This window comes from Pogona vitticeps, chromosome 2, assembly GCF_051106095.1.
Source record: "Pogona vitticeps strain Pit_001003342236 chromosome 2, PviZW2.1, whole genome shotgun sequence".
Taxonomy (NCBI): domain Eukaryota; kingdom Metazoa; phylum Chordata; class Lepidosauria; order Squamata; family Agamidae; genus Pogona; species Pogona vitticeps.
Genome location: NC_135784.1, coordinates 128,156,726 through 128,300,904, shown reverse-complemented (window position 1 = coordinate 128,300,904; position 144,179 = coordinate 128,156,726). Strand labels below are relative to the sequence as shown.

The 144,179-nt window shown below is 41.6% G+C and overlaps 2 long non-coding RNA genes and 1 pseudogene across 3 annotated transcripts; 1 reads left to right on the top strand and 2 right to left on the bottom strand.

The window, feature by feature from the left end:
* The first annotated feature begins 38,322 nt into the window (after positions 1–38,322).
* LOC140704150 (uncharacterized) lies at positions 38,323–106,654 on the top strand. The gene is made up of 3 exons (XR_012083276.2): positions 38,323–83,214; positions 92,073–92,204; positions 93,409–106,654. It is a non-coding gene; the product is annotated as an uncharacterized LOC140704150 (long non-coding RNA).
* On the bottom strand, positions 84,337–91,827 carry LOC140702215 (uncharacterized). The gene is made up of 2 exons (XR_012081302.2): positions 91,039–91,827; positions 84,337–86,893 (listed from the first exon to the last, which is right to left on the bottom strand). It is a non-coding gene; the product is annotated as an uncharacterized LOC140702215 (long non-coding RNA).
* Positions 106,655–110,278: 3,624 nt separating the features above from the next.
* LOC110084013 (PDZ domain-containing protein GIPC1 pseudogene) lies at positions 110,279–117,380 on the bottom strand (annotated as a pseudogene). Its single transcript, XR_013541988.1, has one exon. The product of XR_013541988.1 is annotated as a PDZ domain-containing protein GIPC1 pseudogene (transcript).
* Positions 117,381–144,179: the final 26,799 nt, after the last annotated feature.

Below are 144,179 nucleotides of genomic sequence, written 5' to 3'. Positions count from 1 at the left end.
GTCCAGTAATTTAGTACTTTATTTTTTTCTTCTTCTATAAAAATAAATTGCAGCCATTCACTTGCAAGGGAGAAAATAAAGATCTGCATTTGCTGATCTATATCTGCCTCCATCATGGATGACTGGTCTTTTAGAGGGAAAGAAATTGTCACAGAACCTTTATGAACTGTAGCTTTGTTTGCTTAGTCCCAGAGAAAATAATAGAACCAATTGAGACATCAGCTTTGTATTATGGAAGAAACCCTATTTCAGTTCCACACCTCGGCTCTGTTTGAGCAAGATGACTCGATGTGCTCAGAACATGTAACAATGGGCATACAGTGCATGTGTTCATTATTAAGACTTGTGCCATTAGCCGATCAACAGGCTTATGTGAATGAAAGCCTGATCCCTGAATGTCTCAGCTGTGGGTGCACTTTGGAAGCAATCTTAAAAATATGAAAAGCATCCAGCTTCCTATAAAAGATTAAATCAAATTTCAGAATTATACTCTCTCTCTCTCTCTCTCTCTCTCTCTCTCTCTCTCTGTCTCTGTCTCTCTCTCTCTCTGTGTGTGTGTGTGTGTGTGTGTGTAAAAAAATGACATGACTGAAGAGCTATAGCTGCCTGCTTTGACATCTGGGATACTTAGCTCAGAATTTATGTGTCAAAAGCTTAAAAGCTTAACCTAAGCAACTTTAAAAAAGCACTATATTTCCAACTAATTAAGTCACGTCAGCCAAATATGATTTATTTACTGCCATCAGTCATGTCTACAGCAGAATTATCTCATTTTTTGATTTCTAATGACTTTCCCTCCCCTCATTAATCTGCTTGTGAATTATTTTTAATATATCTTTCTGGCATGAAAGCAAATCAAAGCAATTCCTTGCAAAAAAAAAATTAGCTCAGGGTAATTCCGAAGCACGGCTGAATGATGGAAGTCAAAGCCTACCTCTGGTCCTGCGGTTTTGACACAAGCCTCCTCTCTCAGAAGAGAGCATCTTGCAAGCATCTTGGAAGCCTGCTCACACAAAACTGGTCCACAGGGCCTCAGAGAAGGTCCCATGGTTTTGGGACTTCCTCTCTCTTAACACACTCACACAAGTACGTAACACATACACAGAAACAGCTACAAATGAACAGCAAGCAGCACGATAATTCTGGCAACTTAATCGTTTTGCTTTTTTTTTTTTTCCGCACCAAATGTCACTTCACCAAGCTGGAAACGTTAAAATACTGCTTGAGGTAGAGCATGGCCAAATGGCAGCTCCTGGGTTGGATGTGTTTCTCAGGGGGCAGGGGCTGTGAACTTAGTTCACAGAATAATTAGTAGAGTGTCCTCTCTTTTGGGACCCTGTGGGTAATATATAAATGAGCACTCGCTAATCTAAAGCTGCACCTAAACTTTGGTGAAGCTGTTGCTGAGAAATAGCTCCTATAAACACATGAATTAAGGTATAGTCCATGAAGAGTCAGGCCTTTGGTCAAACTAGTGCACTGGAATTGAGAACAACACATCAGTTAACTGGCCGGGACTAGACATCCCAGCAAGAATGGCCAATGGCCAGGAATTGTGGGCTGTGTTATTTAAAAGACATGGAAGGAGCCACATTGCCTGCTTCCACAAGAGGTCCTTCTCCTGTTCCTAGTGCTTTTTCTGAAGATGCTAGGGGGTGAATTTAAGACCATCATCATGCAAAGTAGATGCTATGCAAGTACTTATTCTTATTGAGTTTAAGCTGGAGGAGTGAGACAATGGATGAGGTTCAGACATGAGATTCAAGCATGGTTTAAAGATGATGACAGAGGAGCGTAGTTGTAAGTATGACTAGGCAACTAGCTGTGGAATTGCTATTTCCACAAGATGGTGACATGAATGGCCAAGGTGGGGAACAATGGGACAAAGGATGGGAGGCATAGGCAGCTTTATTTCCTTCAGAGCATGTTCCAGGTGTCAGTCAAGAGCAAAGCTTGAGAAGTTATGTTTCTGGACTACAGCTCTCATAATCTGCACACCACTATGGCCAGTGGCCATCATAGTTTCCATGCTGAAGGTGTGACAAGTTTTAGTCTCCAAACTAACTTTTCCAAAGTCTAAGCAAGGGACTCATAATGTACGACACTTGCCTCTATGCATTCACACATGGTGTCCTGCCCTGGACAGGAGGACAGAGGCTAAGGTGCCAGGCCTGAACATGACAGCAGAATTGGAACCTTCTGAGCCTGAAATGCCAGAAATGTTTGAGCCATACATTTTCAGTCTTGAACTGATCGATATTTGCAGCTTCATCCATAAGTCAGCACATCCACACCTTGAGCACCAGTGTGCCAACACAATCAGCTTGCACAGTATGGGTTCTTGGAAAGATGGAAGTGTGCAAGAAGAGGCCTGCTCCTGCAAGATTTTCCAGGTCGAAAGTCGGGAGCCAAATCTGAGATGGGATTCTGGATATAAAAGCAGTAAATACTTCAGTTTTATCTTAGACCCTTCCCAGGACAAGTTGTTCCTTTGGAGCTCTACTTGATGTTATGACACTCAGCACCAAGACCTCTGAACCCCTCCAACCAAAACACAACACAACACACACCTTTGCTTGAGCTGGAGCTTCTCTGTCAGCGCTGTTGCCTCCTGCTCCACTGTCTGTGATGCTTCCTCCTCCTCCAGCTCTCTTCCCAGCCACTGGATATCCACACCATGCCTAACAGCAGCAGGCTGGAACAGCTCCAATATCAATGATAGCATGCCCATGTCTATCAGCTGCAGCACAACCGAGAGAGAGGGCACTACACCACTAGGATTCTGCTATTCGGCCTCCTAGAGATATCTGGCTGGTCACTGTGGAAGCAGAAGGATAGACTATATAGGCCTTTGGTTTGCTGCACTGAGGGTCTTGTATCTGCTCTTCTGGACTGCCAGGTTAGCACATTCCCCATCCCTGACATTCCAGGGCCAAAACCTGACACCAGAGGCAGGCTCTTAGGATGTGGCACAGGGGAGACCCTTCAGCTGTGATTGAAAATGGATGTGCGCCCAGGACACATAGACTATGTAGAGACTCTGTCATGAATTTAAGGGCCGACACGTGGTATACTGGCTAGAGTGGTAGACAAGGACTCTGGTGGATTCAACTGCCACTTAGCAATCAAAAATCATGGAGTGACCTTGGACCAGTCAGAGTCTCAGCTTGACCTACTTCACAGGATGGTAATGAGGATAAAGTGGAGAGGGGGGGAAAGCCATCTGCACTGCATTGAGATCAGTGGAGGAAAGGCAGATGGAAGAAATCATCTATAAATAAAATAATGTATTAATTGCATTGACAGCAGCTCTAGAGCAAGAAAATGAAGAAGACGAAGGTGCTTCTTTCCAAATCTAAATGGCAAGAGAATGAACTAAAAAATCTAGATTTACCAAGTTCGCTGCCTCTTATTGCTTGGAATTCTGTTCCAAAGTGTGAGGCATGGAGAATAGACTCCAGAACCTAGGTCTTGGGCCAAACTCTTGGACAATCCAACATGGAGGTAACAGTTGCCTCTGCCAGTCCTATAGGCCCAGACATATCTTGTCTGTTACTAAAGTCGCTCCTATAATATGTGTAACAGATAGTAAGGAACAAATTGGTGGTTTCTGATGCCAGTAGGTATCAATCAAGGCATTTTCATGCATCCTGTAGATTCTTCTTGTTGTTTAAGAAACAATAAGAACATTTTTTATCAGTACTATCCAGGGGAATTGCTAGGTTAGTCTGTTGCTGCAGAATTAACCAAAGAGTCTTATGTCACCTTTAAAGACTAAGGAGATTTATTTTGCATATGCATCTGAAAAAAGTCCATGGAAGCTTATGCCAAATACAACTAAAATTGGATACTTTTAAAGTGCTGTAAGACTCTTTGTTGTTCTTGTCAGATTTTATTTTTTTTTAAAAAATATCATTTTAAATAGCAACACACAAAATATATTAAATAAATGAGAATTCTGTTTTATGGGAGGGAAGAGATTTTCCCCTTCTGATTAACAGCTAGACCGTCAGAATTTATGATACAAGTAATTAGATTTTGAAGTAGGAGGGATTCAGAAAAAGGGCACGTGAAAGCTCTTCAAAGGCTTTGAGCAGCCTTTGGACCAACATGGCTGTGCTCTGTATCACATTCAGTTAGCTGGTTTACCTGTGCCGTTCTACCTGTTCCTCCTCCCTAGAGCCAATCCTTCCATTGGATTGACTCCAGCATTCTGTTTGCTTCAGCTGTTGACATCAGAAAGAAAGAGTAATAGAAAACAGCAGCTTAATAAAAAAAAAACAAGGAAACCAGAACCAAGCGCTTGCTCTGGAGCCATTGGTCCTTGCCTATAATTACTTGTCTGTGTCTCTACCCTTGGAACTGGGCCCATGTTTCCAGGTAAACGTTGCCCAAAGGGACACATTGATTCATTGCAAGACTGTGTTTTTTCTAACAGCTGTTTTGTGTCCACAGAAAGAAGTAACTCACCCAACCCCTGCAATTGCAAGGAATGCTTTTTAAAGTTCTGTTGGTGCCCGATCTGATTCCAATACCCCATTGTCTCTGGAGTTGACTTTGCCTTGTGAATATAAAAGAGGATGCGGGAGGCAGGAGGGAGGAAAACATGGCTTTTATCAAAGATGTCCATGAATGGGATCATAGTAAAAAAAAAAGTACTATGATTAATTTTAAAAGCGCTTCTTGGCTGAGAAAGAACACTTGACTGGTGCCAAAATGGTTCGCTGGCACTTATAACAATGGACAAGGGTCAAGCCTAGACCATCTTCCAGATGCAGTGACCACTGTTCTGCTAGTGTGAACTTTCATGGAGAGAAAGAGAAATGTTTCAGCCAGAGAACTGCTGATGCCATTTGCGTGTCACGGACCTCTATTATCTCCATATGAAGCATATTTCTCTCAAGCTCACCTAAGGGCAGATATTTCTAAAAGCTTAATTGCTAGTAGTTTGTTAGTTGATGACATTCCTGGCAGAGAGTGTTGGCCTGGAAACTTGTTGCACAGCATGGTTATTAAGGTTTTAAGATATTCCTTGCATACATCACGTTTAAGTAGCATTTTTACTGCCAAGCGCTGTGTTTGATGTTTAATTTGCATTAACACAGAGGACTGTAGTTGAGGGAAACTACAGGCATTCACTTAGTATGATATACTTACAGTTTCTGTTATGCTGCTCAAATATGGAAGTTTGGCGGCTTCTCATTCAGCAGCAAGGCAGTGCAGTTGGGCGGTTTATGTTGGAGCACACTAAGGTTCAGACTTCCACTTGTTGCTTAAAAAAGAGAAGAGGAATCCACCACCAAAGCGGAGGACAGGGAATTACATAATTTAGAAGTAAATTGAAAAACAATGACTACTTTGCAGTGTTTTCTATGTGGATGGGTACCCACTAAGCCACTGCCCTCCTTTCTGATAGTTCTTTCAAACCCAGACTTGGACAGAGCACCCCTTTGAAAAGAGGATGCCTTCTCCGTCAGGTAGGACACATGCCCACCTTCCTCAGGCATGGGATGGGAGACAGCCCAGGGTACGTTGCCTTGCATTCCTAGAGGATAGGCAGGTAGAAATGTAATTAACAGCCACCATTTGCCAGGTTACCTGCAGCTTCGGGTCTGTCTGAAAGCACACTGGTTCCTTATTTCAAAGGGAAAAACTAAGTAAATATTCCTGGGCTCATGTTTTCAGTTAGGTCCTATCAGACAGAGAGACAGACAGATAAACAAACAAACACGGAAGCATCAAGGGTTGCTTGTTCCCACAATGCTTCTTCCTCCTTCAGTGAGATAAACTATGACAGAAGGAAGAAAAATTAGGAGGCATCGCTGTGACAGAGCACGACTTGTGTGGGATGGAACCTGAAACCATCAGCATACAACACATTGATTCGACCACTGACCCATCACCCTATTCCTGAAGGCTGCATTGCGCATGATTTTCCCTTGAGTCCCAAGTCTGCTGCCACTCAAGCCACCCATTGCTGTCATGATCTTCCTTCAAATGTAATCTCCTATTTTAAAAATTCTGCTTTCATGTCTTTATATCACAGGTGAGCAGCTTCTCCAGTAATATAGGTCATTTAGAAAATGCACAATGAACCAGAGGGCTGCGTTTAATTTGCATTTTTATGCCCATATAATTTGGATGGATGTGTTGGGTACTATACCATAGCTAATGAACATGAAGCCTTTCTCCACTGACGCCACCCGAACCATGAATCTTTTGACTCTGAGCCTTCTGGGTGGTCCTTCATCTTCCCAGCATAGCTCCTGACAACTCTTGTCTCCCAGGGACAAGAGGAGAGTAGGACAAGCCAGCATTTACTATCCTTGAATTTTCTGTGCCATGAAATATCTCTTGAAGCAAACAAACAATATAATCATGGAAATACCTCTTTTTTTTTTGAAAAAAAAATGCACACAAGCGAGCAAAATGATCTTGTTTCTAATCTGTTTTCTGAGCTCCACATTTGCAGGTTTCAAGGTCTTCATGTGATCACTCGTACCATTATTTTAGACTCTGGAGCCATCAGGAGGAAAAGCCCGTTTTATTTTCAGGCTTCTGCCACATGTAGTGCAAAACAGATTATTTTGACCATCGGTGACATACTGTGTAACAGGTTCATACCCATTGTGGTGTAGTGGAAAAATGGATGTACTAGTTTCCAGGAGATCTGGTTTCGAATCTCCGCTTGGCCATGAAAACTCAATTGGGGTGGTGGTTGGAGAATGGAACTGGTAAAACCACACCTTTCTAATGTCAGCAAAGTCAGTTCTGACCTGACAGCACATAATACAAGAACTTCACATAAGACTGTGCACACCTTGGATCTTTGTCAACACCAGCTCTCCTGAGAAACACAACATGCCAGAAGCACGTGCCTCGTTTCCCTGCAAAAAGTCAGTGCCTACCTGTTGTCTGGAGCACAGTTCTGCTGGGAATGTGTTAGGCTTCACAACTGCTGAGATTTTCTGCATGGGCAAAAATTTCACTGAGAGCACATGTTTGGTGGCAACAAGAGAGTGTCGCACCCCTGTTTGGTTCTGGAAGTGGGCAATATGCTCCACCACCTGGAGAGGGTTGCTCGCCCCTGCATTATAGGAGCAGTAAAGCGGGACTATTAGAGCTCATGGAACCTCCTTATGTATTTTTTTACTGTGAGGAAACATGCTTCATAATCAAAGGGCAGCAAGGAAGAGAAACCATCTTAAGCAAAGGGAGCCTTGGGAATTTGGCAAGAAAGCATACTTTTTCTCTTGATCGGTTCTTTTCAGGCTTGAGGAAGAGTAATTTCCTTTGGCAGATCTGTTTTTCACTTGCTTGCACAGTTATTCTTAGAGAACCCTTTGTTATGAAAAGCATGGTTAGGAGGTTCACCGTAACACAACATCAATTGACCCAGAGAGCAAGTATTGGATAAATAATAAATGGGAATAATAAAGTATCAATGAGTGGTATCTGTAGCTGACATCTGTTTTCCAACTGGCCTGCAGCCATGTAAACTGTAAACTGAGCAAGGGTCAGGCTGGGTCAGTGCCTCGATGGAGAGGAAGATGCAGATGCTCAACATCTGGGAGCTCTTCCCTGTATAACTTATAAGGCTCAGGTGGAATTATGCTTCAATGTGTTTATGGGGTGATTAATTGCAAAATCTACTCCTGGTAGAGGTGCATTGTGAAGCCCAAAACAGAACAGAGCCTACAGCTATTCACAAATAAACAAACAAGCATAATGTCCAAAATCTTATTCACCAGCCGAGGATAAATGGTGTAATTTTTGGTGCACCTTTTGCTGTAAATTACAAAATTAGTGTACATGTTGTCTCTTGTACACCAAGGTGCACAGTTGGCATATGAAAAATAATGGCTACGCTGACTTCGTGACTTACAGGAATTTGTTGCTAAAAGTTACGGCATGTGGGCTATGCCAGCACTAGGATTTTAGCCATTATTTTTAATGTCCTGTGCCAGAAAGAGATTTTTAGAATAACCTCAAGTGACAGGAAACAGAAATCAAGGTAGAGAGATAACAGAGTTTGGGAAGGGGACAGTGTGTATGTATATTTGTGCGACTGAAAGGAGTTGGAAGCTGGAACCTTATATCACATCCCCTGGGAACGAGCCCCACTGAGCTAATGGTCCCTTTCTTCTGAGTAGACAGAACTGCATTCTTAAGATGCAATGCTCTGTATAGTCTTTATTTTATTTTAAAATACATGCACCCCATCTATTCTCCCACTGTTAAGGTGAAATCCTGTCCATAGTTTTTATTCTCCAATGAGGTCTAGGAGGCTTAAAGGAAAATAAAAATGGCCTATTAAATTTTTTTTTCAGGAATTAAAATTACCCACAGAAGACCAGGCTAAACAGCAAGGCCTTTGTTGGTTTCCGGAAAGCTATTAAGAAGGGAAGAAGTGAGATGAGTATTCCTCGAAAGGGACGCCCAGACTCTAGATAAAGCCACGGAAAGGGCCTCTCCCTTTTGTCAGAGGGACGTACTTCAGTAGTTGTTGAGAAATACAGAGTCTTTGAAGGTGACCTCAGCAGGTGGGCAGGTTTGTATGGGAGTCCATAATGCAAGAAGGAGACACCGTGGGATCCCTGTATCCGTGGAGGATCCATTCCAAGCCTCTCCATGGATACTGAAAACCATGGATTATAGTTAACACAGTCTGTTGGACCAGATCTCCCCTGAACCTTCAATTTTTATCTCTATGGAGTCTCTATGAGTAAGAGCTGAGTTGAACTCTTCTCTAGTTCCTCAGTATGCTGAAGACTGAAGATGACTCTCTCTCTCTCTCTCTCTCTCTCTCTCTCCATTTCAAGGAACTGTTTTCCTTTTTCTGTTTTCACATTGTTATTAATATAATAAATAACTGACCATGAAAATGGTGCCTAAACAACATTGTACATTCAGACTAGGGATTCTGGCTCCTCTGCAGAATGTGAGCATATGGAAATGGATAGACAGAAGAGGCAAAATATTTAAGCTGATGGTTTTGTTAAAGATTTGCTTTGAGGCTATCTAGCTGATCACTTTTTTCAAAACCGTAGTTTTGGAAGAAGAAGCCATTTTAGTCTGTGAAAACATATTGAACAAACAACAACAAGAAGAGACAAAAACATTGTTTTACTTAAAGAATTAACTGCAACATTTTAATGTGAGTTTTCGTGGACCAACTCCATCTCCTCAGACACTCTAGTCTCACTCTAACATCTGAGGAAATAACCCTGATCCACCAAAGCTCACATTCAAATATTGCAGTTAGTCACAAAGGTGCTACGACCTTTCTATCTGCTTGGAAGTTGCAAGTCCTGTATTTGTCTTGACCGAAGAGGACATTCAGAAAACAGCCTCCTAAGGAGGTGTCAGTCCTTGTAACTTAAGGAGTACCTGAGCCAAAAATGACAGTGTGTGTATTTACTTAGGAGCTAGGCAGCTAAGGACCATTTTCCGGCTTTACCTCTGATGCAGAAAGTTAACAGGGACAAGATCTAGTTTCCACCCAAACAGGATCTTGCACCATCTGTCCCCTTTGCAGAAAGGGAAGTCACCCTTTGAATCCCACGCCTGCACCTAACCTGAAAGGGACTGATGAATGGGAGGTGGCACCTTTGACCTCAAGGTCACCAGAAGTTTTTGGACTTTGTGCAAGCCAAAATGCAAAACCTAACAAGGGGCTTCCTCTTTAAAATGTGCCTGCCATCACTGCTGGTGGTGGTGGTGGTGGGTAAATAGCTTTTCTTCAGGGGTGGAGGGCTGCCCTGCCCCCTCATCAAATGAACTGTAGCAGATTCTGACCTGTCTTTTTCTTCCCTCCTCAAGGGAAGAACTGGATATATTTCAGAATGCATTGTTAAACTCTTAAGGAGAGGAGGGTACCAAGAAAAAAAAAAAGGGGGGGTAGGTTTCAGATGCTTCAACTCTGTTTGCTGAGACCATGTCACACTCTGCAGGCTCAAGCGGAGTTTGATGGATGCAGTCCACTGGGAATTTATCTGAGCATTCCCCCATGAAAAACATGAAATAAGATACCCACAGATAAATCTCAGTATCCATACTTGAGGCAAGCAGGAGTAATTTCCAACTTACAATGATCCTATGAATTAAGAGGTCCTATCATTAACAGACCTTGCAAGATCTTGCAACCTAAATTTCATGGCTTCCTTTATTAAGTCAAACTATCTCATGCCTTGTCTTCCTACTGCCTTTCCCTTTATCTAGCATTCTTTTTCTCCCCACAGAGTCTTGCCTTCTATCGCTCAGTCTAAAGTACAGTGGTGCCTCGCTTAACGAGCGCACCGTTTAACGAAGAATCCGTATAGCGATCCCTTTTTGGGGATCGCTATACGGATCAGCCCCAATCGCCGCACTCGCTTTGCGATGATTGGGGCCTCCGGCGGCCATTTTGGAGCCGCCGAACAGCTGATCGGCGGCTCCAAAATGGCTGCCGCATGACCCGAAATGGCCCCTATCAGTGTTTTCGCGCCCTCCCCTTGCTTACGGAGGTCGCGAAAACGCTGCGGGGGGGCATTTCGGGCCATCCGCGGCCATTTTAAGTTTAATGCGTTCCAATAGGCTTTGCTTACCCGCACAGCGATGTTTTCGTATAGCGAAGGTTAATCCGGAACGGATTAACCTCGCTATACGGGGCACCACTGTATGAGAACTTCAGTTTAGTCATTTGAACTTATAGTTCGATTGGATACAGAGACCATATATTTGTTTTTCTGACTGTCCATAGCATCCACCTAGCTCTTCTCCTACACTGCATATTGTGAATCAACAGTTTTTTTCCTGTCAACTTTCTTCATTGTCTAATTTTCACATATGTACATAGTAATCAGGAATAACATTAAATGGATCACCTTGGCTTTAGTCTCCAGTGATACATCCTTACTCCTGAGGATCTTTTCTACTTCCTTCATAGCTTTCCCTCCCAAGTTTCAGTCTTCTTCTGATTTTTTTTGGCTGCAATTTCTATTTTGATTGATGATTGATTGAAACCATAGAAGCTACTGTACTCATGATTGATGGGATGTATAGAAAATATCTAATAATTTTTATTTCTTCAGTGTCCAGGTTACAGTTACATAACTGTTCTGCATTCATTAATTTTGTCTTAAGATGCCTCAGGAGTCATTTGTTATCACTACTCTTTTCTACCAGTAATACATCTGCCTTATTAAATTACTGATTTTTCTTCCACCAATTTTGGCATGGATAGTAAAAGTTATGGGGAAATTTCTCCACTTTTATTAAAGCTGTCTCTGTCTGATACTAAGGAGATATAATGCAGTGAAATATACCGTTGTTGTTCATCATCATCATCATCATCATCATCATCATCATCATCATCATCATCACAGGAACAACATACATACTGCTCTGATATTTAACAGATACTTAGTCTTTGGATTAAAACTTGTATCTGTTACGAGTTATATAATACCAGTCAATGTTTTTATAATGTTGATGGTGCCTGGTGTTTCTGAACAACAACAACAACAACAACAACAACAACAACAACAACAACAACAACAACAACAAGGAAACTAATGAACATGCATCACACACTACATCCAAAAAGCAATGTGAACAGATTATATTTAAAATTGGAGGCCATGAATTACTGAAAATACAGCAGGTAGCAGAGGAAGAAAAAAGAAGCCTAAATGATCATATCAGTACAAGCAGAGAAAAATTACTGAAAGCAGTGAACATGGAGAGTATTTTGAAAACAACAAAAACAAAGGCTCAATATAAGAAACAATAATTTGAAAAGAAATTAAACAGCTAGAAAAACAAACCACTACATGGACAACACCTGATAAATATTAATGCAAAGCATGATCATAATTCAACATGGGCATGGCTAAAACTGGGAACTCTTAAGGAAGAAATTGAAGGCTTGATTTCTGCTTCAAAAGAGCAAGCACTCCAAACCAACGTGATGCAAGCTAAGATCTAAGGAATTAGTGCTAACAGCAAATGTTGCCTGTGCCAAGAAAAAGATGAAACTCTGTCACACATTATCTGTGAATGTCCAAAGATTGCACAAACAGATTACAAAGTTAGACAACATTAGTGCACTGGTCTTTATGCAAAAAATAAAATTTCCCAGCCTCCAAAAACCTGTGGGAACATCAGTTAGAGGAGGGACAGAAAATGAGGAAGTCAAGATCTCACGGGATTTCCAGATCCAAATTGATAGACACCTCAAACATAACACACCAGACATAGTAGTAATATTTATTTATTTGATTTGATTTATACCCCACCTATCTGGACCACCAGACCACTCTAGGCAGCTTCCAATACAAAATAAAACAATAAAACACAAGAATGTACATAATCATTCAATAACAATTATAATAAAATAGAGGAAAATTAGAAAGAGAAATCAGGAATTAGCTGGAGGAAAGGGCTGGATGTACAACCAAGTTTTTAATTGGGTTTTAAAGATACCCAGCATAGGGGCAGCGTGAATCTCCGGAGGGAGGTTGTTCCAGAGGCGAGGAGCCACCGCTGAGAAGGCCCGGTTTTGTGTCTTCTCCTTCCGGGCCTCTCTTGGCATCAGGCTCCTCAGCCTCACCTCCTGACTCGCACAAGTGATCCGGGTAGACCTTGATGGAAGCAGGCGTTCCGCCAAATATTGAGGTTAATAGAACTAAGAAATGTATGGGTCATTGACGTTCCAATTCCAGGGGATGCCAGAGTTGAAAATATAGAATTGGAAAAACTAACAAAGTTCTGGCAATCAAAACATATCACCTCTGGAAGAAACACTCTTCAGTGGTCCCCATAGTCACAGGGGCTTTGGGAACAATATCAAGAAATTTCACACAGTACTATAAGCAGTTGCAGATTTCAGAAATCACATCATCAGAGTTACAAAAAATGGCAATATTAGGAACAGCATACATACTACGCCAATATTTAACAGATACTTAGGTTTTTGGTTAAAACTTGTATCTGTTATATAATCCCTTTCATCTAAGTGCAATAGGTGGAAGGGGGATGGGGGGACTCTTTGTCTTTGCTCTTTTATTATTTATATCTCATTTAATTTTTTAAATTGCTTTTCTCTACGCAATTCTAAATGAGTTATAGTGTTAACTGTTTATTTCCTTATGTAAATTGTTATTGATGTTTTGTTAATCTGGTTTGCTTATTTAATATTTTTAGTTTAGTTTGTTTAATGTTATTTTAATTTTCTTAATTGTTTTGTTTAATTCATTAATTAATTTCTTGTTATCTATACTTCTGACTATTTTGTTTACTTTTATAATTATTGTACTGCTTATTGCCTTGTTTGATTGTTTTGCCTTTTTTTCCTTTTTCTTCTGGAAGTGGCATGGAAGGGCTCTTTAAACAGTGATCACAGGTAGATAGAGATATGGCGTGGGCACAGCTGCATTTTGTTCTAGAAGAACAAGGAACAGATGTTTAAAAGCTGTCAATTGTTCTGGCTCTGTGTCTAACTGCCTGGCTTGAGGCGGTCAGCTCAATCACTTCTCCACTCTAAAACTAGTGTTGTTGAATGCCAGGTCTGTATCCAATAAGTCCCAGTTGATTTACAATCTTATCCTGGAGTAGGATGCAGACACAGCTTGCATGACCGAAACCTGGATGGGCAGTGATGGGGGTATTCCTCTGTCCTTTGCCTGTCCACCCAACACCAGGGTAGACTGGGGGATCGGGGGGGGGGAGTAGCCATTGTATATAAAAACCCTCTGGAGCTTGGTAGGCTCTCTGCCATGGTGATGCCTGGTCTGGAGGCCCTCCACCTGTCGTGCGGGGCCAGGGATGGTATTGTGATTTTGCTGGCATACCATGCTCCCCTATGAAGCATACCTTGGTTTTGTCCATGGGAAAGTCTCTGGAACACAGCTCAATATACAATTTACACTGTGCCAGGAATACTGGAAACTCCTCCACCTTTCCTCCAAACTTTTCTGGAGGAAGCAAAGGCACTTGATCTGGGCAGCAGCACTGGCCTGAGATTGCAGTTGTTGCTGCTGAAGCTGTGCCACCATTTGTGTAAAATATTGCACCTGAGTAAGCACAGCATTCAGCTGCCCAGAACCTTCACTTGCTTCTCCCTCCATCTTGTGAAGAGAGTGTGTGGTGGAAGCAATCTATCACTTTCCCAGGGGGTTTCAACAGGCAATAAGTCCAATAAGCCAGTCCAATATCTGAAGCCCAGAAGATGCAAAGCAGATACCAAAATGCCAAAACCAAAACACAAACCGTACTCAGAAGTCAGAGTCCAAAGCCAAGGGTCCAGAGAACAAGGTCCAAGATAAACAGGAGCGTGGATGCAAGCCAGAGTGTTGACTTGTTGCTTCCACAAGCTTTCAAGCCTTCTAGGTAGAGATTATATAGCAAAAACAGTTATCAAACTCCTAGAAGCCTTCCATCCTGTTAAAACTCAAGACTGGTTGACCTGATGTTCCTGTGGGAAGCGATCCTCTGACCTTCATGTCATGAGTCTTTGCCGAAGTTTAGCCCTTACTCTGGCTACTGGGGAAGGAGAATATGGTGGCGATTCAGCTGTCTGTGCTTCTAATTGCCCAGCATTTTCCTCAGCTGTAATTAATCCCTCAGATTCCAGATCTTCTTTGGCTGAACTCAAGACACCCTATTTGAAACCAGTAGATCAAGCAGAGATGTCCAGTGCTCTGTCTTGTCCAATGAAGATCACCCACTTTCAGCCGGTAACATTACTTCAGGTTGACAAGGTGCTTGGCTGCTGTCATGCCACCACCTCCTCCCTTGACCCTTGCCCGGCCTGGCTAATCAAAGTGGCCAGGCCCGTAACAACCGAATGGGCCACTGCTATAATAAATGGGTCTCTGCAGGAGGGTAGGATTCCCCTCAAGGAGACATTCATTAGGCCCATAAGGAAGAAAGAGAGCTTGGCGGCAGACAATGTTGCCAATTATAAACCCAATTATAACCCCAACAGAGAGGGTTGTCACCGATCAGCTACAGGTTTTCTTGGATGAGACCAATGCCCTGGATCCATTCCAGTCAGGCTTCAGGAATGGCATGGAAATGGCATTGGTCACCCTGCTTGATGACCTTTTGAGGGAGGCCAATGGGGGCAAAATGTCCTTGTTGGTTCTCCTTGACATCTCAACTGCCTTTGATACCGTCGACCATGGTATCCTCCTGGGGAGGCTCTCTGAGTTGGGGATTGGTGGCCTAGCTCTTGCTTGGCCCCAGTCCTTTTTGGAGGACCATTCCCAGAGAGTCCAGCTTGGAGAGAATGTATCGGCCCCGTGGCTCGTCAATTGCGGGGTGCTGCAGGGATCGATAATCTCTCCAATGCTGTTTAATATCTATATGAGGCCGCTGGATGGGGTCATCAGAGGGTGTGGCGCTTTGTGTCACCAGTATGCTGATGACACACAGCTCTACATCTCTCTTTTTCCCAACAGCAGTGAATGCTGTTGTGTCCCTTGTGCACTGCCTAGAGGCTGTACAGCAATGGATGCATGAGAATGGACTGAGGTTGAACTCGGACAAGATAGAGGTCCTGAGGGTGGGCGCCCCTTCTATCAGTGGTTTGGGAAGCTCCCTCTCTTTTGGGGGCGGGACTCTCACCATGAAGAGTGTAGGCCACAGCTTAGGGGTCCATCTTGACCCAGCGCTCACCATGGAATCCCAGGTGGTGTCTCTGGTCCGTTCCACCCACGTACATTTTTGGCGGATTGCCCAGCAGTGCTCCTATCTTGATGTTGGGTCACTCACCACTCTGGTCCATGTGCTCGTAATATCGAGATTAGACTACTGCAATGCTCTCTGTGTGGGGCTGCCCTTGAAACTGATGTGGAAACTACAAATGGTTCAGAACAGAGCCACCAGACTATTAATGGGGGTGAAAAGATACCAAGATATTTCCCCCACTCTGGCGACTTTATACTGGTTACCCATTTGTTTCTGCAGGTACTAAAGCTTACATATAATGCACTAAAATGGTTTAGGGCCTTGATACCTGGCAAAGCCCCTGTCCCCACCTAGCTCTACTCATATCACTCGATCAAGCCAGACTGGGTGGCTGAGAGGCTTAACACGAGAGAGGCCCAGAAGGAGAGCACAAGAAACTGGGCCTTCTCAGCAGTGGCCCCTCATCTTACCCCCGGAGATCTGACTGGCATTCTTGCGGGGAATTTTTAAAAAACAAGTTGAAGACTTGGTTCTTCCAGCAGGCCTTCCCTCCTTATCCCATTTTGGATCCTGTTTTCTTTATTGATCTTTATTGCTTTTATGAACAAAGTTATTTGAATGCTGTTTTTATCTTTACATTCTGTAAGTCGCCCAGAGTAAATTCCCGAATCTAGAGGGGTGGGGTAAAAATGAAACAAACAAACAAAATCAGTCAATGTTTTTATAAATTTGGTTGACTGTGCCTGTTGTTTTTGAACAACAACAATACTTATTCATCCAATCCTGCCACAGATCACAGACAACCACAGTTGTCTGTGATCTGTGCTCTTCTTGTTGACATAGTTTTCAGCTGTGAATGTTGTACATAATCATGTCTTGCAAATATCTTAATTAAGAATCCATCACATCTGGTAGAATAAATTTTGGCTTAGGCAAAGGGGAAGGATTAGTATAAGATTTAGGGATATATTTAAACTGCAAACTGCATTTGGAGTTTAGAATGCTAAAAGGATTAATGCCTAGTGACTGGCAAGGACTGAGCCATCTGACAGCTACTTAATTTAATGTACAGTACTGCTAATTAACTCTTTGTGGACTGCAGTACAAATGCCTGTGTATGAACAATATGGCCAACCAACCCATGAACAAGGCTTAATTCACCATGTGTTTTACATGTTGCATAATTTGTGAAAATGCTAACCAACATTTGAAAGCATTCCATATCCCCTTCAGTGGTCTACATATTGTAGTTAGAGCAATTGTCACTTTTGTAAATGCCATATATAGAAGGTCAATGAAAAAGTACTAATATACATAATTATTTTTGAAATATGTGGCAATTTGGTGGTTGAAATTTAGCCCTGATTCCATTTTAGGCTGATTGAAACCTCATCCAACTTGATTTGGATCCAAACCTGAATGGAGATTCTTCATTTCGTCCACTGGCTTGTATTGAGAAACAATAATGATATACTTTGTGGTTTTTCTCCGCCATGCATATAGTCAGTTCTGGAACTCCATAGCCTCTTCAATGGCCCCATAACCCATCCATATTTCAGATAAATAAATTCTGGAGCTTCTGTGCCAGCCGCCACTAAGCATTTACCTAGAATCTAGTACAGTATTGTGGTGGAACAATTCAGAAGAGTTGCTCTTTAGAAAAACCAGTATTTATTTGGTACGGGTGACATTTCTCCCCACCAGCACTGCATCGAGACATGAATTCATTGGACATGTACTAATTGTCCACTGATTATTTCCCAAGAAGAAATTATGGGTCTACAAATTATGTGGAAACAATGGATTACAAACACGTTTCACTTAGGATGTGACTCTACAGTGGGAAAAATCTACATAGATCGGTTGTGAATTTGTATCTAGGAATTAAGGTTTCCCCAAGTGAATTCACTTTAGCTGATTACAGAGGAATCAGAAGAGAGAAGAAAACTAGCAATTAGCTTTGTTTGCAGCTGTTAAGGTAGCTCCTCTGTAGTTCCCCAGATCTGTAGAGGTATGTCTGCAGTAGAATTACCTTAACAAGCTGCAAATAAATGCTAATTAGCAATTTCCTCTTCTTTCTACTGACTCTCAGTTTTTTCCCCACCCCTTTGGTTGCTTAGGGACAGTACCAAGCCTTTTTAAAGCAATTGAATGAGAAGAGAAAAGAAAACAATCAGTTTGAAGGAAAATGTTTTTATCATGGATGAGGATAAAAATCTCTCTTTCAAAACAGAACAAGCAACTTCTAAAACCTTGCTCTCTACTTATTAGCTTAAGAATTGCTTCCTGTTCAATATTTGGCAATGACACATGTCTTCTGCATTGGCAGAAGTGATCACACTACTTGAACTGATGTGAATGCATTCACTGTCAAAAAAGTAGAAGTCCCAGTGGCAGAGGAAAAAATTACATATGCAGGGAAAGTCAGGAAACTTTGGGTTCATTCATTTTGTATATCATATAAACAAGGGGAAAGAGTGCAAATCCGACCATTCCAATCTTGGAGCTTTTCCAGCATTTTTTGTCATTGTAGTCACTCCCTGAGACTGTTCTACAAAAATAACTTCAGGATTTAGCTATTCCTGCACAGCTGTGAAGTCATGTATGTGCATTTTAAAGTGCTGATAATAACACTGCATCATGCTGAATGTACAGTGATATTATACAAACACACAAAACATCTCACAGTCTGTGTATATGTGTGTGTGATGATGATGATTTCTACTTTCTGTATTTCTAAACATTCTAGGCATGAACCATGTCTCCATGAATAATGTTAACTGCTTTTATGTTTGCAGACTCACTAATATCTTCCATGCCTATGAAGACAGCATGCATGTATGCACAGCATTAATGGGAAAATCTAAGAATGTTCCTGCTAGACTTTTCTTCCCATTAAACTGCCAGCAGGGAGCTATACTGTATGTTTTCTGAAGACAGCATTGTTTAATGGAAACTTTACACAAATTAGACCTAGGCCTTTTGGTGAAGTGGGATCTCTAATTTAATTGGATTTTACTGCCAGGAGGCAGGGTGTGTGTGTATTGCGCCGCTGGATTTTGCCAGCAAGTAGCCCATCAAAACGAGGCTGTACTGGGAACGGCACTAGACTAATAGCTCTTCCTCAGCTTCGTTCCACAGAGAACAGTGTGGCTTAGTTATAACGGAGCTGTAAATGGTGTTAATAAAGTCCTCCAGGGGAAATAGCAAGGCAAGACAATCTTGTAAACCCCCCTAATCTTAGGTTGTTTGGAGACTTTTTTTTTTGTTCCTCCCTCCATGGTGGAAAGTAGTAACAAACTAGAAATAAAAATAAAATGGGCAGACTGTGGGTATAAGCAAAACAAGAATAGAGCATGGCCCTGTGCCAACTCACAGCATACAGTATTTATAAAGTTTCTTTTAACAAAATGCTTTGTGCCACAGTAGCTGCCAGATGCCCACCCCCTCCTTCAAACCAGAGTGAAGTAAGGCCACTGTTTCTAATTCTGGTGGGTGAGTTCAAAATGATCAAACTGTGACTGACCTTTTGAAGACTATGGGCTATTTTTCTAGTACCAGCAGATATATAAAGTACTGTATCAAAATATCAAGACTTGCAACTGGAAGGCAGGAAGGCAAACTGCGATTGCATGGTCAAATAGCATGGGATTTGTTCCACTGATAGAACAGGTGAATTGGAAGTATTTTTTTTACTAATCACATGATGCAAAGGCTGATTAGAATGGGTCCAGCCCTTTTTGCTCCCCAAGTGGCTTTCCCCCCCTCTGCCTCTGGGGGGGGCTTCTACTTTTTCTAGCTGGAACAACTCAAATGGTCTTTCCCCCATGTAGTTAGTTGTGATGCATTCTTATAAAGATGGGCAGCATGTCTGTAGATTGTCATTCAGTGATGCAGGCAGTTGGGATGTGGTGTTCAGGCCTGGGGTGGGGACATGCAAAAGCAAAGCACTGTGGGGAATCGGATGCGAATCCTGAATCCTGTCAAATCATGTGGGGAGTCCTTTTTGTCGTGAGGCAAAAGCTTAGTGCTATTAATTACTTAATTGACACATCTGAAAATGTCATTAAAATCACCTTCCTTTTCCAATCCATTACTTTCCCCCCTTACTTTCAAATAATGCATGCAGGAATTATCTCATTTATGTTCACATATGATTTTAAACTATTGGCATGATAAATTGTAACCACAGATGAGATAATTCCTGTATGTGTTACTTGAAAGAAAAGGACAAGAGTAATGGGTGGGAAGGAGAAGGTGGTGATCCCTATTATGAAATCTGTATAATGTGTGAATTAATATATATTTTGCAAAATTATTGTGCAAACATTTGATGTTCTATAATTCCATACAGTACCAGTAATTCCCAATCCTCAGTCCCTAGATGTTCTTAGACTACAAATCCTGGCCAGCACAGCTAGTGGTGGATATTTCTGGGAGGTTTAATCCAAGACTGGAGACTCAAGGTTGGGATCCACTGCTCTAGACTGCTAAGTACCTTTCCATGTTGTTTTGCTCTATGAAAGTTTTCGAGAAATGTAGTAGTCTGAAGCTTTAAAAGCAAATGAAACTTCACAGCAAACCTATAACGATCAGTGGAGGTAGGCCCAGAGGAAGGAAGGAAAGAAAGAGGGCTGTGGACTGGAATGTGATCTGAAAGGTGAACTTCTGAATCAGTTTGCAGGCCCTGGGTGAGCACTGATTGCAATTTCAAACGTAATATTGTTTGTGACTCAAACTGCAGCAAAGACAAATCGTCCTGATTCGGCTTTCCACTGTAATCACAACCTAAATAAAGAAGGTCAGCAGAAGAGTCTGTCCCATCATATGACTAACAGCCCACAGCAATTTTTTTCCTTGCTGTTTCTGGAATTGCATTTAGGTGGGCAATTGCATGTGGATTTTTATGTGTAAATTGCCCAGAGTAGCAGTTCACTAAGTCAGGCAGCATATAAACTCAACCAACCAACCAACCAACCAACCAACCAACCAACCAACCAACCAACCAACCAACCAACCAACCAACCAACCAACCAACCAACCAACCAACCAACCAACCAACCAACCAACCAACCAACCAACCAACCAACCAACCAACCAACCAACCAACCAACCAACCAACCAACCAACCAACCAACCAACCAACCAACCAACCAACCAACCAACCAACCAACCAACCAACCAACCAATCAATCAATCAGTGTCAGTTTACCAGGGAAGGGTTCTATTCTAAAGACCATGTTGCGTTGTCTTAAGGAAAAGAGGGTGGGGTGCATGTTGATGGCAAGTAAGGCTAGAAGTGAAAGTGGATGATGTCATATTTCTTTCTTCTCCCCTTTCCCCTCTTGGCCCTCATTTTATCTTCCTCCTCTGCTGGGGAGGGATTACTTTTGTCAGAATCATGAGAATTTAATACCTATGATGAAACTACACAAGGTAAGAGATGTCTCTTATTTGGTTTGCAACTCCTCAAATACCACTGCTGGCATCTCTGGTGAAGGCCCATATAAATTTAGACCAAGGGCCATATGTAACCCCATGGCTGCTAGTTGCCCACTCGTGCTCTAAAGAACCATGCATGTTAGGCAATGACTACAGTGTTTGTGGTGCATGGATTTCCATAAGCCAAAAAGATCACAAGAAGGATACCTGACCAAAAATGGCATTTCTGCTTCCCATCATGTACAAATATTTTGCGTCAGTTTTCTACAACAGTAGCATGTTGTCCCTCCCAATTTGTTTCATTCATTCCATTGTTTTTATTCCAGCTAGATTTGCCTGAGAACAATTTCCAGGCAAATATGAAAACACCAAACTGTTGTTAGGATGCCTTTTTTTTCCCAACAAAGGAATTTAACAAATTTGCATCATAGTCCGTGATAACATGGAACAGTCTGGATTGAGTCTGATTTAAACTTTTGGTTTACCAGGGGTGGGGATATAAAACTTAAAATTGCTAAAAGAAATTAAAAATACAGGTACACAGCAGGAAGACACAATTTCCTCATTCAACCACTTCAAGAGGTCTGGATAAAGAAAGACTTTTGTCTTTAACTGTTTATGAAAAATGAAGTCACCAGATCTACCTCAAAAGAGGGACAATCCTCTGATCTTGGAGCTATCAAAGAGAAGGCCTTTCAGGCCCAGTCATCCCATGCATCTCCACAGGTGGTTATACTGATAACAGCCCAGAGTAGTCCTATACTCCAAAGTGGGAAGAGATGCAGCTGCGAGCCAAGGAAAACGTTGCCTCAATGGGGATGCCCATGCAGCCCAGTGAGACTTTCCTCAAGGGTCAGGGCAAGCAGCTCCATGGAACTATTTCACAAATCCTCCAGATGGAGTAGGATTCTTATACGTGTAGTCAGGAAGGAGCCACAGGAGGGTTGGTGGATGTGTTAGCTGGATGCCAGGATGCTGCACCAAGAAGCAGGGCATGGACAAGAGTTACAGATATCTTGTGATATAGAGAAGAGAAGGGTCTGTGCACCAGACGTTCATAGACAAGCCAGATAGAATTTCCCTGGCTCTCTGGGGATACTCCCCACTCAAGCTTCAAACTACTATATTTCTGAAAAACGTTTCTATAGAACAATAACATGAAAAGGTACTTCAGTCTCAGAGGTCAGCACATCAAAAATTTGAATAGTAATTTTGCAAAATACACAATGATTCACAGCTCAGAATGATTCTGTACGGGATCACCCCTTTTCCATCACTCATCCAGTACTTCTCTCCCTTACCTTTAAGTAATGCATACAAGAATTACTGATTTCTGCTGACATAACCTAGTTTAAAACTAAATCTTTCCATGTTATTTTTCTATAGAAAGGTTTTTCAGAAATGTAGTAGCCTGAGAAGGTTTAAATGAGAAAGCAGCTTCACAGCAAACCATTCTCATGGTTCTTTGCTTTTGCATGTTCTCCTCACCAAAACACCACCTACAGACATGCCCCCTGTCTTTACAAGAACATATCACAATTAACTGCAGGGGAAAAGTCTGTTCAAATCTTTCTGGCTTGAAAAAGTAGAAGACCTTTAGTGGTAGAGAAAAAAAAGCTGCTTTGGGAGCAAAAAGGGATGGACAATGACATTAACCATGTAGTTGCACTGTGAGTTGCTGAGGGATTTATATATAGACATTGGTACCTTGAATTAGCTTTGAAAACAAACTGTAACCACTGCAAGTACATAGGAAATGAGGCAATAAGAGACTCGCAGCTATCCGCATTCAGACCACTAGATCCTGTAGTTCAAAGCTGTCCTCACGGGCAGTTCCTCATAGAGCATATTGCAGTAGTTCAGTCTGAAGCATTAGTAACTACGACTGTGGTAGTTTTCATTTGCAAATATATTTTGGGCAAACAAATCCCTCTTTTCTGTGTTTGTAAACTGACAGTGCCTGTGTTGGCTGGTAACTTTGGTAGGAGATAGACACCATGGCTGGTTTTGGAGAAGAGTACTGTATGTTCATGGCAGTCCAGATCTTTGGCCATGCTTCCTGCTGGCTGCTAAGGGAGACCTTGTGTATGAGGATAGTCTTGACATTGCAGCGTGTATGGGAGGGAAGAAATTGCTGGCAAAATAAGCTCATTCCCTGCCATATTTTTGTATGGAAATGTCTGACACAGAGAAACAGCACACTGTACCATAGACAGGGTGGGAGGGCTGCAAGGTTTTATTTCCTGTTGTCCCTGAGAAAATGCTTATTGGAATGAAAACCCGACAGGCCCTCTGGGGCTGTTTAATACAATGATTTATAGGTCAGGTTTGTGCCCAGAGGAAGGCTGCACCCATCCAGGCAGTCCTAATGGCAGTAGCAATAAAGGAAAACTTTCTTTCTCATTTTCTAGCAGAAAACATTACACTGGCAGCAGTTCAATGGCTGTGCTGTGCTCTAACCTGCCCCTCCTTCTTGTGCTATGCTGTAGAAGAAGTCAATGAGAAATATGATTTGTAGTGAGAGTCCACTGCAGGCTGGAGTAGGTGTGAGAGACTGAACTGCCATAGCGGAAGAAATCTCATGGCTCACATGTCAGCACCTGCAATGAGCACAATCCACTTAGGACATTACACGCAGAAAAATCTAAAATACCACATAACCTTTCCTGCTAGAGTATATTCTCTGTCTCAAGCATGCTCTCTAGAGCGGTCCTGTAAATGTCAGAATTCTGTTGGCTTTTGGGAATGAAGCCATGGCTCATTAAGATGCTGGAAAACATGAAACCTCAACTTTGAAATCCAAACTCTGCTGCCATCATGCCACGTCTCTTGTAACACTGAAAATGTTTCTCTGTGGAACATGGGACACCTCACATTTCCTACTTAGTATCGCCATGTGGCATCCCACCCAGGCACCAAAGAGACCTGCTTACCTTCAACAAGGTGGTAACTCGATCGTGGGCATCCATGTCATAGACTGGGCAGCACTTTGAACATTATTATTAAAAAATGATCTGTTCTGTCACTTATTGCAAGTCCTGAAAACATTTTGCTAGTACAGTGGGGGCTTGACTTAAGAACAGCTCGAGTTAAGAACATTTTGACTTAAGAACTGCTCTCATAGGAAAATATTGACTTGACTTAAGTACTTAGATTTGAGTTAAGAACTGAAAAAAAACCACGTGGGAGGCAGGGAAAGTGCAAAATGTGAACTTTCAGTTAACTGTTGGCCAGTGAAAAGGGTGCCTGTCTGCTTCCTCACTCCTCCCAGCGTTTAGAGAGTGGATTGGGAGACAGTCTTCAGACTGCCTGGTACTGGACTGCCTGGACTGTATTTTCCCTGCCTTCCCTGAACCTTTCTTGACCTAAGAAAAAAAGAAACAAAATATCCCCCTCTAGTGGTCGAAGGCAGAATAGCAGCTTCCCATTAGTTTCTATGGACGGAAAAGAGCCGATACGGATCAAATGGTTTTCAATGCATTCCTATGGGAAATGCAGATTTGACTTGAGAACTTTTTGACTTGAGAACCGCCTTCCAATACGGATTAAGTTCTCAAGTCAAGACCCCACTGTATTGTGATTTCTGGGGAAAGGGGCTCAAACCCAACACATCCTTAGACGTTCATTCCTTTTTTTTTTTGGAGGGTGGGAAAATTGATGATCTAAGTCAAAGGGTGAGTTTCTCCTCCATCATCATCATCATCATCATCATCATCATCATCATCATCTTGCATTTCTTATTTCTCAGCCTTGCTGGTGTTTGGGGCAGACCAAAGGGTCAAACCTAAAAAAATTAGGAGTTCAGTCTTAAGAAAGGCTGCTGCGTCAGCGAGCGTCCTTCGCCGCACAGAGCCTCTTTGCTTCCCCCCCCCCAGGATGGCGCAAGACAGATGGTCACACAAACATGATCCTGGAAGAGAGGGGGAGCGAGTGCCTATTTAACAGGCGCTCTGCCCCTTGTTCAGCCTCTTCGAGGCTTGCAACCCATCCGCCCACCCAGTAGCTGGTTTGAGTTATACTGGTTGCATTCGGGGCCGGATATGAATTTTTGAGCCAGCTTTATTGGCTCTAAGTGCTGGGGATTTTTTTGCCTATCCCATACTGGTTGAAAAGTGAGGCTATTAGAGGATGGTTGCACTGGCAAGTACTGCGGAATGAAGTTGGGTGGGTGAGTCCCGGTGAGAACACAAGCAAGGTTATAGAGCATTCAAACTCCCAGCACTGCAGATTGTGAGATTACAACATGGGGGGGCGGGAGGATGCGCTGGGGCCACTCCCGGACTCAGGGTCACCAATGGAAACAGAGGCTTGAGGCTTGGAGGTGGTGAGAGTAAGGAGTTGCACTGTCCATAAAACTGTGTGGCTTCAGATTTGCCCATTAACTTGAGAAGGGGTCCCGTGAGACCCTGTTATACTCATTCCTCACTACATCAGGCCCCTCTCTTAAATATCTTAAATATTACATTAGTTAATAAAACATGGCTCTGGTTTACCCCATTATTTTGTGTCTCGCATCATTATTCTGAGGTGGGAGGGCAATGACATATTTGCTAAATCACTGATTTTTGAATTTCAAGAATCAAATTAGTAGTTACAATTTTGGAATTATTTTGTTTACTGAAATTAGTATGGGGAGGAGGATAATCTGATCTTACTTCTATATTCTTTTAACTTCTTAGTGTTGGATACTTTGCAGTTTTTATACTTTTGAAAGTACTTGTTGATGGAACTCCAACTTCTATAAAGTATGCTTTTCTTTGTTGCATACCCAGGCCTAATTTAAGCCACAGGTTTCATTGTTGCTTATCAACAATATTATCTAGGATGTAAATAGGATGCTATTTATGAAATTAGTGAGCTCCTAGTTACTATCCTCTGCTAGTTTTCTTCCTTTCATGTGGATAACAGCATATTTATCAACATCAAAATTCATTTTGATATCTGTAGTGTAAGACTCAAATATGTTTATGAGACTACAGTGGTGCCTCGACTTACGAACATCTCAACTTACAACCAATTCGATTTACGATCAGCTTCGTATTTTGCTTTGACTTGCGACCGGAGCTTTGAGTTATGATCAGAAAAAAGGTGGGGAAAAGCCGGGTAATTTAAATTACTAACTGTTAGTCAGTGAAGAGACTGCTTCTTTGTTGCTCTTTCGCCCCAACAGTTAGAGAGATTGCGTTGGAGGAGGCTTCAGACTGCCTGGTGCTGCTTCCTGCTTTTTAGAATACCTGTTCTGAGTGAGTACAGGGTTTTGCAGGGTGGGTTTGGGCTGGGAGGGTATGCTTCTGTGCTGTGATTTTTTTTTGTTTTTGTTTTTGTGTAGTTTTTTTCCCTGGCCCCAGCGTGTTCCGATGAGGCTTGCTTTGTTTGTTTGTTTTGGTAATTCCCCCCCCAGCCCCAGCGCGTTCCAATGGGGCTTGCTGTGGTGTTTTTTTTGGGGGGGGGTTAATTTTCTTTTTCACCCCCAGCATATTCCAATGGGGCTTGTTTTGTTTGTTTGTGGGGGTTTTTGACATTTTTTTTTGGCTCCAATGTGTTCTGATGGGGCTCACAGTGGGTGTTTGTGATTTCCTCCCCCCCCCCCGGCTGGAATGGACTAATGGGGTTTCAATGTATTCCTATGGGAAATGGTGTTTCGACGTACGACTAATTCGAGTTCTGACCATCTTCTGGAATGGATTAAGTTTGTAAATTGAAGCACCACTGTATTCAGTTTACTAGGAGAGTTTGCAAATAAACTATACATTAAGTGTGAAAGATTGACTCCCATTAAGTGTAAAAGATTGAATCAATTTCTCTGATAAGTGGGCTTGTTGCCTTTAATGCTATTGCTCGACTGTCTGGGCCATGAATTTAAACCAGACAAAACCATAAAGCACTTAAAGAATCACTCTGAAAAATACTTTTTCTAATAAAATTGTTGTGGTGGTCATGGTTTTACTTGAAAACAAGAATTCTAGAACATTACATTACTGCAGTCTAGTCTTAAGATGATATGGACAAGGTTGTGCAGTACTTTTTTAGCAATGTAAAGGTTTTTTAAAAGAAGAGAAATATCAATCTGAATATTTGTAGTCCTTCCTCAAAATTAAAAATGTTAAAAATAAGTTTCTTGTCATGGCAACCCCTGTGTCATTGGATGACATGGTAGTGGCGCAGTGGTTAAAACGCTGTACTGCAGCTAAAGCTGTGCTCACGACCTGGGGTTCAAATCCCAGGTAGCCGGCTCAAGGTTGACTCAGCCTTCCATCCTTCCGAGGTCGGTAAAATGAGTACCCAGCTTGCTGGGGGGGCAATGTGTAGCCTGTATAATTAAAAATTGTAAACCGCCCGGAGAGTGCTTGTAGCGCTATGGGGCGGTATATAAGTCCAATAAATAAATAATAAATAAATAAATAAATAGTGTATAATGCAGTTGTCCTCATCAGCCTGCTCAGCCTTCTCAGGTAATGTCGTTACTTGTAGCATGTTATGACCTACCTCTGAGACTGAGACACATTTCAGTCAGTCATAGCAATGCCATAAAAGGGCTCTTGCCTTTGGCTTTTAAAACTGAGGAATGTCAAAAATATATATATCAAATATGCATCTACTTTTTTTACCATGCCATGCTATGTTTCTGTAATCCAATAGAGTTGTACCTTATCTGGATAAGCTCATCATGCATATAGTGGAGTGGCTAGCCTTCCTCTCTCTATCATCTGTACATGGAAAGCAACAAATCTACAGGGGAAATGTTCCGACTGGTTTGTAGGCTCTACATAAAAACAAGCACCCTGATTTTCCAAACTTTTCATATGGCTTTGTGTAACTTCATATCCTTGCCTTGGGCAGAAAATTAGCTAGTAATGGCTCTGACTCTGACAGTAATCATTTGATATCATATATGACGTCCAGTCTTCTGAAAAAAAGAGGGTGGGCAGAGAAGAAAATAAAAAGGTGCCTTACTATTTATCTATCTAGTCCTGTTTTGTCTGCACTGACTGGCACTAATCCCTTTCAGATAGTCTTCTTCTGTGTGAAGTGCAACTTGGATCCTTCAAACAGCAGGAGGTTCTGGGGATCTTCTACAAGACTGCAATGGGATCTATTTGCATGCTGAGGCCCATCCCTGTGTGCATCTAAGCAGAATGGCCAGGCACGTGAAGGGAATGGGAGCCGGTACAATGGGCAGTTTGAAAATTGTTGGTTAGATTAGAGAGGTCAAAGAAAGGGACAAGCCTTCTTTCCTGGGGACAGGAAAGAAGACATTTCACTTAATATGTCGTTTAAAAATCTGACCAGTTCCAGCCCAGAGTTCGGACTAAGTATTAAGTGTCTCTGCTAAGATCAGGATGATGAATCACTACCCACAGGGCTTCCATGAGAGAGCCATGCTGGTGCCACTTGCTGAATAATGTATTCTCTTCTCGGCAGAAAGTATGGCTGTTGCTGCTATACTTGACTGGGATAACAGATTCATATGAGTCATAACAGGAAATGCTAAACAGAGGATTTGCATCTTATTGAATGGATTCGTAAACCTGCTAATCTGTGGCCCAGAAGATATCTCCACTGGCAAGTGAACTTTGAAGTTATGTTTAAAAACCCTTTAAACCAAGGAATGGATTGCAATGAACCCGGCATGGGTTTGTGCTCTGCATGTACCCTGCAGCTGATTTAAACAAACTCTAGCTTATAGGTTTTGCTGGTCCATAATAAACTACAAAACGAAATAGCCTGTTAATTTCATTTGAATGTAGAAAGAGAATACAATGCAAGGCTGTTGCTGTATTCCTGCGACTGAGGAAACAGGGGAGCAAGAAGTGCCTCTAATGGCATCTGCAGTAAGGTAAGAGCAGGAGGTTGGCCTGCTGTACTTTGTGTTCTGATTGGTTCAAAATTGGGAAAGAAGTACAAGGCTGTATATTGTCCCCCTGTTTATTTAACTTATATGCAGAATACATCATGTGGAAGGCTGGACTGGAGGAATCCCAAACCGGAATTAAGATTGCCGGAATTAATATCAACAACCTCCGATATGCAGATGATACCACTCTGATGGCAGAAAGTGAGGAGGAATTAAAGAACCTCTTAATGAGGGTGAAAGAGGAGAGCGCAAAATGGTCTGAAGCTCAACATAAAAAAAACAAAGATCATGGCCACTGGTCCAATCACCTCCTGGCAAATAGAAGGGGAAGATGTGGAGGTAATGACAGATTTTACTTTCCTGGGCTCCATGATCACTGCAGATGGTGACAGCAGCCATTAAATTAAGAGATGCCTGCTTCTTGGGAGGAAAGCGATGACAAACCTAAACAACACCTTAAAAAGCAGAGACCTCACCTTGCCGACAAAGGTCCACATAGTCAAAGCTATGGTTTTTCCAGCAGCGATGTATGGAAGCGAGAGCTGGACCATAAAGAAGCCTGACGGCCGAAAAATTGATGCTTTTGAATTGTGGTGCTGGAGGAGGCTCTTGAGAGTCCCCTGGACTGCAAAGAGAACTAACCTGTCCATTCTGAAGGAAATCAACCCTGAGTGCTCATTGGAAGGACAAATCCTGAAGCTGAGGCTCCAATACTTTGGCCATCTGATGAGAAGAGAAGACTCCCTGGAAAAGACCCTGATGCTGGGAAAGTGTGAAGGCAAGAGGAGAAGGGGATGACAGAGTATGGGATAGTTGGACAGTGTCATCAAAGCTACCAACATGTGTGTGTGTGTTTAGTCGTTTAGTCGTGTCCGACTCTTCGTGACCCCATGGACCAGAGCACGCCAGGCCCTCCTGTCTTCTACTGCCTCCCGGAGTTGTGTCAGGTTCATGTTGGTTGCTTCGCAGACACTGTCCAGCCATCTCATCCTCGGTCGTCCCCTTCTCCTCTTGCCATCACACCTTCCTAACATCAAGGTTTTTTCCAAGGACTCTTTTCTTCTCATGAGATGGCCAAAGTACTGGAGCCTCAGCTTCAGGATCTGTCCTTCAAGTGAGCATTCAGGGTTGATTTCCTTTAGAACTGATAGGTTTGTTCTCCTTGCAGTCCAGGGGATTCTCAAGAGCCTCCTCCAGCACCACAATTCAAAGGCATCAATTCTTCGGCGGTCTGCTTTCTTTATGGTCCAGCTCTCACTTCCATACATCACGACAGGAAAAACCATAGCTTTGACTATTCGGACTTTTGTTGGCAAGGTGATGTCTCTGCTTTTCAAGATGCTGTCAAGATTTGTCATCGCTTTCCTCCCAAGAAGAAGGCGCCTTTTAATTTCAGGGCTGCTGTCTCCATCTGCAGTGATCATAGAGCCCAGGAAGATAAAATTTGACACTGCCTCCATATCTTCCCCTTCTATTTGCCAGGAGGTGATGGGACCAGTGGCCATGATCTTAGTTTTTTTGATGTTGAGTTTCAGACCGTTTTTTGCACTCTCCTCTTTCACTCTCATTACAAGGTTCTTTAATTCCTCCTCACTTTCTGCCATCAGAGTGGTATCATCTGCATATCGGAGGTTGTTGATATTGTGACAAACCCAGACCTACTGGGATATGTCACACAGTTACACTAAGCTGCCACCAACCATTCCCTTCAAGAAGTCACACAGACCAGGGATGGATTTTTAAACAATAAAAAGAATAAGGTTTATTTAAATACAAACAGGGTAAATAAAACAATCAGGTGAATAGATAAAGTAACGTGGCTTAGATTCACTCATACACACACACAGTTTGGTTCACACAGAACCTTAACTTAAAGCACAGACCCTGAACCTATCAGTTCTGGCTACCCAACAGACACCTGAACCTATCAGGTTGGTACTCTGACACACAGTAGTACCCTGTCTGACACACAGACTCCCACAACAGCTTCTTCTTCCCAGCTGCTGCTTCGTCACAACCCAGTGTGTCTCAGCATCTCGTTAGTGTGTGTCTCTCACCACCCAGGCATCACATATTTATACAGTACAGCCCCTCCTCCTGATGTCCCGCCTTCCACTCCCCATAGGATGGAACTTTCCCTCCAAACCCATGACAGACAGGTAACATCAGTGCTGTATGTAACACCTCCCCTCTTTAAAAGTTGTTTTGTAGGGGGAAAGCTAAGGTGCTTTTCACCAAAAAACAACCTAGGTAAAATACACAACAACAGTTATACATACCATATAATACTTACATATACTTACATTCTAAGTTAAACATAGCAAATATGCATTTAAACATTTTACCATATACATTACATCAATTTTCCTTTATTCATACCAACCAAATTCAAAACCAGGTACATTTTACTTTTTATCAGCATTATATACACATAGTCCATGTTCTTTCGCCGTCTTCATTCTTCAGGTCTTCTTGATAAGGCGTCAGCAACACAGTTCACTGACCCTCTGACCACCTTCACTTCAAAGTCATAGTCCTGTAGGTTTAAAGCCCATCTCATAAGTTTGCTATTGTGGGTTTTCATTGTCTTTAGCCATTGCAATGGCGAATGGTCAGTACACAGAACAAAATGTCTTCCCCAGATGTAAGGCTTGGCCTTCTGGATCGCGTAGACTATGGCCAAACACTCCTTCTCCACGGTTGCCAAATGTCTCTCACCTTTTTGAAGTTTCCTACTCAGGTAGGACACTGGATGTTGGTCACCATTCTCATCCTCCTGGCACAGAACTGCTCCTACCCCGCTGTTAGACGCATCGGTGTAGATGATGAACTCCCGGTCGAAGTCTGGAGCACGCAGGACAGGATAGTTGATTAACGCCTCCTTCAACCTCTGGAACGCCGCCTCACAGTCGCTGGTCCACGGGATGCGGTCATCAGCCTTCTTCCTCGTCAGATCGGTCAGCGGAGCCGCAATCTCGCTAAACCTCGGGATGAACTTTCTGTAGTAGCCCACCAACCCAAGAAATGATTTGACCTTTTTCTTGGTGTTGGGTCTAGGCCAATCACGAACTGCTTCTATTTTGGCCTCCAGGGGTTTTATCATTCCTCCCCCTACCATGTGACCCAAGTATTTTATTTCTGGGCTACCCAGCTGACACTTGCTGGCCTTTACTGTTAGCCCTGCTGCACTTAACCTCTGCAGCACTAACTCCAGGTGTATCAGGTGATCTTCCCAGGTATTACTGAAGATCCCTATGTCGTCAATGTAGGCCACTGTAAAGTCACTGAGCCCTGCCAAGGTCTGGTCCATCAGCCTTTGGAATGTGGCTGGTGCATTTCTGAGACCAAAGCTCAGGACTCGAAACTCATAGAGACCAAAAGGGCTGCAAAAGGCAGTCTTTTCTTGATCCCTGGGATCAATTCTTAATTGCCAATATCCCTTTACCAGGTCCAATGATGAGATGAACCGACAACCCCCTATGGTTTCAATCAGGTTGTCTAGCCTGGGCATTGGGTAGGCATCAGGAGTGGTTACACGGTTTAATTTCCTGTAATCAACACAAAACCTAATGCTCCCATCAGGCTTGTCCACAAGGACTATCGGAGAGGACCAAGGACTAGAAGAGGGGACGATTATGTTCTCCCTCAGCATCTCGTCCAGCTCCTTCCGCACCTTGTCCCTATAGGGTCCCGTTACTCGGTATGGGGATACTGCCTGCGGGGGTGCATCCCCTGTGTGGATCCGATGCATCACTCCCTTCACTATCCCCGGCTTGTTAGAAAACACCTGTTGATATTTACTAAGCAGCATTTTTAGTTCCTGCTGCTGGTCTTGTGTGAGTGCAGGACTGATCTTTACCTCCTCCGGGTTGTATTTTACTTCCCCTCTACCCTCCCAGAAGGGTAATTCCGCTTCCTCACTCTCAGCTGCTTTTATCGCGAATAAAACCCTCTGTTCCCCTCTGTAGTAGGGTTTTAGGGCATTCACATGAACCACCCTCCTTGCTTGGTTCTCCTCCTGCTCTATTAGGTAGTTCAGGTCTGACATCTTGGAAATGACCCTATATGGTCCTGCCCATTTGAGCTGCAGTTTATTCTCTCTGCAGGGCCTAAGCCAAAGCACTTCCTCCCCTGGGTCAAAGTGCCTCTCTCTAGCTTTGTGGTCATACCATGTTTTCTGTCTGACCTTCTGAGCTTGCAGGTTTTCTGCTGCCAGCTCTAGATTTCTCCTTAGGTCATTCATCAAGGTGTCTATGTATGTCACAACGTCTTGTGGGTCATCCTGGGTGATCTGCTCCCAATTTTGTTTGATCAAATCAAGGGGCCCTTTCACCCTTCTCCCAAATAAAAGTTCAAATGGACTGAACCCGGTACTGGCTTGTGGCACTGATCGATAAGCAAACAAAAGGGATTGCAGCTTCTGGTCCCAATTGTTTGGATTCTCTGCCAAGTAAGCCCTAATCATGCGCATTAGAGTCCCATTGAACTTCTCAGTTAACCCATTACTTTCAGGATGATAAGCAGTGGTTTCCTTGTGCTTAATTCCACAGATTTGCCATAAGCGTTTCATGAGCTTTGATGTGAACGATGCGCCCAAATCTGTGATTATCTCTGAGGCAAATCCCATCCTGGACATATACCCCACCAAAGCATCGGCCACTGTGTTAGTTTCAATGTTGGTCAATGGTATGGCTTCAGGATATCTTGTGGCATGGTCCACAATTGTTAGAATGAACCTGTTCCCCCTCTTTGTGGCCTTGGGCAAAGGTCCCACAATATCCACCCCTATGCATTTGAACGGAGTGTCAATCACAGGCAAAGGGCACAACTTTGCTTTGGTCCTGTCGCGGTTATTCCCCTGCCTTTGACACACATCACATTGTTTACAGAACTCCCTGATCTGCTTCCCTATGTCAGGCCAGTAGAAATTCTGTGTGATTCTCTGCTGTGTTTTGTTCACTCCTAAGTGTGCAGCAAACATGTCAGAGTGACCCCTTTGTAAGATCATGGGGCGATACTTTTCAGGTACCACCAGCTGACTTCTGATCCCATCTCCCCCTTTTGAGATATTCCTCAGGGTTTCTCTATATAAAATCCCCTTTTTCTCCAGAAATCTCACTGGGGTTTCAGGTGTTAGCTGGGCGTCAGTCACCTGTTCAAAACACTTTTGGAGCGTGGCATCTGCCTTTTGCTCCTGTCCAAATCTGCTGTCTGTGGTTAAGGTTTCCACCACAGCTTCTGAACTCCCCTCTGCTTCCGTCTCTGGCTCATCATTACCCCCCTGAACTGTCCCTGTGGTGGCTTGTGAGCGTGTAATCACTAGCACCCGTTTCACATGTTCAGCCAGGTCATTTCCCACGAGCACGGCTGCTGGCAGAGTCGATGAAATCGCTAGCCGCCAAACTCCCCCCCAGCCTTGAAAGTTGACAGGTACCTCTGCTACTGGCAGAGAGATTACCTGCCCCTCAATCCCTGCCACCTTCATGCTCTCATTTGGGATTATAAACTCCCGAGGAATAATATCTGGATGGCACAGGGTTACCTGGGAACAAGTGTCCCGCAGCCCCCTATACTGACGGTCAAGTATTCCTACGTCCACCCCTGCTGTCTCAAACAACTGAGAATCTGTTTTTATCAGCAAGCAGCGCTTTACCTCCACAAGAGGACCATTTTCCTCAGCCTGATCAGCAGAGGTAGCTGTTCCAGACTGAGTAGCCATGGCAACAGGCTCCCTCAGTGACACTGAGCTTTGCTCTTTCTGGACACAGAACACAGCTTTTGGCTTGGTCCCACTAGAATTCTGAGGCACCATTCCTTTTAGCTGCTTCAATTTCTCACACTCTGAGATTAGATGACCCTTTCCCTGACAGAAATAACATTTTCTGGTGTATTTTGATTCTCTCTCCTCTTGTTTTGGTTTTCCCTCCAAAATCTGAGGTCTTAGTTTCATGTCTGAGGGCTTCCCTTCACCATGGGCCCCTCCCCCTTGCTGGCTTTTCCCTGGTCCCTGAGAGTACTTGCTGTAGGTTTCTTTGGGTTTACCTACAGATTTCCCCTCACCCAAGGGCTTTCTTATTTGGGAAATAAAATCCGCGATCTCTGCGGCTGCTGCCACAGATTTCGGTTTCCTTTCCCTCACCTGGAATTTCAATTCCCCATGCAGGACTGAATAGAACTGTTCCAGTGCTATCAAATCTTTAAGCTGTTCATAGGTCTCTGTCCCCTCCTGCGATAGCCATTTCTCAAGCAGCCTCACCAATTGGGCCCCCACTTGGGTAAAAGTCTGCTCTGGCTTCTTGGTTAGGGACCTGAATCTTTGTCTCAGCTGCTCTGCATTTATCCCATGTCTGGCAAACACCAGTTTTTTAAACTCTGCAAAATCTTTCATCAGTTCCTCAGGCATCTCGGCATAAACCTCAGCCAGGCTACCACTGATTAAAGATCGCATGATGGTCATCTTCTCAGTTTCCCTCACTGAGAAGTCCACAAACGCTCTTTCCACTAAGGAAAAGAACACCTCAGGACAATCTCCCTTGTGGTACACAGGGAATTTCTTCAGGTCAGCTTTAGACAGTTGGCCTCCCTCAGAATCCCTATTGTTATTATTGTTCTGGTTCATCATTTCCAGTTTTCTTAATTCATACGCCATCCTTTCTTTTTCCAGAGCAATTTTCTCTCTCTCTAATCTTTCTTCTCTTTCCAATTCCTCCATTTCAAATTGCCTCATCCTCAGTTCATGCTGTTGGGCTATGAGCAATTTTCTAAGTTCTGGGTTCTGCTCTCCTGTGCTGTCACCCTGCACTGAGCCAAATTCATCCTCAGAACCTTGGTCAATCTGGGGGTCTTTCACATCACTCATTTCTGCCATCTGGCTTCGAGTCAAGGGCATAATCCCCCCTCAGAACAGGCTGCTTTAAAAGTCAAGCCTCAAAATAAAACGACCACTTTTTTCCTTCTTGCCTCAGAACCAGCTCTCCCTAGAGATTGCTGCTGTTCTTCAGCACTAAACTTGCAACAGTATCGAGTCAGAGCCTACCCCCCTCTGCTGGGCCTCTCAGCTGGCAAGCTAGATCACTGTTGCTACGCAGTTTTGCCTCAGCTTTTTCCCGCCAAAACTAGGCTGCCTCAGAGCACCTTAATCTAAGTCTCCCCAGTTGGCACGTTCTTCCACTAGTGCACCTCCCCGTGAGGTACACCTAGAAGATTACCTACGCGCCTCAGACTGTCCCTGACTAGACCCCCCTTGCTCTGGGCACACTTGCCAAGGCTTTTCTGGACCACTGGACAACTGGACCAGTCGTATCCCACACGCTGGACACCAATCAATGTGACAAACCCAGACCTACTGGGATATGTCACACAGTTACACTAAGCTGCCACCAACCATTCCCTTCAAGAAGTCACACAGACCAGGGATGGATTTTTAAACAATAAAAAGAATAAGGTTTATTTAAATACAAACAGGGTAAATAAAACAATCAGGTGAATAGATAAAGTAACGTGGCTTAGATTCACTCATACACACACACAGTTTGGTTCACACAGAACCTTAACTTAAAGCACAGACCCTGAACCTATCAGTTCTGGCTACCCAACAGACACCTGAACCTATCAGGTTGGTACTCTGACACACAGTAGTACCCTGTCTGACACACAGACTCCCACAACAGCTTCTTCTTCCCAGCTGCTGCTTCGTCACAACCCAGTGTGTCTCAGCATCTCGTTAGTGTGTGTCTCTCACCACCCAGGCATCACATATTTATACAGTACAGCCCCTCCTCCTGATGTCCCGCCTTCCACTCCCCATAGGATGGAACTTTCCCTCCAAACCCATGACAGACAGGTAACATCAGTGCTGTATGTAACAGATATTTCTTCCGGCAATCTTAATTCCGGCTTGGGTTTCTTCCAGTCCAGCCTTCCGCATGATGTATTCTGCATATAAGTTAAATAAGCTGGGGGACAATATACAGCCTTGCCGTACTCCTTTCCCAATTTTGAACCACTCAGTTGTTCCATGACCAGTTCTAACTGTTGCTTCCTGTCCCACATATAGGTTTCTCAGGAGACAGATAAAGTGGTCAGGCACTCCCATTTCTTTAAGAACTTGCCATAGTTTGCTGTGGTCCACACAGTCAAAGGCTTTCGCATAGTCAATGAAGCAGAAGTAGATATTTTTCTGGAACTCTCTGGCTTTCTCCATGATCCAGCGCAAGTTAGCAATTTGGTCTCGAGTTCCTCTGCCTCTTCGGAATCCAGCTTGTACTTCTGGGAGTTCTCGGTCCACATACTGCTGAAGCCTACCTTGTAGGATTTTGAGCATAACCTTGCTAGCGTGCGAAATGAGTGCAATTGTACGGTAGTTGGAGCATTCTTTGGCACTGCCTTTCTTTGGGATTGGGATGTAGACTGATCTTTTCCAATCCTCTGGCCACTGTTGAGTTTTCCAAACTTGCTGGCATATTGAATGTAGCACCTTAACAGCATCATCTTTCAAGATTTTAAATAGTTCAACTGGAATGCCATCACCTCCACTGGCCTTGTTGTTAGCCAGGCTTTCTAAGGCCCACTTGACTTCGCTCTCCAGGATGTCTGGCTCAAGGTCAGCAACTACATTGTCTGGGTTGTCCGGGATAGCCAAATCTTTCTGATATAATTCCTCTGTGTATTCTTGCCACCTCGTCTTGACGTCTTCTGCTTCTGTTAGGTCCTTCCCATTTTTGTCTTTTATCATGTTCATCTTTGCGCAAAATGTTCCTTTAATATGTCCAATTTTCCTGAACAGATCTCTGGTCTTTCCTTTTCTGTTATCTTCCTCTATTTCTTTGCATTGTTCATTTAAGAAGGCCCTCTTGTCTCTCCTTGCTATTCTTTGGAAGTCTGCATTCAAGTTTCTGTAACTTTCCCTATCTCCCTTGCATTTTGCTTCCCTTCTCCTCTCTGCTATTTCTAAGGCCTCGTTGGACAGCCACTTTGCTTTCTTGCATTTCCTTTTCTTTGGGATGGTTTTCGTTGCTGCCTCCTGGACAATGTTACGAGCCTCTATCCAAAGTTCTTCAGGCACTCTGTCCACCAAATCTAGTTCCTTAAATCTGTTCTTTACTTCCACTGTGTATTCATAAGGGATTTGGTTTAGATTATACCTGAGTGGCCCAGTGGTTTTTCCTACTTTCTTCAGTCTAAGCTTGAATTTTGCTATGAGAAGCTGATGATCAGAACCGCAGTCAGCTCCAGGTCTTGTTTTTGCTGACTGTATAGAGCTTCTCCATCTTTGGCTGCAGAGAATATAATCAATCTGATTTCGATATTGCCCATCTGGTGATTTCCATGTATAGAGTCGCCTCTATACATGAATTCGACCCAACTCTGAGAGGCAGTGGAAGGCAGGAGGGCCTGGCATGCTCTGGTCCATGGGGTTACTAAGAGTCGGACACGATAAATGACTAAACAACAACACTTTGTATTCTACATGAGAGATACTTGGAGATAGGTTGCTACAAACGTACTTGATTGAAAATCCAGGTCAGAATTTGTAGAGCAGCTCATATGATTAAACACCCTTCATTGCCTTGATAGCATGCAATCTTATTCGCCACAAATCGATCTTTTGGTGTTTAACTCCAAGTCCCAAATGCTATTTTGAATCCTTTCACTAATTTTTATACATGAGTTAAATAAGTGATTATTTTATTTTATTTTTTATTCTTCCAGGCCTCAGAGTAAATGGAAAGGTAGTTATGTTTTATTCATCACAGCCTCTATCTCTTGCTAATTTACTTACATTATTTACAGAACAGAAAAGTATTTTAGTAGGTTAGGCAGATTCCTTATCCTATTAAATGCCAATTTTCAGTGTATTATAGAGTCTACAGTTTTTCAGCAGGCGTCTGGGCAAGGCATAAGGTCATGCCCATTCTCCATCAGTTGCTAATAATCCTCCTGTGTATAAATGCAATAAGCCTCTAATGTCACCTTTAGCCAGTTCAGTTTTACATGTGGTCAAAAGTAATTAACCTTTGTTTAGCCGGTTTCATTTTGGGTTTAGTGTTCAACTAGCTGACTAATTGTAAGACCCTAATTGTACATTGCCATTATATCTTTGCCCCAATCGTAGTATTATGTTTTTCCTAATGCCCACCTCAAGAATCAGAAACAAATGAAAACGAAGATCATTTTATTCTCCCACCCCTCTTTCTTATTCTTTGTAAACTATAAACAGGGCATGATAGCCAGTTCTTCTGAATCAGGCATAACTCACTAAGGCTTTTTTCACTTCTATGGGATAGGCTGAATGAATTCAGTCTACATCAGTGCATGTGTATAAATGTATGATAGTACAGCCTGGATTGTTCTGGCACTGTAGATCAGAAATGTAACTTCGCCCTTTTCTGGTGTGTATGCAATGCCCCATGTGAAGGGAAGGCATTGCAAATCATTGCTGCCTACCATGAATATAGTTGGAAAAACAAGTGCGTATTATTGCCTGTCTCAATGGAAGCTGCTTCCTGTACAATCTTTGTTACATGGGAAGTGGCAGAATCTGAAGTATGATGCTGCACAATGGACACAATTGGAAACTGGTATGTTAGAGGTATAAATCAAGGTAGCCCTGATACTGTAAAATAAGAAATGGGAGATGTTAAACCCCACAATATTTGACATGAGTGAACTAAAGTGGATTGGAATAACATTTCTAACAAATAATTACAAAACTTTTTGTTCTGGAAATGAGGAACTCAGAATAAATGAGGTGGCTGTAATCGTGAGGGGTCGTGAAGCACAGGCAAGATCAGTCAGACTTGATGGAAAGCCTATCCAAAGAATTTCTAGTCAAGTCTATTCTTTAACTACAAACGCTGAAGAAGAAATCAAAAGCTTTCATGAAAGTGTCCAAGAAGAAACTTGATTATATACCAAAACAAGATGTGCAGATAATTATGAGTGACTTGAAAGCAAAGATAAACAAGAAAGCAGAACTAAACATTGTTGGATGAATTATAAATGAAGAAGAAGAATTCAGTGAAGCCGCCAATCTGCTTTCTGCAAATACTGTATATGCTGCAAGCAACTGGACAAATGATTGTAGTCAAGGTTCCCACTAAGCTGGGCGTGTGTGTGCACTGCCTCCCTGCATGCAACTATCTTCCTTCTCTGCACAGCAGTCGTGTTAGGTTCTGGTCATGACAGATCTCAGTTTGGGGGGGGAGGGAACGAGTCATACGCACATGCAGAGGCGAAGTTGCACACGTGAGAGGCGGAGTCCCGCCTAGTGGGGCTGAAAATTAGAGGGTACATTGATTGCAGTCATTGCCAGATAGCTACTATGGATCTAATCAATAAAATTGGAAACAAAAGATGGAGAAGCTGTACTCTCAGTAAGAACAAAGCATGAGATGTGTAGACAGAAAATTAGAGTAAAGCTGAAGATGAACAGTACAACAAATCATAGTACCAAAATAAAATTTAAATAACAATCCCTGAAGAATCCAAATACCATGTGAAGAATAGATTTTTTTAATCAATTGTCTGCCAACCAGAAGAACTCTGGCCTGAAACTAGAAACTTACTCAGGAAAGAACATAAAATTATTATTTCTGTATCCATAAGAAAAGAAAATCCTCAATGGATGTCTGATGAAGCTCTTTAAATTTGTAATGACTGATGGGAAGCAGAAGTAAAAGGTGCCAGAAATAGGGTCAGAATCCTAAGTTCAGCTTTTTCAGGGACTGTCAACCAGGGACAAAATCAACAACAATAATAAGCATTGCAAAGAAACAGGACAACAGGAAAGTAGAACCAATATATATTTTCCAGAAGATCTAAGAAATGAAAGGGAAATTTTAATGAAGTTTGGAATACTGAAAGGCCAACAAGGGTGCTTGTTATCTGACCAGGATAAAATATAAAGAAGCTAGAAGCAATAGCCAATAGAAGGAAACAATACAGTACTGTAAAGACCAGTGCAAAGGAGATGGAAGAAAGACAGATTCCTTCAAAGAACAATATATAGAGAATCTGCCTTTGACAAACTGAAGTAAAAAAGTGTTTTCAAAGCAATTGGAATTAAGAACTCACCAGGAACTGATGGGATTCCAAGTGAGGTATTGAAATTTGCTCAAACTGAATCTATCAAAATCCTGAGGAGAATATGCAAAGAAATATGAAAAACAGGACAATGATCCACAGACTGGAAACATGAAATGTGCATTCCAATCCCAAAGAAAAAAAGAAACCAAAGATTGCAGTCATTAAAGGGATATTGCATTAATTTCTTTTGAAAGGAAAGCAGTGCTCAGCAAATACTTTTACTATAAATGAAGAAAGAAATGCCAGTTGTTCAAGCTGGATGCAGAAAAGGAAGAAGCACTGGAGATCATTATTTCAAATATAACTTGGCTTATGGGAGTGTACCAAAAATTAGAAGAAAATCAGTTTATGTTTTGTAGATTACAGCAAAGCCTTTGACTGTAGATCATAAAAAGCTATGTAATGTTCTGAAAGAAATGGATGCTAAAGAGGTTCTGAAGAATACAGTAATAAGACCAATAATAAACAGTTGTTTCAATATACCACGAACAAGAAACTAGCCAGAAAGGCAGCTGGACCATATGATGACAATGAAATTAAAGGGATAATATCCTCTGATCGAGGATAAGAAAATCGTAAAGAAACCGAAAGAGTTCTCTTCTGTATTCACTGATAAAAATGCTTTTGCCTGAACTGATGTTTCCAGAAGGGGAGGATGAAGAACTGAGGTAAATAGTGATGATAAGACAGGAGATTCTAGATTTCATCAACAAATAACAAGGAAACAAATCATTGGCAGTTGTAAGGAACTCAAATGTGAAATTGCTGATTTTCTATCAAAACTATATAACGTGTCCTTCAGATCAGCCTCTGGACCAGAGAATTGGTGAGGGGTGATGTAACACTAATTTTTAAAAGGAGATCTAGCCGAGTTAACACAATGTCTGTTCTAGGTAAATTAGTGGAAAGCACTGTTAAAAATAAAATTATCCAACATATAGAAAGGATTCTGTCCTTCTGTTGAGAAACTATCCACTCAGCTTCTGCAAAATTGGAAGAATTTCTCAACCATCTCAACAGCATCCACCCAAATATACAATTCACCATGGAAAAAGAAATAGAGGGCCAACTCCCGTTCTTAGATGTCATGGTCCTATGCAAAACCGACCTCTGATTGGGACACAAGGTCTACAGAAAACCCACTCACACAGACCGGTACCTACACAAAAACTCCAACCGCCACCCACAGCAAAAAAGAGGCATAATCAAAACACTGGTAGACCGTACAAATCGGAACTGTGAAGCTCAGTTTCTCAGCACTGAACTCAGCCATCTGAATTGGGCCCTACAGCAAATGGCTACTCCAAAAATGAAATCACAAGAGCCATCAAACCAAGAAAATAACACTGAACTGAAGAAGAAAAATAGCCACCCACAAATAAAGTATTTCTGCCATACATCAAAGGGGTCACGGACCGCATGGGGAAACTTTTGAAGAAACACAACCTACAAACAGTATTCAAGCCCACCACAAAAATACAACAAATGTTACGGTCAGCAAAGGACAGAAGGGACCCCCTCACCACTGCAGGAGTATACTGGATACCTTGCAGTTGTGGCCAGGTATATATTGGAACCACAAAACGAAGCATCCACACCAGAATCAAAGAACATGAGAGACACTGCAGACTAAAACAACCAGAAAAATCTGCAGTAGCTGAACATGCCCTAAAACAAACTGGACATGAAATTCTATTTCAAAATACTGAAATACTGGACAACACCAGAAATCATTACGTCAGACTGCACAGGGAAGCCATTGAAATCCAGCAGAACTTCAACAAAAAAGAGGAAAGTTTGAAACTCAACAAAACTTGGCTCCCAGCTCTCAAAAATACAGCGTGCAAAAGGTCAACGAACTCTACCCAGCCACAAGGACCGGGGATCACTACACACAAAAGACCAGCTAATGACACCCATCAACTACAGTGACAGATAATCTCTCCTTCTTATCACAACAATACACCCACAACAAGACACACTAATCACCCATCTATAGAAAAAGACAAAAGCCCATCTCACAACCATAAATACTCCACTCCTAAGCCAACTAAACCAGAGCACAGAGTGCTGTCCTCTGAAGATGCCAGCCACAGAGACTGGCGAAACGTTAGGAAGAACAACCTTCAGAACATAGCCAAAGAGCCCCCAAAACCCACAACAATGTGCTTCAATCTTCACCAAAGACTCCTGAGCCATAATAGAAGTCTTCCTATGGGTTGAAAACTGATTCAATAATAGGAAGTGGGTGTGTGCATATCATTTCCAGTGTTTTTTTTTTGAACTTTTTCACAAAGAACCTAGAGTTATCAATGGGTAGACAAGTGGTCACATTTGAAGATACTTTGTTTGGGGTGGTAAGAGTAACCAGTTTTGAATAGCTCTCAAAAGGATGTCTCTAAACTGGTGGAATGGCATTAAATAGCATATGAGGTTCAGTGTAGAGAAGTGTAAAGTGATGTATGTTGAGGCCAAAAAAAAGAGTAATTTCACATATACATTGATGAGCTATGAACTGGCATAGTCATAAACCCAAGGATCTTAGGGTTATAGTAGATAGCACAATGAAAATATCCACCCAGCATGTGTCTGTGGTTTAACAAAAGGTCAGATTTCATGTCTGGCATAATTAGAAAAGGAATTGAAAATAAAATCACCAATATCATACTGCCTCTATACAAATCTATGGTAAATACAGAAAAAGAATGAATAAGGGGAGATATGGTAGAGTAAAAACATTTTGCATAAAATGGAGAAAGCAGACACAGAAAATAGCATCCTTTCTCATATTGGTAGGACCTGTGGTGATCCACTGAAGCGGAATGTGGGCGTTTCATGACAGATAAAAAGAAGTAATTCTTCACACAGTGCAGTTAAACTTTGGAATTTATTGCCACAAGATAGCTGTCAACATGGACAGCTTAACAAGAAGATTAGATGCATTTGTGGGGGTTTAGATCCATCAGTGCTTACTGGTCATGGAGGCTATTGATCACCTCTAGTATCAGAGGCAGTATCCCTTTGCCAATAAATTCTTAGGGGACATGAGTTGGATGGTGTGGTCACACTCTTCTCTAGCCTGTGGACTTCCCTGAGATTATTGGCTGGTCATTGCATCAACAGAATGTTGGACTCGACAGGTCTTTGGTCTGATCCAGCAGGACTTTATTTCTCATGTTTTTGAGATTCTCCATTCACATGATGAATAATCCTTGACCCTAGAATAACAAAGATCACATTTGCCTTTAAGAGGTCACATTCTGCACCATACATATTGTTGCATATGCCTGAAGAAATGGAATTTTATCCATGACAGCTTGCTGTTTGTTCCATTTTTAAAAAAATCTGAGAAACATATCGCCTACTCTTGCATTTGTGTAATCTTGATGACCTCATAGCCTTTTCCTAATTTATTCTGCAATCCAGTTACTCTACATCTTTTGCTTTCACAAGGCAGCTGGAACAACCAGTCTGGAGCCATACTTATATATCAAAAGCCATAACTGTTGATTAATTATTTGGTTTCCACTTTAAGTCCCTTCAAAATGAAACTATGGATTTCTCCTTGCAAGCATTGCTCAAGTGGAGATTGCTCAGTAAGTGGCCCATCAGCCTAATCCCTGGACAACTAGAATTGTTTTACAACTTCCCATCTGTCTCTCCTACTAACTTTGCTGAGCCTATATTTCTCCAATATCTCCCCTGGGCTTTTGCTTATATGGCAAAGCTTATAAGTCTGTATGACAGAATGGAATTAGACAAAAATATTTTGGAAGGCACACAGATTTTCCTATCAGCCTAATTTTTAAAAGAAACTTGCCAGAAATGTGCTTGGCAAGGGGAAGATCCTCTAGTCATGATGGGGATGATTAAAAGATGCGGGTATACTGGCAGACTTAATTTCAGTCTTTGCGGCCACCATGATGAGAAAGTAAGGATATCGAGTTATTCCATCTCATTGTAAACATATGGTCCTTTCTGATTGCCGTCTAGTTTTCGGATTGCATGTGGCTTTTTCATCAAGCACAATGCTCCCTGTTAATGTACTTGTTTTATGTTGAATGTCTTGTCGGTGGAAGTCTGCCCCCGTGGAAGACTTCAGTTAGAATTAGCCACAATAATTACAGTATCTGAAAATAAGGACAGAAATAGTACAATGACTGTGTCTCAGTAGGTATGAACAGGACAATATCACCCTCTTCCTTATCTTTGACAAAAGCCTATGAATTATACCTGCTAGGGTGGCACAATTGGCATAAATCTGAGTGGCAAATTGTCACACATTGAGGAATAATTGGAGGCATTTACTATCATGGGGTCAAGCTAAAGTAGGTCTGTACCTTCAGCCCCACACTTTGGCCTCACCAGTGGCTAGAATGTGGCCCCAATCAACTCTGCTAAAATCGGATTTGGCCTTTGGATAGAATGACCATGTTGTTACAAGCAGTTAACAAAATACATTCAGAAGGAAATTAGACTTGGATGGTCCCCGTCTCTTGGGTGGATTGTGTGTAAAATTTGCTGGTGTGTCTGCTAGCTGTCATGACATTCATTAATAGCTCAGAGAAGTCATAAGTAGTGGGAATGTATCTAATTGAGGCTTAGCACTAGTTTATTACAAAGTGAACACCACAATGAGCCAGGTAAGCAAAACAAGGAAGCTGGGGTAATTGCATGGCCTGGGTGGTGGTAATTTGTTTTGATTTATGATTTGTCAAGGTCAACGAATCACAAATTATGAATTTATGATTTTTTAACTTTCATTTTATTTTTACTTAAAAACCCTATAAAACAGCCCCCCAAGAACCTAGCAACATCAAATTTGTGTGGAAGCTTCCCCTGACTCTCCTCTACAATCACTGCAAGTGTGATGAACTTTAGGTTTTGGACATTTGAGTTACACACCCACAAGGCGGGCTCCCCCTAACTCTTAGAGATAACAACATCATCACAGAGAAGCTTCCCATGACTCTACAATCCCTCCACGTTTGGTGAAGATTGGGTCTCCCAAGCTGCTAACGGACACTTTCCTGGGGATGACCCAATTTGCAGGTGTATAACTTGGATGTATGAAACCCAATCTTCACCAAACTTGGAGGGATTGTAGAGGAGACTCATGGGGAAACTTTTCTAGGGGGACCTCTTTGTGGATGTATAACTCAGATATCTAAAACCCAATCCTCACCGTCACCTTCTCCTCTTGGTTTACCCAACTCTTCCTTCCCTGATTAACTTCTCAACCAAACTCCCAGAAGCTTGTTGAAGATATTAAAAAAAAACTCCCCAAAGGCTTGTGGAAGTTGATTCCCCTCCCCCCCCAGAAAATATTGCATCCCAGTAAGATGTAGAAAATCAGAGCTTGGGCAAGAGTAGTTTTTTAAACTACAATTTAGAGAATCACCTGGGATTGTTCAAAAAACTAAGCTTTGTATAATATTGCTATGTTAAGGGTTTTTTTGCGGAGATAACAAGAAGAATCTATAGCACCTCAAATACTTAAATTTTATTAATGTACTATGAACCTGCTCTGCTTGGCATGGCTACCTAGGCTTACTTACTGCCTAAACACAAAATGGAAGGACAGTTGCATGCACAGCTTCCTGTTTTGATCATCTGCATGCTGGTTGTGAGATGGATATAATTGAAGCCCTGTCAGAGTGGAGGTGCGCTAATGCAATTGCCCTTCTGCTACATGCTTGGGCAATGAGATACTGATCCGATCCGATTTTATCTGTCTGCAAACCAGCCAGGGCCAAGCCTTCCCAAAACTGTAACAGTTATTCATGACTTCAGAGAAGATGAGTCTTTAATTTATAGATCTACAAGAACTTGTCCCACATTTGATGGCTTTCACTCGGGAGCTGGGAGCTTGTTTGTCTATTTGTTTTAGGACGGGGCGATGCATTTATCTTGTAAAATATGACTGGGTGACACACTAGTCTGACTGTAACATGAAAAGAAAAAAGAAGCTTATTCTAGGATATTGTAAAAAGACCTGGCTTTGGTGATCTATACAAAACCTGGTGCTTGAAACCATTGACACAGAGAGAGCTTTATTAAAGAACAACTTGTTTTGAACAGATTTGAGGTTGTGGTATTATTGGTGACCTGATTAAGAAAGAGAGGAGGAGGAGATATGGGTGAAAGAAGTCAAGCCAGTTAGGAAGCAATGGAGCAGGCAAAAGGGAACACCCAATGGAGCCTAGCTAAATCTCTCTCTCTCTCTCTCTTACCGCCAACAGGCACTCTCCTTGTGCAAGGATAGTAGTTGTTTTCTTCACTTCTAACACCTCCATTACATGCATAGATTAGAAGCAGTGTGTGCTTCCTTTTGTGTCAACCGCTCTTTGAGGGCAACTGAATTCCATTTTCTTTGTCAAGACTATCGAGGAAAGCATGCGGCAAACAATCCTGTTTATCCGTCTACAGTGGGGGCATAGATTGTTCTTCTCCCTCTTACCCTCTGACTTGAATTATAAGCCTGTGCACCTGGAGAGATAAAGCAAATTGTATACTATTTGTAGGCTAGGATGTCTACGCATCACCCAGGGCTGTGTTAGCCAGTAACCGCAAGGAATCAGGATAATGTATTTCAAGTTTGCATCCGCCATCAGATCATTCCAGTTGCCCCAGCAGAATTTTATTGTGCTCCCACAATGTAATTTACTCGAGCAAAATTGTCATTTTTATTCCTTAATAGTAAGCTGCTGCAGAGCTAAAGACAACTCTCCATGGGGTGACCTTGAAGTTCACACATCATTACCGAGGTCCTGTTTCAATTGTACAAGAACGCAGGGGCTGCATAATAAAATCTTGATTGCTAGCCTAAGCGAGCTGCGTAGAGACAAGGAAGATGCAGGGTTTCTCATTTGCTATTACAGTGGTATTGCTTTTCTATTGCATAGCCCATATACTGACGGTGAGACTAGGGATGTTTTCTTCAGCTGGGCAGAATCTCTACAGTGCCACCAAATTCTGCTGTAGTACCACAAGGTTAGCATCATCTTTGGCACCGCCTGTGCTTTCTTCTGATTTGAACCCTGACACCTCCAATGTTGTCACATGTAGTCTTAATGCTTTATGCAATTGCCCATTTATGCTGTGTGAATGCAACTGAATTCTGGCCACTGTGTTATTTTTAGGGCCAGCTAAGTGTAATTCTAATGGCGTCTGAGACTACACATGAGAAAGGTAGAAGGCTGCCTCCATCAGATTGGACAAGGTTCGGAGGTCTGTGAACCATTTTTTTTAATTCCAAGGACTCACTGTGGGCCATCCCATACCTCAAAAACAAAGCCAGAAATGGCAAGAAACCCTGTTTTTGGAGGTTTGGTCGCAGAACAAGGTGAAGTAGGGTTTGGTGCCTAGTTTGAATGCAGCTATTACCATTCTTGGAGCTTTCCCAGAGTGGAAATTGCCATTTTCAACTGAAGAATCATATATGTTTTGTGATACAGGGTGAAGGGTAGGAGAGAAGGTCTGAAAAGGGAGTTGACTGTTCTCATGAGTCCTACTCATTGTATTGACGGTGGCATAAGGGCACATATATGGGGGAGAAGCATGCTAGAACCGCACTCTTAGTTGCTGATCCTGTGGTCTTGTAAATATGTTTGTGTGGGCACATTCTGAAGCATTAATACCCTCCTTCAGATTAATACCTCTTCAGATTAATACCCTCCATGTGCAGAGTGTGATAGAAATAATTATGGAAAGGGCTAAGCTATTATTTCTTCCTCAAGCATTTATTTATACCACATTTGATCATTGCTGAATAGTCGTATGGAGGCTTCTCTATGTGATAAAAAGCCCATATGAAAGAAATGAGAAGCAGATATGATGGGAATGAGAAATAAATGACTTTCTGTCATGCCAGCTGGGCTGTTGTGGTGCTTTTACAGCATCTTGAAGAAGTACTGCCTGTTTCATTCAGAGGACACATGAAGTGCCACAAAGTGGCAGAAGGGACAAAAGACAATGCATCCAAATGGAGAAGATGAAGAGATGAGTTCCTATTAGAAATTAATCAGTACTCTGTGTTCCCTTTTAAGGGGTCCAGATTTGCCTGATCTATACCAGGCTTTTCTGGGAATCTTCTGTTGCTACTGGAATCAGGAGCAGCACTATCAAAACCCTGAGGCTGTGTTTCTGATTATGTTCAGTTTTTGCCAATTTTACAGAAGATCATGCACATATTTTCTTCTTTTATACCTAAAAGAGGAGGAAGAAGGCAACATATTGAGTTCTGTATCCCTCAAATGCCAGACCACAGAAAAGGCAGACAGGTCCAAAGTAGCCTAAAGGTTAGGTATAGAGATTTGGAATATTTTGGAGATTATGGTTTAGTTCGGGGTGGTGGTGGTGGTTAATTTCCCTTTTCATGTGTGAAGACTGACATCATATAAAGACAATGCCTCTACTCTGCAGCACAACATAACTTCTCCGTCCCTCTGTCCTCAATAATGGAAGAAATGAAGTACTCTGCTACTGAGTCATAATGCCCCTGTGAGGTCTTAATGGAACTGTGTCTGCAACAAGGCCTCTGTTGTCTCTAATTGCACAGTAGAGGTAGCCAGTTTGCTGCCTGAAGTGCAGGAAAGGTGAAAATTCATATCATATATCTGAACTAAGTAGACGGGCATCTTACTTCAGCACTGATGACAGGACAGCATTCTCTACATGTTACACCGACATCTGAAAAGGCAGAGGGAGGTAGCTGTCACAGGCAGCCGATTCAATGACGGGCACTGTTTTGGCAACTCTGTACCATCTTCTTGAGCCTGCAGTGACTATGCTTGCTTGTCGCTGTTCTTGTCTGTCTGCCTTTCTCACATAGCGCCTCTTCCAGATGGAGCTTTCATCCCACTTAACCTCATGGGCTCCACGCTGAGTCCACCAGTATTTTCCCATCATCCAGACACCATTCCTCACGTCTTGCTTAGGACAGAGACTTTTCCTATGGCTTCCTATACTTCCCACAAAAGAACCACAGGATTCATTTTTTACACTTTTTAAAAATTTCTGTAGTGCTTTTCGCTGAAATATACAGCTGTGGTGAGAGCTTCCCATTCAAAAGATTTCAATGAGTACATTTATTGGGGGAGGGGGGATTACCTGCCAACAGAGAAGTCCCTGCTAAGGTTTATTATCTTTGTTAAAATACTTCCTAAATTGTCTTCCTTGCATCTTTCTTAGAAGAACAGAGGTAGCCTTGCTTGGACCATGAATCCCACTAAACTGCACACCCCTTCAGCATCAAGTGACAAAAGGGTGAGAAGAATAAAAGGTCATTGGGAAGAACTCTTTGTCACCTTCTCCACAAAAGTTGTATATCTTGAAGTAGAGGACAGCCCTCTGGAAAGTAGGACAAATGGCCATCCCATGTATGGAGAAGCTCCAGAGACAGGACCTGATTAATCTAGGAATGCTTTAAGTGCAACAGGGAAATTCTTTTCTGGTTTACAGTAAATAGCAGTGTAGCCTGTACGTCTTCTGCGGGCTGTATTTTTCTGATGTCCCCATTCATCTGTATTCCCTCATCCAGCAGGCATAAGAAAATATATGTCCATCAGATCAGGGTCCATTTGGATCTGTCCCCATATTGCCCCCACAGATGATCCCCCCTCCCTGTATTTATGTGAGTCCTCCATTTCCCATCTCCCTCAAATTGGCAGGCCATGAAATTCATATTGTAGTTGTATTCTCCCATGTAATCTCTGGCTAGAATATGTATTCCCTGGCCGAATAACTATCCATTGTAATCACACACTATTCAGACACAGCCAGTCCTACTTTGCATAACACATTCCGATTGTAGAATGTGGATTGGATATTCAGGGTTGTGGGTTTTTTTGTCCCCACCCCACCCCCTTTGGCTGTGAATATATAGGGCCCTGCCCACAGTGCGCTGAATCATGCAGAACAGCCCAGGTACAGGATAGTATTTTCTGCACCTCTGTGTCACCCCCTTCCAATAGTTTATAGCATGCCCAGCTTTGGCAGGAAAAAAGAGATCTGACCTTGGAAACGGTTGAACGTGGAAGTTACTAAATAACTGCACTTCCTCCACCCTCGGAGGCTGTAAATTGTGCTGAACTAGAGATTTTGCAGTGGGCCAGACACAGCCCTGCAGGCCTCCAAATGATTTCTAGTGTGACTTGAACTAGTGAAAATACTTTATCTTGAAAAATGCTGGCTTTTCATGGCTTGCCACCAAAGGCCTTCCCAAACGTAATTTTTCTTAGTATTCTACTTGCCCTGGTCTTGATTCAACAGTGAACAGACTTCTAGACATACTGTATATATTACAGTATATATCACATACTATATATATTACATTAAAGATGGAGCCAGCAGTTCCAGAGTTCTGCTCCTCACCCCTCCATGTTGTTGGGTGTTTTTTTGTTTAAACTGGAACGTTTGCAATTTGCACAAGGAGGAGAGGCTTCATCTTTCCTTCCTCAAGCTCAATTTTGCTAGGAATCTCTGCTCCCAGCTTGGAGATGGAGGGATCTCAATGTTGGCAAAGGAGATGATGCTCCCATGCCTTGCTGTACCTGCATGTAGAAGTCCTGGGTGGAATACTGGTTAAACTGTGTCTGCCTAGGGAAGAAACGGTTAAACCTTCCTTCCCTGTGTGGGGCCCTCTGAGTAAAAAAAAATCATATTGCACAACTGTGGTGGGAAAAGTAAAAAGGAAGGGGGGGAAGACAATTTAACGCTTCTGCATGAAATAAAGCATAATGAAATTGTGGGACTGAGCGCATGTTAATCAGCAGGGGCCCCACTATAGAATTAAATGACAAGGTAAAGCTAGATATAAACAGCAGAAAGTGCTGGTGGGTGTGTCCTTAATGTAATGGTTACTGTGACTCCAGGGAGTAGCAAAGTAATATCAAGTAAATACACTTAGCCTGTGCATTCAAAATATGTTCAAGATTCAAGACCTTGGGCTCTCACAGATGGAATCGCTGCACCTTTTCTGCTTCCTTTTGTGTGGTCTGGTGAGGAAAGTTCATGGGATAAATGAGGAGTTGCACCCTGATAGTGGGTGGTCAGGCCCTAGACTGCATCACAACTTCCGTAGGGTCCTTGCCCTGTACTTACGCTTGTCACCAGCAAAACATCGCCTGCTGCCCAGTAAAAATCCTCCTGATGAAATTTGAACTGAAAATGCTGCAAATGAAATTCTGAGAAGCTCAACTCTTGGGAAGAGCCTCAGTAGCACACTTAATCTTCCTGGTAAAAGTTAGAAATAAATAAATAAACCAGAGGTTTGGGCACCATGAAAAAACTCCAAGAAGTCAGCAGGGGCAGGGAACAGTATGAACTGATGCTGGAGAAATGTTGTCTGAACATTGGGACAAATTCTGACATGATCGGTTTACAAGCTGGAACAAATGCCCCAGCTGGAAAAGTCCCAGTTCCCCAAGGTTAAAGTGCCCTTCATTCAAGCTTCTCTTTGATCTTGGGCTACTCATACCTCACAAATATGTTGTGAGGATAAAACAGAAAAGAAAGGACTAGATGGAGAAAGGGGAGATGTAGGCAAACTTCCTTTGGCCCACTAATAGTCCACTCACTGCATGGACACTCCCTATGAGGACAGAATGGAGAGTGCCCATGCAGAATAGTCTCCAGCTAGCGATTGGACTGGATCATGTCCTGAGCACAAGCAGGAGGCAGAGACGGCAGAAGATTAGTTGCCAATACCTTTTTCCTGAGACCGAACATTAGATTTACTCAGAAATAAGCCATGCTGAGTCCATAAATATCTGAAGGACAAAGATAACATAATGGGCCATGAATATGGCTTCAAAACAGAAGACAAACACCCAATACTTTTTAGTCTCCTTTTCCTCCCATGGCATGAAATAAATGCAGATGACAGTATGTTAACATCCAGAAGAAACTATTTGGAAATAATTTTAAAAAATAGTTAATAAAAAAACTTGTTTCTTGTGGCTTTCTTGTCTCAAATCCAGCAATGCCTAGTCAGCAAACCATAATGCCTTTTATGCTAAGTTTTAAAGATAAATTTCGGTCCTAGGTGATCAGCTTTTCAGAACAAGATGTATGTACCACTCGGCAGCATTGTTTTCCCAGTTAGCAGTTGCTACTGCATTTCCCATCAGTCCTGGAATGTCTGAACAAAACTAATTGCGTTCATTAAAATTTATTTTGTTGTGACTGTAAAAACCTCAACCCCCTCCCTGTACATGTCTGCATGAATAAAGCATAATGAAATTGCGGGACAAAGTACATGTTAATCAGCAGGGGCTCCACTGTTGAATGAAATGATAAGGTAAAGCTAGATATAAATACAAGCATAAAATGCAACATCTTTAATAACTGTGTGTCTTCAAATCAATTCGGACTTAGGGTGATCCTATTTATTTCCACAGCTTTCCCAAGTCAACACAGGCTGGCCCTTCTCCTGGAATGCATGCTGGGGAATTGGACTCTCAGCCTCTGATGCGTAATTCACTGAGCTATCCAGCCGTCAGCTATAACACCTTTACTAGAATCTTTTTTTGTTGATGCAGGAGCATTTTGTAGAATTTTGCATCACACATTTATCAGCTGGATGATTACCTGAAGTGATTTATAATATCTGACCCAGCCAAATATGCAAAGTGCCACAACTGCCAAAAGAACCAATTCTTGGTGTTCATGAAAGGGTATCAAATGTGCTAGTTGCTACATTTGATTATTACAATATTTTTAGACTGGGGGTAGGTATTTACGGGATTGTCTGCTTGAGAGGAAGGTGTGTGTACATTGTTATTATATTCCGTGTTTGCCATAAGTCAGAATTGATCTGATGGCACACAATTATTAATTATCATTATTAGAGTAGTACCAGAAAAAATGACACATCATAATCTGAAACTGTGGGCAAAATTCTTCAGAATGTTTTAGAGACTGGAGTTTAATCCTGGTATTTCTCACTTCAGAAATAAAGCACTGAGTGATTCATTCCTTTGCTCTGTGTTTCAAGAGACGTACAATGCTTACCCTTCCTGAACTGCACCATACACATGACAAATTGCTTATTTGAACAATGCATCACAGACATCAATTTTGCATGCCATTGGTCAGCAACCCACTTCAGAAACAGTGTTATTACATTTTATGAAGTTGTGATGTTTTAAAGTAAGCCACATTCCTTTATAATAACACATGTCCGAAAACAGTAAGCAAGCTCTACTTCACCCACCAGACTACAGCTTGTTCTGGTGGCACATCTGAAGTCAGAATATTGGTTTAGATGAACTGGGCACCAAGGCGTTGTAACAAAATTTCCTTTTAGAGACAAAATAAAGGGAAAATAAATGGTACTTGTGCTTTCACACTTATGGACTCTATATATAACAGCACTACTGTTTATTAAACAACAAAAAAGATGGTTATAATACCACTTATTTTCAGTATTGGCACACCATCATTACAGGGAAGCTCAATGTATAACAGCTTGTTTCACAACCCCAACATTTACAACTTTTCCAGTATTGGGTAATGCCCCCATCCAGATCCAAAATTCAAATTTCAACCACTGTGACTTGGAACTGTAAACTGGGAGTCTTTACCTCATGAAACTTGAGAGCAAGAGAGCAGAGGTAGGAAGGAGAATAAAGAAGATAGCAGAAGTTGGAGGAGAAGGTCCAGCAAATAAGCTAAAGAGAGGAAGTGTCAGGGAGAAGGGAGAAGACGGAGGAGGTTGAAGGTGGCATCTAGCAAACAGAAAAGAGAGAGGTGGTGGAGAAACAGACATCTGAGGGAAACTCACAGCAAGGAAGCAAGGAAGAGGAGTTGTGAAGGAGACATGAGAAGACGGTAGACATTCCCTTTATAAGGCATGAAAATCCTCTAGGAACCAACCCTTGTTGTAATATTAAGCCTAATGGAAAAATGGGGCTCGATTTACAGCCCTCATTAAGGAACCGTTTAGTTTGTATGTGCAAGATTCTGCTCTGCTGATTAGAAAGACTGACTGTGGGTTTTCTTTCCAAAGTCAGATAACAGTTGAAGTTCAGTGGTACATACGATGAAGAAAGGTTTTATTAACTGATGGAACATGAAAATGTATGGCCATGGAAAATCATCTCCATAAATAAAAATCATGATACTGAAAACCACAGTTGTAAACCTTGTCCGGGCACACAACCTAGACATAATCCTGACAAAAGTTGTAATTGCTCTTAGAAAGTATGGCTGCTAGGCCTAGAGGTATAGCTGATTGCCACCACTGTGAATGAAGGTTGACTGACTCTCTTTTAATGTACGGCATGTTGGTCATGTTTTGCAGTCATGTGTATGTGTGTGGGGGGGTATATACCATCCAGAGTCATAGTTATCCAGAGCTGTTTGTTGCACTGCCATGTGGGGTATGAGCCTATTTCTTGTAGCGCCCCCATTGCTACACTGCATATTAGTATGACAGAAGCCTGCTATGGCGATCTCTAATGAGACAGGAACCCTGGAAATCTTCCAAGGCTTTGCCCTTGTTGGCTGCTCTCCCATTTGGTCATGCTCAATGACTAGGTAAATAGGCCTTTCATGAAATCCAACACCCACCCTACTACTCTCTTCTGCCCCCCCCCCCGTTCCTTCTTCTCCAAGCTGAGGGGAGCTAATCAGTTGTTTTGACATAACTAAAATCCAGACTCGATGTGAAACGTGGCCAAGAAAAGTTCAAATCCAAGGACAAGATTAATGAGAACTTCAAAGAAATTTACTACCAAATGTTACTAATTTAGTACACTGCGCATTGGTAACCAATGACCTAATTGGAAAAGATATTCTTCTGCATTCATTATGTTTTGATCTTTAGTATTCACAATATGGCAACTCTGAGAAGCTTATGCCACTAGGTGGAACTGGATAAAAGGCTTTCCACTCTACCCTATTGAGGTATCCCACTGCATAAAAAGATTGTGCTGTAAATGTACGATAACTAACAAGAGTTCAAACCAGAGTTTCCTTTATCCTCTAAATATGAGTATAATATTACAAACCCTTTAGAGTTCTTTTGTGGATTGAACAGCCTGATTAACACTCCTGTCCCGTTGCCAAAAAATCTCCCGGCTTGCTACAGAAATGTATTTAGCATAAAAATGTATGTTCTTTTAGCAGGCACTGCAACAGAATGGAGGGTGCCTTGCTTTAAGCCTTTCAATTTGTGTGTGATTGGCACTCCCAATCAAGAGTGTTGCTCAACCAGAAAACCACATGTTCAGACAGGGGAAGGTGAAGGCCTCCTCCTTAATCATTGCAGGAAATTATTGCATAACTTCAGTGTCCGTGCTCTGCCCAGATCTTTTGGACTACAGTTCCCACCACCCCATCTTGCTAGCTGGGGCTGATGGAAAGTATCTGGAAGGACCCCCGTTGAAGAAACCTGGCATAGAGAGCCAGCTGGCTCATAGTGACTCCAGCAGGGACACTTTGTTGTTGACTGTGTTAGAAGTCAACTGCTCCTGACTCTGCAGTAGGAATGTGCAGGAATGATTGGGCTTCAGGGACCCTCTCTGGTGTGACAGTGACTCATCATAGCTGCTGCATGCCACCACCAATCCCTCACACACTGTCTCAGTGGGCAAGTAAATGGCGTGGCTCCTGTTATCCATGGTTAGTAGCTCCTCCTTCCCATCAAGAACAGCTCAGCCACCAAAGTTTATGAAAGTTGTGAGCCGAGGCAGTTGCCACTTACTTGCCTTCTTGCTCGCCTGCCACTGTGGTATCCCTTCTCTGGGTATGTAGGAGGGCACTCCTCCTGGGACAGGTACCTTGCGACATGCATACCATGAGACCAAGTGGTGGTTAGAGAACTTTATCCAGGGACAACACAGATGCTAAGTACTGGGTGAACAATTTGGCTTTATTCTGCTGACAGCACACACCACTAGCCCTAACTGGATTGTGGAGAAAAACTAAAGAAGAAAGCGATTTGCTTCATGTATGAACTTCCCACAGTTCCTTGTGGATTTCTATGGAGGAAATCTTTTGGGAAGAGCTTTAAAAGTAACTTCTCTGCTCACAGGAGGCACAGTGGGGAATTGCTGAATATGTGATATTGGAATCACCACAGCGAAAAATACAGGTGGGAAAAGGAGTCCCCCCCCCCTTTTCCAACTCTCTCTCATCTCCTCTTGGCTCATCAGTACGAACAGCTTCATTTCTTTGCTGCCTTATTGTTCAACATCAAAGCACCTACTCCACATTGGTACGTTCCAGATCCTCTGTCTGGCTCCATCTATAGCTTTGCTAAACATTTGACTGTTGAATTTCCAGCTCAGTTTTTCCAACACGTTATATTTACAGAAGGACTCGACACGTGCACTCACCTTACATCACCACAAGGGAAGGAATTACGGTGAACCTAGCCCTTGGCTTCAAGTAGATGGACAGGTATTATGAAAGCAGGAAAATTTATTTTTCCCTGTGCAGATGTAAGCAGGAAGGGAATTAAAAATTATGGCCAGTTGCCATGGTAACAGAGCCCCAAGATTTGGCATTGCGAAAGGGTGGGCTTGCCGAGGTTCCCAACCAGCCCTTTCTTTCCACGGAAACTAGAGAAAGACTTGCTGTTCATTGCTGAGATAAAAATTTTATGAAGCTAAATCTAGGCTGTGTTTTAGTGTCAGTCAGCATTAACCCGCAGCATGAACACATAAATAATTGAGATCTCAGACACCCCTGTGCTCCAGATTAGTAGCTTGGAGGGCCAGAGTTCTTCAGGCCCCGAGCAGCTTGAATGAACTCTGTGCAAAGGTTTCTGAATCGGAGGGCATCCTGAGATGTGACGCAGCACAATGTTCTGCCATCCTCCCCTCTTTCTCTTTTACTGCCATCTTATGTTGCACCTTCGGTTGTCTTACAGACAGTCAAGGAGAACCCAAACTGTACTCAGAAAGCAGTGATATAAAGAAGGTGAACCTCATAGCTGATGCGCCTGTGAGGGAGTATATTCTTCTGGAAATTTATTTTCAGACAAAAGCACAGGCTTAAAGGTCTCTTCAAAGGAGAGGGCCCGAAGAGGAACCAGTTGAAAGAAGGATGCAGAGGAATGCTGGGATCACCAAGACATTTTTCTGACTGAGGCGGAACAGCAAATGTATTCTTCCTCTCATTTCAAGTACATACAAAAGGTGCTTTTTTTACACCTGAGGCAGAAAGTCATATAAGTAGTTCTACCTGAGACTAAGAAATACTATTTTAAAAATGTGCATGACAGTATTTTGTGGTTCTTTCAGACACATACACAATCAGCTGCCTTAGGCAGTCACCTCTCTCTGCCTCATGATCTGCAATATTCTCATAATGGGCTGTAGTTAATTCCCGTAGCTTCACTACAAGCCCTGATGTCATCAACAAAGCAAACAAAAATGATCTAATACATTGCAGGTAAGTAAGTCATTGGACTCTGGTTCCAATCCCTGTACATGCTTACTTTTGTGTAAGCCTCATCCAGATTAATATGAATGAATTGTAAGCCTGCTACGTGTTATGCTTTGGAAGCATAAAGTCTGGGTCATTACTTTCAGACTGGTCACATAGATTTATTATCCCAGCTTTGCCTTAGCATATTGAATTTGCAATACCATGCATTTCTAGCAGCAAAGAGGAACACAAAATAACATTTAGGAATGTATAGCAGTCCTGACGGAGCAACTCAAACAGCCACCATCATAGCACGTGTGGTCACTCCACAGTTGCTCACCAGTCACAAAGTCACGTGATGTTGATGCGTCCAGGTCAGCTATGCACAGAAGGCAACAAATCATACAGAACAATGTGTTAATCATAGCATGGACCAAGGAGGGAGGGCACCTTCCTTTGGCACCACCATGCAGTTGAAACATGTCCAGCTTTCACATCTATACATAGTAATCAGGAATAGCATGTATGGATGATCTTGGACTTGGTCTCCTCCAACAGATACTTACACTTCAATATCTTTCTTTGTCCCTCCATAGCTGCATTTCCAGTTCTCAGCCTTCTTCTGATATTTTAGCTGCAGTATCCACTTAGATGGATGACTGAGCAAAGACATAAAAAATCTTTAGCTGGCTTGGCAACATTCCAGTACTACCTATTTTCATGCAGGTCTTTCTAGGAGTGACATAGTTCTTTATTCACATAGTTAGCTGCTTAATTCAATTTCTATCTCTCTTGACTACAGGCAGACTTACCTGCATCTTCCCTGAGTAAAACAAAGTTATCTTATTGATGAAGAAATATTCATGCAAAAAACCCCAAATATGTCAAGCACTTTTGTTTTAAAATACCATGTCTTATATATTATTAGTAAATGTCCTTACTTAATTGGTAATTTAATTAATAGCAATATGTTAGTACTAATTCAGTTCAAAAATCAAATGTTGTGCATGCCTATTTCTTTTGGAAAAAATCCATAGCTTTTTGTAATCCATGTAGTCAAATACTTTACCATCATTCAAAAGCACAAATTGGTTTCTTCCAAAATTCTTTGGTATAGTCCAATAGCCACAATATATTCACAATAAGATCTTTTCTGAATCCAGCTTGAACATCAGGCATTTTTGCTCCATTTTTAATAGATTCAGCTTCTATAGCTTGAATTGACAGCTTCTATTGCTGTCCCTTCTACTCCTGGTAATTTATTTCTTCCAAGTGTTTGGAGAGCATCTTCCATTTCACTTTCTAAAATTTCCGAGCCTTCTTCAAATTCTTCTTCTTGAACAAGAATTTAAAGTAATTGATACCTTGGAATTTATTCTCTGTAGTTCTCCAGTATAATTCTTTTTATTATTTTAATTTTTGCCTGGTCATATATATTTCTTTGCTCAGCTTTCAGCATCCATAATCTACACATTTCCCTTTGCTTTCTTAGGTATTATAGAAGAGATCTCTTGTTTTTTTTTTTAAAAAATGTTTCTCTTTTATTTCTGTGAATGATTAGGATAATAGTTCTCTTTGTCACTATGTGCCAAGCACTGAAAAGATGGATTTAGTATTCTGACCTTTTACTTTTGCTTCTTTTCGGTAGCTAAACATGTTAAACATTTCCACAGTCATCCATTAAAGTTTTTCTTTTCCTTTGACTACAGGAATAGTCTTTGTACTCTTCTGTAGTAATATGTCTAGTTTTTACCCACAGTTCTTCTGGCTCATTGTCAAGTGAGTTCAGTAATGCAGATCTGTTATTTACAAGATGTTTAAATGTTTTGGGAATGTTATTTAAATCATATTTTGATATTTGGTTCTGCTTTATTTCCTGCTATCACATGCCAGTCACTCATGATTGCCAACATATCCTGTTTTGGTTCATTATTAATTTTCTCCTGCACACTTGCATGAAAGCTTCCAGATTCTTCTTCTTCAGCATCTGTAGTTAAGAGTACAGACTTGTCTAATTGTTACGTTGATAGGATTTCCTTGAAATATAATTGATATTGTTCAATCAGACTTTGTTTTTTACCCCCCTAATGGCTTGTGGTGCAGGTTGCCTCACTATCAGAGCTGCCTATTTCTTCTGAGTTTCTCATTTCCACAATAAAATATTTCCATTAAGTGCCATTAAGTCAATTCTGATTTATGGTGACCTTTCCAGGGTCTTCTAGGTTGAGAAAATATTTTACTTCAAGCCACTTTCATTTGCTCACAGTTATTGCAATATTTAAGCATTCCATGTCTGGTGCTATAGTTTCAAACTTATATTGGTTCATACCTCTCATGTTTCATGTTCCAATTATACATGTTATCCTGCTCTACTGGTGATGGTGCTATTCATATTTCTGGCTTTTCCCCAGCAACTGACTGAATGCCTTGCAACCTGGAAGACCCATCTTCCAGCACAACCTCTTGGTTTCTTCTGGACTATCTTATTAAAGAGAGGGTCTCATTGTTGCTGGGCAGCAGCTACCTTTCTAGAATTTTTGCACCCAATTCATGACTGGAGCTACCATTTCTTTCTTGTTAATGTGACTGTCAACTCCCAAAGAGGACAAATGCATCTTAGGCTGGTGTCTCTCCCTTGTCCATTCCGCCCTGCTAGGAGTCTAGATTCATAATGGAGTCCAGCCTTCTGAAGGTACTGCTCTCTGCTTCCCTGATTCCTGCAAACTTCCACATCACTTTAACATGTGCATGGAGCAGGGCGCTGTTGTCCAGAGCAGTATTTCTGGAGAAGGATTGGATAGAAAAACAAGTTATAAGAGTATTGGGATAAGCTACTGTAATGGGCAGCCATGATTTCACCTGTCCGTCACAGCTGGGCAGTGACTCATCAGCCAATGGTGTGACGGAGGGTGGAACTGAAGGGGAGAAGCTGGTATAAAAAGGGGGGTGAAGAGTGTGTGAGGGAGAGATCAGATCGGGAGAGATCTAGTGTGTGAGAGAAAGAGGCCTGTGTGCCTGAGGTGTCAGTGAGGGAAAGTCTATGTGTTTAATTAGTTGAGAAAGTGATTTACATCTTGATTATCTTCCTGTGATTTACCTATTTTTATTTTGTAATCAATAAACCAGTTTTGTTTTTGAGAGAAACCCTTGTCCTTTTCATTTAAAGGAAAGGTTGGTGGCAGCAAGAGAGTATAGAAGCGTGGTGGGCATTCAGAGAGGCCTGAGTAGGCAGGGACTTTGGAGTGGCCCGCCACGTTACAGCTACAAATCACACTCATGTCTGACAGAGCACTGACCCCCGCTTCTTCACAGAGCACTCTTGGAAGGGGCAGTTTGCATCAGAGAAAGAGCAGGATTAATGCTTTAACCTCTCTGTGCTAGTTGCTTTCCTTTCTGAAACCGCTTTACAGCTGCTTTTTTACCCTTGCCACTGATCTGGGCTCATATCCCTGCAAACCTGGGTCTGGAACCTCACAATAATAAAAAGAATTGGTTGGACAATCCAGCAGGAGGTGAGTTGCTATGTTGAAACGAATTGCAGGAGAAGGCTATGTTGCTTCCTCCTGTCTCCTCTTTTCTTTGATGAAAAGTAGCTCCTTTCCAGGAGAAATTTGTAAAAATGAAGGGCGCACTGGAGCATTGTTACAAAAGACCACAGTTCTCCATGGATTTTGACTCTTTTTGTTCATTCTGGCCATTATCTTTTTATCAGCACCACCCATTCCAAAAGATGTTTAAACAAGAATAAGAACTATTTATTGACTGAAGTCCTGTTCCTTAGTGTAATAAATCAGACTAGAGTAAGTTCAGTGGAGATTTAGCGAGTCAACTCCTCTCTTAAGTTCTACTGACTCAAATAGAGCTGCTCTAACTTAGGCTTACTATGCTAAAGTAAGTAGCAGTTAGAATAGGCCCATTTGAATCAATGGAACTTACAGAGGCGTTGACTCACTGTGTTTCCATTGAATTGTGTGTGTGTTCTTTGTTGTCAAGTTGGAACTGACTTACAGTGACCTTAAGAGGGCTTTCAAGGGAAGTGAGCTATTTAAGGAGCGGGTTGTACCAGTTCCACTCCCCCAGTGAATTTTCATGGCCAAGTGGGGATTTGAACCCTGTTCTCCAGAGTCTTAGTCCATCATTCTATCCACAATGCCACAATGGGAATCTTTCTCTGTTGAATGAGTGATTCATTTTTTGTTTTTATTTTTCTTCTTCTTTTTTTTTTAAAAAGTGGATTCATGGTCACTAGATTTTAAAAAAGAAACAACATAGGAGAGCATTGTTGGACTGAATTACTGTGGAGAGCCTGGTTGTGTATTCAGTGAAACATTAGACACTAGAAAGCTACTCTTCTTTCAAAGCTATTTAAGGGGTTACACAGTGATGGTACAATCTTATGAATACCTTCTTATAAGTAAGCCCAGAGATTTCAATGTCACTTGCTTGTGGGTAAGTGAGTACAGGTAGGGTTGATTCCTACACACACTTCCCTGGCTTACCACTACTGCACAGTGCATGTCTGTTAAATCTGTTGTGACTTTATATTCCCTTGCAATGAGACTTGTAAATTATGTTTTATTGTAGTAACTGTCATCCTTTCTAAAGACAACAATTCTATCCAAATATTTATGTTTTGGAGGAGTTCAGCAGTTGTTACTTTGAATCATTAAAACCATCTGCCATTTAATACTGCTTGCTCTGATACACTTGTAATTCCCCACTAGATCTTTGTGGGACAGCTAAATAATGTTTAACATTGAATTAACATTGGTAAAATCATTATCTGACAGTGGCTTTCTGTTGCCATTCCTGTTGCTTGAGAAGTAGGTTACGTATAAAACTGCACTATGATTGCAATGCTAATCTATGGCACCCCCCCTTTAATTAACCTAGAATGCTTTTTACATAAATAATAGAGATCAGGCTTATAACATGTGCTTTCAAATACCCTTTAATGGAGTGGGGAATGTTCATATGACTCTCTCATCTCTTTAGTCACCTTGAAGGTGTGAATAAAAGAGAGGTGGAAATTTGCTACAAAGCACATGACATGACTATTTATGAAAAACAGGAGCCTGTACAAGAGCACATGAAAAACAGGAAGCCAGAATAGGGATACATTCAGCAGACCTTGTGTGCACATTGACTGAGACATATTAGGTCACACTGAGTTCAGTGTAGGCTATTCCAATTAGACTTCCAATTGTAGAGAATTGACAGCTAAAGTAAAACTGTCAAGATTTAAGATCATAAGCCCCAAGACATCTTGCATCATAAAAATTCAAGGCAGCCATTCTCAGCCTTTGATCCTTCAGATGGTTAGGGCTTCAACTCCCAGAATCTTTGACCATCGACCAAGTTGACCGCCACTATTGGGAACTGATAGGCCAAAGGTTGAAAACCATTGCTTATAGCTACGTCTTAATGCTAAAGGCAACTGTGGCCTCTCAAAAATGGTCAGATTGCAACTTCCAGCACTCTAGATGGGATAGCCATGGTGAAGAATCAAGAAAGGAGCAGTATAATCACCTCTGAAGTGACCCTATTGCCTACCCTTGGTTTAATGAATCAAACCTCTTTCATTACAAAGCAAGTATGATCTCATGGCCACACTCTGGATGGGGCCACTGTCATTGATTTTTTCTCTATGGATATGGGGTGGTGAACGATACTTGGTGAATTATGATAAAGATTTTAGGGAGCCAAGCCATCCCCAACACCTTTCAGGACAGTGCAACCAACAAGCTAAAGTAAGCCCAATGCTCACAGTGGGGCCATCCAAGATCTGTGAAATTTCCTGTTTTAGCTGCCTGCCAAGAACTTGGAAAACAGGGCTGTTCTCAAGTACTTGGCAGGCCATAGTCCATGGCTGATGGACTGCCTGCCCAGAAAGACCAATAGCACAGCCAGATGGGCATTATATAGCTTGCCATTTGGATTGCTCTTGGTGCTATTTGGTTGGAATCAAATTTCAGCATCCACTTGTTTTGACTTAGAGTGATCCACCCAGTCCCTTTTTAGAACTGTCCCATTCCTTTTTGACAAAGTGCTAGGGCTATAATGGTTTTGGCATGATTTGGAACACTCCTAATTATCCTGTTCTGTAGCCCATGCAGATGGTTAATTCACATGAAAATAGAGCTATGGGTGATATTATCTGAGGAGACAACCCTGTGATCTATTTGGTGGGATTTGGCCCTGAAAGGAATGACGTATAACCTCCTTCCTCTACAGTGGTGCCCTGCATACCGACAATAATCCGTTCCAGAAAAATCGCCGCAAAGCAATTTCGTCGCCATGCGGAAATAAAAAGCCCATAGGAATGCATTAAAACCCGTTTAATGCTTTCCTATGGGCAAAAAACTCACCTTTAAGTGAAAATCCTCCATACGGCGGCCATTTTCCCTGCCCGGTAAGCGAGGAATCGGTGCAAAAACACAGCGGGTGGCCATTTTTTTAAACCCAGTGGCCATTTTGGAACCGCCGATCAGCTGTTCTAAAAACATCGCTATGCGAAAATCGGTAAGTGAAACAGCGTACCGATCATCGCAAAGCGATTTTTTCCTATTTAAAACATTGCAATGTGATCGCTTTTGCGATCGCTAAAACTTAATCGCTATGCAGAGTCGTTGTTAAACGGGGCGCCCGTTAAGCGAGGCACCACTGTATTTTGATCTACTCTAACATTATATATAAATCTTAATACACATATATGCATGTGTGTGTGCGCGCGTGTGCACGTGTGTGTATTGATGTAGCGCTATTCTAGATAAACAAGATACACTGGCAGTATTATGTATACAATGCTAGGAAGATGCATTGATGTTCCATTATGCCATGTTTTAGAACAAAAAGGAAAGTCACTGTGGCCTGCTAAAGGACAGCCATGGGAAAAGATGAGAAAGGGGACAAGAAGGAGAGTGTCATTCATTAAAAGGGAAATGAATTGGAGTGATTCAAAGACCTGTCTGGACTCTTCTCTGTCTGGACCTATGGGAGAGAAAACATTGATCAGTGTGAACGGAAGGATCCCTCAAGTGAGAGATAAAATAGATCACACTAGTATCTTTTATGTATGAACCAGACCACTCCAACTTTCCCTATCTGGATGTACCCTCAGTTTATGAAAAGCTCTCCATGGAATTTCACTGTGTTTTGAAACCAAACTAAAAGTAAGAGCATGAAAATGGAATGAATAAACATAACAAATTCCTTTTGCCGTCATATATGAGAGGATGGAGCAATACTGGAAGATTCTTGATGTTCAAAGAATGACCCTATGGACTGCTTCCTGGTTGCGTCAGAGTATGTGTCTCGTCTTCTAATTATTGGGAAGACCTTTAGAGTTGATGCTCAAAGTTGCTCTTTAATCCTTTACCCTTCACCCTCTAATTCTCTCCATATGATTTTCTTTTAACTGTAATCACCACTAAAGACCACTGTGATATTTGTCACACTAACCGTAAATGGAAGTATGTTTGCTCACCTACAATTTTCAACAGAAACTCTAAGAATGATGGTTTCAGTAGCCTGGGATAGAATCCCCACCCACCCAAAATTAGTGCTTAACGTTGCTTTTTTGAAAGCTCAGAATCCATTATTCATTTTCTCATTTGGAGTCATTTTGTCTCTGTGGCTTTTGAAGGTCTTCTACCAGCTTTCATCTTTATTTTTTTTTAGTCTGTGCAATCATCCAGCATAAAATAAATAATCCCTACCTACTTAACACACTCTAGCTGCACACACAGTTGTGCATCTTCCTTAATCCCAACACAGCCTAATCTCCCATCTGTAAATTGGAATTATATTTAAATGTAGAGGAAAGCACACACCCCACCCCACCCACCCACCCAAAGCCAGATCTTCCACTGCTGCTGGTTTGTTGTGTACAAACAAGCTCTAACAGAGAAATCCACAAACCCCTATGCAAGCACAGTTCTCCAAGCTTTGGGGGAAAGCTTTGATATTTATTTTGATTTTTTAAAAAGTAAAAACTGTTCCAACCTGTAATACTGAATGGTATTTACAAAGTACATTAAAAAACACACACCCTCTTTTTAAAAAAACCCTATGAAATGGCCATAAAAACAGCTGTCATGGAAAATAAAAGTAATAAGAGAGGCAGAGGATTAGAAGGCAATATAAAGGTGGTCTTTTAGGGGTACAGTTTCCTAATGTTTTCTTATTTGCAGCACTGTTTCAGGCCTCATCAACACCAAGCCAGGAGCTACAGGCTCAGCAGTGACTGGGGTTAATGAATGAAATCATTAGCAAATTGCAAATTTCTGTAAGTGAATTAGAAAAAGACTTCCTAAGTGAGGATTTATTGCAGTTCAGCTCTGGGTCTTTGTTTTAACTCTTACAGGGATTATTAAGTTGTCATAAGGTCCTCCCACCCCACCCCTCAACCATCCATGCTACCCAGAGTTAATCATTAATGAAACTACATTCATTGTAAGGAGCGAGGCAGCCCATTCATGGCAGAAATGCCCATGAATAATACTAAAAGGAAACAGATATTGGAGAAGTTGACTTTTTGGATTAGAACAGCTATCCATGCTGGAAGTTGTAACCAATAAATTTCCACACTCTGCCAATAGAATCATATTTCCTGACCTCTGGCTCCACAGCCAAATACCTAACCCACTGAGCTAACCAATCCAGCTGCTGCTGCTCTAACCTGGTGGGATTGCAACATTCCTGAATTTCCTGGTGGGGCTGAGAGAGAGAGAGAGAGAGAGAGAGAGAGAGAGATCTATGGCACTACACATAGTCATCAAATAACAGGAGAAGAAGAGGGTCCCATCTACCTAACCTTACCTTTCATGTTTGGCCACATTATCAGCCTCAGAGAGTCAGGAGGGATGGATTTCATCGACCCCCTTCCACTGAGCTCTGGGTCGAGGGAGGAATGAACAGAACACACCTGTCTTGCTGAGACATTCTTACACCACAGAGATTGAATTCAGTCCCCACATTATGTGAGCCTTGGCGTTTCTTCTTTGTATCACAGTACTGCATCCTGTAATACCACTCCAGTCATGTTTTGTGCAATTATGTGGACGTTTCCCCTGCTAGGCGTACTGTCCTCTTTCATAAATGATGGAGATGGCATGTCGGCAACCCCTGCCAGACAGAGTCATATGCCTTCTGACTAATACTATTAGGGTGGTGCAGGACGGAACTGCAGAAAAGACCTTGCTGTTATGCAGCCTGCTCTCTCTAAGAAGTTCCAAGTCTATCCAGTTTCTTTGATCTAGGCCATTCATGGATTCATTATATTGCGTGTTGTATGATTGTTGTCTGGAGTTACAGGCTGGGCAATGGTTACTTTTCCTCACAATTTTGGACATTTTAAAAAGAGCTGATTTATATATGGGACTGGCCAGGCAGAAGGACTTTATACAAATGATATGAAATATATGCTGAAAGCATTGTGGTGAAAGGACCAGGTTGCAATCTCAAAACCAGGGGCAAAGCCTGAAAATAGCAAACTGAGGAATTATCTGAGGATAAAGGAAGTTGTGATTTGCAGGTGGTTTGTCTACATGGGCACTTCAATAACGAATTTGCTGCTCATTTCATAAATGACAAATTGGGTTACACTTTAGAAATCTGTGTCCCATGTGAATATTTCCATATCTTTGCTGGAATGTTTAGCGTACAACTGTACAGGTAGATATTATCTAGCCCAATGGTTTGCTTATAATGTGGATGCTGACTTTTAACTGGGGTTGGGGGCTGGATGGGCTTGGTTTCCTCCTCCTCTTCTTATTTCCTTTGTAGATGCCTTCCACCCCTCAGTCCATCCTTAGTGTAAAAGGATATGCGGAGCTGATTCTGAACAGTGCAGCAGAGCACAGTTGCTCTGCATTCAAGCGTGTGTTTGACTTGGCAACTGTTCCTCTTGCACAGATCTATGAGAGGTTTCTTATCCTGTTTGTTTTTCTTTGAAGGTAAAATGCAAAAACATTGGGGGGTTTTGGTCCCAGGTCAGAGGAATCCAACTGTGAAAGAGGACAGGTGTGGGTTACATGAGAGGAGGAGACTCGTTAGTTGGCCCCAGCTACCCTGACTGGAGGGTGTTATTCTTGCATTCAGAGAAGGATCTCCATGAGCATTCCAATTTTTTTTATTTTATTACCAGCCCCGGCTGGCAGTCCACAAATGTTGGGAAGAACATGTTGGGAAAAAAGCCTGACTGTGGAAAGCAAGCTGATCATGAGGTCTGCCTTGTTTTGTTTGCTCTAGTTGTGTATTCAGGTCCACCCATGTTCAATGGTTGAACAACACAGAGAAGAGCAGGACCCCTCATTCCCTTACTTTGTGGCTTGTCCCTTATCTACAATTTTTAAAGAAGGATTCAGAGAAGAATCTGATTTGTCTAAAACTGTGAAAAGTCAAGGTTGACTGCAGTTATTCCTAAGACTTGTATCCATTTTCCTCCCAGAAGCTCCAACATACCTGAACTGCAATTTTCCACATAATCTTCAACATCAAATAATTAGCATTTCTTTCACAACCCGAAAACAGCTGCTTGCAAATCAAGCTGTGCATTTTGAAATTATGGTCCATTATTTTCATTACAAGAGTTTATACAATCTGCGGATTGCAGGATCAGTTTTAAAAGAGCCATTCCTTATCAACAGCAGGAAACAAATACTTCCTCTAAGATAGTGCCTTCAGTAACACTTGTACACCATCTAAACAGAGAGGCAGAATAATATTTCTACACACTTACATTTTAATCAAATGGTAACCTTATGAAACCCCAAACAATGAAGCACCCAAGATTTTTACGAGTGGCATTGCATTACTGAACGTTCAAATCTTTTGCCCAATGTAGGCAAGTAGTATTTGCCAGCTAGTAGTGTTGCCATTTATCATTTCGGTAAAACAAAATACGTTTTATAATTTTGGTTATTGTGATTGCCTTTACAATCAACTTTGCAAGTTAGCCCCATTTTCCAGATAGGGAACTGAGATCCGGAAATTGTCCTGGGGTACAAGGAGCACTGTTGAACTCATAATTCACTAGTTTAATCTTTCATGAACTCTAGCTTACAGACATTTATATTGGCTCCAACTTATCTGCATGTGGTCAGTTCCTTTCTGCTATTGTTATAGTTAATCCTTTAAGGTTCAGGCATAACTTTCTTTCCTTGTTTGGGTCTAATGCAACACACACACACACACACACACACACACACACGTATATGTATATGTATACACTAATTGTACTGTGATGCATTAGACCCAAACATATTATATAGATTGTTATAGATATATAACAATCTATATAAGATGTATCAGATTGTTTTATCCCAATGACAGGCAACATCTGGTGCATTTGGGGCAGCTAACATCAAGATTTCCACAGTACATGTTGAAAGGAACAGAGTACAGTAACATAGGTCTGAAGTTGCCTGTTCCTTTCTGCACTCAGCAAGGACGATGTTGATGTAAAAATCTCATTTTCACTTTGATTCACTTTGGTTCTATAAAGATATATGCCTTTCCTTAAAGTGGATACTTCTTTAGTATTTGACAATAAGGAAAAAAGTTTCAGACAAATTGGGAGGAAGATGAAAATGAAGAAGAACTAATATTACAAAAACATACTATTTAAAGCAAACACACACACACACTCATATTAATAAAGTTTTGACCTTCTGAGATCAGTTTCGCTTCCTCCCATGGGCATGTTCCTCTCTGTTTTGACACTATTTTTATTGGGGGCAGCTTTGCTTGAAGTTCATGTTGAAAGATTGGACTGGATAGTGAATTGTTAATGCTGTAGTTTAGCATGAACTCAGGCATGCAGCTTGCCAAAAATGCTGAAGTGTACATCTCAAAGACAGGATGTTGCATCTCATCAGTATAAACAGACTATCGTTGAGAGTTCACAGTTGGGGGAAGTTGGCTCGATGCTAAATGTCCTCACTTTAAATTGGTTTCACCAGGACACATCTTAGAAAGACAGAAAATGTGCAGTAAACCTACATACATAGGCATAATGACATGGACATATATGCAGCAGATCTGCATGATAATTAGTCTACAGCAAATTATGTGATTTAATCTGAATAGTAATTCAGTTTGAACATTTAGTTATCCTTGTTTACAAGGGACGAAATCCAGTTTTTAATCCTCACTAGAGTGAGCCCATTGAATGACTAGGGCATGCATTAACATTTCATGGGTCTGCTGTAGTTGAGGCTAACAACTGGATTTAGTCCAAAATTTTTCACTTTAACCAGCTTGAAACAGGCTCTCAGAAAAAAATGTATGCAATATAAGGCAATAATCAAATCCACTATTTGCAATTAAAGCTCACACTCAAGAAAATAACGAAACCAAAGAAGCTTATGAATGTTTAGTGGGAGCTCTGCCCTTCCCTCCCACCTCTCACCTTTCCCCCTTTTCCATCCCCCAGCTTTGAAGGCTAATGAGTGGAGAATTGCACAGGGTGATAATGAGGCCGCTAAGTTTCTTTTAATGATTGGTGTAGCTTCTAAAAGGGCAAGAAACAAAACTCAACCAGGATCCTCTGGAGAGAGGGGTGTGTTCCGTCACAAAGCAACAGGGAAAGAGAGGCTTGGGAAAAAGGGGCTTTCACACTGTTAGGTGTTTAAAGGAAGACAAGCCATGGACACAGATGACTAATTCTGGCTAATTGCAACCTGCCTGGGTCAAGGCCCCCAGACTTCACTGCTCTTAGGTCAGGGCAACATCCATCACTGGCCTCTTCTCTGAACAATGGATCACCAACAACCTAGGAAGACAATGGGTGGTGCTACAAGGAGCTTGAGAGCACTCAACAACAACAGCAAAATCTAATCTTCATAGGAGATAATTTCCTCCTACCTTGTCCTCTCCTTTGACTGACAGGATGGCCTAAGGAGAAGTTGTTCTGGGCAGGAATATCACAAAAAAAAAAGACTCAGGTTTTCTTTGTTCCCTAGTCCACTCATCTTTATAGAGTTCGCTTCTTCTTTTCACTGCATGAGATATCAAATGCTTTTTTTCCCCAAACAGTTTCAGTGCATGGAATCCCAATGGGAATTCCACCTGCTGTCAGTTATCAATGAAACAAGAAGCAAGCTCCTAGATAGTCACTTCCATGCCCTCCATTCAGCCCATGCGTAGTAAAAGCAGAAGGATGGAATACTTGTTAAGTCTCCTCAAAACACACTGAATGGGCATGGCCAGAGCAAATCTCACGTACACTGCTGGAAAAAATGTTCCCCCCTCCCCCCTCCTGAAGGAAGGAGGTTCAGCATCATATACACATGAGGGATTGAGCTGTATTGAATGGCTGCTCATTCTATTTGAAAATAGGATCATTTGACAAATCTTTTCTTTGGAGGAACAATCAGAGAGGAATGGAAATAACTAAATCTGCTGGGGTGAAAGGGGATTCTTATTATTATTACTATTACTATTTAAAAATACACAGAACCAGTCAATCAAACTTATAAAAATATTGACTAGTATTATATAACAGATACAAATTTTAACCAGATTTCTAAGAATCTGTTAAATATTGGTTCAGCAGGCACACTGTTCCTAATATTGGCACATTTTGTAGTTCTGTTGTTGCTTTTGTTATTGTTGTTTACTACTTCCTTTGAGAATTCTCAATGACTGTTACTCAGATGATCCTTTCTGTCTTCATCATAAAGAACAGAAGTCTGTCCAGATTTGTTCCATGAATACAATTACTGAAGAGTCAAAACAGATATTACAGTGACTCTATGATAAGAAGTTTGATCCTATAAGTGGTTATATTTCTTTGTACTATTGCAAAATTTCTCAACTGAACTCTGATTTCTTGAAATTAGCTTGTTTGGTGGTGGTCATGTGAGATAACCATGGACTTCATTAGCAAGTTGATTGTACTGACCCAGGGAGGTTTGAAGAAAAACACCTCTGGAAAGAAAGTATTGTATCACCTTCTTGGACATATATTTAAAGGGTGGGAAAAGTGGCCTTTAATATGAAGCTTAGAAACTTATCTTACTGGTAAATATACTGTTTAGAGTATGCTAAAACCACAACTCATCATGGAAATAACTCGGGGATTTATGAAACTCCAGAATGTTCTCAGTAAGCTCCAACAGGTGCACAACGAGGAGAGGAGATTTCAGTGAGAGAAACACATGGGTGTGTGCTGTGCCTTAGCATGTGACTAGTTATCTAAAGAATAAGCACTGTTAAATGGGCTTTAAACCCTTTAAACCCATTACATAAAAACATAACTACACTGTGTGTGTGTGTGTGTGTGTATGTATATGTAAATGTATGTGTAAATAAAAAATAAGTACTGAGCTGCAGTGTAGTTATGTTTTTATGTATCTTTTCCAGGGCTGAAAAGTTATTTTTTAAAAAATATAATTAGTTGGAATTCTGGTTGGACCTTGTGGAAAGGGCATTTTGTAAGAAATGTCTTGGATATTCCAAGTCTCCTTTTTACTCCAAAAACATTAACTAGGACTGTAAATCTCAACCATTAGTCCTCAGAAGTTGTTGGGCTAAAACAGATTCCATGGCTACTGACCATATTGGCTTGGATTGGAAGTCTAAAAACATCTGAAGACCATTGGTTTAACTACTGCCTGTAAGAACTGTCAGTTCTCCTGTTTTCTCCAGCCTTTGACGTCCAGCTACCTAGCTTCAAAGGTTAATGTGCATCAGTCAAAAGGGAAATTAATTTGACAAACTCACACACAAAATCCAATCACTGCACAGCTCTGCCTGCCCTCACAGAGGCCAGCAGAACTGGCATGGTTCCATGAGAAAATGAGGACTTTACCTGCTCCTTTCATACTTCTACTTTCTCCACATGCCAAAAATGGACATTTCAGGATTTTATATGTCCTGGAAATGCACAGGTCCTAGTTAGTCAATTGTGGCTCTTTTTGATATCTACTGGTAAGAATTCCTGGTAGGATATCTACTGGTTCACCATTGCTCCTTCATCCTCCATAAATTTCCATGGCTTCCTTGGTTACTTATCAGAGGTAAGTAGCTGCTGTTTGTCCAAAATAGTGCCAATAATTCTATGGCTTTCAACAATAAATTGCCACATGATGGTGCTTCTCACTTTATTGTTTCAGTAACCCAAGAAGGCCACTAAAAGTTTGCACGGAACATTGTGGAAACGTAGAGTCTTGGAAGACTAACCCTGAGCAAAAATCTGGTGGATATACAGTGCCATGGATATAAAATATTGCAGAAATTCTCTTTCAATAGCATATTAAAATATACCCAGGAGTCAGGCCAAACATGCAAACATAGGTCAGTGTAAAACATTCCAAAATCCCTTTCCCATAATTGCTTCGAAGTTCATGAGCATTGCATACAATTGAGACTATAAGCCCTGAAATAAAATTTCATATTCACCATGAAATTACAGGCTAGTAATATCATATGTTTGTTGAATTCTAGTAATGAGCAAAGAAACCCTGTACGTACTTACTGAAAATTCGGCACATGTTTGCACAGAAGGATCACATCTGTGTTGCCAGCAACAAAAGAAAATTTTAAAAGGGTCTGTACTGGTATATGTTACTCATCTCCATTTTACCCCACACCACACATATGTGCCATGGCCATTTCAGCATATTTCCCCACAAGCAGAGAGAGAACGCTAAGAGTGGAGAAAGATGTGATCACTGCAAACACGGTGGTGACAGAAGCTGTCTGTTTGACATGCAAGATGAGATATGAGTCATAATCCAACAGGCAGCACATATTTCTGCCCTTCCAGTACACACACCTAGTTCTTTTGCCAAAATTTTATTTCCAGAAGATGACCTCCAGGAGACTTTAATGAATAAAGATATTCATGCAAACTTTTTAAAGGGGAAACTGGAATATAATCAAAAGAAATGCACACATGTATGTATGTATGTATGTATGTATGTATGTATGTATGTATGTATGTATGTGCGTGCGTGCGTGCGTGCGTGTGTGTGTGTATGTAATGAAGATCTTTAAAAATTAAATATATACAGTATATGTATATGTACAGTATATGTACACAAATGCATGTCCACTGACAGCATTGTGCCTTTTGAAACTCTTCTGCCCAGTCACCAAATGACTTCCTTTTCCCAGAAATTGGGGAATAGAAGCCATTGTTTGGAAGAGTCAGGGGAGCAGCTCTTAAGCATAAGTTATAAGGGGAGATGAGATATAAGTAGAACTATTAGAGTTGCAGGATTTTGGTTTTATGAAATGTGAACGCTATTGTTAGTGAAACTGCTCCTACAAATAAGAAAAGGAGAGGCCCCTGAAAAAGTAAACACCATTTGGATCGCAAGGCTGAAATATTCAAGCTTACCAAGAAAATATGAAGGAAAAGAAAATATTTGCTCTGAATGGAATCCTGGTTATATGCTGTGTGCAAAATGGATTTTCCCATTACTAATTCCTTAACCAGTTCCACACCAGTGTAGATGGATTAAGGCTCAGATTCCCCAGATGAGCATTTTGAGATTTGCTGGCAATCTGTTCACCCCACAAAAACCACAGTACACATGCCTTCCATTAGTGCAGTCTAATTAAAGTCAGTGGACCTACTCAAGAGTCAGTGGTTGAGTGTTGGAAGGAAGAATTCTGAATTCCTAGACATAAATGCATATCTCCACCATGTTACTGATGAATACTGTTCACAGAGAACTAAGGAATAATTTTTATGAAACTTGAACCATGCCTGGCTATCTCATGTGAATTCAAAAATAATAGTTTTCTGTGTGTGTTTTTTTAAAATATCAGCTTCCAAGATCCTTTTTAATGTCCTCTTTCTGGAAAGTGAGAAATACTGTAATTTAAGAACTGTAATATAATTTTTTTCATTCCCAAAGCAGCAGAGAATACTTTGAGGATTTGTCCAAACATATATTCAAGGAATCGTGCCTAGACTTCTTTGCTTCTGTGTCTCGGTGTGTGATAAATTTAGGGAGTTAATTTTCTGTTTAAGAAATTGAAGTGAACATATTTTTTTTTATTTGAGAAGATTGACATAGAGATTATACAATGGAATATAATATTTTTTAGGAATTTGCTCTGAAGAGCCATACATTTCTCTTTTACTATTTATATGTTCCATTTATCTCCATAAATGCACAAATACATATGTACATACATTCCCCCTGCCAGCAGTTTTTCAGGGAGGAAATTGAACAAATATGGAAGAATTTAGCTGAAAATAATTTAAAATTTAAGTGTCCAGTAAGCATGACTATTCAGTTTTTCTTTTCTTTTTTCTTTTTTTAACCTATTATACTTATGTAAATCAAAACCTTCTCTCCAGGATGCCATTTCTAACTGGGAAGAAACAAGCATATGAGACACATTCAAATTGCTTTTCATCACCTCACCCAACTACCATAATATTGTATTTTGAGTTTCTCTATGAAAGCACACAGACTTTCAGAGCTGCTAGCCCACAAGCCTTTTGTGGAATGGGAATAAAATTTGTTGCAGTAACATGGTGTTTGGAAACTCTGCCTGTTTAGAATAGAATTTGAGCACGTAAAATGCTAGGGATGATTTTGTTGTTGTTGTTTTTTAATAAAAACACAAACACACAAAAGCGGTTTCCTCTCCAGTTTTTGTGTTCTTTCATTGATTTCTGAAAGAGACCCCCCCCCCAAACATGAATGATTTGTACTAATGAAAAGGAAGGACATGGATGTTTCGTGTTCTTTTCTTGTTTCCCTCTTTGTTTCATCTTTCTTTCACTCTTGGCACATCTAAAATTTCTTTCATCCTTTGAATGTACCTTTTCTTTCACTCTTTGTAAAATTGCCTGTCAAATTTTTCATCCAATAGCTTTGCAAGGGCTATTGCAAAGACAAGGAGGTGTGACCAATGAGGGCTCACAGTAGCCAGTCAGAACATCTGGAGGGGAACAAGAAGCTTAGAATCTTTAGAAGGGCCTGGAACCTAATGAGCAACACTCTTTTGCTTCAGTTGTTTTTATAAGTGGGATTGCTATGTGCTGCGGAGCTCCTGCTGGTCTCCATTTTGTGCTGCCTGCTTGCCTGCCTGATGCTGTGCCTCCATCGTGGATTCTTTCCTCTTTTTTTGTCCTTTTAAAAATTGATTTTGTTGGGGAGAGGGTATGTTTCCCTGTGTCTTTTAATTATTTTTACACTGTCTAGGTCTTGCCTAATGTTTCCTGCTGAAAGAAGAAAACAGGAGGCGTCAAGTGGTAGGAGAGTGAGAACTCTCCCCATATTCCAAAACTGAACAGGTAGCACATACACTCTCTTCATTTATTTTCGTATTTTCTCCTCCGTGTGTACGTGGGAGGTGGGATGCTTTCCATGTTCACTGATTTTAAAAGAAAAAGTTTATTTGGTTAATTTAGTGCGGGTTTACTCTGTTAAAGGTGTACATTTTGGCGGGATTCTGGGGCTGTTTTCTTTGTTTCTGTGGCAGCGTGTGTCTGCTGAGGGGTGGACTAAAAGACTGTGTCAGTGTGCCATTGGGCTGTGTGGATGGTGGTCATTGTCAGTTGGGTGCAGCTTAAGCCATTTCTTTCTTCTTGTTGTTGGTGTTGTGTTGTCATTGGTTGGTTTTGTGAGTACGTAGATGTCTCTATGTGCCAGTGTGACTTTTCCAGTGTGCCTATATGAATGTGATATAAACTGATGACCGGAGAGGTCTGATGACGACATTTCTTTCTCATGTACCGTTGCCTGCTTTGGAACAGAGTGATTCTCTGTTGCTTACCTCTTGATTTTTGGAGTAGCTTTTAAAGGCTCTTTAGGGCTTAATTTGGACTGGTGCTAAGAAACACAAATATGGAAAACAGAAACAAAATAACCTGGAATAGGCTTTCACTTTCATGTCAGTGAAAAGTATAAGCATACTAAGAACATGAAAAAGAAAGAAGAGAAGAGAATTACCTGAAAGAAAATCCCAAAATGACAGAAATATGATTTTAAAATGATTTTTTTTGCTCTGCACATCCCTAAATGCCTGTAAAGGTGCCCACTATAGTTCAGAATATTTCATGTGTGCACTTTTTAAATAATAATAATAATAATAATTTATTGTCATTGTAAGTATATACACAGTATACCCATACAACGAAATTCACAGACACCTAGAGACCAGACACATGCACACACATAAAATTCCCCAAACACTCCCCACACACTAAAAGTCCCCCACTAAAAATACAAACATCTACACCGCAGGCCAAGTAACACAGTCCAACTAATTATTCACTACTGGTGGTCTTTAAGCTCATTATTAATTGCAATTATAGCTTTATTGCCACACTTCTGTATAATCTCAACTAATATGTTGTTTAGTTTTTTTTCATTTACTTTCTGAGGCATTTTTTTGGACCCATGGTCCCAAAAATGACACTATATTTCAAAGTGACACTGAGAGGAAAAGGTTTGTTTGCAGGGAAACAGTGACTGAGTGCATATGTACAGGAACCTCAAATGCCATGTATCGTATTAGCATAGCGTCAGTAGCTAGAACTGACCTATAGCCAAACCATCCTGGACCCAAAGCTATCACTCTTGCTAGGCAGGGAAGGAGAAAGAAAGAAACTAAAACTTATGTTCTCAAATGCCCTGTAGGTCAAAGCTCTGAAGGACTTTAAAAAACATCTTCTTGCCAAAGACATTGGCCACGACACGCTGCAGAACCTGTTCTTCCATTTTGTTATAAAATCTTGCAGTCTTTAAAGAAAATATGCACAAGTGGCTACATTTCCCCTATGCAATTAATACTCCTTACCATGTCAGTGATTTTTAGCTGTGGATTTCCTGTACTAGACAGGTATTAGAGGAAGTTAACCTTTGGAACAGTAGACTGGCTCCTATTTTTTCAACATCTACACCAGTGACCAACCACTTACACAAAGCACCAAATGTTTTATTTATGTTTATATCTTGCACTGGGTGCTCACTTACACAGCTTTCAGATGGTGGAATATCTTTTAATATATGTATTAGAAGAACTTAATGCAGAATGTGATAGAAATAAACCTAAACCAACTCTACTTAGGCTGAAATATGTACCTTCCATATGAGAAATAAACAGGCATCTTGGAAATCTGAGATTACCTGAAAAGGCATCCAGATAGATCATCATTTTGCCTTCAAATGCCTAGGTGCTACTTTGGATCATATGCTTGTCAGGTCAAAACGTTCAATGCCTGAATACCTTCCTAAGAGCTATGTAGACCTTTATATGCCTCTAGGAAAAATCAGAAGCCTGTGTTTGTCACAGCTCTCTCTTATCCCTGAAACGGTTAATTCCAGTATGAAATCAGATAATCACGTCAATCATGTGGGTTCATGTGGGTACCAAAGTATAAGTCTTTTCACTGTTGCAATGATTTCAGGCAACATTTTGTCTGTTTCTACAAGCTTTAATTCGTCTACATTGTTTCTATGCCGAAAAATCCAAGAGTTATTGAAACTTTTTAAGACACTTCAAGCACCTTTCAATTACATATATACACACAGAATTTCAAACCTTAGCATTGCTGACCTGTAAGAAGCATTGCCAAAATCAAAAGTAAAAGTTCTCAGTAACAAACAATATTTTTTGAAAGCTGATTTTATTATTAAGGGTTGGCTTCATGACTCCAGTGATTACTCTACAGCTTTTAGTGAGTAGTATGTCCAGTTCTTGGAAAACAGGTAGATGTATTGCAAGTTGTTGTTTGCCTAATTATGTTGTAAACCAGCCAGAGAGTGCTCCAGCACTATGGGGTAGTATATAAGTCAAAATAATAAATAAATAACATTTCCCTTGGGTGTCAAAATTTCTAATTATAGCTTTGCACTATGCTTTAAACACACACACAAAGTACCATAATTAGATGTAGTCGCTTGCAACTAATTATTTCCAACATCTGCTAAAAGCTTTCCTCTCATGCACTACATCATTGCTACGGTCCAACCTTACTTGTCTCAGGATTGCTAGCCAGCATAGCAAGCTTCTCCTTACTTCTAACACTTGCACTTCCACCTCCAACCCTATAACTTCACATAGTTATCAGAGCAGCCTCCCTTTCTTCCACTAACAGTTCTCTGTTCTGACTTTCCCCCATTTGATAGAGCTTCCTCCATCACCACTTCCATGTTGACAGTCATCCCAGTGGCAGTTCATTGGGAGTATGAGCAACCAGAGAGTGTTTTCCTGGTTGAGAATTGTTGTTAGCAATCTTGGAGGGAAAGGGGATTTCAGCTATGATGCTGTACCTTCAGAACACAGAACTTTGCCCACAGAAACATTCAGTGCAGGCTGAAAACCTGCTGCTCTCTCCCTCTCCCTCTCTCTCCTTCTCTTTGTATACATGCGCATACATGCATGTTAGCAGTCTGCACCATGGGAAGCTATTGAAGAGAGTTGCATTTCTGCATTTTCATCAGATCTGCAATCTTACTAATAACTGCATGCATCAAGTCAATTCCAACTTGTGACAACCCTTTCCAAACTTTCTCACTATAAAGGATACAGAATGATTTCACATTCTCTTCTTCTGGGATTGCTCTGGGACGGTGCAGCTTGCCCGAAGATATATAGGCTAGCCTTTCTCTTCAGAGGTGTAGTAGGATAATTGAACCATCAGTCTCTTGCTCCACAGCTAAATACTTAACTGACCGAGCTCTCCAGGCAGCCTCTGCCATCTTAGCTATAACACATACTGTAGAAGAATTCTGTTATATTGCAGATGTCAGAAATATTACGGACGGCTTAATACAGCCTTCCCCAAATATAGTGCCCTCCATATGTTTGGCCTGCACCTCCAGCATGCCTATTGACTGTGTTAACTTGTGCTGATGGGAGTTATAGCTGAAAACATCTGCAGGGCACCCTACTGAAGAAGGCTAATTTAATGAGTTAGCCGTTCATAATGCACTGACGTTCTTGTACCATTTACAAGAATGTTAACCCTGTTTTGAGATGTGCTTACATTTTCTTAGGTTATTATGACAAGCTTGAGCAAGGCCTGTAGCATTCATCCATTTCATGGAGGCCTGACTCCCTGACATTTTATTTTACAGCTCAAAAACTCCGGTAAAACCCCTTCCACATTTAACGGGCTCAACAGAATTTAAGGCTAAAAGGAGAAAGCGTGTGTAGAGGGAACTCATTTAGGTCCCAGGCTTGCTCAGAACAGCAGTGCATTTATCTTTGTTTGTGAAAAGTAGTAGTATTTTAAAAAGCATTAAGCATGAAGTGATTAATCAAATGGCAAGAACAGGCCTTTAGGGTGCTCCGGAGAGTCTGGAGAAATACAGTTGAGAAATGATGCTTTCTGCTCTATTGAAATGCAAATGCTGTACAACATAGGTTCCTCAGGAAAAAAAAAATATCCTGCATACTATTTGTTTCTGGGAATGCCTGGTGCATGTATTCTGCCTGCATATTACTCCTCTTTCCATGAACACTACTGAGGTAGCATTTATAGCATTTATACCTCAACAAAGATATTGTACTTAACTGGGAAATGCCCAATAAGCAATGCGACACCCCCCCCCAGGACAACCAACAAATGGGTTGCCTTTTTCTCATTAGAGATCCAGCATTCTATGTGTCTGTTTTTTCCCCTATTAGCCCAGCCTTCCAGTTCCAAAGCAAAGACGATGTTTTCAGCTATGACCCTGACAGCTGTTAAGAGTGAAAATGCTTTTGTCTTCATGGTGGTATTAGAATAAAAAGGGATGAGAGAAAGGTCTTTGAATCCTTTGGCAGAACCTCCTCTCGGTTGAGACACCTCTGTTGTCAATAGTCTTAAATGCTACACTTATATCTTGGATATATGGCTGCGGAATTTAGTTCATGTCTCTGTTGGGAGACAATTACAGAATCATAGAATTGTAAAGCTGGACGACATCTCGAGTCCAACCCCCTGCCAAAGCAAAAACAAAAAAGAACATCCCCAAACCATCCCCAATTGATGGTCATCCAACGTCCCTTCAAAAACCTCAGAAGGAGAGTTCACTGCCCATTCAGGGAGTCCATTCCACTGTCAAACAGCTCTTGCTGTCAAGAGGTTCTTCCTAATGTTAAGGCAAAATCTCTTTTCTCATACTTTCAATTCATTACCATGGTCCTGTTTATTTTATTTTTATGCCACCTTTCTCCCTGTAGGGAGAAACTACACCATGGAGCCACAGGAAAGAAAGTTTGCTTCATCTTTTGTGTGATAGCCCTTCAGATATTTTGAAGATAGCTGACATAGCATCTCTCAGTCTTCTCTTCTCCATGCTAAATGCACCAAATCTCTCAGCTGTTCTTCCTACAGCTTGGTATCCAGATCTTTTACCTTCTTGGTTTATCTCATGACGTATTTCCAGCTTCTTAATATTCTTCTTAAATGGTGGTGTCTCGAACCAAAATCTGGGAGGCTGTTCACAGATGATAGAAGTGATTCCTGAGGAAAAAGGGAAACATGTATCTTATAGGCATCTGCATCAAATTTTATAATCTAGTTAATTATTCTACCTTACTTTTGCCCAAGTGAATTCTGAAAAATAATCTGACTCACAGAAAATAATTTGCACCATAGAAATACTCAGTCCATGCATTGGGCTGGATGATTCTCTGGAATTTAGGTGACTCCGCTAGAAAACGAAACTACCTTTTATGGAGGCAACCTAATTAGCTTGTTTAGACCAGTATTTTTGCTCTGATCAGTATCAATGTGTTCTTCAAGATCTTATGTGTAAGACCTTTTCCCAGCGGATGTTGCCAAATCTCCTATCAAGTGGGAATAACAGAAACTGAACTTGAGACTTCAATATTTGGTGGTGGTGGGGAGGCCCTTCTGACTAAAAAGCAGCTCTTCCTCTATGGCTTACCGTGGGGAATCCAAAACAGCATACTCCATGGTGGGAGGCAATGTTTGGTGTGTATCTGTTCTGCTGCTTGCATACAAGTGCTGTGTGAGGCAACCCTCAATTGCAAAGATGGAAAAACAAACAGGCATTTATTGCAGACTCATTGGCACAAAATACAATACAAGCTGAAATCCAGCAGTAAATCGCAACAAGAATAGGCCTATTAAAACAGTGGGAATTTGGATAATCAGCTCATCTTTAAATTCCATGGATTCAGTGGCCTTACTGACTACTAGATTTCAGCCATTATGTGTCTTCACACAACATGCCTCGCTAATCTGCACTGCTACGCATCTGACATGTGTTTGTCATTCAGTCCTTTCATTCACTAACTTTTTTTAATATATTGGGATCTTCGTCTCAATATTGTTTCATTATCTCAGTCTTACTGAATTGCAGACATTGACCTATTCTCAGGCAGAGAACAGAATCAGGTGACAGAATTGCATGTTCTTCTAACCTATTTGATGTGAGCGTGTAAAGTAATACCCCAGGTAGTTACCCTAAAGGCCTTTATCATTTATTCATTCCACTATTCCTTCCTGTGTAGTTAATGTTGCAATTCCCTGCCCTGAGAACTGCCGACAGGGCGTGAGAAATCCTTATGGACAGTTGGCCTTGAATTTCTGAAAACAAACTTGTGTTATCTTCTAAGTTCCTTTAATGAGCTGACTCTGTTGAGGGAGTACGGCAGAGAGGGGAATTCATCAGCCTGCTCGTTCTTCTGTATTTTGATCTGCATTCACTAAAGTGGAACGAATTCTGAAATTGTCAGAGCATGATTAGATCTCTTACGCAAAGCGAGAATGCAAGCGGTTGTGAACATTTTGGAACTGGCAATAGTGTCACAAGAGGTACTTCTTGGGAGACATTTGTACTCCTCAGGTATAGTATTTTGTACTCCGGTATTTGGTAGTCAGGTATTGATACCTGAGTACCAAAATTATATCTGTTGTGTCAGATGTAGAGGACACACTGTGGCTGTTTTATCATAAAAGTATCCTCAAATGGGGATTTTTGTGATTTGGAAAACTGCAGGGAAGAGCTATTTTATTTGTGAGTTCCATGCATGTGTATATGTAGTAAGCGAACTTAGTAAGTTTCAGTGGTAAGATGCAGCTAATTAACATGATGCTTGGTAATGTGATTGGCTGTGTGCTAGTCACACAAGCAGGCATGCTACTAGTGTCTTGTCAGTTAGCTGCCATTCACTATCATGACTTCTGCCATTTCATTTACTCTGGAATAAAATCTCAATAGGATTCTGGACAGTGATTGGCCCAAATGAACATCCTGGCTTAGTAGGAATCTCCCAGTACCAGTCCAGTCATCTATCTGGTACAAATGTATCTGACAAGAAATGTTTCTGAGCTTATAGGGGGTTGTGCCATACACCCTAATGTATAGAAAGGGTTCACTGGTAGTGGTAAAAGTCAACAGGGTCTCTTTTTTATTGTGAGAGATGATACAGTGAAGCAGGTAAGAAGTTGGGCTATAGATGTCAGGAAGCAAAAATGGAGTATGTCCAAGGGAGAACAGTGAAAATGGAGAGGAGCCTGGCTACCACATCCAGTGTGGAAAGGTTGAAGGAAGTGACTCTATTTAGAAGGGTGAAGAGACAGTAAAGAGGCAATATGATAGTCACCTTGAAATATCTCAATGGCCATCACAGAGACAATGGACTATATATATATATATATATATATATATATATATATATATATATATATATATATATATATATATATAACCCAAACAAATGATTTCAAATTGCAGAAGAAAGGATTTCAGTTAAACATTGAGAACTCATTGATGGTACAAGCTCATTGACATTTTAGCAGCCTGCTTCATCAGGTAAGTAGAGGCTGGCTTGGCACTTCTCTGGCAAATTGTGACAGAGGACTTCCATCATCAGCATATACGTAGCTGAACTAGATGGCCTTTGGAGACCCTTCCAAGTGTTATGCCAAACAATTTACCTTAAACAAAAGACTGAGACACGAAGGCTTTTCTATTGAAGTTCATTTTATTTACATGAGAACAAAACAAACGGAACACCACTGCAGTTGGTGGGAAGAAAAACCAATTTCACCTTAATTGTGGCTGATTAGGATTTCTTCAAAGAACAAAGGAATTGGTACAGTCTTATAGCTGTCCCCTCAGGGCGAGAGGGGTGGGCCTTTGAGGTCATTAAGTTAGTTAGCAACAATTCATTGGATTAGTGAAAACACATTTTAGACATGCGCAGAACAATTCACTTTCCCTAAATTGGGCCTTTGTCCCAACATTCCATGCTTATCTCAGAAAAGCGTGAGACCTTGAACAGAGAAGAAAAGGCAAGGAGAAAGGGGGGTCGAGGAGCCTGTTTTTACAAGGCTGGCTAATCTCTTCTGAATACACACACACACCAAACAACTTGTTTTTCTTTTTCAAGTAAGAACAATCTTTTATGAGGCAATTGCCTTAATTGAATAAGTCAAACTTTTACTTCTATCAATTATTCCCCCGTTTTTCTTTTTATAATTTCCTTTGACTTATTCACAATTATGAAAACTTCCCCCCTCCCCCAGACCGACCAAAGGTGTCTTTCACTTGGACAATTTTCATAGGAGCCCCAGGTACAATCGAACTTTACAGGCACCTTCCTGAGGCTTGCAGGGCGTGGTAGATCAGGTGGCTAACTTCACACAGTTTCATACAGAAACAAACAGGTGAGTTTCTAAACTACACTTGCTGCTATTCTCCATACCATGTGGTGCTGAACCCAGCCTATTCCACCACATTTAATTCTAGTCCAGCCTCCATTACTAATTACTGTAACACGGAATTCAATCCAAATTCTCTCGGGGTTTTCTCTAGGGTCATAACAAGTTTGAGTTCCAAGGGAGTCCTGACAAATTTTGTACTCTACCTTGTCAAATGCACAGGAGGTAATATTATCAACACAATTGAAGATGGACTTATAGGTTAAGGTCTGCTGTTCCCTGCTTCCCTGCCTTGTTGTTATTACACAGGGGCAGGTGGATCCTGTAGCTTGTAGCACAAGGCTCAAGAAGAGCCCTCACACTATCATTATTTTGCCATCAACCCGTGGTCTGCCAATAAACAATTGCCTGATATTTCTCCAAGACATTAGAGGGGTGGGCTTTACCTCCGCTTGTAGTGGGAATTCCATTCCTCGTCCTCTGAATCTAGACTGGGCACTGACCAGGGGCTTGCGTTCTTGCACTTCTAACACGTTTCGTGGTGCACCGAAGATGCGTAACGGAGCCATCCCTTGGGAATTGGTCTTTGCCTGCGCCGAGCTATCAGATTGAATTCTCCACAGACAGCTTGCAATTGGCGTTTTTACAGCCTACAAGCTTCAGTCCACAACCCTTCAGGATATCTCACCTTAAGCACATACCACCTCAAAGCCGGGTTTTCGTCAAATTTAGTTATTCTGGCACTCCAATGGTGAGGGCAAAAATGGCAATACAAATAACAGTAAGGCTCAAAAGGATCCAATCCTATCAGGGGGTCTTTAAGTTTCAGATATTACCTGATACTCCGAGTAAACTGTCGGGAGGTGAAAGTATGAGAGTAGAAAGATCACTTTCCTGGGGAAATGACCTAGTCGGAGTCTGACTCTGATCCAGGGCTGATGTTGCTATCTCTGATTTTAATGAGGGGGCACTGCTTGCAATCTCGGTTATGCCAGAACTCTAGACTTGAAGCCAACTCAGTGCTGGTATACAAAGTTCCACGGCCCTTACCTCGTACCTCTTTGCGTACCATCAATTGGTTACCACAGGCCAACCCTTTGTATTCAGTGTCCCAATAGGAAGTGGTTTGTATCTGTACCTTCCACTCTTCCACCTCCCCTTTTGGTGTTCGACTAATTGAACAGGAAAACCAGGGACAAATTCTACCTGTTATATAGGGAGTTATAGACATTACTCTGACAGCAATTACCCAAATAGTGGTAACCTGGGCAGGACAATGAAATCCGACAATCCTCATTCAAAACCCTTCTTCTTCAGAGCAACTATCAGTGTCAGTACTTTCATAAGGTTCTTGATCTTTAAAGATTTTCCTTTCCTCCTCCCAATCAATGGTCCCCTCGTCCTCCAACACTACTTGATCACCAATTGAATATCTTTTTAAGAAATAGAGTCCCCTAAGACTCCTGTCTATTCTCAAATGTACCTGCCAAGTTTGGACCAGATTATTAACTTTTCTTACTTCTATATACACACTAAAGAAAGGACAATATTTATGCGCTAACCGACTAATGGACATTACATATGTCATTTAAAAATAGTCTTTTAGTCCGTCCTTGGACACAGGCACAACTTTTCACCGTCCCTCAGGGTCGACTGCGCGCTTGGCTCTGGTATAGTGAGTCCAACCAGCTTCCTCAGTTTGGATGACAGTCTCTGTTGTCAACAGTATCTGGAACAGACCAAGCCATCTTGGGGCGAGCGGTTCATTCTCCCATGCCTTGATATAAGCCCAATCCCCGGGGTGGAAGGAATGCACTGCTACCTCCAATGGCGTCTGTTGCACTGAGATGCCTCGCTCCCTGTTATCGGAGAGAATAGAGAATAGGGCCAGCAAATACTTTCTTATAAAGGCATCCTTGAACAAATCTAAATTAAGGCTCACTCTCTGTGTATCTCTGTGCATTAACATCCCAAATTTCCATTCTGCACAGGCTTCAAAGGGCGAGAGTCCTGTAATGCTATGCAGCTGCTAGGGGCAAACCCTTCGGTCAGGGCAACTGCGCTTGTTGCATCAACTATTAATTTGCTCTTTCAAAGTCTGGTTCATCCTTTCAGTTTTTACCCCTGTTGCTAACCATTGATTGGATTAACCCATATCTACAAATAATTTGTTCCAATAAGATTTTACAAACTGTCCCTGCCGTTGCCCGAGCCGTAGGGTATGCTTCTACCCAGCCAGTGAGCTGATCAGTTATTATCAAACACTGATTCCAAAGTCCTGACTTTGGCATATCAATAAAATCACATTGCAAATGTTCAAAGGGGTGGATGGCCAGAGGTCGTCCTCCCATTTCTGTTTTTCTCAGGTTATTCTTATTTACTCTCTGGCAAGGAATGCAGTGGGCTAAAATGGTGTTGGCGTGTGACCACACTTTTCTTCCCTGTATATTTTTGCAGAAAGGCTGAGACCAGAGCCTTAACTCCCCAGTGTCCTCCCTCGTGCAATGCCTTGAGGACTTCCCTGACCACCCCCTCGGGCAGCCATTGTCTTCCATCTCTCAACTTTAGCGTGCCATTCACCATTGTAGCTCCCTGCTCCTCTGTCAATTCAAGCTCCTTTGTGAATACACCAAAGGGGCAGTGATCTCTTTACTGGTAGGAATAAGGGCTGCTAAGAGGGCGGGATTCAATTCTTTTCCTGCCACCTTTCTTGCTACCTCGTCAGCCAGCCGGTTTCCTACTACCTCCGGGGAGTTTCCCTTCTGGTGCCCTGGAATGTGGATAATAGCTACCTCGGACGGGAGGCTCAACGCTTCCAGGGTGTCCAGTATCAACTGATGGTGGGCCAGATTCTTTCCCTGGGATGTAAGTAGTCCTCTTTCACTCCAAATTTTTCCAAAAACGTGGACTACTCCACATGCATACTTAGAGTCTGTCCAGATATTTACAGATTTTCCTGTGCTTATGTCTAAAGCTCTTTTAGGGCATATAATTCTGCTGTCTAAGCTGACATGGACGGGGGAAGGGGTCCAGATTCAACTTCGAACCCCCCCCCCATCCTCTCTACCACTGCATATCCCGTTATTCTTTTCCCATTCACTACTCTAGAGGAACCGTCAGTGTACAGGTTCCATATTCCCCCTATTGCCTCTTCCCGTAGGTCTTCCCTAAACTTTATCTGTAGACCAGTCAGGGCAATACCATCATGTTCATTACACAGTTCCTTCCTGACAGTTTCTGATAAACCCTCAGTATTAGATCGAGTTTTTTTTTTTTTTTTTCAAGGAGAATAGCCTCGATCTGTAGCAGCCTACTGACCATCATCCACCGCCAAGGATAGTCCTATGCTGGTGTGAAGAATGCAGGACAATCGCTTCCTATGTTGCATTTACTCCTGTTCTCAAATTCTTCACCTTAAAACTGGAATATATTTTCTCCTAACGATTTCCGGGTTTAGGCTCGATGTAGTTGTTTGTTATAGGAATTAAACCATAACCCATAGTTTGCAAGGCATCCATGCCAATGATTAGATCCTCTGTGGCTTCTAGATAATTCACTCTCAATAAAAATACCACACATTTTAATCTCTTAAAACTGGTAGTGACCCCTGAATGCAAAAGTGACTTCTAAGGAATTCCCACAGAAAGTGCCTATGTAAAACAGGCAAACCATTCCTGGTGTGAAATCAACCCCCCTTGTCTCTCCAGCTCCCACTTTGTGCATCTGGAGAAGCAAGGAGGGGGATCTGAACATTCCCAGCAATTCTGCTTGCTATCTCTTATCTACTAACCTATTTCTTTCTCCTGTCTCCAAATTCTCTTCCCTTGCATTTTATTTATTCCTTTTCAATTCAGGCTTTTTAAACACGTACTTCTGCCAATCAATCCACATACTGCATCTGTCATTTTCCTGCATGTTTTTCTGTGGGATTCCATAGTCAACAATTCCCCTAGTGTCTTTTGTGTGTGTGTGTGATTTTCCCCATTTTCTAACTACAAATTTTACAGATCTGCATGTGTTTATACAGTCCTAACGCTGGCCGGGATCTCCCTCCCTCAACACCAGGCGATTTTTTTTTTTCTACTCTGTGCCTACTCTTAACCCTTTATACCCCAGTAAGTTTAACAAGCCAAAAGAGCTTTTTCTCATTCCCTGTTCTCCATTCGCTCCTATTTCTCTTAGGACTCTTCCTGAGGATTCCATTTCATATACACTTTTGGATAACATTCTCTGTGTTTTTCATGAACTTTGAGAAAGTTACGTTCCTTCTTCTCTTTTTAATCCTTTTTTCTTTCAGCTAACTGTAGTGCTCAGCTTAGAGCAAACAGTTCTGCTGTCCGAGCTGGCATGCACTATTAAGGACTCCTTTCCTGAATCTCCTTCCTCCTCTAGCTGCATCGCTTGTTGATACACACTTATTTTTCCCTCCTTTATAGCCTTTCCTTTCCCATTTCCCCTCAAAACTCTTTACCTGATCTTGCAACAACTTTCCTTGCCTTCTTTACAACATACTCTCTCTCTCTTTGCCTAGCTTCACCTAAGCACTTCCTGAGCCACCTTAAAAGTGAACACAGTCAGGGCCCCTTGCCCCTCCTTTCTCTCCCCCCCCCCCCGCTTCTTCATTCCCTTCTCTTCTGAGCGGGTAGGGCAGAGAAAAACTCCTCCTGTTTTCTCTTCTTGCTACCACCTTTGAGCTTTTCGCTAGCAACTGTCCTATGGGTTTGGTTGTCATGTCATCCATTTTCTGTAACTTGGACTTTATATCCGGGTAACACCCTGACACAAATTCCAATCTCAGAATATTTTCATTTCCTGAATCTTCTGGGTCCAGCCCAGTGTTCCTTCGCATATTGCGTTTTAGCCTTTCCAGATATCCAACTGATATTCTTTTCCTTTCGGTTGACCAAAAAGCCAATTTCATGCTAACAGTCTTAGAGACTGTTGCCTCCAACCCTTTCAACAAGAACTCTTTCATTTCTGCACTTCGCCCTCTGATATTTTCATCCTGAAAATCCCAATCTCCAGGGGTTACTTCTGGAAGGGATTCCCCGGCCGCCTGTTCTGTTCGAGCGGCAATTGCCAGAGTCTCCTATGTGACTCCAGCCAGCTGCTTACAAATGTGCAGCAGCTCTGTGGGCTTGTAAATCATAATCCCTAAAGCATCTCTGAGACTTCTCTGAGTGGATACTGGGCACTAACTCCCTGCTCTTTCATCTGCCGTGCCTCAGAACGGGTCACTGGTCCCTCGGACAGCGTCCCGTCTTTATTTTCGCCATCCCCCTTCTTTTCTTTTACTGAGGTGGAGCAGTCCAATTTACAAACTCCAATTTTGTCATTTCCTCACCTTGTAACTTAGAATGTATCAAGTCTCTACTTACTGCCAGTTTTATTTCTTCTCCAAATTTGATTAAATACCAAAACCAAGAGTCTACATACACTGATCGGGGTGGGTGAGAAACATAAAAATCATCCACTAGTTTAATGTCATCAAAGTTGTTGGAACCAAACTGTGGCCATTTGGGTGTGATATTAAACTGAGGCCACACTTCTGTACACATTCTAACCATCTCCTGCTCTGTCTGAAAGTCCTGCACTTTCACGGAAGCCCAATGAAGTAACAGCCTTGCCAACGGGCTATTACCAGGAATTCCTAACTCATTACCACCCCTAGAAGGGCCTGGAGTTGGGGCGTCCCCCTCGAAATTCCTCCTGAGGTCCCCACCGGACCTTTTGTTTTTCTTGCTTCCGTCCCCACTAGGCTTTCTTTCATTCCTCGATGTTTGGTTCCCCATCCCGCGGGAGACAAAAACACTAGGGAAGGGGATTTGCGCAGAGAGTAAGGGGTCTCTCTGACGCAGACACAAGGAGGGTACAGACAACAGTCGCACACCTTGGCCCAGGGTCCCGGACTACTTCAACGGCCACCTCTGGGAACCGCAAGGTCACTCACTCTTCATTCACACAACAACAACCAACCCTTTCAGAGTTTCTCACTACGACTTACCAGGTCCGTTGATCTGCTGGTTTGTTGATTCGTTGGCCGGCCGGCTTAAAAAAAACTCTCGCGTTCGTGCCTCTTTCCGAGTTCTTGATGCCAAGCAGCCAAAGCGTCGGCAAGGAAGCGGCTGCCTTAAAAGAAGGCAGGGGCGCCTTCCGATTCACTTCACCACCGCCTGTTCTGCCTGACCTCAACTGGATAAAAATCCAGCCCCAATCGGGGCGTTTAGAGATCCCGGACGAGCCCCCAAATTGTTATGCCAAACAATTTACCTTAAACAAAAGACTGAGACACGAAGGCTTTTCTATTGAAGTTCATTTTATTTACATGAGAACAAAACAAACGGAACACCACTGCAGTTGGTGGGAAGAAAAACCAATTTCACCTTAATTGTGGCTGATTAGGATTTCTTCAAAGAACAAAGGAATTGGTACAGTCTTATAGCTGTCCCCTCAGGGCGAGAGGGGTGGGCCTTTGAGGTCATTAAGTTAGTTAGCAACAATTCATTGGATTAGTGAAAACACATTTTAGACATGCGCAGAACAATTCACTTTCCCTAAATTGGGCCTTTGTCCCAACATTCCATGCTTATCTCAGAAAAGCGTGAGACCTTGAACAGAGAAGAAAAGGCAAGGAGAAAGGGGGGGTCGAGGAGCCTGTTTTTACAAGGCTGGCTAATCTCTTCTGAATACACACACACACCAAACAACTTGTTTTTCTTTTTCAAGTAAGAACAATCTTTTATGAGGCAATTGCCTTAATTGAATAAGTCAAACTTTTACTTCTATCACAAGTTTGTGGTTCAATTAGCCTTCCAGATTAGAGATGACAGGTGTTGAATTGGCGGTCCGGGGTGGGGGTCATGCAAGACTTCTCTTTTGTCAGTGCATTCTAGCTGCATCACACTCAACAAAGCATGACATTCTCCATTAACTGTTTTAAAGAAAGTTACTGCCTGAAGCAAGTTGGGGAAAGATCTGAAGATGCCTGGGATTTACTTGTGCATTGACAGTTAAGGTTTTGTTTCTGTCCATCAAAAGGATTGTTCTATCGACTACTTCCTTAAAGGCATAGTTGAAGCAGAGGGGGCTGGAGGAAGAGAGAGGCCCTGAGTATGATTCCTGCCTTTCAAGAAGAATACCTCACCCAGTGCTGGTGCAACCATTCAAGAGGTAGGTGTTAATCTTGATCTGATTTCATGTGCAAAACAGCTGCTTGGTTACTTAGCCATCCATCTGTCTCAGAAGGAGCTGTTTTCTACCACTCTTTCCTGTATATAGAAAGTTAATTTGATGCATATTGGGAAATTCCTTAAACACCAGGAGACTTCACACCATTTTTTTTTCCACCGAGCACTCGGAGTTTTTGCTGATATTTAGAGGTGTGAGATTACAGAGCTGCAGAACGGAATGTTTCACTAATTTGTTCTAGGGACTATCTGTAGCGGGATCTCTGCAGGCCAGAACTTTACTGTCTTCATCTTAAACCAGACAGAGCACAATCGTCTTGTGGATCTAAATTCATCGCACTGCTTTCTCTACTTCCACAATTTCTCCTGAAAAAAAATAAGTTAGCTCAAAAAAAAAGGAAAAAAAGAAATCATCTGGCACCATAAAGATCTGCCAGCACATTCGTCATGGCCTCATAGGAAACTCAGGTGCTAAATGCCAACAGAGCTGGAGACAAAACATGGCCCCTAAGCCTCATGGGGGTGGTTGAAGAATGCTCTCTGAAACCTCAAGGTTTGCAAACATACGATCAAAGAATTGGAAGGTGGACACCAAGGGGTAACCCTTCTAAAGATACAGTCTGTGGAGTGCTGAGCATGCTCAGGTTGTTGTCTCTTGGATTCATAAGGAAAATAGAAAACTAGGGTAGTGGTGAAATATGTTGTTCACAATTCTTCCAGTTTATAGTGCAATAGAAGAAGGCATGACTGGCTGTCAGAATCACACACAGCAATGTCCCCACAACGCTGTAAGGATGCACTGTGATATGTGGAGCCAAACAGGCCACTACACAGAAAACAGAGGAAAAAAGTTTGGCACTTTGTTTCATTTTGCCAAAGCTGGTTCATAGTTCGGTTCATGCCCAACTCTAATGTGGACCCAAACTGACCACTACGGGGTGCACATTATATGAAGAAACAATTCTTTAAGAATTAAAAGCTGTCTGATCAAAATCCCACAAGCTTTTTTGATCTCCTGCAGCTTGGAGATTAGTTTGTCCTTGGTCCACAGACATTCAGCCTACATTTACATCCTAATGGCTTGGACACACACACACACACACACACACACACACACACACACACACACACACACACACACACACAGAGAGAGAGAGAGAGAGAGAGAGAGAGAGAGAGAGAGAGAGAGCGATGAGCAGAATATAATACGTGCCCATTACTCTTTCACCTCCTGCTTCCCTTTCTGTCACAGGCACCTGATCGGAGAGACCGTACTGGGGATGGTGGCCAATGCTTACTCTTGATCATGGGAGCTCATTCTCAGACCTGCCGATAAAGAAAACCTACGAGCGTTGGGTGGTAGGCGATGAAGATTAGTTGACAAGATCATAAAATGAATGGAAAGTCTACTGCAGGAAAAATAATAGTTTGGGAGATTAAACGGGTTGCGTTCTTGTAGGAATTATGGAGATTATTAAAAATTCCATAGAACCTGATGTCATTCAGAATGTAAAGAACAGTTTGTGTTCCCAGTTGTATTAGCCCAGGTACATAAATGAATTTTAGGTGTCCATTCTAATTCTATTTGTTTATGAGTGCCCACCTGCATATATTTCTCCTTCTCGGGAAAGAAAATTACTGCACAGGAGATATGAGGTGAGAACCAGATTTTGATGCCTGTAATTTGGCCAGAAGAACAGATTTCTCTAGCCATTTGAATATGCCAGAGACATGAAAGAGTAAAAATTTCGGACTACAAAAAAAGGCCGTGATGGCTAGAATTTTTCCTTCCCCCAAAGTAATATTTCCTACCTCTGGAAATACTGCACAAAAGAACAGGGAATTTTGCTGAATGCAGTGAGCTATAGCGCAAGGTGGAGAGAGAGACCACTGCAAATCAGAGAGGCATCTTTCACAAATGGAGCCATTCCACCAAAGCAAGAGAGATCCTTGTTGTCTGTTCTTCTCTAGGTAAGTCTAAAGAAATTGCTGTGACATTATTAGGCAAAATGTTAGTTTGAAGTTATGAAATCTTGAGCGATTTCATTCAGATTTATAAATATTGCTGATATTTTTAATATGTACCTTTAAAACCATGGCACATTAGTCCAATGAGAAACAGATGGTTAACCAAAAATCTGTCCTTCCTTTCACATAAAGACACCAGTGGTCCTGGAAGCCAACATGAAGTATCCAGAATCGCATGTGTGCTAGAACAGGAGGGATTTCAATAACAGTTGACTTAACAAATTCCATTCACTCGGTAGCTCTTCTCCAATTGTGACTAACAATTTGAGAGAGATCCTTATGCTCTCTCTCTCTCTCTCTCTCTCTCTCTCTCTCTCTCTCTCTCTCTCTCTCTCTCTCTCTGTGTGTGTGTGTGTGTGTGTGTGTGTGTGTGTGTGTTTTAGAGGTGTGGGCATCAAACTGAGTTCACATCTTTTTCACTTTCATGCAATAACTGTCAAAGAATATATAATATATAATAAAATTGTGAATATATAATAAAATAATAAAACTATATTATATATAGAATATATAATAAAACTGTGAACTTTGTGGACTCCTCCTTCATGGTTAAAAAGTGATCACCGTTAAATGTTTTTGTAAGGAATGGAGAGGGCAGCTATGACCACTGGTGATGAATGCACGTAGAATCTTCTGCTGATCTCAGTTATCTCTAGATTACCGCCAGAATGTCAAGAGCATGACAACACCATGCTGATATCATGACACTTGGAAATTACTGTTCCCGTCTACCCTGTCTCTCTGCATGTTTTGTATATGTGTGCAAATGCATGTATCTTTATCAAAGGGGATATGATGACTAATTGTAACCTCATTGGGTGATCTGCTGGAATGAGATACTCAAGACAGGAAGGAGTCAGAACACAGAGAAGGTCAAGATAGTACAGGAGGACCAAAGACATGGGAAGTTGTGATGAACATCCTCCAGTGAACCTTGGCTTTGTCTGACGAACAGGAGAAATGATGAAACTGTTGGGAAAACAGAGAAGAGAGAGGCAACTCAGCATCCTGACTTGAATACAAATCAGATGAAAGGATAACATGTTTTTAAATTGCTAGGTGCTGCTTCTCTGGAAGCATATGGTTATTCAGTAACTTTGTGATCACAATGGTGCTTTTTTTATTCCTGATGGGTCCTGCAATGTTACACAACCTAATGCATAACCTGTAATCTACAGGCCACACTCTTCCCCTCTGTATATGTTCATCTCCACAAAACCCACAGAAAAGCAGAAGGCAGCAGCACAAAGCACAGCACCAGCCAGCATTTAAACTAAGTGATCTTTCTCCTCCACCATTTGATGAGGCTACACCCCCATAATTGTAACCCCATTGCTGTTAATTATTATCCGTTAAGTTACAATAATAAGGTACTATAGTTGTATTTCTGTTACTTGGAAAGGAACTGAGAAGAGGCTGGAGCATCTGGTTGTGGAGCTAGGGGCTGGGAGTTCGAATTCCCACTGTGCCTTCCATGCGTGGCTGGTGGGCTTATGTGCTGTGTTAGCTACATGGCCTTGGGAACTCTACATGGTCCCCAGAACACAACCAAAATAAAGGACTGGTAAATATTTTCTGAGTATTTTAAACCTATATCCTGTGAGAGTCACCATCAGTCAGAATCCAGTCATTATTATAACTATTTATTTGTAACTGATAGGGATGTGGTGTTAGGGTTGTGATGAAATGCTACTGCCTTTAGAAACAATGCAACTCCATCTAGAACAAGTTCACTTAGGGATGGTTTCAGCATGTCAGAACAAGCCCTGCAATAAAGCAGTGATAACAACAGCACATGGAAAAGTTTGAGATTGCACAGTAAGTTCACCCACCCCTTAAGGTTCGTATTTAGTGGATAAATCTGATCTTGGGGATGGGGAGTATAAAACGGCAACTGTGGGGAGAGGTGGATGACATAGGCAATTCATGACTAGAGCAGGGAGGCACCACCCTGCTGAAATTTGGAGGAGAGGCCCCTGCCCCATTCAATCTAAAACTACCACTGCCTGATGGTCCATGTGATTGAGACAAACTTTCTTGGTATCATTTTTCTTTAGCTACCCAAGACTGTGAAACTGCGTCTTGGAATATTAGGGTGCCCCATCTCTGGTTTACACCACCTCAGCAATGTCTACTAGCTGAGAAATTGTGCACATTTAGTGAGACAAACATAAACCACTGAATGTTTAACAAAGCCACTTATTTGCGTTTTTTTGTTGCAATGCAAGTCTTCTCAGTTGGAAAGCAAGTAACGTTTACCAACTAAATCCAAAAAGGCAAGACGGGAGAACTCTACAGAGGCAACGGTGGCTGTCTTCCCACTGACCAGACCTCATTTTAGACAGACACTGTGACTATTATTTCACTCCATTATCTGCCTGGACTTTCAGCAAATATTATTTGTTTGTCAAAACAGTACCGTCAAAGGGCCCGTGTTCTTAATTAAAGCCTTGACCCTCCTTTAACCTTGCCTGGGAAATGCTCATTAGTGACAAACTCTGCTGCAGGCTGCCTAAAATTTGGAGACAGCACTGTAAACATGGGGATTCCGAGCAGCCTCACGTAAGACTAAGTAATTCCGTTCTGTGAGAAGGAGAATAAACTTGTGTGTTTGTTATTGGTGTGAGTGATTTACAAACTTCAGCACCGGAATTTCAAGGCTGTTCACCTCACATGGCAATTCACCTGAGGGGCTTTATCACAGGAAGTGCCAAAAAAGAAAGGAAGGGAAAAAAAGGCGCCAGTGAATGTACATTCATGCATACAGTGTTTTCTCTCTCTAGTAGTTGACGGAACACATGAGGGTTAGCTATGGGAAGAAAACAGCCCATGTTGTCTTCCTGGCTCATTACCAAATTAACTGAATATAATGAACAGAACTGTTTCCTTTTTACTCATCACCTTTGTATCTGGCTGACTATTAGCAATTTTCAGAGATGGGCCATGGCTGCATTAATGCGGCTGCTATTTGACTCCTGCTATTCTGCAAACAAAAATACATGCACGATGGAACACTCCAGCCGAAGTTCATCTCCCAGGAATTCCTTTCAGTCCTTGACCGCAGAACCAGCTAGCCTCCATGGCAACAAGATACAATGTCCCATACATGCAGCTTTCAGATAATGTGCTAGGTCAGAGATCTGCTCAGTTGAATGAAGTTACATTCAAACACACAAAATAATTATTTTCACTTTTTTTTTTTTTTTTTTTGCTAATGTCTCCTTCCTCATGCTTCTCTGTTTGGGAGTGGAGATAGTTTTATTTATAGACATGCTCTTAAAACCAGGCTGTCTGATTTTGCAAAGAATCCTACCTATGTCTTTCACATTATCCCATTAAATAGTTTATTCGAAGGACGTGCATATGTTTGTTAGAGGACAGGCCTATGTGTGTGTTTACTCAGTCTGTGTTTAACATGGTTTACACACTTGTACATTTGTTTAGGATCCCAACCTGAGTCATTCCCTTTGTTTGTAAGGAGAGCAGTGGTTAAACTGCAATACTACAGCCAAGACTCTGCTCACAACCTGAGTTTGAGCCTGATGGGCTCAGGGGGGTGGTTTGAGGTTGACTCAGCTTTCTATCCTTCTAAGGTTGATAAACTGAGTATCCAGCTTCCAAGGGGAGGGCCATGTGTAGCCAGCATAATTAAATTGTGAACTGCCCAGATAGCGCTTTAAGCACTATGGGGCAGTATAAAGCAGCATATTTTGCTTACCTTTTTCCATTCATCTTCAAAAGGCTCACTAACAGTGCGATGCAATGAATGTCTGCTCATGGTAAACCCCATGGAGTTCAATGGGACCTACTTCCAAATGAGCTTTAGGATGCAGCCCTATGCACACTTACCCACAAGTCATTCCCACTGAATTCAGCAAGCTTACTGCTCAGTAAACACATATAGGATTGCTCTGTAAGATTGTTAACACTTTGCCTGATCTTTATGCTGAATGGCTACTTGTGAGTCTTACTGCCATCTTTGTGATGTATTTTTGGTTCCTTGTTCAATGGGAGGCAGTGTGGCATAGCAGCTAGAATTTTGAGGTGGACATTTCGCAGTCTAGGCTCTAGTTCCCACTGAGCTAGTTTCTAGTTACTGACTGCTAGTTACTGTCTCTTCAATTAACTAAGAGCAACTGGTCGCATTCCTTGGTATTCAGAAGAAATCACTTGGTCCTGAGCACATGAGATGAAATACTGACAATGTCACTGATATTGCCACGGTAATTTATACTGTATTTGATGGTGAGTTCTGACATATTGTGAGAACCTGATTCATCTCCTGATCCAGTACCTGCTCTCTGGCGATGGAAATTAAAGGTGCATTGGAAACAAGCAATAGGCAGTTCTGTATCAATTAGGGAACTCCTTTTTTTTGTAAAGAAGCTGTCTTCTGTTGAGTCATACCACTGGTCCATCAAGTCCAGTATTTTCTACTCTGACTGGAAACAACTCTCTAAGGGGCAGCTACTCTAAGAGTAGCATGCTCTTTCCCAGTATGCTACTCAAGACTTCTCCTTCCCCAGAAAATGACTATCAGATCCATTTCATAATGCACTGAAGGCTCTTGTGGTGCATGCAGGTTCTTGAAAGATCTTGGAGGCTATACCCTTGCTATTTTTTTCTCTATATGACTTGGGAGGAGGTATTTATACATAGGAGCATTTTATAACTTCAAGATATGCTTGCTGGAATACATCCACTGGATTTCTCTGAGACCTCCCTAGCTGTTCATGCTTTTACAAATTTGGTATGCATCTTTATAAGATGAATTTACATTTTGGTGTAGTGATAAAGTATCTGAAACCCTTAAACAAAAGCAAAAATTAAGTATGACTTCATCCGACTCTCGCTCTGAAGGCAGCACACTAGACTCATCTCACTCTTGCACCCTGGTATCTGCATCTGTGAAGTGTCCCGTCCTTTGTTAGGACTCCACTTTTGGTCCTGCCCTGTACCCCCATGTCAGAGAACACTGGCCCCTGGGCTTAAATTACAGCAAGCCTTGCTTAGAAAATATACCATGAAATTTTATGGCTCCCAGGAAGGAGGCTGCCATCTGCTTTTTCTTTTTTCACCTTTCCCCCCCTTGAAATAGCCATTCCACAGTCTATTAAACCATAACTGCCTTCTCCCCCATTTTGTGTCCGCTAAAAGACAGAAAAGAGTTAAGCAACCACAATAGGGATCCTGTTCTCTTTTCCAGTTCTTTCTCGAAGCACGTAATTGGCCAAAAAAAGTAATAGGTTGACTTAGATTTTTGTCAGTCATGTTTTCCCTCAGCACTCCATTTGACTGGAGCTTGGAAAAGTTGCCTTTTAATAATTTTTTTTTAGCAAAGTTGGCTCTAAAATTTTGGATTTTTACTAATCTTTCCAGTCTCTCATTTTTTATTTTTTGTTTGTTCACAATGCAAATCTTGATGTCCTGAAAAGCATATGTACTCAGTGTAGGGTTCAGAAAGAGCTGAGCTGGATCAATAGAGTTTACTTCCACTAATCTGTTTCTGATTTGTGAAAAGTAGTGTTGAGTTAGAGCAGAATTCTGCACTTTGGACTCCATTTGGCAGAAGACCAGGGTTCAGAAAGTCGGGTTTGGAGTCTGAAACATGTGCCTCCCTTTTATGTAAAACAATAAGTGTCCAATTTAAGCCAATAGAATCAAATATGAATATTCAGACTCCACTCTGCTTTGGTACCATTTTGATTGCCTGCAAACTTGATGCATTTTTGAGGGCTGTGTTTTCTTCCCTAGTTGTATACAACAGTAACCAGACTCCACTTGTTTCTCAAAACTGCTTTTCCACATGTTACTTACAAGGTCTTCCAGACATTTCTGTCGCTTTTCTTTTCAAATATTTAGCTCAATTAATTTTTCTCCCCCTGGCAACTCCTTGGCTTCTAAAAAGTATGTGGCAGGGGGTGGTTGTAACCCTGGAAAGGCTGGGTAGTAACAGGTGTGACCATTAACAAAACAAACAGATTGAAACTGCTCTGTTTTCATTTGGGATACCAAGAAATATGAGAGATCAGACCCCAGCAGACATCAGGAGACATTTTTGAGGACTTTGTCTAAAACCTGATCCCATTTTTAATGACCTAGAAAATGTACAGTCAGAGGTGAGCTCATCTCTCAAATATGGGGCCACATGTTCCCAGATCTTTGCAGTGTTCCTACTGTGCCTTCTATACAATTCTATCCAAAATGCTGTTGGACACTGTTCCCCCACCCCCAAAGGAAGCAGATGTCCTCTAGGTTAGGCACCGACAAGTAACTAGCTTTGATCAGAGCAGGCTCAAGATGTTTTGGTGCCTGAGGTAAAGGAACATCTTGTTCTACTTACAGAAGATGACTGGATTGGCAGCTGTATCTTATGTTCAAGATTGGTGCTAGGACAGTATTCTCCACCTCACCCAAAGGCAGCAGGTTAGCCTAGTGGGCTACATGGAACACACAACTCAGCCTTTTTACTGCGTCACTAGTAAAGCTTAACCATGCTGTTCCTGTCATAGGCAGGTCAAAAAGCACAAATCTGATCCCCAAAACAGGGCTATAATGTCCTGTTTCTCCTTCCCTCTGCACAGGAAACAGGTCCTGTGGGAAATTTTGCTTCGCATCATATGTTTAAGAGGAGCAGGTTAATACTGAGAAATAGCACTTTTCAACGGAGGAAAAATTGATATGGTCTCACAGCTAAGCCACAAGCAGCTATCGGAGAAGACCTAAGACTCACGAGTTAAGCCATGGATTCAGAGATAAGGAACAGACCCAGAGCCATGGAACAGGAAACTTCTCGAGCCTTTGGAGATATTTACAAATATTCATACTGAATATACAGTATAGCAAGATAGCAGTGCATGGTCTCAAGCCAAAGGAAAAGACTTTGCACCCCTTCTTGTCTTGAAGGTCCCAATTGCCAGCCTGAGCCTGTACAAAGCCCAAGGAGACTTCATTGTCAGGAAGATGTTCCTTTTCTCCATTTCTTCTAAGGAGACCCATCTCTTGGTCCAGGTACTCTCACAGGCACATCTGATATGGACACAAGGGAGGGCCTTTTCAGTGGCTTTTCCTAGATAGCAAAATGCTTTCTTCCCTGTATTGTCAGCAAAGGTTTTCAAGGACTGTTTCTGGTTGAAGGCCATACAGTCTGAATAGTGCTACTTTCAGGGATACCACAAAATGGGCCCTCATCAGCCATAGCTACATAAATAGTCATGTGACCTGCTAGAGAACCTTACAGAAATGTATTGCTCTGCAATTCCATTGTCTGGATCCTATGAGAACTATATTGTGATTCCGTTTTCTGTTTCTGTTTTCTTGTCCTTAACATCTGTTAGAAGAGATCAGGATTAGAGATAGTATTTGTATTTCCACAGGTGGAAATAACTAGGAATGTCCACTCACCATTCCACTGCGGACGCAAGCTCAATGGAACCTTCCAATTGCGCTGTTGTCCGCAATGGATTAGCCACTCTGCGACCTGGCAGAGAGGCTTGTCATCCCGCTTCCTGCCAGGAGTGCTAATCCATTGCAAACAATGGCGCAATAGGAAAACTCTGTCTAGGTTGCGTCAGTGGCGGAATGGTGAGTGGACAGTCCGGGTCCATGGGGCTGAATCCTCATTATTTCCACATGTGGGGGGGATATTTGTATTCGTATACGAATACAAATACCCCCATCTCTAATCAGGATCCTAGCTCCCCATGTACAGGTAACTGTATAAGCATGATCACATAAGCAACCCCTAGTCTGCAGGTTCGCCATCATTCACCTGATCTTGCACTGTTGCAAAATTGGGAGGATGGCCAATTGCATGATTGTAGAGGAGCCAACAGGAGGTAGGAAAACGCAAAACAATTGCTGTTATGTGTGTTGGATTTCCCCCTCAAATGGATTTTTAAAAGATAACTTGAAATATTATCCAAGGCCTAAACCCATGTATAGAGAGATATTTATTTTGTGGACAGTGATACCCATAGCATAAATGATTTAGCAAGATGCCCTCCTTGTGGTACCAAGAGTTTTACTGAAAAAAAGCAAACTTTTAGTTTCAGACACATTATGTCATATTGCTTTGATATCCACCTGCTGTTTTAGATGCCACACACATGAATACAACATAAATCTTAGGCAAGTTGATAGGTAACAACCATCAGAATTCAAACATCTGGTAAGGAGATTTTTTTAAAAAGCCCAGCTGAATCCAACTTTTTTCCTACATCTCCTCTTTAACAATTCAGTTTAGAACAAACAATTAACCACTAAGAGGAATATGAGATAACTTGTTACTCAAAAGTGAGTGAGTGAGTGAGTGAGAGAGAGAGAGAGAGAGAGAGAGAGAGAGAGAGAGCAAGAGAGAGAGCTATAAAGCATAATTGACACATAATTTAAAGTCTAATCTGAAACTAAAATTGTTAAAAGGAAAATATCAAAAGCCAGTAGAAAGCAACACAGAAACACAAACTCATTTTTATTGTTTTCAATAGCTACTGCCCTCAACATCTGTAAGTCCATTTCATGATTCATCTATTTTATGTTATTCTTTTTGAACTGGAGGTCAGCTCATTCCAGAATCAGAGATGGATCAAGATTGCACCTCGGAATTGAACAGCAATTTCATGTCTTCAGGAGGATTCTCCTCAATTTTTTTACACTGATCTTCCTTGCTTTTCTTAGATACGTTCAAAAGGATGAGGCAACTGCACTGGATAGAGGCCAGACTGTTGATCACAGTCTTGAAAACTTTGCCAAGAGAGAAGATCAGGTATACTGCAAGCACAATAAATACCACTCACCTTGCTCTTTAGATGTACATACTATGAAGAAGAAAAGATAGCTCAACATGCAAGCTTTGTGAGTGAAGGGTTTCAGCCTCAATCCCTGGAATTTCTACTTAGAAGGATCAGGTAACAGAGGATCAGATAGACTCCTAGCTATTAGCAGCATCATATAAAACAGAACGCTCAATCATGTGCTCTGGGTTTAATCAGAGTCTGCAAAATTTGAAGTTACTACACTTGATTTTAGTGAAAAGGCCAAGAAGCAATTATTTTGTACCACACTTGCTATGAGCCATACCAGCTGGTGGATTCTGGAAGTCATAGTTCTTCCCTCCCTGTGGGTTTTAATAATAGAAGATGGACCAAATCTACATTTGCCATATGCATCACATTCTCTTCTAGTTTATTACAACAATTCTTAAGTTCTCAAGGACGTGCCTCTCAGTTCCTGAAGTAACTAGGTACTGCAGTGCTTCCTAATCTGGAAATACCTGGAGTGCTTCCTAATCTGGATGCAGATTTGCCAAAGCTTCTCTTGGCAATTAGCAAACAGGCAGTTAACACAGAGTAAAGCTCACAGCAGCCATCTTAATGAGTTGTAGCCTCATTCATTGGCACTCCTCAGTTCATACTCTACATACTCTGTATCTTATTAGATTAGGGTTTTCAAGGCTGCCATCCATATTAGTAGCATCTGCCAGTCCTATTGAGTCTCACTGCTGGAATGAAAAGTATGCATGCAAAGTGGCTGGCAGAATGTGCCAAATCGTTCACCCGGTAACATGGAAAAGGGTCGAGAGCTCATATTGAGAACAGTGGTCTACTTGGTGAGAGTCGGCTGCCATGTTTTCTTTATCAGGAATGCAAAAAATGACTTGATGTGAAGATAATAAATTCCACTCTTTACTTGTTTGTTGTTGCTGTGGTTTCTCTTATTCCATTGACTGTCATGAGAGTCATGAGGCAGGAGCTTCGACAGCACCTGGGCAGACTGTTAATACCAGCAGGCCAAACTGAATCCCTAGTTAGGTCATTGCTTTCGAATCAAAGCACCTCTCTCTTTTCATCCTGTCCTGCCTGCTTGCTGTTGCACTTAGATTTTGCAGCACAACCAGGTGTTAAAGGAACGAAGGGATTTGCATGAGTGGAAAAGATGTAAGCCAACAAAAGCTGTTTGGGCCAGAAAACATCCGTACTATTCAGATTGTCAGTTGCATGCTTTGGACGGTGCTCTTATTTATATAAAACAGAGAAACCTGGCACCGTTTGAGACTCCACTTGATACATGCATCTTGGCGTCCAAGAAGACTGGAGCAGAGCTCATTTCTTCTTTTTTAAAAAAGACATTCACACTTCCTTTATGGTCCAAAACAAAACACTTAGAATTTTTAAAAAGGACTGCAAAGATATTCTCGGGCTGGGAAGGAAGGATTGTATTATCTCTTATTCATGATGTCACGAGTGCTAGCCAATAGGACCCTAATCTGTCTGTAGGGCCCTCTTCAGATCAGCTAGCTTCATGTGTGCAATGCACAGCTTAGAAACAGGGAGCACCTACAATGGTTGAAACAGCTGTCATCTCCTTTTTGGGGAAATGCAGAGGACACATACACCCTAGTTAGCCTGAAGAATATGCAAAATCCATACATGGGTTTGATCAGAATTTACAGAGGGATGGCAGCACACAGATAAACAGTGATCAAGAAATATGCTTCCATTCCAGTCCCATGGAATGTGAGCTAAAATGTTTAGCTCACATTTTCTTGCAGATTCATCTTACTTGGGTCAGGGTGGCAAGGGTGGGTGGGAGTACTACTTATTTTTCTCTAGTATAGGTATATCAAAAAAAGACTGGAGAGCACCCTCCTTCTTGCTTTTCTTTTTTATCTTTCCCCACACAAAGCAGATTCTTGAGGAAGCCCACTCCCATAAAGCTAGCTTGCCCAAGGTCTAGAGTGCTCATAGGTGTTACTGTACAGGAATCCATCCTATATTGAAAGGACTACCATGGATTGTTTGTCTATTTAAAGATAGCCTTTGTTTGCAAGCCTGCCCTGTCCAAAATCCACTACAGAGACAGAGAAGCACAAAAAGGAAGAGGAAGGGGCCTGCAAGTTGCCTACCGGATATTAGCACATGGTTATCAGACTGAGCAAGGGAGCAATGATCCTCTGGTGGCACCCTTCCCCACTGTGGTGAAAAGTATTGTACAAATATGTCTGTTAAACTTGTTGGAATTGTTTCCAAGTGTGCATTTATAAATCTGAGTTCACATCTGTAATTTTCCTGCTGCTCTGAATCTTTCTGTCTTCTTTTCTGAAGATTCAGAATTACACAATATAGAAAGGGGATCATTAAAAGAAGAAATAACTGATGTACTGAAAGTTGATTAAGTGTCAGAGTATGGGCTTCTGCACTTTCCATAGTTTGCAAATTACTTTTCTTTATTGTGGTTTCATTTGCAAGTCTTACGGCCTAGGAACTGACAGAATAACGTATTGGGACCACTAACATGATTTCAGCTTCTCCCATTGTGTTGCCAGTAATGTATAATTTGACTGTCATAAGCATCCATTATAACAGCTACGGCTGCTGTTTCAAGTCAGAGATTTCTCCAGATAGTTTAGGATTCCAACAGTGGGAAGTGTTTTGAGCCTCTATGATGGAGAAGACCCAATAGGAACTGTCCTTACCCCTGCCCTTCTGGGCTAGCACATTGCTTCCATTGGTCAATCACAGTTCAACTGTAGCAAAAAATGAAAGGCTCTGTCAAAAAAATATTGGAAAAGCTCCTCCTGCTTGCACTTTAATGCAACTGGTCAAGCCTGTACCCCACAAGGGGACCCCTCAGTTTTCAACAGTTCCCCTCCCCTACAACTAACCCTTTGGAGTGAAACAGTAGGATGTTTCCTTCAGACTCCTGGAAAAAAAGAGTACCCTGAAAGATTTTTAATTTTAGGTGTTGAAAATCAGCTATTTCCTGCACCATACATTTCTATGGAGCATATATAACCTTGTTTAAACTTCTGGAAACTTATATAAAAATTAGCCCCTTTGGACACAACAGGAGCTGGAAAGCATTCTGGAAACTTGCTTAAATTGCATAGCAGGAGGGATGCTTAATGGCAGTGCCTTAAGATGAAATCTTGGTAGGCTCAAGTGGAAGCATTAAGTATTCTCGGCTTGAATGTTTGTACTTAGGGCTTAATATTCCCCAATGAATGGCAATGCCATTAGTATAACTGTTAAGAATGGTTATGTAACTCTAATGACATGAGTTTGGGCTTTCCGTAAGGATACTTTTATTTTGCTTTATATACATATTGCAACCTCCTCTGATAAAATGCCAAGGCAAGGTTGCACCAAGAAACTGGTCCAATTCCATAAAACTATGCTTTTCTTCATACTATGCTTAGCATTTTTCAAAGAGGTAGCGTGTTAGTGTGCTGCAGCACTTGCCACAAAAATTGAAGTAAAAAGTATTGTGGTGCCTTACAGACTAAACCTTTGTAGATTATAATCTACTTCCTCATATATGTGGAATGAAATACTGAGGCACAGGTTTATATACAAGTATACATTGTGGAGGATGTATTGACCCAGTAGAGATGGATACAGAAGGTGCCATTTCAAACTGACAGAACCTTTATTAGCACCAGTAATGAACCTCTGGGAGTGCAAATTACATCAGTTCCCGGACAGAGCTAGAGCACTTAACCATCTAGGTTAGCACAGTCTGACTTTGAAATACATACAAAGATGTTAAATTAGAAAGTCTCTCCCTGCCCCAGTTCCTTCAATCTACTTCTAATTCTGAGGTGAGGTCAGAATTAATAACGAGCTGTTTTCATTAAGTTCCTAACCAGACAATGCACCCCGATATAGAAGACTATCTTGAACAATTCCACACCAGGCATCTGAGGTAGTGGATTGAAAGAGACCAAAGCTTGTATCAAAATACACTTGTTAGTTAGTCTTTAAGGCACCACACAACACTTTTGTTTCTGTTTTTGTTATATAGGTCTTCCCATCCCACTGCATTGCAGGACGAACACTGCAGGATCCATCCTAACCCAATCAGTCCACGGGTCTATCTGGCTTAAGATCGGCTGGCCATGGCTGACTGGACTTTCAGGCTTAAGCCTTTTCCAGTCCTTCCTGTCCCTGCTGGAGGGTGGGTGGGGAGCCTGCACGCGATTAAGCACTGCTGTTTAAAAAGGAATGGATTTTGACAGCTTTACCTGAGTGCTGTGTGCCCCAATGACTCTGGCATTCAAGGGATCCCAATTACTTTTCTCCTGTAATTAAAAAAATAAATAAATAAAAATAAAGCCACATCACCACCACCACTACCACAGGCTGCCAAGTCAGTTCTGACTGAAGGCAACCCTTTCCAGGGTTTTCTAGGTATATTTCTTGCTTCCAGGGGCACCCCGGGGCTGTGCAGCTTGCCCAAGGCCACACAGGTTGGCTGTGCTCCCAGGAAGCACAGCAGGGAATCAAACTCCCAGCCATCCCTAACTCAGTGAGCTATCTAGCCAGCACCATATAATAATGCCATTATGTTGCTGTTGTTTAGTTGTTAAGTCATGTCCGGCTCTTCGTGACCGCATGGACCAGAGCACGCCAGGCCCTCCTGTCTTCCACTGCCTCCCGGAGTTTGTACCAAATTCATGTTGGTAGCTTCAGTGACACTGTCCAGCCATCTCATCCTATGTCGTCCCCTTCTCCTCTTGCCTTCACATTTTCCCAACATGAGGCCATTATATAACTATACAATAATATAATTCTGTAATTTTGCAATACAGCTGTGTTTGTCACTCAGTTTTCACTGATGCTTTTCCTGAGTTCAGGAAGTAGCTCCATCCTTTGTACCTACTAAGAAGAACAAAAATGGAACCAGAAAACTAAAGAGAACTCTGGGGAGCTTTTACAGATTGTATCCATACCCTCATTGTTTCAGGGTGATATAAAATACAGCTACCTGTCTCTCCTAATTGGCTACTCCTGACCGGCACAATGAATGCATTCGCATATGTGCAAAGAGTGGAGATTGGCTCCTTTCTTCCCCTCCTCTGTCTTCCAACTCAGCTGCAAGAGTGGAAGGACAGGCAGCATATCAAATGCCAAGCTAGGGGGTGGGTGGGGTCACAGCAATACCACCCTGTCTGGTCTATTAAAAGATTGTCAGCCCACACTCCAGCCTCAACCAGATATCAGGAGGACAGGGAAGAAAGGAGTGTGAGGAAAAATCCACTACCTCCACCCCATTTATTGTCTCTTCAATGCTGGAAATGCCACTGTCCAAAGGCGCAGGAGAGACTACCATACCAAGCTAGCCATGGGGTGCAGAATCCTGGGGGCTGGGGCTGACTCACATCAAGAGGACCATTGCAGTTCTGCAACTAAAGTAATGGTGGAAGGGGAAAAGGCTAGTATGCTCAAGGCCTGTCAGTTCCATATGCTTTAAAGCATGACCGAACGGGGCTTTTGTTAGTCAAATCCCACACTACCATTTCATGGCAAGGAGTTGCTTCCACCAATGGAAATGGCCCCAAGGCATTACCTCTGTGTGGGTGGGCAGATCCTCTGCTTCACTCATTTTGTGGAGAGGTAAATACAGTATTAAGAGGGAGTTCTACAGTGACACAGCTACACAGAGATAAAAGTTCAGGGTCAGAGGGCAGTGCTGAGCAAGCAACCTGTTTGTGACCTTTAAACATGAGGATGTTTAAAACTAAAGATTGCCAAGGGGTTTGCTTCACAGTTTTGCCACGGCTGCCCTGTATTCATAAAATCAGAAGCCAGCCAGCAGCACAAAGAGTGGCGGGTTGCAGACTTCTCACTGTCAAATCAAATGACTAAAACCCAACAGAAATTGGAATTCTGTCTGCCTTTAAAAGGTCAGCGAGTATTGCTAAAAACACAAATAAATTGACAAACAGAGGGATAGAGAGATATATGCTGATATCCTTCTAATTGTGAGGAAACCTAGTGTTCCGCAGTTGTACTGAATAACACTAAGCAATGAAACTATTAGTTGTGATCCAATAATTAGAGCTACTTTTGTTTAAAGTTGTTGATACCTATGACATTAAGCGCTCTGGATTGGATGATATGTAGAATATGAGCCAGGACTGGTTTACTTTATGCCCCCTTTTAAGCACTGTGGATGTACTTAACATGCAATGCAAATGAGAGCCAGTGGTAACGATATTATAAAGCCTTAGGAAGCTTTCCGGACAGATCCCCTACATCAAAAGCCCTGTCTATGAGACAAGGTATGTTCGAGTTTGAAATTAACAGGAATGGACTCATGGCATTTCTCAGCTGCTTCTATGTTTGGGAAGATCACAGTTCAATGATAGCCCTCAATAGAAAATCAATTTCTTATCAGGGAGGATGGGCAAAGACTAACAAGAAGTTCAGATGGTTTATACAAACTCGGGGGCAGCTTCAAGGGCAGCAACTCTTATCAAGAGCTGTACCAGACACTAGACGCTGCCTACAATGCAGCCTGCACAAGACCAAATGGAATATGCAAAACTAACTGAATTTTGAGAAGGAAAAGCCTTGCCAATTGTTCAAGAATGGAAGAAGATTCGGTGCCTTTTTCTGTGTCAGAGGGCCTTCTAAATTACATCTTTTTAACATGACAGGCTTCATTTTGGGGTCTTTTGTTGGCCTTGAAATGAGAGCTTGGATTTAAGTGTTTTTAGTGTCATGGGTGATATTTCCTTTACTCCATTATTATCTACGCTGGGCACTTATCCTCAAAACTGGTTAAATATCCTGTGACTTCTGCCCTTTCTCCACAGCCCATGAAATTGTGATTCGTTTTTCAATTCTGTTGTTAGTCCCATCTAGAGCAGACCCACTGAATGAATGGGGCATGTTGTGTCAATGTTATATACAATGTGTGGATCTGCTCTCACCCCTTTGGTGGCACAGAGGGATGATGAATCTTCCCTGTGGAGGCATTGGGGGGTATGGGAGGGAGATAGCAACAGAGATCCTGGCCCCATTCGTTTTACACTCCAGCCACTGATATCTGATCTGTTGGTCATACAAATAAATTATTATTATTACTCCAGCCACTTATGCAGGTTACCTATTGCTTCTGGAGCTCTGCAGCCCCTACAAAAAAAAGGTGGCTGGCCCCCATCAAAGGGAGGACACAGTGGTGTGCCAGGCCCACCAGTGGCTTGCTCAAAAGTCCTGCCTACAGGGTTCAGCTGAGCACAGAATCCTAGTAGCACCCAACTTTGGCATCACTAAAAGCTCCCCAGACATTAAAAAGAAACTTGTGAGGGAAGGAAAAAGTCACCCGGCTACTCACCCAGGGCCTCAGCTAACTGATCCGGATCAAACTCATGGCAACAGCAAGTTCTGTGTCACAGATGCCCATATAGCTCTCCAGAAGATCACCAACCTTCTCAGTAACTTTTCCCTCAAATGCTCATGGCTGTTCCTCACAGTGGCTGGCCCCTTGGCCCGAAGCTTCAGAGTACCCCTCCCTGTGCCAAGCTGAGCACTCCTGCCATGTTTGCCTCATGTAGACCTCTGACTGATCCTATCAAAAGCCTTCTGGGGCACAGTGAGTTTCAGTGTGAAAATTCTGGGCAAATCGTTCAGCATTTTGGCAACCTCATCATGCCTACAGCTGAGGAGACTCTGAACACTGATGGCTTTTATCATCCCCCCCCATGTTTGATGACTTTGATCCAGTCACTAATACTTCCTTCTTTGATCCTCTTGATGAAAACATAGCCAGCACTCTTGTCAGTAATGATCAAACCAAGAGCCTCCTCAGATGTGAACACAAAAAGGCTGCCTTCCTCTGGCCTTTTGTATGGGCAAAGATAAAGTCTTCCAGGCCAATCTGGCCGCCCAACAATTTGTCCCTGTCCACTTTGTGGGTATTTAAGGTACAGAACATCACCTCAGCTGGTGAGATGTTAAAGACCTCTGCAGTTTTTCTTGCACAGGTCCTTCACATTGATGAGGCCATCAGTCTGGTTAGTACAACTTCCATGGGCAAGCTGAGTGTGGAATACCAGGCAAGGTGGAGAAGCGGAGGCCCGGCTGCCACACTGCCAAACCACTACCACCCCCGGCAGCTCAACTTCTTCATTCTCCACCAGCAGAGAGGCCTTCTTCCAATGACTTCTTCCAAGCAGCATGAGGGAGAAATGACCAGGCAGCAGTGAGGGTCAGTCACCTGATATACCTATAAAACTTTATCCATTTCCTCACCAGGCCCATCCCTCAATCCTCTCATTTACTGGTATATAACAACTGGATTTAGCTCCATGTAGTTTAAATATCTTAGCCAGTTCTGGCACAGAAACTGACTTCTACAGGATTTTTCCAATTTCCCAATCCTACTCATCCTGCACACACACCCCTCACTGATTGCTCACCACATAGCCAACACTCTCATTCAGAAAAAAAAGTGGGTCCTCGAAATTACATCCATAGGCATAAATAGTTAGAGGGAAACAACTTAAAATGGACAGATGCTACGTCCTGTGCCATCTGAATTGCTGCTTACCCAAATCTGTACTCAATTCAGCTCTTTGCTGGTCCAGGAAATTGTACTGTAGCAATATCAGAGTAAGCAAACTAAGCTTGTTGTGAACATCTAAACAGATCATGGCTCTTTAAATTTTGTCTGAATTTATAATCTCCCCCCCCTTTTTTTCCATATTTGAGTCAATAATGAACTCACAACTTCGTATCTTATTTATTTATTTATTTGATTTATACCCCGCCTATCTGGACCTATCTCTAATTTCTTTCTAACCAAACAATAACTTTTCCCCATGTACAGTAGGACTCATGTATCTGTGTGATCGGTATTTGTGGTCCCACTTATCCATGGTCAGAAAATATTAAAAATATTTTAAAGAACAAAACAAAGAACCCCAGAAAAAAAACCCTATTATCACTAGAGGAAGCCGGAGGCCATGCTAATGAATACTTGTTAGTGGGGAATACATGGCATGGTCTCTGGCGACCTCTAGAACCCAGTTCTGGTAATGCATGTGAAAACTATTTTTCTGTTGTTTAGTCATTAAGTCATGTCCAACTATTTGTGATCCCATGAACCAGAGCACGCCAGGTCCTCCTGTCTTCCACTGCCTCCCGGAGCTGGGTCAAAGTCATGTTCATCAATCTGGTGACTCTGTCCAGCCATCTCATCCTCTGACGTCCCCTTCTCCTCTTGCCTTCACAATTTCCCAACACCAGGGCCTTTTCCAGGGAGTCTTCTATTCTCATGAGATGGCCAAAGTATTGGAGCCTCAGCTTCAGGATCTGTCTTTCCAGTGAGCACTCAGGCTTGATTTCCCTCAGAACAAATAGGTTTGTTCTCCTTGCAATCCAGGGGACTCTCAAGAGCCTCCTCCAGCACCACAGTTCAAAAGCATCCATTCTTCAGCAGTCAGCCTTCTTTACGGTCCAGCTCTCACTTCCATACATCGCTACTGGGAAAACTATAGCTTTGACTATGCAGACCTTTGTCGGCAAGGTGATGACTATGCAGACCTTTGCCGGACCTTTGTCATTGCTTTCCTCCCAAGAAGAAGGCGTCTTTTAATTTCGGGGCTGCTGTCACCATCTGCAGTGATCATGGAGCCCAAGAAAGTAAAATCTGTCACTGTCTCTATATCTTCCCCTTCTATTTGCCAGGAGGTGATGGGACCAGTGGCCATGCTCTTAGTTTTATTGATGTTGAGCTTCAGACCATTTTTTGCACTCTCCTCTTTCACTCCCATTAAGACGTTCTTTAATTCCTCCTTACTTTCCGCCATCAGAGTGGTATCATCTGCATATCGGAGGTTGTTGATATTTATTCTGGCAATCTGAATTCTGGCTTGGGATTCATCCAGTCCTGCCCCATGTTAGCAATTTGGTCTCTAGTTTTTTTTCTGTCCCCCCCCCCTTTTTTTTTTACTATGATATATATGGTAAAGTGGATCTGAGGGGTCCTCCTGTACTTCTTTCTGAGCTTCCTGGTTTGCTCAGAGAAATTGAAAGGAAAAATCCTATGTCTCTTAAACTGGACCAGGAGTGATAATTTCTACCTATGCATTCCAACCATGCAGTTTTCCAGACACTTTCTACAGGACAGCCGAAGCAGCCTGTCTGCTGGTATGAATGGACATGACATGAGTACTGGAAGTCTAATCTTTATATATCCAATCTCACAGACCTGGAAACTTTTCATGCTTCAGATGTTATTGAGGTTCTAAAGAAGAGCCAGATCTGACAGCAATCCCAACAGATGAACTTGATCCATAAAGAGCTCCAGACTGAAAACTTGATTTATTGGTCTACTGCACAACCCATCCTCAATATGAGGAAGACAAATCACTAACCAGTGGTATTTGTATGTCATCTGGATGTGTTTTTTTAAGCTCTTGGAAACCATAAATGGACTTTAGAAAGACAGAGTCTATTAGCTTTCCTAATTGTATTGGTCTAACCATTTCTCTTTTTTTTAAAGACTACAGATTGACTGTGGTTACGAATCTCACAGCAGGCAGCAAACAAACCATATTGTTTGCTCAGATACTGCTTGCATGTTTTTACTTACGGTCAGCTCCCCATGTCTCAGAGCTACTCCTAAGCTTTCTTCAGAACAGGAAGTAAATAAGAAAGTATGTAGAGGGATGGGGAAGATGTTTGCTTAGTTTGTGTTTTAATGCACTCCTAATTTTGCACTTTTATACCAAGGTCCAGGCTAATGTACACCAGTTATCCTTAATAACAGATACTTCTCCAATCAAAAAAATGGGTACAGACATTTTTATTTTAAGAGAAAGTGGGTCCAAATAATATGCAGTACTGGTGAAATGTTACAAGTGAATCATGTTGGGAACAAGGGGTGCATAAAGTGTGCATGTGAAAATATATATATATAAAACAGCATGCTGAAATGTACACACCATGCACAGAAGGATTCATGCAAACATTTTTTCGTACCTAGGAAATTCAGATTTTGTGATATGAAAATTTCTTAGAGCTTGAGATGAAATGAATTCAAAACAAATAAGAAACTGAGAAAAAATAACATTGCTAGAATCATCCAAATCTTGTGCTTTGATACCTCTGTGTGTGTGTGTTGCTTTTTACTGTGTTGGTTGGATTAGTATGTGCAGTGACCCATACAAGAATCAACACACAGACAACAGATAGCCATCTAGTGGCTACCTAGCATATCATCATTCCAGGATGCCAACATGCTGGTCACCTCCAAAAATACTATGATTGCCAGCACAGGTGATACCTTGAAACTGCCAGCTGCTTTTCTACCCTAAACCAGTTCAGTTAGTGAATATGGGGACACAGTCTCCAAGGGATCCTACTTTATCAGCAGTCAAAAGTTTCTTTCCAAGTAAAATCCTTTATATCAAACTTCTTTCAGCTGCCGATTGCTATTTGGTACAATGCGTTAAAAATTATCTAATGAATAATTAAGATATTTTTTTTAAAAAAAAGGTCTTCTCTTTCTTCCAAGACATTCCGACGAAGTCTTCTGCAAACCAAAGCAGAGGTTAGTGAACTACCATTGACCTCTTTTTCTAGTGACCTCCTTGTGTGAACTTGAACCTTATTCCTCCTCCTGCTGCCCATCAGATGAGTTTAGCACTCATTCTGTTTTAAATCTTTCATGAATAACCTTGTCAAAACCCCATTTAGTTATCTCAGGAATGTGAACTAGGTGAGCTTCAGGCTTAACTAAACGAAACACTGATTCGTTTTATCTCTCCAGGTTATATGACAGGAATGCTCTGGACCACCAGATGCTTCACCGCCATCTATGTCCTCTGAAGATTCAAAACAGGCAGAACGAAGTGCAGTACAGAGTGGACTGTATTAGAGAACTGAAATGGTGGACTTTGGTGTGGTCTAGCTCATCCCTTTTAATGTACATATATTATCCACAAGCACTTAATATAGCTACTTGCCACAGTAGATTAAAGGGATTATTGCTTTGAGCTGGTATAGAAGTGACAGGTCCTCATTTTGTGACTGTAATTCATCCTCCTCCAAGCTGGAAAGATACGATTCTTGCAAGTACAAGCAACAACACAAGAATTATAATGTAAGAAGAGGGGGTTTTATTGGCCTTGATAATACTTGGTCAATCAATTCATTTCTTTCATCATGAATGAAGAAATTATCCTTTGGAATATGATCTCTAAAATCAATTTGTAGCCGTTTTCTACTAATCAAAGCGGGTTACTCTGCACACAGAGTAAAGGATAACAAATATAGGAAGGAATGGGTTGCCTTAGTCAAAGCACAAAGTCTTTTAGAAATCAATAGTTTGAAATAAATATTCTTGGAGGTGTTGTAGGACAGTTCAGGACGGGACGGGACGGGACAGGACAGGGCACGAAAGAAAGAAAGAAAGAAAGAAAGAAAGAAAGAAAGAAAGAAAGAAAGAAAGAAAGAAAGAAAGAAAGAAAGAAAGAAAGAAAGAAAGAAAGAAAGAAAGAAAGAAAGAAAGAAAGAAAGAAAGAAAGAAAGAAAGAAAGATTGTGTTCAGACAATGTGAAAACTTGTCTCTCTTTCATGATATAAGAGTCACTATTCTCTTATTAATGTTGATTTTTTTTAAAAATGCTCTTTTAATTGTGTTTTTCTTTAAAAGTGAAACTGTTTCCCTTCTGCAGTGATCCTAAACACCCCTTACAAATCAAAAAGACCAATCTTGCTTATTTTGAAAGAAAGTGGTTGGTCCCATCTGCTCCCCCCCCCCTTTAGAATGAATCCAGGCTTCAGGGGCTGAAGTACTGATCCTCAAAAAAGAAATTTCAAAAGGGAGGGAGAAGCCAATTTGTTATAAGACTGAGTATGTGTAGAACATGCTTATCAGCAAGAGTGTTCCAAAGTACACACATTGTTGCAGCTTCGTGACCAAGGAGGAAAATATCTGGAGGGAAATTAAAGGCCATAGAAACAGTCAAAAGACAGGTTTTCTTTGAAGAGTTAAAAACTGGATTTCGTTAAAGAAAGTAATGGTGAAGAAAGTGATAGTATTCTAGAGAGGGACATTTGCCATATATTTCCAGTGAATTAGCATACAGTTTTGTAAGGCATAATCAAAGTATTTTTGCATTACAAAAGGACAGAGAGTTGTGTTTTCCCCAGCCCTGAGTGCTTTCAGTAAACATTATGTCAAAATTTCTGAGATCAGGCTCCTGACACAAGTCCCCAAAAGGGAAATTAGATCCAGATCAGGGCAATCTAAACTCTTGACCCTGTCTGTCAGGACCCAATTAGCCAACTCACAGGTAAAATCATTGATCCTTCCTAGCCAAGCAGGCATTCATTTTGTGATTGTAAAATTATTTTAAAAGTTTTTTTTTAAAAAAATAGAGGATAAATCTTCAGAAGCTCACTCACTTAAGGAACCTCGTGGTACAGTGGTTAAACTGCAGTACTGCAGCCAAGATTTTGCACAATCTGAGTTCAATCCCAACACATTTAGTTAGTCAGTTCAAGGTTGACTCATCCTTCCATCCTTCCAAGGTCAATAAACTGACTATCCAGTTTTCTGGAGGAGAGATTGCAATACATAACTTGAATAGTTAAATTATAAACTGCCCAGAGAGTGCTTTAATCACTATGGGGTGGTATATAAGCAGCACACTTTGCCTTTTGCTTTGCTTTTTAAGCTGTGAAATTACTGTTTTCTGCTTTGTGGTTGGGGATGATCTTACTTGATGCTAACAGAGATTTGGTGCCTGTATCCTGTCATAGTTTCAACCATCACACCCAATTGTCAGTATACAATTGTCTGGTAGTTAAGAGAAAAACTCCAATTTTGTTATCTGCCATAAAATCACTTTTGATGTGTGATGATTCTACAAGTTAATGACCTCCAAAATGTCATATAATTAAAAGCTCTGCTTAGATATTGCAAACGAACAACATTTAATGTTAGGTTGCTCTCTTGTCCTATCACACACACACACATACCCCAATTTAGCAATATAGTTTTTTTCTGATAAGTGCTGCTTAGGTCTTGCTAACTAACAACTGTGGACTTCTTTATTGAGACAATTTGTCTCATGTTAGGTCTTCTTCTTTTCCTACTGCCCTCTTCCTCTTCATTACCATTGACAAAGAGACACCAAGCAAAGGAAAATCACAGAAACAGAGTCCTTTTTTCATCAGTTAACCACTGCTCATACAAACACAAAGCAGTTGTCAGGCCTGGTTTTGGGGCACATGTGAATGTAGGGAGCACAAAGGGGTATTCTGTAGACTGGGGTGCCCAACCTGGCAGGACTGGGCCACAGAAACAGATTTCCTGCCCCCTCATGCACTCCCCCATGTACCCCACCCACTCGCATGGCCCACCACACGCATGCATGTGTCCCCTGCCCACCCGCAAGTGTGCCCCACCTATGTGTGCATGCATGTGAGTGCACCTGATGCCCCCACAAGTGGGGGGTGCCCCACCCCCCAGCACACGGACCCCACCCCCAACCGGTCCATGGTTCAGAAAAGGTTGGGGACCACTGCTGTAGACCATCTTGAGTGATGCCATTGTGTTGTCAACATTCAGGCTGTTTTTTGCTATGTAAATCATTTTTTCTGCTGGCAGCACAGGGATTATTTTGTGCAGCATTATCCAGCCATTTCCTGGTATTTTTAATTACAGATAAAGCAGCACAACATCCCGCATTCATAAGCTGGAGATTTTTCTTTCTTTCTTTCTTTCTTTCTTTCTTTCTTTCTTTCTTTCTTTCTTTCTTTCTTTCTTTCTTTCTTTCTTTCTTTCTTTCTTTCTTTCTTTCTTTCTTTCTTTCTTTCTTTCTTTCTTTCTTTCTTTCTTTCTTTCTTTCTTTCTTTCTTTCTTTCTTTCTTTCTAAGAATTTAATATAGTCATAGAATCAACAATGACCAGAAGGTTAAGATTAATCCAGAGCAACCATTAAATTATATAAGGATACAACACTGCACAAGAACAACTCAGTAGGTTTAGCAATATGTTCATGGACTGAGCATTGCTTGGCATAAGTGGTGAGTGATTACCAGGTTAATAACTGGTACCTATCAATATTGTCTTCCTTGAAGATAAATGTCGACCTAAAGAGGCATCTCTGCAGGCCAGGTATTATCATATGTAGCTCAAAGCAATACTCTTTGTTATCTTTTTATTACTGTGACAGTAATTCACAAATTCAACATCTGCCTTCAGATAGCTGGAAATTTTACATAACACCTTGTGTGGTGTGCACAAAATATTTCCAACATGACTAGTAGTCAGGAATAGCCTTAAGGGTTTGACTAGTCTCCTGTCAAAGCCATTCTGCCATTACATCTTGCTTAAACTGGTGGCAGTTTGTGCTTTAGGAAACACCTCTTCCCAAAAGGTTGGGCTGGGACTAGAGATGGGGGTATTCGTATTTGTGTACGAATACCCCCACAGAGTTGGATGTAATGAGGGTCCAGCCCCCTGAAGGCGGACCATCCACTCACACGTCTGCTGCTGCCACCGGCTCCACTCTCCCTTCCAATCGCTCCAGAGCTTGCGGTTGGCTATCCACTCGTCAGCCTGGTAGGGAGGCTTGTCTTCCCTCCTTCTGCCAAGAGTGGAGAGTCGACCACGAACTCTGGAGTGATTGGAAGGGAGAGCAGAGCCAGTGGCAGCAGCAGACATGTCAGTGGACAGTCTGGCCCCAGGGAGCTGGACCCTCATTACGTCTAGCTGTGTGGGGGTATTCGTATTCATATATGAATATGAATACCCTCATCTCTATTTGGGACACCCACCTACTCAGATCTTGAGCTTCCTGTACTTAAAATAGATATCATACGAAAAAATATTTTCTTCTGTGCTTATGAGTAGGTAATGGAGATCCTTGCCTTTAGCAAGATGGAGCGTTCTCCTTGAGCACTTACAGTTTGCATGGCTGCATTCAGGAGGGCTCTGAAGAGTCGTTTTTCCTTCAAGGACAATCGTGGTTGGTTGTCTGTAGAGGGTCCAAGAAATCCTTTCTCTCACACACAAGTCATGGCTGCAAACTGGGTTTCTGGGACCACTGTCCCACAGCCCACTAACCTTGCTGAACACACCTGCCAAAGCAGTAATCCCAGCAGATCCCCCTCCGCCCCAGGCTCCTCCCCCTCCTGACCAGCTGGATTAATTCTGCCCCAGCTCTTTTGCAGCTGCTCCTGGGAAGCCCAGCACCCACATTCTTCCAGTTCTGACTCTCTTTCCTTCCATTCCAAACTTAATGTATTAAATATTTCATCACGCATTTTCATAGCTAGCCTCTTATTCACATGCATTATTGAGCAACCACATTTCTCCGAAGTACCAGGGAGTGCACGGCAGCTTGTGTTGAGGGCTTTCCTGTTTAGTTAAAGACTCTGATGGCCCAGCTGGAATTCTTCCTACCATTCCCTTCCATACTTTCCCAGAGAACTAGGGCTTACCTTCTCTCTTTTATTTTTAAGCTCTCTTCTTTCCCACTTGTGACAAGACTGAGTTGTTTCAATGTTCAAGATCTAAAATGTTTAAAAGTTCAAGTTCTTGTCGCTCATCATAGCTCATCCATATAGACACGGGGGGGGGCTGTCCGTGTTTTAGAAGCAACATGACAGAGCAAAGGGCACCAAGTGATGCTAAACTGTTGGTCTGTTCAGAACTCTCACAGGCTGTAACAATTGATCAGGCCCTTGTTAAAGCCGTTAATAATTTATTAAACCTTTGTTAGCTGTCAATAGGATCAGCTTGACCTGGTTTATTGGGGTATCTGGCTTAATGTTGCTCCCATTGATTTAAATAGCATTTACTTGCCCTTCATAGTAATGACAGGTAATCTTTAGCTTTAGTCAAGTCAGAATATTTTAGCTGGACTTGGTGCAACTGACTTCCCATGCAACAAGTGCCTTTTTCTTGTTATCCTTGTTTCTTGGTTTTTTGTGGGGGTTTTTTTTTGGGGGGGGGATTTAGAAAGAGGAAAGAAACAGAAGAAGATTTACTCCTACAAGATAGAAATAGAGAATTCTGAATTGTTTGTTGAAGGTTTTTGAAATTTACTGAAGTTTCACCGTATGTTAAATGAATGGTTAGGCTATAAAGCAGTTGTGAGTGTGTCTTTGTATACTTTAGTACACCAGCATTTATTGGAGATGATGGTGCAGCAGGGTCACTAGTCTAAAGCACCCGTTGATGCTTACCCAGAGGATGTTGGCTTCAAAACAGCTCTACTGCCTAGTTTGATCCTGATATTCCTTGGCCCACCACCAGAGACAAAGGGCATCACCTAGTGATCCATCCAGTCAACATTTGGTACCTGAATATTAGACATAATGTATAAAGATTCTAGATACCTGCGACTCAAATACTCTGTGCATGGGGAACCTAATGTCACACAGGTAAAATGAATTTGCTATGAGGTCCTCAAGATAATGCAGGGATGTGGTGGCGCTGCGGGCTAAACCGCAGAAGCCTGTGCTGCAGGGTCAGAAGACCAGCAGTCGTAAGATCGAATCCATGCGACAGAGTGAGCTCCCGTCGCTTGTCCCAGCTCCTGCCAACCTAGCGGTTCGAAAGCATGCAAATGCAAGTAGATAAATAGGGACCACCTCGGTGGGAAGGTAACAGCCTTCCGTGTCTAAGTCACACTGGCTATGTGACCACGGAAGATTGTCTTCGGACAAAACGCTGGCTCTATGGCTTGGAAACGGGGATGAGCACCGCCCCCTAGAGTTGAACACGACTGGACAAAAATTGTCAAGGGGAACCTTTACCTTTACCTCAAGATAATTATGCTGGGTTGAAAGCTGGCTGGATAGGATAGTGGGATAGGTATTTGGCTTTGGAGCCTGAGGTTGGGAGTTCAATGCCCCCATTTTGCCTCCAGTGAACAGAGTCAGCCTGTGTGCCCTTGATTAAGCTGCTTAGTCCCAGGATGCCCCCAGAAGAAAGGAATGGCAAACCACTTCTGAGTACACTTCTCCCTTCAACAACGCTACAGTTGGGGGGGGGGAGGCAAACCAAGGCCATATTATTCATAAGCCTGACTAAGCTGAAGCTTAATGGCCCTGCAGGGACTAGGCACCTGCAAGTTTTTGTTTGTTTGTTTGTTTGTTTGTTTGTTTGTTTTATGCTGTGGTTGCCCTAGGGTTAGGGTGAAAGACTGAAGTACCAGAGGAGCCCCCAAATAGCTGAAAGCCTAAGGGCCCAGCTATGGGTTAATATGGCCCTGGGCCGGGACCCCTTGTAGTTCAAACTCCATGTATAACTCTTATGACTCCGCAAAAGTAATTACAGAGCATAAACAGTTGATTCACTCACTCACTCACTCACTCACTCACTCACTCACTCACTCACTCACTCACACACACACAAACACACACACAGAGAGAGAGAGAGAGAGAGAGAGAGAGAGAGAGAGAGAGAGAGAGAGAGAGAGCAGATGAGTTTACTGTATTATCTCTGTGTTCCAGATGATAATTACAGTGGTGCCTCGATTTACGAACCTAATCCGACCCAGAAGATGTTCGTAAGTCAAAAGTTTGTAAGTCAAATCAGCATTTCCCATAGGAATGCATTGAAAACCGATTAATCCGGCTGTTTTTTTGTTTGTATGTCAAAGCATTAGTTCCCATAGGAAAAGACCCTGCTGTTGGGAAAGTGTGAGGGCAAGAGGAGAAGGGGACAACAGAGGATGAGACGGTTGGACAGTACCATCAAAGCTACGAACATAAATTTAACCCAACTCCGGGAGGCAGTGGAAGACAGGAGGGCCTGGCGTGCTCTGGTCCATGGGGTCACAAAGAGTCAGACACGACTAAACAATAAAACAACAACAACAGCAAAATTGTGAGACAAAAAATAGGGAACAGTAAGATAAGATGTAAACAAGAACACTGAGTTCATTTTTGTACATGAATTGTAATTTATCAATTTTTTCCTCACTCCCCCCAAATTACACAGGCTAGTAATATGTTAAAAATAGAATGCCGATACATATGAACAGACATTGTTCATACACACACATACACAGAGTTTTCCCTCAGTGACATTCCTTTATGCCCAAAACACTAGTGATCCTGTACATATTTATATATAGTAATTGAAACCCATTAAACCAAATGGAGCTTTCTTCTGAGCAACTTGCCTGAGAGTAGGCAGTGTGAAAGATGAAAAGCTAAATCATTTTTAGTCTTGCATTTTTCCAACTTTTATGCACACTAAACCATAAAAAAGCAGTTTTGCAACTTTAAAAAAAGGCACGTACCATATATATACATTTCTTTGCAATCAAACATATATGCCCCACTTTTATGTATGTCCCACTTTCTCAGGTTTTTTTTCTAAGACAGGGTGTGTTCCAGGACTATCTCCCAAACTTTTTACAATTCATTTTGCTCTGCTCAAAATAATTACATTAGCATAGATGATCTACACTCCTAAATATGCTTGGCTCACTGTGTGTGTTTTGAATGCAGCTGCAAGTTGGAATGCTGGGTGAGCGGGAGTTCATCAGAAAGTCATTATTAAAATTAAAAACCCTTCCATGGCAAACTTCAGCTCAACATTAAAAGTGAGATTTTCATTATCCCGCTGAATATTTTAAATATCTTCAGAAGCAGGAGCCAAAGAAATAAATCAGCACCATTGCAGCGAAGTCTGTGTTGGCACATGATTATTATTATTATTTATTACAGAAAGGGGAAAGAATCTTGCATAGTTTATCTTGACGGGCCAAATCATCTGCATGCAAAATTCCTGAACCACATTAAGAAACCACTATCACAAGAGTCCAAGAGAAGTCTGTTCCTCAGTCACTGAGTTAATTTTTCCTGGTAAGGACAAGTGGGCCAAAGCTTTATGGAAAGCCTGCACCCATGCTCAGAGGAAAATCAGTTGCAGAAGCAGGTACCAATTTTTTTCTAAAAAATCGATACTGCTTATCTTTGTCAGGAGGGCTTCAGCTGAACCAAGACCCACTGAGTGCTGCTCTGGAAAATCCTGTTGGAGTCCAAAGTTCAAGTCTGAAGCATATGAAGTATGAAAGCAAAACAAAACAAAAGGGGCATGCACAGAATGCCTTTTCCTTACAATGAAAAACTACAACATGCCTACCCGTATCTGAGATGCACCAGAAACTCTTAGAGCCAACAATTAACAAACCCTTGGAGTCCACACTCACAACACTTATTTTTGTATTTGTTTGCTTGAGTGAAAAGATGTTTACTCAGCTTGAAACAGTCCAGAATATGTTTTCAAGAGAGGATTGCAGGTCTTCCCCAGAGCATCTCTTCTGCATGTCTAAGGATGCAGGCTAGGCCTGCAATCAATTACTGTACGAATTCCTGTGCCATTGTTCAAATATTTTAAGAAGGCTGACAACCTTTCAGAAGACCATTTAGTTAAATCCTGCTATGGGCATAACTGGAAGGTGAACCAGCGGGAGAATACATTGCCCTGGATTCTGCAAGTGCATTCCTTGCCTTCACCCGAGGATGTTAGGTGCTGGGGCACAACAAAAGTTCTGTGACTGGTATCTTGGGATGCCAACCAAGAGGCCGGCCTGATACAGCATTCCAAGTTTTCCCTGTGTATCTCCCCTTTCAATCAATCAATCAATCAATCAATCAATCAATCAATCAATCAATCAATCAATCAATCAATCAATCAATCAATCAATCAATCAAACAAACAAACAAACAAACAAACAAACAAACAAACAAACAAACAAACAAATCACCTGATACTTAGGGAATATTACACCATCACAGAAGACATTTACTAGGCTATACTGTGGACCCTCTACTTACGGAATTAATCCGCACTGGAATGGTGGCTGCAGGTCGAAAAGTCTGTAGGTCGAGTCTCCATTGACCTACAATGCATTGAAAACCGATTAATCCCATAACCGGCTGTTTTTGTTCCATTTTGGGTTTTTTTTTCTCAGTCTGTAGGTCTGTACAGCTGCAAGTCGAACCTAAATTTTGCAGCCAGAGAAGTCTATAACTCGAAATGTATGTAAGTCGAGCCATCTGTAAGTCGAGAGTCCACTGTATTTTTGAACTATGATTCTGGCATACCTTGATGGCAGATTTTGGGAGATTCCTGTGGAGCAACATCTCTGCCCCTTTGAGGAGGAACAAACATTATGTCTTATGAGGCAATAAGAGGAAGGACGTTAAACCAGATAACTGAAAACTGAAAACCAAACAAATTGCAGGCTTTTGTGGGGATATTTTTAGTGGTTTAATAAAAGGTATCCCTTACTCTTACATTCATGTCATCTTGGGCATCACACAGCCTTTTCCTTGTTCTTTCTGAGAAATTTGTGAATTCAGAAGCGGAGGGCCATCTTCATGGTCCCACCACCAGTCACAAATTGTGACTTCTGAGGATACAAGATGAAGTCTTTTCAGGGGCTGCTCCCAGGCTGTGGAACTCTCTTCCCTGTGAGTGGATGACAAAGACAGCGGAGGCCTTCTGCATGTTGTTCTCCCACCATCAGACAAAAAGCCCTTTCTTTCTGGGCAGACTGGGGTTTTTTTTGTTTTTGTTTTTTTTAAAGTAAACCAGAAGCTGCTAAGGAAAACGTTTTTAATGGTTGTGCTGTTTCTCAAATGTGCTTTTAAATTGTTTTTATTCAGTAGTTCCAATATGTAATATGTTTATCTCTTGGTGTTTTTATTTTGTGATTGTGGTTCTATTTTTAATTGTCTTAATCTTATGTCTTTTAAATATTTGTAAGCCTCCTTAGGTTTCTTTGTAGAGAAAAGGGTGGACACAAATAAAATGAATAAATGAACACATTACTTTCTTCTAGTTGAATACATTTCCTTATGTTACTTACCGGGTGGCCCTTTTTTATTTTGCTTTCCTTTAACATCAGAGAAAGTAGCACTTCTGCTAGACCTGCTAACCACTTGGCTAAATTTTCATACCAAACTTAGAATTCCTATTTGGATATTTCCCTTATACCACTAATATTTCCCATTTTATTGTTTTATCCATATTCCAGGTATTATGTATTGTTATTCTCTTTGGGCATTATGACATTCAGGATATCAGCACAGCACAGCTAGAGGGGAGAAGCTAGCCTTATCCTCTTTGTCCCTTTGTTTTTCCACACAAGTTTAATAGGAGGTGAGTCTTGCAGGCATGTGCAGGCTTTATGTGCGAGTAAGAAACCAGGTTTGCCAGGGTTCTTGCTCTCATGTAGAGCCTTCATCTGAGCAGGAACCTTTGCTCTTCCAATTCATTGCAATTCCCAGCAGACCTCTCCGATGGTAGTGGAGCATGGGAAGTGAACTCCAACAATGTCTGAAGAGTCAAAAGTAAACCACTCCAGGTCTAAATACCTGTTCCCCAAATAGAGTTTCCATTGCTTTCCATTTTATTCTCCATCCCTCTCCATCTCTTTCCAAGCTAAAGCTGTACAAGGGCAACCTCTTCTCAATTGATCCACAGGGACTGCTGTGGGTGGCTTCCTTCAAAATTTGGGGATGGGGGGAGTGCCTCCTCTTCCCAAGTCTTGAGCTGCCCTCCAGGGCTCCCTTTGCACATAGACAGGTCCCAAATCTCCACCTACTGTATATAGGGGACTCAGGGCCAAATGTTTGCTCCCTCCATGTAAGGTATAAATTGGTATTTATATGTAAAAATATGAGAAGTGATGTGAAAAGTGTTGCTTCATCTGTGATTGTTCATTAACATGTTTGCCCTCCCCCACCCCGGAATAATGACAAGAGAAAACTATCATGGGATAAACATGGGCCACACTTTATTGAATAATCATTCATGTCCACCATAAAAGGGGGGGTGTGTTCCTGCCATAGTGCGGAATCAGGTTTAAGCACAGGGGTCTCAACGGACCCTTTACAAAACAAATGGGTGAGTCCCTAGCCCCCGGTTCTCGCAGTTGTGAAGACAGCGAAAACCTGGCTGGCCCAAATTTGACCACCCCTGGACCTCGAGCCACCTTCTCCTTGTTCACTGTTGGTCCACGTGTGGCCCCAGTGCATCTTCCCCTCCCCCAGCACTGTAATAGCATGATTAGCAGCGCTGGGAGGTCAGATGAGCTATACATTACCTGTGATTGCAAGGGGACTCACCAAAACCTGTTCTATCCGCACTACCCGCCTATGTGACTGAATATTTTCCACTTCTCAAAATGCCATCGCACCTTGAGCAGTGTGGGATAGGCAAAAAGATCCCCGCATCCAAAGGCCAATCAGGATGCAGGTTAAAAAGTCTTATCCAGCCCCAAAAGGTGACCAGATAAACTCACACTAGTACATAGGGCGGGCAGGTGGGTTGCCAGCAAGGAAGAGGCCGAAGGGAGGGGGGAGTGCCTCTGAAGTAGCTCACTCCTTTCCACTTCCCCTCCAGGGTTGCTCTTGCGAGACTTTCAATTTTTCGCAATAATCTGGGAGGAGGCAACGGTGCTCTGCGCTGAAGAAGCCGGGCTTGTCAGTGGAGTGAACAATGGATCATCTTTTGAAGGATGCTGCAGCTATCAAGTGTCAGAGATGCATATCCGAAACTGCCCAATGGAGTGTTAGTGACTGAAGCAACATCTTCCTTTTGAATTTCTCAAAATCATTCATCAGGCACAAGGCCTTATGGACCTTTTTCCTTTCTTTTCTGAGGAAACAAAGGAAAGACGCAAGGTCGGCTACCTACATTTAAAGTGCCTATAAAAGTTTGGGTAATTACTTTCTTTCCTTGCCCTCCCCACTGCAGTATGGACATAACTAACTTGGCCTTGTCTGACCTTGGAACAAGTCCAGTTTTACTGCATGCTCCGGAATACATTTGAGATTGTTGAAGTCTACGAAATGCAGGACCAGTGACTCCTAAGAGTAAAAAAAGGGGGGGAAAAATCCACCCCAACCTTAGCTGGGAATGGCTGGACGTAATATAAATAGCAGTAAAACTGTTAAATCTATTTGCATTTCACACCCAATAATTTCAGAGTCCACCTCAGAGAGCACTGCTTGAAAGTCAGCACTTTTAATTGTCCAGTAAATTTCCTTTCAGACAGCTGCTTCATAAACTGCCATTCCCTGCACACTCTGAGAAAAAACAGATATCTGATTTATCTCTGGATGGAGACTGAAATGGCCATTTGTGTGTCACAGCTTTCCTGGTCTGTTTCACTTAAATGAAAAAAAGCAAACTCCCTTGGTTACAAGTCTGCAACCACTCTATGGACAAAAACTCTGGCCCATGAGGAACAGCTAGCCAGAGATGGCAGCCAGTTTTTTTTCTCCTACAGGTTCCTCGTGCCCTCAGGTTTCCTCTTCTTACTAACTATGGTAAACTGTTGGTTGCTGTCTCTTTCTCAGTCCAGCCACGTAACTTCTAATTTAATTAAAATGGGGGGGGGGCAGAGAGGATAGCCTAAGCTACATCATATCTGGTTAGACTTCATAGGGTTCCTTGGCGGTCCTAAGATCAGGGCATGAGAGGGACAGGAAAAGTGTTGTTGGTTACCAAATATATATATCTTGCCATAAAATTTTATGGGGTTTTTTAAAAAGCAGGGACTGCTTCATGTCCACATGGAGTTTGACAAAGGCCAGCAGTCTGCACGGACTAAAACTAACCACCAAAGAATGCTAGGAGAGTTCTGGGAAATATGGTATATTGGAAATATTCTAAATTTTAGAAACTGTGAGTTTTTAACATTTTCTCTCTTCATCCTGTTCTATGCCTTTTCATTTTTAAATACAGGGTATTTGCTGGTGTGTCTTCATCATGTTTACTTAGAAATAAGTCCAAATTGAATTTAGGGTAGCAAACATAAACATATATTACTTTAAATATCGGGGATATTGATCAGTGTTTTACACAGTGGCAGAACACTATTTCACATTTCAGCAAGGGAAGTAAATCTGTTGGAGGCTGCTGGAGGTAAGAAAGAAATGTAGTGCCATGCTCAGAGGACTGGGCTTACTTACATCCAAGATTAAACTGCAGAAAACAAACTAACCAAGAAATTAGTAAATAAAGACAGTATGTTTTAAGAACATTTGCTATATGGTGATTTCCTACATTGTGATGTTGGAAAAGTGTTTGTGATGACCAGCTTGTTCTCTTGACAAAAGTATTAGCGTTTGCCCTGCTTTGATTTGAACTCCAAGGCCAAACTTACCTGTTGTTCCTTTTATCTCTTGACTCCCTACTTTAGCATAACGGTCCCCTAGAATGAGAAGAACATCTTTCTTTGGTGTCAGTTCTAGAAGGTGTTCTAAGTCTTCATAGAATCAGTCAATTTCAGCCTCTTCAGCTTCGGTGGTTGGTGCATAAACCTGGATGACTGTGATGTTGAAAGGTCTGCCTTGGATTCGTATTGACATCATTCTGTCATTTTTGAGATTATATCCCATTACAGCTTTTCCCACTCTTTTGTTGACTATGAGGGCTACTCCATTCTTTCTACGGGATTCTTGCCCACAATAGTAGACATGATAATCATCTGAGTTGCATTCGCCCATTCCTGTCCATTTTAGTTCACTGATGCCCAGGATGTCAATGTTTATTCCTGCCATCTCCTGTTTGACCACATCCATGAATTTCGTTGTATGGTATACTGTGTATATACTTACAATGACAATAAATTATATTATTATTATTATCCAGCTTACCAAGGTTCACAGATCTTACATTCCAGGTTCCTATGCAGTATTTTTCTTTGCAGCATTGGACTTTCCTTTCACTTCCAGGCGAGTCCACAGCTGAGCGTCCTTTCGGCTTTGGCCCAACCACTTCATTAGCTCTGGAGCTACTCGTACTTGTCCTCTGCTCTTCCTCAGTAGCATGTTGGATGCCTTCCAACCTGAGGGGCCCATCTTCCAGCATCATATCTTTTAGCCTTTTGTTTCTGTTCATGGGGTATTCTTGGCAAAGATACTGGAGTGGCTTGCATTTTTTCTACTCCAGGTGGATCACGTTTAGTCAGAACTCTCCATTATGACCTGTCCGTCTTGGGTGTCTCTGCACGGCATAGCCCATAGCTTCTCTGAATTACTGAAGCCCCTTCTCCATGACAAAGCAGCAATCCATGAAGGGGTGTCCAAGAATATGGGGGGCTAAATATGTTCTCTAAACAACAATAACAAAATACATCACCAGGGGCCAAACATCTGTGGTGAGAAGTCTTTCCACATTTAGCTAGAATGATCCTTGGATGCCTGGCATTGCAATCTGCCACCAGAACCCTAACCCAAATCCTTCCCACCTTGATAAAAGCTGCCAGAACATGCACTCTATTGGCATAGCCCTTCAGGGTCTTTTGTTTAGATAATCTTCCTTTTTATATCACCCAATTATATGTGGACTAAAACAGGATGCAGGGAGTCGGAGGATAGGGCTAATAAGCTGATGACCCAACTTGCAATAAATACAACTAATGTCTGTATATCAAGATACAGTGGTGCCTCGCAAGACGATGTTAATTCATTCCACGAAAATCGCTGTTTAGCGAAAACATTGTCTTGTGAAATGCGGTTCCCCATTGGAATGCATTGAAATTCATTTAATGCATTCCAATGGGGAAAATAGTCGTTGTCTTGCAAAAATCGCCCATAGAGAAACCTTTTTGCGAAGTGCGGACCAGCTGTCAAAATTGCTGTCTTGCGAAAATCCGTCCCTAAAAAAGGGTTTTGCGAGTCGCGGACCTAGTTGTCAAAATCATCGTCTTGCGAAAAACGGTCCAAAAAAACCCCCCAAAAAACCAAGCAGCATGTGAAGGAGCTGCTAGAACAACACAAGTAAGGATTATTAGCTGCAGTAGCTCTAATCAGAAAGATGTAGCCAAATCTTTAACCAGATACTCATTCCAGGACAGGAGGAGACTTTGCCACTCTTCAGCCCAGAGTATAAACATGTGGCAGTGATTCAAAACAAGACTGATGTGCCTAGTGTGAATTAATATCTACCATAACCCCAAAAGAAGGATTTGAGATGACCAGCCTTGACAACACCTGACCGTGATTGTGGGGTGCATGAACAAGCTGTAGGAATGAACGAGTGAATTCTAGTCACCACGGACATTTTCATGGCTCTGTTTAGTGTGCCCACTCACCAGAACATACTCCATTGTTGCCCTTGCTATCTTGACAACTCTTTCTACCAGCTCCCAAAATATGGGAATACCTTCCGAGTTTGCAGGCAATGCTATGATAAAATACTATGTGCCACTTCAGAATATAATATTAATATAACAGGGAATAATATGTTAAAAGCTAATTTGCTATAATATATGACAAACTCCCCTTTTCCCTTTTACAAGGATTTTTTTCCCTTCAAGAAAAAAAAACTTATAGAAGGAACCGAGGCCAAGAGTACTTTGCAGCAATAATGGTCCTGTCGCAGGGTGATAGATATCACTTTGCTGATGGTAAGAAGATATGAATCAAATCTTTTTGGCAACCCGATTGCCTAATTGTGCCAGGAGAGTTCATCAAGGCCACTGTAGTGGCTTGAAGTCTAAGGTTTGAGAGAAATATGTCAATGGTGGCTGTCAAGAATCAAACAGAGGAGGACCCTATGAGCTGAAATACCTTGCAGGAAGAATGGCAATTTAAGAAGGGAGGCAGTTGTATAAAGGAAAGGGAGGCAGGAGGTGAACAGATCCATAAGAGCTCTCATTACAGCTTCAATAATATTGATTTTGTCATTAATAGCTTGAGGAACCTTAAGTGAAATTCAAGTGTCAGTGCCAAGTGGGTTATTTCTGCAATAAATGGCAGATCAGGCAACTTAGGAGAGCATTGATGTTAAGACACAAAAGGACTGGTGGCAGAACAAGACTGGTGTACAGGAACCATATGCCACTGCGATCATCACCCACACAGTGGGCTTCCTTCCACACCCTACAAATAAATAGGCATTCACCACATGGACCCTTTCCCCATGGGTGTTTCCATCAGTGTTCCAAATCTTTGAGGACTGGGCCACAAAAGGATTGGGCAAACTGATGGACAATATCTATGCAGTAAATGGGTTGTTCTTTATTTTATGAGCAATGCGGGAGGCTGTTGGCAGCCAACAACAGATACTTTACGTGAGTTTATAGAATGAGAGGCTGACTGGGTACATGGGTGCAGAGCCAGTGCCTGGGAGTGTGATTCCCCACTGTGCCTCTGTGAATTTATGGCTGGTTGTTATTTCCATTAAGTATCTATCCATTAAAAGGGACCTGTAGTGTCCGAGGTGACTCTTGGGTGTCCCCTGGACTGCAAAGAGACAAACCTATCCATTCTGAACGAAATCAACCCTGAGTGCTCACTGAAAGGACAGATCCTGAAGCTCAGGCTCCAATACTTTGGCCATCTCGTGAAAAGAGAAGACTCCCTGGAAAAGACTCTGATGTTAGGAAAGTGTGAAGGCAAGAGGAGAAGGGGACGACAGAGGACGAGATGGTTGGACTGTGTCATTGAAGCTACCAACATGAATTTGGCCAAACTCTGGGAGGCAGTGAAAGACAGGAGGGCCTGCCGTGCTCTGGTCCATGGGGTCACAAAGAGTCGGACATGACTTAACGACTAAACAACAACAACAACAAAAGGGACCTGGAAGTCCTTGTAAGATGAACCCAAGATATTGATGAGGGACCGATGTGTGAGTGGATTTTGATGTGAGCCTAGCATAAGAATCAGTTGAGAGATTGAGAGAAAGAGAGTGACCTGAGTTCAGTCTTTGAGTACTTCTGGCTGCAAATAATCTCAGGGTCATACTACATGTTACTTTAAAGCCAAAATAAGCAGAACAAACCTGCTCCCTATGGGGATACTTTGCTGATTTATTAATTTGCTAATTTGAATGGTTGGTGTCTCAAGCCATGTCTTGTTCCAAATGGCCACCCTCCTCTTTTAGTATTTTGACTGTTTTACAATGTGATCCTATGGAAATGTATTCAGCCATGCTATTGCATTCAACATCAGCTATGTTCCTTACTCTCTCGTAATCATGTTTAGGCTTTCAGCCTTATTGCACAAACTCATGCATGTTTCCTTCAAAAGTACGACCAGGACTTGAAAAAATGGACTACAAATTCCAGCATCCTCCATGAGTTTCTTGGCGCATTGACTGAGGGGGTTCAGGAACGAATCTTCCCAAGCTCTGAGTGTCCTCTCAGTTATGTGCTCACTGCACCATCACATTCTGCCTGCTACATCCGTCTTGCTTGGATTAGTTCCATGCCACTTGTGCTCCTGACTATGCAAGCCAACCACTTTGTATGCAGGGCAAACTCAAGAAAGAATCTGTATCCTTCCAAGGCTCATGCTTGCAAAAGTTAATACTCCTTGGAGAGTTTTATGCCCTAGGCAAACTGCTGGTCACCAAGCTAGGAAAGCCTCTTAGTTTGGCCTCATTTGCAAGAACTGAGAAAGAAAGGAAGTACATATACATTTTCCAGGCTATAAAATGTGCAGGGACGGAAAACTATATGGTTCAAATGGCTGACGGCAGAGGAAATCATGGAAAGATCACATTCCCTTCTTGGATTTTTATCTGCATTTGGTCCCCCCCACCCTCCTTTGGGTTGAAACTTGATCCTTTTAAAATGTTACACCATAATCAGGGCAATACCTGTTTCCACCATATTAAAAAGCCAACACAAATTATGTCTTAACCTTGTTAAAAATCCAGCATGCACTGTAACATATACACAGAGAGACTGAAAGAGAGAGTCAGGTGAGAGTCAGGTGGCTGCAGTTATAGATTCACATCATTTAAATACCCTTTGGCCTGTGCAAATGCCAACAAAAACAGCTCTAAAAAAGATATCTGTACACCCCATTCAGTCCTTTTAATCTCCCTAGGGACTGGAAAAATTCATGGGAGGCCGGTGTGTGTGCATGAAAACTCCCAGCAGTCCACCAGCCATCATCATGACCACTGTGAGTTGAGAGCTGCAGTCTGAAAAAAGTAGCTTTCCCCTGTCCTGCATCTAGCAGGGCATCAGCTGCATAAAAAGACTTCTTCCTGTGAAAATATAACTTAAGCCAGTGAAAAGTAAATACAAAATGATCATTTTGAATATTGCTTTAGAGATACAGTAGCCTCATTCACTTGTGCATGAAGGTGGTAATCAGAGATGCATTTTCGTAGATGGAAATTGACAGATTTACAAATATAACCCTGCTCTTTTAGGGTACACCTACACAGCAAAGTAGCCCACCTTCTTTCCTCTTCTCCTTTTCCACCCTGCTAATGGATGCAGAAGGCTAATTGTACACTGAAATAGTTGATTCATTCTGCATACTGCTCACAAGGAATAATATTACATCGCCATGTAAACAAAGTTGCAACTTGTCTAATTTAGCAAATACCAGTTTTGGCATGTGTTGAAGAAGGAATGGAAGGCTTCTGTCTGGCTCTATTTTTCTGTTGCTATACAGGGGGTAATTGCTAAAGGCATTCTTTTCTCTGCTACTTGGTCAGGGCTGTAGCACTCAGCTGTTACACAGGAAATGCAGCTGTAATACAGGAAATTGCAGCTGTAATACAACTAGCATTTTGGGGTGGATGGGGGAGTTTATACATTTTATTCAAAAGAAAACCATGCCCCAAATGGAGAATCTCTCCAGAGACGGCTGTAAAAGGAGATCCAGTTCAATTGTTTGATAAGACCAAAAAAAAAATAAATAAATAAATAAAAAATCAAACCAACCTACAAAAAAGGAGGGCTCATCACTAGGGGCAGGATTTCTATGACATTTCACATTTTCTCTGCAACCTACATTTGAGCTCACAAGCAAGTTCAAAAATGTTTATGAGCAATCTGGCCTTTCTCACAAGGTTACTCATAAATATTTGCAAAGCCACCCATAAACTCAGGCAAAGGTTCCAAAGAAAAATATGGCATGTCCGTAGAAATTCTCCCCCTACTCATCACCATGATCACTGCATGGTGTGAGGGCTGCCCATAGAATAGCCACTCTATTTGACTCAGTGCCAAAACACAAATCTGAGTTATTTGTGCACCTCCACGGGAACAACAGTGGCAGAGTGTAGAACTCAGGGACGCTCAGGGGGCACACTGGCATTTCCCATAGACCCTTTGGATTAAATCTGGCATTCATGGGGTTAAAATGGTTTTTTAAAAAGAATTTTTTAGATATGGCTATAAGTGGGGGGAAAATGGGTTACTAGTGAGGAAGATGCTGAGTCAATTCTAAAAGAGAATGAAATGGACAGTTTCACCCTCAGATGAAGTCAAACGTTTCTCCTCTCTACTCCAAATCCTGGACAGGGTTTCTGAATAGAGTTGCTAAGCTATTTGCATTTTTAAAAAGCTGAGAGCGGAGTGAGGACTATCCACCCATGCAGCGCAGAGCCCACCTTCTTTTTAAAAACTTAGTAAATTAAACGTCTAGGATTAGATACAATTTGAATTTCCCGCCCTTTCTCCCTGCCTTTTTGCCTTTGGAGATCTCAAAGGGCTTCCTCCGATGTCAGGTGGAAAGCCCTTTGAGAGCTCCGAAGGCGACGAACAGCTCCGTTTGCAAAAAAATGGCGTTGACTTGCGAACGGAGTCTTGACCTTGTTCGTAGGTCGAGGCTCCGTTCGCAAGTCGATGCCAATTTTTGCGAACGGAGCTGTTCATAAATCGAAAAGTTCGTATGTAGGGACGTTCGTAAGTCGAAGGTTGACTGTATGCATGTATGCATGTGTGCAGATGGATGGTTGCGTTTTGGTGGATAGGTCAGAACTTCATTTCAACACATTTGTGTCTGTCTTTCTTTCTTTCTTCCAACCACTGCTGGTTTTTCTATCTTTTTGGTGCACTGTCAGTGCACCATGCAAAATGCCAGTGTTCATTATTGCTCTCGCTCTCTCTCTCTCTCTCTCTCTCTCTCTCTCTCTCTGAGTTCTATAGGCCAGAGGGAGGTAAATAATTCAGCTAGAAATGTTTAAGATGGCATTGGATAACCACAGTGCATTCCAGGTTTTAACTGTAAGGATTCCCCCAGTTGCAGAACTTGGGGTTTTCATGACCACTGGAAAAAAAACACAAAAGGCAAGAACACAAACAAAAAGGTGAAGCTGGAGTATCCCCAAAAGTTCACAGGGCTGTCTGGGTCCTCCTGAGCTGTTTGGCCTCATTTGAGCATGGACCAGACAGGGGAGGCCTCTGCAGATGTCCACCCAGACATTCTGCTGCTTCAGCAGGAGAAAATGACCCCTTCTCCCCAATCCATCTCCAGAAACTGATTAGGCTGTCACCTTAATTTCTACTTCAATGTACAGTGGACAGTGTGCACCTACTTGAAGCTGCAGGTCAAACCTTGCTTCGGCACCAGCTGTCACACAATCTGATCCCTAATTTTAAAATAATAATCTTTGGACAGTTTAGTCAGCTTCTGTGGGTGGACTGGGAACAAGACGACACTTTATGGAATATAATATAGGTCCTGTACCAATTCTTCTTCTCCTGGAGTTGGAGATTCTCCTGAAGAATTCCCAAGAAGCAACAGGGAGGCGGTTATGTCCTCCCTACCCCCAAGGACTTGCCTCCTGAGGTGATTGCCTCATTCTGTTTAACACTAAGGCCAACCCATCGTGGAGTAACCAAGAAAACATAGGAGCAGAAGGCAATTCTCAGTATGTACACACAGCCTTATCCATTTTGAAGGAGGGTCCATTAAATGTGCCTTGTCTAATTTCTTCAAAATCTTCAATCAGTACTTGGCAGAATTGTTTGTCCTGCAGTCCCACTTCTTAGACTACTGGAGATCCAATACGAGCTGCAATTCCCTGTATAAAGGAGGGTAGGAGATGCCAAAAATCACCTGTGTTGTGGGATTGAATGGCATTTTGCATTCTCCTCCTGCTTCCTGGCAGGAAGAAAGAAAAGGAGCAAAGCAGGCAGGTACCAGATCCCAACTTCTGTACTTGTTTTAGCCTCCCTGCTGGTGTGCCCCTTCTGCCTCATCTTCCAATGTGTTTTTAGCTATGGGAGGGATTCTGATTTACACCCCACTAGAAACAAAAGCACAAAATATGATCTTCTCTCCCTCAGTCCACTTCCAAACCTGGCAATTTGACTTTTCAAGACATCTGGGCCTTGAGGAGCACGGACCAAATGCAACAGGGATCACTTGGTATAGGAGTCACTCTTCCACCCCATTTTAATCAACAAGAAAAACTCCTTCTGCTCCCCTCCCCACCTCTCCAGTCACACCTCCTCCACCAAAAGGAAAACAGACAACAGATTTCAATTTAGCTTTGAGCGAGGGACGTTCAAGTGGGTTATTAAATTTCACACACTAATTGACACGCCTGCCGTAAAATATAAATTGCACAAACACAATTTCAACTAATGACACTAAGGCAAAAAGCCTTATGCCTCTTGCTCCCAGCTACCTCTCTTTTGGGTCCACTGGGAGCTCAGCTTTAATTGTACCTTCACCGTGTAAGCTGTTTGTAGAGGTGAAAGGTTAAAGAGAGAGAGAGAGCGAGAGAGAGAAAAGAAAGAGAAGAAACTGCTTAGACTCCAAATATAGATGGGTTTCCCTTTGTACCCATGTGTGTGTGTCTGCCTGTGCTGTGAAGACACACGCGCACGCACGCACGCACGCACGCACACACACACACCACACACACACACACACACACACACACACACACACACACACACACACACACACACACACACAGACACACAGACACACACACAGACACGCTCATCCTTCTTTGTTGTAGGGTGTTTGCTGCATTCAGTCTCTAATGCAGTTAGAGAATAGACGGCTGTACACACACATCCCTAGACACATCAAACTTCTAGTTAATAATACTTAATGGAAACAGATTAGCCATAGCCTGGTCTCTAGGCACACGTTAAGCACTCATGTTCTACAGTTAGATTTTTGCAGCCTGGTTTAGATATCTTCATTGGGCAATGACAGACTGGGAGTTGCATGCTGGCAAACTGCATTTTCCCCCTCCTATATCCCAGGGCAAATATACAGTATTGCTCTTTCATGACATAGTATGTTCCTCATACATCGCATGCAGTGTACAAAAAAAAGAGAATATAACACAGAGAAGTTTGCTTGCTTGCATGTACTGCATGATATGCAAGATCAAAGTACTTTGCTCAGAGTCTACTTGAGCTGTTCATGTATTTATTTGTCTGCTTAATTAATTGTGATGTAAGCAAATTTCCGCATGGAATCACAGTCAGTTTCAATGGACGGATGAAAGGAAAAAGAGATATGCAATCAGTAACCAAGCAATCAGAATTGGCAATAGAACCTGGAGACTCAAGTTCTACTAATCCAAATTGCTATCTCTTTGGCTTCAGAGACAATAGCTGGGAAAGCTGGGATCTTGCTTGTGTAAAGATTTTTCAGACTTGCAGAGAGTTGTGTCATCTAATTGACAGTAGGGCGTTAGGTAAGAGCACTCCCTCCATCACATGTTATAGTTCTCTTGCATCAGAATACCTCATAGACAGACTGTCCCATATGGTTATGCATATGATGTTGCTGTCTACTGGATCCAATTTCTCTAAGCATTGACTTTCCTGACCGATAACAACCTTCTGAGATTTCAGAGGTCTTTTCTAGCCCTACCTTAGACTGCCTGCATGGGAAGTATAAGCTTTACCACAGCTCCAGGTTCTCATGTGCTTACACGCCTGTCAATAATAGATAGACATAAGGCTCATCGAGGGACAGTGGAGCATGTACGCCAAGGGGATGTTTTTTCATATTTCTGATCCTGTTTTGAGAACAGGTTCAGAGACTCAGGGACCCAGAGCACAGAGTGCTGTCCTCTGAAGATGCCGGCCACAGAGACTGGCGAAACGTTAGGAAGAACAACCTTCAGATTACGGCCAAAGAGCCCGAAAAACCCACAACAACCATTAGATCCCCGCCGTGAAAGCCTTCGCAAATACTCAGGGAACAGGTTGCCTGTACTGGTTTGAAGGCCACTTTCAAAACAGATCCTGATTTGGTCTAGATTGGTGCCACATCTGATTCAGTTTGTGCACCAGATCATTTTGGAAGGCTCCCACTGACTTGTTTTGGAAAACCAGTACGGCAATAACATTTTTATTTTCCAGCTGGTGCAAACAAAATTTGGGGATCTTATAGATGGGGAAAACACCTGTCTAATATTAAACTGCTAGCTTTGGGAGTTTACCTACTAGACACCTTTAAGGCTTACTTTAAAGTTTCAGTTTGTTTCTTTGTTTTTAAGGCCAAAGCAACATGTACCTCACACAATTTGATCTGGGCTCTGGATACAAACCAAACTTGTAAATTTGTTTCACTTCATTCTGAATCAGGCCTTTCCAGTTCATTTCCAACCTCATACAAATCCATCCATATAAGAGAAATGCACAATTTGGGCTTCCTCCAAATGTAGTGGACAGCTCTAATTCAGATCCAGAACCCAATCTGGCTGACTTTGTCCTGCTTGGTTTGAATGCAAACTCTGAGTGTTTATAAAAGCTACAAGACTTAAAGAAAGCACCTTTGAGCCCTTCACATTTATAGCAAGCAACATTAGCAGAAGCTGTAGGACTGAACTTCCTGGAGTGTTCGAGTGAAAATATCTAAACTTAAGAAAAGTTGAAAAATGGCTGTCCTGGGAGACTGGTCTGAATAATTAATAGCAGGTCTTAACAATGCATGATATGAGGATTGAGTCGAGAGTATGTGCTTCTCTGTGTGGTCGCCTTTAAATTATTAAAATTAATTTTTAAGAGAAGCAAATTACAGTTTATTCAGCCATGCCCATTTCCTCTAACAGTTCATCTCAAGCCTTCACCTCTCACGCCTGCTTTACTTTCAAATAGCAGAGCTTGTGGGGAAATTATGGTACATTTACCATAAGAACCTTCATTTGAGAGATCATTTGGTTCTTCCAAAACCTCTGGTTTACGAATGTGGGATGTTGTGCTTCTGTACCCATGACCAAAAATGTGAGGATATTGCTGCACAGTATCATGCCAGTGATGCCAGCAAGAAAAATGCAGCCTAACTTTACATAGCATGGAGCGGTCTGAACATTGATGACACCTATGTCAGCAGTCAAGATGGTCTACAATTCTAAACAAAAAATCCAACTTTTACACTGGGCTTCAGATCAGCACCAAATTTGGAAATGTTGTAGCAGACAGTCTGCAATTGCTCTGTGCCACATTTGGGGGACTTGAGGTAAAGGATTTTTCAGTTATGATTTTTTTAAAAATAGCAAAACTATTTTACCCTATTTTCCAAAACAGGCAAACATAAACATTTCCAGATTTTAAACAAATCACATAAATTGAAAATACCAGTCTTGCATATCTCGAAAGAGAATGGTTAACCTTCTTCCACTTGTGTATACAGTACTTAAATTATTTTTTTATTTTTTCTTAAACTACAACATAAACATAGACATAAAATACACAAACCAAAATACAATTTAACTGTGTTCCCCACCACCATAGATGGGACCTCTTGAGATGATCTTCTTCCTCCATCTATATTCTTCTTTTATTGCCCTCTTCTCCAGAACTGTGTTGATTCTTGATTTGGAGCTTTCCCTTTTCCTCTTGTTAGCACATATTTAAGAAATCTGCCCCATATATCATAGAAAATATTCTTTTTCATCTCTCCTTTCTTAAGCTTTACGTTACAGTTATCATTTATAGCAATAGCAATGTTCCATATTTCATTACACCATTCTTCCATTCAAAATTCAGACTTTGATTTCCAATTCCTAGCTATTATTAATCTAGCTGCTGTTAATAAATTAGTAATCAATTATTTAGTCATCTTATCATATTCCACATTCTCAAATATTGATAACAGAACTATCTCAGGATTAAATTCTATATCTATTTCACATATGTCATTTAGTTATTTAAAGATTAGTTTCCAAAATCTTTGTACTTTTTCTCATTCCCACCACATACAAAAGTATGTACCAATTTCCTTCTCTCTCTACCTTTATTATACTTCTTTATCCATCCATTAATCCATCTTTCTAATTGCATATAATTCAACCATGATATATTCTTATTTTGAAGGATTTTTTTCGTTGGATCTTTCAATCTCATTTTATACAACCAGTCTTTTAATCTAATCACCTTTTTTCTTTAAATAATTCTGCATAAACTTTCGTATTGGTAGGAAAATTCTCTATTTTAGTCACTAATCCTAATGGAGAGTTAAACAGACATAAATTCTTTCTATACTTGTACCAGAGGTTTAACATATTCTTTAAAAACTAATTTCACATATTCTATATTTCTTAATCATACAAAATAGATGTTTTTCAATATCTACCTATAATTCTGATGATTCCATTTCCCACCAAATTAACCTTTCTAGGTTATATATAATTTCCCCACTAAATCTCAACTGATTAGCCAAATATACCGTATTTTTCGCTCCATAAGACGCACCTTTCCATAAGACGCACCAATTTTTTAGGAGAAGAAAACAGGAAAATATAATCTGTTTTCTTCGCTCCATAAGACACACAGACTTTCCACCCCCCTGTTTTGTGGGGAAAAAGTGCGTCTTATGGTGCGAAAAATACGGTATATATATTTGGCTAATCAGTTGAGATTTAGTGGGGAAATTATATATAACCTAGAAAGGTTAATTTGGTATGCCTATACCTCCTTTTTTGTTGTTTTATACCAATATTTTTTTATTTATTATGGCTCTTTCCCCTTCATTGCAGTATTTATTAATCATTCCTTACCAAAATTTAAAATCATCTTCTGTTAACTGTATTGGTAACATTCTAAATAAAAAATTTTTTGGTAGAATCTTCATTTTTATCAGTGTGATCCTTCCAAAGTTAGCATATTCCTGTAGTTTCTTTTTAATATCTCCTTTTAATTTATTATAATTATGTTCCTTTATTTTTGACTATCTTTTATGAAATCTATGCCCAAATATTTAACCAATTTACATATCTTAAAATCATATTTATCAACAAACTTTTCTTGTTCTAGTTTATTTTGACTAAACAACATTATTTCAGATTTTTGCCAATTTACACGTAATCCAGTTATTTTTCAAAATTTTTCTAAATGAATTTTAATTCTGTATATACTTTCTAATGGGTTTTTCACTGTCAATAGGGAATAATTAGCAAATAAATTAATCTTTATTTTATTATTTTCATCCATACCTTCAATTAAACCTTCCACTTATTTAATTTATATATATTTTAAAAATCCAGATTTCAAGGGCTGAAATGTTCAGCCTTTAAAAAGGCCTTTCAAAAGGGAAAAACAGCCACTTTGATATAAGACTAAGCATGTGTGATGTAGGCTAGCTACCAGGAGCTTCACAACATGAAATATTGTATACATTCATAGGCAAGGGATGGAAATATTTCAAGAGAAAGGTCACAGAAACAGACTGGAAAGACAGCTTTTCTTTAAAGTGAAAAATCCCTTTTTGGTTTAAAGAAATCAATGGAATGACAGCCCTCCGAAAAGAGGGATATTTTGCCATGTATCTTCAATAAACATTTTTTTCAAGATTTCTGAGACCTGAAATGGAACCACAGCCAATGAAATAATTTACTGACATGTTCTTGGATCACTCATCTTTAATGTAAATATATTGCATTTGCATTTGATTCCATTTTGCCCTCCTTCTCCAACCTTTTACAGAATAAAATATTGCAGAATAACTGCTTAATATTTGTTCACAGCATGGTTAGCTTGTAACTGTAGGTACACCATGCCAGCAGTACTAACTAGAGAAGCTAGACATCTCTGGTGTTAGTGACCATTACGACACGGTAAAAATAATAGCACAGAGGTCCATGGGTCTCAGTGCTTGATAAGACCCTGCTTTCAGGTTAAGAAGAATGCATTCTGGGTTAAATAGTACACAATAGAAAACTATGGTAAGGGCGTTGTGAGAAACTGCAGCTGTGCAAAGCCTCCGGCTTGGTTGCTTGATACTTAACACCATCTGTGGTATGACAACATCATAAGTATAAAGGTGTGAAAATGATATTAGAGAGAATAATAATGTGTCATGAAAGAGGTATCATGGGGTCACTGTGTGCAAGAGAATCACATCATTGAAAAGTGAACAGGAACCCCTGTGCCCCTTCCCACCTTAAGCCAGCCGTGGCCTGGATACTTCATCCCCAGCCCACTCTTTAATTGAAAAAAATGGATTTCATTATGCTGATTGCTCAGTTCTGTTATTATCAAGTTACAAATCTCTGCATTAGTCATTCTGACCAATGGGTCATGACCTCTGAGGGCTTGGGGAGGAAGGTCACCTGCAGTTCAGTAGGAGGGTGAGCCAACCATGAAACCATTCCTTCTTCCTTTTCTGTCCCAGACCTCAGAAGGAAATGTACTTTTCCTCCCCATAGTGATGCTGGTACTAGCTGTAGAAACTATGAGTGGAGATCAGGATTCTGTTTGAATCTGCCCTGCCTTCTTTCTCAGATGCTTTGGGCCTGAATAAAATACTTGTGTGTGTGTGTGTGTGTGTATGTGTGTGTGTGTATGTGTGTGTGTGTGTGTGTGTGTGTGTGTGTGTGTGTGTGTGTGTAGGCATACATACATACATACATACATACATACATACATACATACATACATACATACATACATACATACATACATACATACATACATACATACATACATACATACAACTTTTGCCTTGCAATGTTGTCTTTCTTCAGTGACTTAAAATAGAGTGTTGATGAAAAATGAGATGCTTTTTTTAAAAGCATGTTTTGCCGAAGCATCGTGACACTGAAGTCCTTGAATACCAGAATGGGTAATTTTTCCGGTTGTCTCTTCTCCTATGCTTTGGGGTCCTCTCAAACACACATTTTACCAATAATGTTCACCAGGATGTGACTTATCATCAAGCAAAATACAACAGTTGTTTCAGAAAGCTGATCTAGTGTGTCTCGAAAGCCCAAAACATTGCTGGTAATTTAAGGTATTATTACATCTTGCTGCCTAAATGTGCAGCACAAGGGAAATCATGTAAGTTATTCTGTTGTGTTACCAGCTGTACAACTGACCTTACAACCAGTGTGAAAACAGGCACATGATGAGGAGCCCTCTGGAGCTGTAAGGAAAGCTTATGCAATTTCCTTCCACTCTGCCTTTAAGCGACAGGATACTACTCTGTATTTTTTTCTACTTGGATGTGGCGCTTGTGAGATTGTATGCTTCAAGCCAATGGAATTTTGCTTGACTTTGATGCTGTCTTCCCACTCTCTCTACCAAAGAAGCAAAAGGTAGGAAGTGCAACTTTATCAAAAGCTGGCAGAATAAGTGAACAACAAAGAGGAGGTGGTGATGGGGCAAAGAGTTGGGGTGAGATGGTAGAAAAGGTAAGGCAAAGCAGACATACTGTATATGAGGGGTGCTTGTAGGGTTTTGGCTTAGAACTACACACACAAGCAGACAAAGACCTTGGCCTACCAAGTCATGCTAGGATTTACTACTTTAGGGTACTCTACTTCTAAGGACATGTTAACTGTATTGTCTAGCTCAGTGGTTCCAAACCTTGAGTTCCAAGATGTTCTTGGACTGCAACTCCCAGAAATCATGGCCGACACAGCTAGTGGTGAAGGCTTCTGGGAGTTTTAGTCCAAGAATACCTGGGGACCCTGGTTTAGTTCATTCCTTAGTCATATTACTAGTGGAAGCAGAATCTTTTCCTTCCCTCCACCGAAAACTAGTTCATTCTAACAAGTCTTTCTCTTCATTGAAGAAGGCATTTTATTGATGTATTCAAGTGTTAGTTTCCATAGAGGCTAATGCTTAAGCTTTCAGGCTTTTAAGGTTAAATCAGAATCTTGAATTGAGCTTAGACTTGGAGACAGTGATCTTGCTTTCAGATGTTGAAATTTATTCTAGATATGCACTTGGTTACAATCTCATTTAGACCACAGACAAAAGACCATTAGCAGTTCCTTTGTCAGTTAGTCTTTATTTTGCAGCAACCATTTCTGCAAGATAAATCTTGTAACAGGCTTTGCACTCTCCATGTGAGATGTGGACATTGTGCAGATCACAGGAACTGAAAAACTGGCATTTAAAAAATTAAGAATCCACACACAGCTTTTCGACAAAGTATCTATAATAGAAATGGTTGGCATTGAACGGTTATTAGAGTAA